General features: G+C 42.0%; 1 protein-coding gene across 1 annotated transcript; it reads right to left on the reverse strand.

Moving 5' to 3' along the window:
- Positions 1 to 41,220: 41,220 nt before the first annotated feature.
- Positions 41,221 to 118,841, reverse strand: rgs11 (regulator of G protein signaling 11). The gene is made up of 17 exons (XM_031821446.1): positions 118,436 to 118,841; positions 113,081 to 113,177; positions 109,644 to 109,694; positions 109,420 to 109,526; positions 105,889 to 105,940; positions 102,065 to 102,123; positions 100,977 to 101,053; positions 100,804 to 100,885; positions 78,961 to 79,029; positions 76,826 to 76,849; positions 76,653 to 76,714; positions 73,809 to 73,922; positions 72,991 to 73,106; positions 71,857 to 71,944; positions 70,610 to 70,748; positions 70,314 to 70,396; positions 41,221 to 41,924 (listed from the first exon to the last, which is right to left on the reverse strand). The coding sequence occupies exons 1-17, from the start codon at positions 118,496 to 118,498 to the stop codon at positions 41,789 to 41,791; spliced, it is 1,419 nt and encodes a 472-aa protein (XP_031677306.1). The 5' UTR covers positions 118,499 to 118,841; the 3' UTR covers positions 41,221 to 41,788.
- Between the last annotated feature and the right edge of the window lie 11,370 nt (positions 118,842 to 130,211).

Here is a 130,211-nt window from a genome sequence, read left to right on the forward strand (position 1 = left end):
ATAGAATCTCATGTTAACACAGTAACATGAATAGAACCTCATGTTAACACACAGTAACATGAATAGAACCTCTTCCTCATGTTAACACACAGTAACATGAATAGAACCTCATGTTAACACACAGTAACATGAATAGAACCTCATGTTAACACACAGTAACATGAATAGAACCTCATGTTACACACAGTAACATGAATAGAACCTCATGTTAACACACAGTAACATGAATAGAACCTCATGTTAACACACAGTAACATGAATAGAACCTCATGTTAACACACAGTAACATGAATAGAACCTCATGTTAACACACAGTAACATGAATAGAACCTCATGTTAACACACACAGTAACATGAATAGAACCTCATGTTAACACACAGTAACATGAATAGAACCTCTTCCTCATGTTAACACACACAGTAACATGAATATAATCTCATGTTACACACACAGTAACATGAATAGAATCTCATGTTAACACACAGTAACATGAATAGAACCTCATGTTAACACACAGTAACATGAATAGAACCTCATGTTAACACACACAGTAACATGAATAGAACCTCATGTTAACACACAGTAACATGAATAGAAATTCCTCATGTTAACACACAGTAACATGAATAGAACTCATGTTAACACACAGTAACATGAATAGAACCTCTTCCTCATGTTAACACACACAGTAACATGAATATAATCTCATGTTAACACACACAGTAACATGAATAGAATCTCATGTTAACACACAGTAACATGAATAGAACCTCATGTTAACACACAGTAACATGAATAGAACCTCATGTTAACACACACAGTAACATGAATAGAACCTCATGTTAACACACAGTAACATGAATAGAACCTCTTCCTCATGTTAACACACAGTAACATGAATAGAACCATGTTAACACACAGTAACATGAATAGAACCTCTTCCTCACGTTAACACACAGTGACATGAATAGAACCTCATTAACACACACAGTAACATGAATAGAACCTCATGTTAACACACAGTAACATGAATAGAACCTCTTCCTCATGTTAACACACAGTAACATGATATAATCTCATGTTAAACACACAGTAACATGAATAGAATCTCTCATGTTAACACACAGTAACATGAATAGAATCTCATGTTAACACACAGTAACACGAATAGAACCTCATGTTAACACACACAGTAACATGAATAGAACCTCATGTTAACACACAGTAACATGAATAGAACCTCTTCCTCATGTTAACACACAGTAACATGAATAGAACCATGTTAAACACACAGTAACATGAATAGAACCTCTTCCTCACGTTAACACACAGTGACATGAATAGAACCTCATGTTAAACACACAGTAACATGAATAGAACCTCATGTTAACACACAGTAACATGAATAGAACCTCTTCCTCATGTTAACACACACAGTAACATGAATAGAATCTCATGTTAACACACACAGTAACATGAATAGAACCTCATTTAACACACAGTAACATGAATAGAACCTCTTCCTCACGTTAACACACAGTAACATGAATAGAACCTCTTCCTCATGTTAACACACAGTAACATGAATAGAACTCTTCCTCACGTTAACACACAGTAACATGAATAGAACCTCTTCCTCATGTTAACACACAGTAACATAATAGAACCTCTTCCTCATGTTAACACACAGTAACATGAATATAACCTCATGTTAACACACAGTAACATGAATAGAACCTCTTCCTCATGTTAACACACAGTAACATGAATAGAACCTCTTCCTCATGTTAACACACAGTAACATGAATAGAACCTCATATTAACACACAGTAACATGAATAGAACCTCTTCCTCATGTTAACACACAGTAACATGAATAGAACCTCTTCCTCATGTTAACACACAGTAACATGAATAGAACCTCTCCTCATGTTAACACACAGTAACACGAATAGAACCTCATGTTAACACACACAGTAACATGAATAGAACCTCATGTTAACACACACAGTAACATGAATAGAACCTCTTCCTCATGTTAACACACAGTACATGAATAGAACCTCATGTTAACACACAGTAACATGAATAGAACCTCATGTTAAACACACAGTAACATGAATATCCTCATGTTAACACACAGTAACATGAATAGAACTCTTCCTCATGTTAACACACACAGTAACATGAATAGAACCTCATGTTAACACACAGTAACATGAATAGAACCTCTTCCTCATGTTAACACACAGTAACATGAATAGAACCTCTTCCTCATGTTAACACACAGTAACATGAATAGAACCTCTTCCTCATGTTAACACACAGTAACATGAATAGAACCTCATGTTAACACACAGTAACATGAATAGAACCTCTTCCTCATGTTAACACACACAGTAACATGAATAGAACCTCTTCCTCATGTTAACACACAGTAACATGAATAGAACCTCATGTTAACACACAGTAACATGAATAGAACCTCTTCCTCATGTTAACACACAGTAACATGAATAGAACCTCATGTTAACACACAGTAACATGAATAGAACCTCTCCTCATGTTAACACACACAGTAACATGAATATAATCTCATGTTAACACACAGTAACATGAATAGAACCTCTTCCTCACGTTAACACACAGTAACATGAATAGAACCTCTCCTCACGTTAACACACAGTAACATGAATAGAACCTCTTCCTCATTTTAACACACAGTAACATGAATAGAACCTCTTCCTCATGTTAACACACAGTAACATGAATAGAACCTCTTCCTCACAACACACAGTAACATGAATAGAACCTCTTCCTCATGTTAACACACAGTAACATGAATAGAACCTCATGTTAACACACAGTAACATGAATAGAACCTCATGTTAACACACAGTAACATGAATAGAACCTCTTCCTCATGTTAACACACAGTAACATGAATAGAATCTCATGTTAACACACAGTAACATGAATAGAACCTCATGTTAACACACAGTAACATGAATAGAACCTCATGTTAACACACAGTAACATGAATAGAATCTCGTTAACACAGTAACATGAATAGAACCTCATGTTAACACACAGTAACATGAATAGAACCTCTTCCTCATGTTAACACACAGTAACATGAATAGAACCTCATGTTAACACACAGTAACATGAATAGAACCTCTTCCTCATGTTAACACACAGTAACATGAATAGAACCTCATGTTAACACACAGTAACATGAATAGAACCTCATGTTAACACACAGTAACATGAATAGAACCTCATGTTAACACACAGTAACATGAATAGAACCTCATGTTAACACACAGTAACATGAATAGAACCTCATGTTAACACACAGTAACATGAATAGAACCTCATGTTAACACACAGTAACATGAATAGAACCTCATGTTAACACACAGTAACATGAATAGAACCTCTTCCTCATGTTAACACACACAGTAACATGAATAGAACCTCATGTTAACACACACAGTAACATGAATAGAACCTCATGTTAACACACAGTAACATGAATAGAACCTCATGTTAACACACAGTAACATGAATAGAACCTCATGTTAAACACACAGTAACATGAATAGAACCTCATGTTAACACACAGTAACATGAATAGAACCTCTTCCTCATGTTAACACACAGTAACATGAATAGAACTCATGTTAACACACAGTAACATGAATAGAACCTCTTCCTCACGTTAACACACAGTAACATGAATAGAACCTCATGTTAACACACACAGTAACATGAATAGAACCTCATGTTAACACACAGTAACATGAATAGAACCTCTTCCTCATGTTAACACACACAGTAACATGAATAGAACCTCATGTTAAACACACAGTAACATGAATAGAACCTCATGTTAACACACAGTAACATGAATAGAATCTCATGTTAACACACAGTAACATGAATAGAACCTCATGTTAACACACAGTAACATGAATAGAACCTCATGTTAACACACAGTAACATGAATAGAACCTCTTCCTCATGTTAACACACAGTAACATGAATAGAACCATGTTAACACACAGTAACATGAATAGAACCTCTTCCTCATGTTAACACACAGTAACATGAATAGAACCTCATGTTACACACACAGTAACATGAATAGAACCTCATGTTAACACACAGTAACATGAATAGAACCTCTTCCTCATGTTAACACACACAGTAACATGAATAGAATCTCATGTTAACACACACAGTAACATGAATAGAACCTCATGTTAACACACAGTAACATGAATAGAACCTCTTCCTCACGTTAACACACAGTAACATGAATAGAACCTCTTCCTCATGTTAACACACAGTAACATGAATAGAACCTCTTCCTCACGTTAACACACAGTAACATGAATAGAACCTCTTCCTCATGTTAACACACAGTAACATGAATAGAACCTCATGTTAACACACAGTAACATGAATAGAACCTCATGTTAACACACAGTAACATGAATAGAACCTCTTCCTCATGTTAACACACAGTAACATGAATAGACCTCTTCTCATGTTAACACACAGTAACATGAATAGAACCTCATGTTAACACACAGTAACATGAATAGAACCTCTTCCTCATGTTAACACACAGTAACATGAATAGAACTCTTCCTCATGTTAACACACAGTAACATGAATAGAACCTCTTCCTCATGTTAACACACAGTAACACAATAGAACCTCATGTTACACACACAGTAACATGAATAGAACCTCATGTTAACACACAGTAACATGAATAGAACCTCTTCCTCATGTTAACACACAGTAACATGAATAGAACCTCATGTTAACACACAGTAACATGAATAGAACCTCATGTTAACACACACGTAACATGAAATCCTCATGTTAACACACACAGTAACATGAATAGAACCTCTTCCTCATGTTACACACACAGTAACATGAATAGAACCTCATGTTAACACACAGTAACATGAATAGAACCTCTTCCTCATGTTAACACACAGTAACATGAATACAACCTCTTCCTCATGTTAACACACAGTAACATGAATAGAACCTCTTCCTCATGTTAACACACAGTAACATGAATAGAACCTCATATTAACACACAGTAACACGAATAGAACCTCTTCCTCATGTTAACACACACAGTAACATGAATAGAACCTCTTCCTCATGTTAACACACAGTAACATGAATAGAACCTCATGTTAACACACAGTAACATGAATAGAACCTCTTCCTCATGTTAACACACAGTAACACGAATAGAACCTCATGTTAACACCCACAGTAACATGAATAGAACCTCTTCCTCATTTTAACACACACAGTAACATGAATATAATCTCATGTTAACACACAGTAACATGAATAGAACCTCTTCCTCACGTTAACACACAGTAACATGAATAGACTCTTCCTCACGTTAATACACAGTAACATGAATAGAACCTCTTCCTCATGTTAACACACAGTAACATGAATAGAACCTCTTCCTCATGTTAACACACAGTAACATGAATAGAACCTCTCATCATGTTAACACACAGTAACATGAATAGAACCTCTTCCTCATGTTAACACACAGTAACATGAATAGAACCTCATGTTAACACACAGTAACATGAATAGAACCTCATGTTAACACACAGTAACATGAATAGAACCTTCCTCATGTTAACACACAGTAACATGAATAGAACTCATGTTAACACACAGTAACATGAATAGAACCTCATGTTAACACACAGTAACATGAATAGAACCTCATGTTAACACACAGAACATGAATAGAACCTCATGTTAAACACAGTAACATGAATAGAACCTCTTCCTCATGTTAACACACAGTAACATGAATAGAACTCATGTTAACACACAGTAACATGAATAGAACCTCATGTTAACACACAGTAACATGAATAGAACCTCATGTTAACACACAGTAACATGAATAGAACCTCATGTTAACACACAGTAACATGAATAGAACCTCATGTTAACACACAGTAACATGAATAGAACCTCATGTTAACACACAGTAACATGAATAGAACCTCTTCCTCATGTTAAACACACAGTAACATGAATAGAATCTCATGTTAACACACACAGTAACATGAATAGAATCTCATGTTAACACACAGTAACATGAATAGAACCTCTTCCTCATGTTAACACACAGTAACATGAATAGAACCTCATGTTAACACACAGTAACATGAATAGAACCTCTTCCTCATGTTAACACACAGTAACATGAATAGAACCTCTTCCTCATGTTAACACACAGTAACATGAATAGAACCTCTTCCTCATGTTAACACACAGTAACATGAATAGAACCTCATGTTAACACACAGTAACATGAATAGAACCTCATGTTAACACACACAGTAACATGAATAGAACCTCTTCCTCATGTTAACACACAGTAACATGAATAGAACCTCATGTTAACACACAGTAACATGAATAGAATCTCATGTTAACACACAGTAACACGAATAGAACCTCATGTTAACACACACAGTAACATGAATAGAACCTCTTCCTCATGTTAACACACAGTAACATGAATAGAACCTCATGTTAACACACAGTAACATGAATAGAACCTCTTCCTCATGTTAACACACAGTAACATGAATAGAACCTCTTCCTCATGTTAACACACAGTAACATGAATAGAACCTCTTCCTCATGTTAACACACAGTAACATGAATAGAATCTCATGTTAACACACACAGTAACATGAATAGAACCTCATGTTAACACACAGTAACATGAATAGAATCTCATGTTAACACACAGTAACACGAATAGAACCTCATGTTAACACACACAGTAACATGAATAGAACCTCATGTTAACACACAGTAACATGAATAGAACCTCTTCCTCATGTTAACACACAGTAACATGAATAGAACCATGTTAACACACAGTAACATGAATAGAACCTCTTCCTCATGTTAACACACAGTAACATGAATAGAACCTCATGTTAACACACACAGTAACATGAATAGAACCTCATGTTAACACACAGTAACATGAATAGAACCTCTTCCTCATGTTAACACACACAGTAACATGAAATAATCTCATGTTAACACACACAGTAACATGAATAGAATCTCATGTTAACACACAGTAACATGAATAGAATCTCATGTTAACACACAGTAACATGAATAGAACCTCATGTTAAACACACAGTAACATGAATAGAACCTCATGTTAACACACAGTAACATGAATAGAACCTCTTCCTCATGTTAACACACAGTAACATGAATAGAACCTGTTAACACACAGTAACATGAATAGAACCTCTTCCTCATGTTAACACACAGTAACATGAATAGAACCTCATGTTAACACACACAGTAACATGAATAGAACCTCATGTTAACACACAGTAACATGAATAGAACCTCTTCCTCATGTTAACACACACAGTAACATGAATATAATCTCATGTTAACACACACAGTAACATGAATATAACCTCATGTTAACACACAGTAACATGAATAGAACCTCTTCCTCATGTTAACACACAGTAACATGAATAGAACCTCTTCCTCATGTTAACACACAGTAACATGAATAGAACCTCTTCCTCACGTTAACACACAGTAACATGAATAGAACCTCTTCCTCATGTTAACACACAGTAACATGAATAGAACCTCTTCCTCATGTTAACACACAGTAACATGAATAGAACCTCATGTTAACACACAGTAACATGAATAGAACCTCTTCCTCATGTTAACACACAGTAACATGAATAGAACCTCTTCCTCATGTTAACACACAGTAACATGAATAGAACCTCATGTTAACACACAGTAACATGAATAGAACCTCTTCCTCATGTTAACACACAGTAACATGAATAGAACCTCTTCCTCATGTTAACACACAGTAACATGAATAGAACCTCTTCCTCATGTTAACACACAGTAACATGAATAGAACCTCATGTTACACACACAGTAACATGAATAGAACCTCATGTTAACACACAGTAACATGAATAGAACCTCTTCCTCATGTTAACACACAGTAACATGAATAGAACCTCATGTTAACACACAGTAACATGAATAGAACCTCATGTTAACACACACAGTAACATGAATAGAACCTCATGTTAACACACACAGTAACATGAATAGAACCTCTTCCTCATGTTAACACACACAGTAACATGAATAGAACCTCATGTTAACACACAGTAACATGAATAGAACCTCTTCCTCATGTTAACACACAGTAACATGAATAGAACCTCTTCCTCATGTTAACACACAGTAACATGAATAGAACCTCTTCCTCATGTTAACACACAGTAACATGAATAGAACCTCATGTTAACACACAGTAACATGAATAGAACCTCTTCCTCATGTTAACACACACAGTAACATGAATAGAACCTCTTCCTCATGTTAACACACAGTAACATGAATAGAACCTCATGTTAACACACAGTAACATGAATAGAACCTCTTCCTCATGTTAACACACAGTAACGCGAATAGAACCTCATGTTAACACCCACAGTAACATGAATAGAACCTCATGTTAACACACAGTAACATGAATAGAACCTCATGTTAACACACACAGTAACATGAATAGAACCTCATGTTAACACACAGTAACATGAATAGAACCTCTTCCTCACGTTAACACACAGTAACATGAATAGAACCTCATGTTAACACACACAGTAACATGAATAGAACCTCATGTTAACACACAGTAACATGAATAGAACCTCTTCCTCATTTAACACACACAGTAACATGAATATAATCTCATGTTAACACACAGTAACATGAATAGAACCTCTTCCTCATGTTAACACACAGTAACATGAATAGAACCTCTTCCTCACGTTAACACACAGTAACATGAATAGAACCTCTTCCTCATGTTAACACACAGTAACATGAATAGAACCTCTTCCTCATGTTAACACACAGTAACATGAATAGAACCTCTTCCTCATGTTAACACACAGTAACATGAATAGAACCTCTTCCTCATGTTAACACACAGTAACATGAATAGAACCTCATGTTAACACACAGTAACATGAATAGAACCTCATGTTAACACACAGTAACATGAATAGAACCTCTTCCTCATGTTAACACACAGTAACATGAATAGAATCTCATGTTAACACACAGTAACATGAATAGAACCTCATGTTAACACACAGTAACATGAATAGAACCTCATGTTAACACACAGGAACATGAATAGAATCTCGTGTTAACACAGTAACATGAATAGAACCTCTTCCTCATGTTAACACACAGTAACATGAATAGAACCATGTTAACACACACAGTAACATGAATAGAACCTCATGTTAACACACAGTAACATGAATAGAACCTCATGTTAACACACAGTAACATGAATAGAACCTCATGTTAACACACAGTAACATGAATAGAACCTCATGTTAACACACAGTAACATGAATAGAACCTCATGTTAACACACAGTAACATGAATAGAACCTCTTCCTCATGTTAACACACACAGTAACATGAATAGAATCTCATGTTAACACACAGTAACATGAATAGAACCTCATGTTAACACACAGTAACATGAATAGAACCTCTTCCTCATGTTAACACACAGTAACATGAATAGAACCTCATGTTAACACACAGTAACATGAATAGAACCTCTTCCTCATGTTAACACACAGTAACATGAATAGAACCTCTTCCTCATGTTAACACACAGTAACATGAATAGAACCTCATGTTAAACACACAGTAACATGAATAGAACCTCATGTTAACACACAGTAACATGAATAGAACCTCTTCCTCATGTTAACACACACAGTAACATGAATAGAATCTCATGTTAAACACACAGTAACATGAATAGAACCTCATGTTAACACACAGTAACATGAATAGAACCTCTTCCTGTTAACACACAGTAACATGAATAGAACCTCTTCCTCATGTTAACACACAGTAACATGAATAGAACCTCTTCCTCATGTTAACACACAGTAACATGAATAGAACCTCTTCCTCATGTTAACACACAGTAACATGAATAGAACCTCTTCCTCATGTTAACACACAGTAACATGAATAGAACCTCATGTTAACACACAGTAACATGAATAGAACCTCTTCCTCATGTTAACACACAGTAACATGAATAGAACCTCTTCCTCATGTTAACACACAGTAACATGAATAGAACCTCATGTTAACACACAGTAACATGAATAGAACCTCTTCCTCATGTTAACACACAGTAACATGAATAGAACCTCTTCCTCATGTTAACACACAGTAACATGAATAGAACCTCTTCCTCATGTTAACACACAGTAACATGAATAGAACCTCATGTTAACACACACAGTAACATGAATAGAACCTCATGTTAAACACACAGTAACATGAATAGAACCTCTTCCTCATGTTAACACACAGTAACATGAATAGAACCTCATGTTAACACACAGTAACATGAATAGAATCTCATGTTAACACACACAGTAACATGAATATAACCTCATGTTAACACACACAGTAACATGAATAGAACCTCTTCCTCATGTTAACACACACAGTAACATGAATAGAACCTCATGTTAACACACAGTAACATGAATAGAACCTCTTCCTCATGTTAACACACAGTAACATGAATAGAACCTCTTCCTCATGTTAACACACAGTAACATGAATAGAACCTCTTCCTCATGTTAACACACAGTAACATGAATAGAACCTCATGTTAACACACAGTAACATGAATAGAACCTCTTCCTCATGTTAACACACACAGTAACATGAATAGAACCTCTTCCTCATGTTAACACACAGTAACATGAATAGAACCTCATGTTAACACACAGTAACATGAATAGAACCTCTTCCTCATGTTAACACACAGTAACATGAATAGAACCTCATGTTAACACCCACAGTAACATGAATAGAACCTCATGTTAACACACAGTAACACGAATAGAACCTCATGTTAACACACACAGTAACATGAATAGAACCTCATGTTAACACACAGTAACATGAATAGAACCTCTTCCTCACGTTAACACACAGTAACATGAATAGAACCTCATGTTAACACACACAGTAACATGAATAGAACCTCATGTTAACACACAGTAACATGAATAGAACCTCTTCCTCATGTTAACACACACAGTAACATGAATAGAATCTCATGTTAACACACAGTAACATGAATAGAACCTCTTCCTCACGTTAACACACAGTAACATGAATAGAACCTCTTCCTCACGTTAATACACAGTAACATGAATAGAACCTCTTCCTCATTTTAACACACAGTAACATGAATAGAACCTCTTCCTCATGTTAACACACAGTAACATGAATAGAACCTCTTCCTCATGTTAACACACAGTAACATGAATAGAACCTCTTCCTCATGTTAACACACAGTAACATGAATAGAACCTCATGTTAACACACAGTAACATGAATAGAACCTCATGTTAACACACAGTAACATGAATAGAACCTCTTCCTCATGTTAACACACAGTAACATGAATAGAATCTCATGTTAACACACAGTAACATGAATAGAACCTCATGTTAACACACAGTAACATGAATAGAACCTCATGTTAACACACAGGAACATGAATAGAATCTCGTGTTAACACAGTAACATGAATAGAACCTCTTCCTCATGTTAACACACAGTAACATGAATAGAACCATGTTAACACACACAGTAACATGAATAGAACCTCATGTTAACACACAGTAACATGAATAGAACCTCATGTTAACACACAGTAACATGAATAGAACCTCATGTTAACACACAGTAACATGAATAGAACCTCATGTTAACACACAGTAACATGAATAGAACCTCATGTTAACACACAGTAACATGAATAGAACCTCTTCCTCATGTTAACACACACAGTAACATGAATATAATCTCATGTTAACACACACAGTAACATGAATAGAATCTCATGTTAACACACAGTAACATGAATAGAACCTCTTCCTCATGTTTTCACACAGTAACATGAATAGAACCTCATATTAACACACAGTAACACGAATAGAACCTCTTCCTCATGTTAACACACAGTAACACGAATAGAACCTCTTCCTCATGTTAACACACAGTAACATGAATAGAACCTCTTCCTCATGTTAACACACAGTAACACGAATAGAACCTCATGTTAACACACACAGTAACATGAATAGAACCTCATGTTAACACACACAGTAACATGAATAGAACCTCTTCCTCATGTTAACACACAGTACCATGAATAGAACCTCACGTTAACACACAGTAACATGAATAGAATCTCATGTTAACACACACAGTAACATGAATAGAACCTCATGTTAACACACAGTAACATGAATAGAACCTCTTCCTCATGTTAACACACACAGTAACATGAATAGAACCTCATGTTAACACACAGTAACATGAATAGAACCTCTTCCTCATGTTAACACACAGTAACATGAATACAACCTCTTCCTCATGTTAACACACAGTAACATGAATAGAACCTCTTCCTCATGTTAACACACAGTAACATGAATAGAACCTCATGTTAACACACAGTAACATGAATAGAACCTCTTCCTCATGTTACACACACAGTAACATGAATAGAACCTCTTCCTCATGTTAACACACAGTAACATGAATAGAACCTCATGTTAACACACAGTAACATGAATAGAACCTCTTCCTCATGTTAACACACAGTAACATGAATAGAACCTCATGTTAACACACAGTAACATGAATAGAACCTCATGTTAACACACAGTAACATGAATAGAACCTCATGTTAACACACACAGTAACATGAATAGAACCTCATGTTAACACACAGTAACATGAATAGAACCTCTTCCTCATGTTAACACACAGTAACATGAATAGAACCTCATGTTAACACACACAGTAACATGAATAGAACCTCATGTTAACACACAGTAACATGAATAGAACCTCTTCCTCATGTTAACACACACAGTAACATGAATAGAATCTCATGTTAACACACAGTAACATGAATAGAACCTCTTCCTCATGTTAACACACAGTAACATGAATAGAACCTCTTCCTCATGTTAACACACAGTAACATGAATAGAACCTCTTCCTCATGTTAACACACAGTAACATGAATAGAACCTCTTCCTCATGTTAACACACAGTAACATGAATAGAACCTCATGTTAACACACAGTAACATGAATAGAACCTCATGTTAACACACAGTAACATGAATAGAACCTCATGTTAACACACAGTAACATGAATAGAACCTCATGTTAAACACAGTAACATGAATAGAACCTCTTCCTCATGTTAACACACAGTAACATGAATAGAACCATGTTAACACACACAGTAACATGAATAGAACCTCATGTTAACACACAGTAACATGAATAGAACCTCTTCCTCATGTTAACACACAGTAACATGAATAGAACCTCATGTTAACACACAGTAACATGAATAGAATCTCATGTTAACACACACAGTAACATGAATATAACCTCATGTTAACACACACAGTAACATGAATAGAACCTCTTCCTCATGTTAACACACACAGTAACATGAATAGAACCTCATGTTAACACACAGTAACATGAATAGAACCTCTTCCTCATGTTAACACACAGTAACATGAATAGAACCTCTTCCTCATGTTAACACACAGTAACATGAATAGAACCTCTTCCTCATGTTAACACACAGTAACATGAATAGAACCTCATGTTAACACACAGTAACATGAATAGAACCTCTTCCTCATGTTAACACACACAGTAACATGAATAGAACCTCTTCCTCATGTTAACACACAGTAACATGAATAGAACCTCATGTTAACACACAGTAACATGAATAGAACCTCTTCCTCATGTTAACACACAGTAACACGAATAGAACCTCATGTTAACACACACAGTAACATGAATAGAACCTCATGTTAACACACAGTAACATGAATAGAACCTCATGTTAACACACACAGTAACATGAATAGAACCTCATGTTAACACACAGTAACATGAATAGAACCTCTTCCTCACGTTAACACACAGTAACATGAATAGAACCTCATGTTAACACACACAGTAACATGAATAGAACCTCATGTTAACACACAGTAACATGAATAGAACCTCTTCCTCATTTAACACACACAGTAACATGAATATAATCTCATGTTAACACACAGTAACATGAATAGAACCTCTTCCTCACGTTAACACACAGTAACATGAATAGAACCTCTTCCTCACGTTAATACACAGTAACATGAATAGAACCTCTTCCTCATTTTAACACACAGTAACATGAATAGAACCTCTTCCTCATGTTAACACACAGTAACATGAATAGAATCTCATGTTAACACACAGTAACATGAATAGAACCTCATGTTAACACACAGTAACATGAATAGAACCTCATGTTAACACACAGGAACATGAATAGAATCTCGTGTTAACACAGTAACATGAATAGAACCTCTTCCTCATGTTAACACACAGTAACATGAATAGAACCATGTTAACACACACAGTAACATGAATAGAACCTCATGTTAACACACAGTAACATGAATAGAACCTCATGTTAACACACAGTAACATGAATAGAACCTCATGTTAACACACAGTAACATGAATAGAACCTCATGTTAACACACAGTAACATGAATAGAACCTCATGTTAACACACAGTAACATGAATAGAACCTCTTCCTCATGTTAACACACACAGTAACATGAATATAATCTCATGTTAACACACACAGTAACATGAATAGAATCTCATGTTAACACACAGTAACATGAATAGAACCTCTTCCTCATGTTAACACACAGTAACATGAATAGAACCTCATGTTAACACACAGTAACATGAATAGAACCTCTTCCTCATGTTAACACACAGTAACATGAATAGAACCTCATGTTAACACACAGTAACATGAATAGAACCTCATGTTAACACACAGTAACATGAATAGAACCTCATGTTAACACACAGTAACATGAATAGAACCTCTTCCTCATGTTAACACACAGTAACATGAATAGAATCTCATGTTAACACACAGTAACATGAATAGAACCTCATGTTAACACACAGTAACATGAATAGAACCTCATGTTAACACACAGTAACATGAATAGAATCTCATGTTAACACAGTAACATGAATAGAACCTCATGTTAACACACAGTAACATGAATAGAACCTCTTCCTCATGTTAACACACAGTAACATGAATAGAACCTCATGTTAACACACAGTAACATGAATAGAACCTCTTCCTCATGTTAACACACAGTAACATGAATAGAACCTCATGTTAACACACAGTAACATGAATAGAACCTCATGTTAACACACAGTAACATGAATAGAACCTCATGTTAACACACAGTAACATGAATAGAACCTCATGTTAACACACAGTAACATGAATAGAACCTCATGTTAACACACAGTAACATGAATAGAACCTCTTCCTCATGTTAACACACACAGTAACATGAATAGAATCTCATGTTAAACACACAGTAACATGAATAGAATCTCATGTTAACACACAGTAACATGAATAGAACCTCTTCCTCATGTTAACACACAGTAACATGAATAGAACCTCATGTTAACACACAGTAACATGAATAGAACCTCTTCCTCATGTTAACACACAGTAACATGAATAGAACCTCATGTTAACACACAGTAACATGAATAGAACCTCATGTTAACACACAGTAACATGAATAGAACCTCATGTTAACACACACAGTAACATGAATAGAACCTCATGTTAACACACAGTAACATGAATAGAACCTCTTCCTCATGTTAACACACAGTAACATGAATAGAACCTCATGTTAACACACACAGTAACATGAATAGAACCTCATGTTAACACACAGTAACATGAATAGAACCTCTTCCTCATGTTAACACACACAGTAACATGAATAGAATCTCATGTTAACACACAGTAACATGAATAGAACCTCTTCCTCACGTTAACACACAGTAACATGAATAGAACCTCTTCCTCATGTTAACACACAGTAACATGAATAGAACCTCTTCCTCATGTTAACACACAGTAACATGAATAGAACCTCTTCCTCATGTTAACACACAGTAACATGAATAGAACCTCTTCCTGTTAACACACAGTAACATGAATAGAACCTCTTCCTCATGTTAACACACAGTAACATGAATAGAACCTCATGTTAACACACAGTAACATGAATAGAACCTCATGTTAACACACAGTAACATGAATAGAACCTCTTCCTCATGTTAACACACAGTAACATGAATAGAATCTCATGTTAACACACAGTAACATGAATAGAACCTCATGTTAACACACAGTAACATGAATAGAACCTCATGTTAACACACAGTAACATGAATAGAATCTCATGTTAACACAGTAACATGAATAGAACCTCTTCCTCATGTTAACACACAGTAACATGAATAGAACTCATGTTAACACACACAGTAACATGAATAGAACCTCATGTTAACACACAGTAACATGAATAGAACCTCATGTTAACACACAGTAACATGAATAGAACCTCATGTTAACACACAGTAACATGAATAGAACCTCATGTTAACACACAGTAACATGAATAGAACCTCATGTTAACACACAGTAACATGAATAGAACCTCTTCCTCATGTTAACACACACAGTAACATGAATAGAATCTCATGTTAACACACACAGTAACATGAATAGAACCTCATGTTAACACACAGTAACATGAATAGAACCTCTTCCTCATGTTAACACACAGTAACATGAATAGAACCTCATGTTAACACACAGTAACATGAATAGAACCTCTTCCTCATGTTAACACACAGTAACATGAATAGAACCTCATGTTAACACACAGTAACATGAATAGAACCTCATGTTAACACACAGTAACATGAATAGAACCTCATGTTAACACACAGTAACATGAATAGAACCTCTTCCTCATGTTAACACACAGTAACATGAATAGAATCTCATGTTAACACACAGTAACATGAATAGAACCTCATGTTAACACACAGTAACATGAATAGAACCTCATGTTAACACACAGTAACATGAATAGAATCTCATGTTACACACAGTAACATGAATAGAACCTCATGTTAACACACAGTAACATGAATAGAACCTCTTCCTCATGTTAACACACAGTAACATGAATAGAACCTCATGTTAACACACAGTAACATGAATAGAACCTCTTCCTCATGTTAACACACAGTAACATGAATAGAACCTCATGTTAACACACAGTAACATGAATAGAACCTCATGTTAACACACAGTAACATGAATAGAACCTCATGTTAACACACAGTAACATGAATAGAACCTCATGTTAACACACAGTAACATGAATAGAACCTCATGTTAACACACAGTAACATGAATAGAACCTCTTCCTCATGTTAACACACACAGTAACATGAATATAATCTCATGTTAACACACACAGTAACATGAATAGAACCTCATGTTAACACACAGTAACATGAATAGAACCTCTTCCTCATGTTAACACACAGTAACATGAATAGAACCTCATGTTAACACACAGTAACATGAATAGAACCTCTTCCTCATGTTAACACACAGTAACATGAATAGAACCTCATGTTAACACACAGTAACATGAATAGAACCTCATGTTAACACACAGTAACATGAATAGAACCTCATGTTAACACACAGTAACATGAATAGAACCTCTTCCTCATGTTAACACACAGTAACATGAATAGAACCTCATGTTAACACACAGTAACATGAATAGAACCTCATGTTAACACACAGTAACATGAATAGAATCTCATGTTACACACAGTAACATGAATAGAACCTCATGTTAACACACAGTAACATGAATAGAACCTCTTCCTCATGTTAACACACAGTAACATGAATAGAACCTCATGTTAACACACAGTAACATGAATAGAACCTCTTCCTCATGTTAACACACAGTAACATGAATAGAACCTCATGTTAACACACAGTAACATGAATAGAACCTCATGTTAACACACAGTAACATGAATAGAACCTCATGTTAACACACAGTAACATGAATAGAACCTCATGTTAACACACAGTAACATGAATAGAACCTCATGTTAACACACAGTAACATGAATAGAACCTCTTCCTCATGTTAACACACACAGTAACATGAATAGAATCTCATGTTAACACACACAGTAACATGAATAGAACCTCATGTTAACACACAGTAACATGAATAGAACCTCTTCCTCATGTTAACACACAGTAACATGAATAGAACCTCATGTTAACACACAGTAACATGAATAGAACCTCTTCCTCATGTTAACACACAGTAACACGAATAGAACCTCATGTTAACACACAGTAACATGAATAGAACCTCATGTTAACACACAGTAACATGAATAGAACCTCATGTTAACACACACAGTAACATGAATAGAACCTCATGTTAACACACAGTAACATGAATAGAACCTCTTCCTCATGTTAACACACAGTAACATGAATAGAACCTCATGTTAACACACACAGTAACATGAATAGAACCTCATGTTAACACACAGTAACATGAATAGAACCTCTTCCTCATGTTAACACACACAGTAACATGAATAGAATCTCATGTTAACACACAGTAACATGAATAGAACCTCTTCCTCATGTTAACACACAGTAACATGAATAGAACCTCTTCCTCACGTTAACACACAGTAACATGAATAGAACCTCTTCCTCATGTTAACACACAGTAACATGAATAGAACCTCTTCCTCATGTTAACACACAGTAACATGAATAGAACCTCTTCCTCATGTTAACACACAGTAACATGAATAGAACCTCTTCCTCATGTTAACACACAGTAACATGAATAGAACCTCATGTTAACACACAGTAACATGAATAGAACCTCATGTTAACACACAGTAACATGAATAGAACCTCTTCCTCATGTTAACACACAGTAACATGAATAGAATCTCATGTTAACACACAGTAACATGAATAGAACCTCATGTTAACACACAGTAACATGAATAGAACCTCATGTTAACACACAGTAACATGAATAGAATCTCATGTTAACACAGTAACATGAATAGAACCTCTTCCTCATGTTAACACACAGTAACATGAATAGAACTCATGTTACACACACAGTAACATGAATAGAACCTCATGTTAACACACAGTAACATGAATAGAACCTCATGTTAACACACAGTAACATGAATAGAACCTCATGTTAACACACAGTAACATGAATAGAACCTCATGTTAACACACAGTAACATGAATAGAACCTCATGTTAACACACAGTAACATGAATAGAACCTCTTCCTCATGTTAACACACACAGTAACATGAATATAATCTCATGTTAACACACACAGTAACATGAATAGAATCTCATGTTAACACACAGTAACATGAATAGAACCTCTTCCTCATGTTAACACACAGTAACATGAATAGAACCTCATGTTAACACACAGTAACATGAATAGAACCTCTTCCTCATGTTAACACACAGTAACATGAATAGAACCTCATGTTAACACACAGTAACATGAATAGAACCTCATGTTAACACACAGTAACATGAATAGAACCTCATGTTAACACACAGTAACATGAATAGAACCTCTTCCTCATGTTAACACACAGTAACATGAATAGAATCTCATGTTAACACACAGTAACATGAATAGAACCTCATGTTAACACACAGTAACATGAATAGAACCTCATGTTAACACACAGGAACATGAATAGAATCTCGTGTTAACACAGTAACATGAATAGAACCTCATGTTAACACACAGTAACATGAATAGAACCTCTTCCTCATGTTAACACACAGTAACATGAATAGAACCTCATGTTAACACACAGTAACATGAATAGAACCTCTTCCTCATGTTAACACACAGTAACATGAATAGAACCTCATGTTAACACACAGTAACATGAATAGAACCTCATGTTAACACACAGTAACATGAATAGAACCTCATGTTAACACACAGTAACATGAATAGAACCTCATGTTAACACACAGTAACATGAATAGAACCTCATGTTAACACACAGTAACATGAATAGAACCTCTTCCTCATGTTAACACACAGTAACATGAATAGAATCTCATGTTAACACACACAGTAACATGAATAGAATCTCATGTTAACACACAGTAACATGAATAGAACCTCTTCCTCATGTTAACACACAGTAACATGAATAGAACCTCATGTTAACACACAGTAACATGAATAGAACCTCTTCCTCATGTTAACACACAGTAACATGAATAGAACCTCATGTTAACACACAGTAACATGAATAGAACCTCATGTTAACACACAGTAACATGAATAGAACCTCATGTTAACACACAGTAACATGAATAGAACCTCTTCCTCATGTTAACACACAGTAACATGAATAGAATCTCATGTTAACACACAGTAACATGAATAGAACCTCATGTTAACACACAGTAACATGAATAGAACCTCATGTTAACACACAGTAACATGAATAGAATCTCATGTTAACACAGTAACATGAATAGAACCTCATGTTAACACACAGTAACATGAATAGAACCTCTTCCTCATGTTAACACACAGTAACATGAATAGAACCTCATGTTAACACACAGTAACATGAATAGAACCTCTTCCTCATGTTAACACACAGTAACATGAATAGAACCTCATGTTAACACACAGTAACATGAATAGAACCTCATGTTAACACACAGTAACATGAATAGAACCTCATGTTAACACACAGTAACATGAATAGAACCTCATGTTAACACACAGTAACATGAATAGAACCTCATGTTAACACACAGTAACATGAATAGAACCTCTTCCTCATGTTAACACACACAGTAACATGAATATAATCTCATGTTAACACACACAGTAACATGAATAGAATCTCATGTTAACACACAGTAACATGAATAGAATCTCATGTTAACACACAGTAACACGAATAGAACCTCATGTTAACACACACAGTAACATGAATAGAACCTCATGTTAACACACAGTAACATGAATAGAACCTCTTCCTCATGTTAACACACAGTAACATGAATAGAACCATGTTAACACACAGTAACATGAATAGAACCTCTTCCTCACGTTAACACACAGTGACATGAATAGAACCTCATGTTAACACACACAGTAACATGAATAGAACCTCATGTTAACACACAGTAACATGAATAGAACCTCTTCCTCATGTTAACACACACAGTAACATGAATATAATCTCATGTTAACACACACAGTAACATGAATATAACCTCATGTTAACACACAGTAACATGAATAGAACCTCTTCCTCACGTTAACACACAGTAACATGAATAGAACCTCTTCCTCATGTTAACACACAGTAACATGAATAGAACCTCTTCCTCATTTAACACACAGTAACATGAATAGAACCTCTTCCTCATGTTAACACACAGTAACATGAATAGAACCTCATGTTAACACACAGTAACATGAATAGAACCTCATGTTAACACACAGTAACATGAATAGAACCTCTTCCTCATGTTAACACACAGTAACATGAATAGAATCTCATGTTAACACACAGTAACATGAATAGAACCTCATGTTAACACACAGTAACATGAATAGAACCTCATGTTAACACACAGTAACATGAATAGAATCTCATGTTAACACAGTAACATGAATAGAACCTCATGTTAACACACAGTAACATGAATAGAACCTCTTCCTCATGTTAACACACAGTAACATGAATAGAACCTCATGTTAACACACAGTAACATGAATAGAACCTCTTCCTCATGTTAACACACAGTAACACGAATAGAACCTCATGTTAACACACAGTAACATGAATAGAACCTCATGTTAACACACAGTAACATGAATAGAACCTCATGTTAACACACAGTAACATGAATAGAACCTCATGTTAACACACAGTAACATGAATAGAACCTCATGTTAACACACAGTAACATGAATAGAACCATGTTAACACACACAGTAACATGAATAGAACCTCATGTTAACACACAGTAACATGAATAGAACCTCTTCCTCATGTTAACACACACAGTAACATGAATATAATCTCATGTTAACACACACAGTAACATGAATAGAACCTCATGTTAACACACAGTAACATGAATAGAACCTCTTCCTCATGTTAACACACAGTAACATGAATAGAACCTCATGTTAACACACAGTAACATGAATAGAACCTCTTCCTCATGTTAACACACAGTAACATGAATAGAACCTCATGTTAACACACAGTAACATGAATAGAACCTCATGTTAACACACAGTAACATGAATAGAACCTCATGTTAACACACAGTAACATGAATAGAACCTCTTCCTCATGTTAACACACAGTAACATGAATAGAATCTCATGTTAACACACAGTAACATGAATAGAACCTCATGTTAACACACAGTAACATGAATAGAACCTCATGTTAACACACAGTAACATGAATAGAACCTCATGTTACACACAGTAACATGAATAGAACCTCTTCCTCATGTTAACACACAGTAACATGAATAGAACCTCATGTTAACACACAGTAACATGAATAGAACCTCATGTTAACACACAGTAACATGAATAGAACCTCATGTTAACACACAGTAACATGAATAGAACCTCTTCCTCATGTTAACACACAGTAACATGAATAGAATCTCATGTTAACACACAGTAACATGAATAGAACCTCATGTTAACACACAGTAACATGAATAGAACCTCATGTTAACACACAGTAACATGAATAGAATCTCATGTTACACACAGTAACATGAATAGAACCTCATGTTAACACACAGTAACATGAATAGAACCTCTTCCTCATGTTAACACACAGTAACATGAATAGAACCTCATGTTAACACACAGTAACATGAATAGAACCTCTTCCTCATGTTAACACACAGTAACATGAATAGAACCTCATGTTAACACACAGTAACATGAATAGAACCTCATGTTAACACACAGTAACATGAATAGAACCTCATGTTAACACACAGTAACATGAATAGAACCTCATGTTAACACACAGTAACATGAATAGAACCTCATGTTAACACACAGTAACATGAATAGAACCTCTTCCTCATGTTAACACACACAGTAACATGAATAGAATCTCATGTTAACACACACAGTAACATGAATAGAACCTCATGTTAACACACAGTAACATGAATAGAACCTCTTCCTCATGTTAACACACAGTAACATGAATAGAACCTCATGTTAACACACAGTAACATGAATAGAACCTCTTCCTCATGTTAACACACAGTAACATGAATAGAACCTCATGTTAACACACAGTAACATGAATAGAACCTCATGTTAACACACAGTAACATGAATAGAACCTCATGTTAACACACAGTAACATGAATAGAACCTCTTCCTCATGTTAACACACAGTAACATGAATAGAACCTCATGTTAACACACAGTAACATGAATAGAACCTCATGTTAACACACAGGAACATGAATAGAATCTCGTGTTAACACAGTAACATGAATAGAACCTCATGTTAACACACAGTAACATGAATACAACCTCTTCCTCATGTTAACACACAGTAACATGAATAGAACCTCATGTTAACACACAGTAACATGAATAGAACCTCTTCCTCATGTTAACACACAGTAACATGAATAGAACCTCATGTTAACACACAGTAACATGAATAGAACCTCATGTTAACACACAGTAACATGAATAGAACCTCATGTTAACACACAGTAACATGAATAGAACCTCATGTTAACACACAGTAACATGAATAGAACCTCATGTTAACACACAGTAACATGAATAGAACCTCTTCCTCATGTTAACACACACAGTAACATGAATAGAATCTCATGTTAACACACACAGTAACATGAATAGAATCTCATGTTAACACACAGTAACATGAATAGAATCTCATGTTAACACACAGTAACATGAATAGAACCTCATGTTAACACACACAGTAACATGAATAGAACCTCATGTTAACACACAGTAACATGAATAGAACCTCTTCCTCATGTTAACACACAGTAACATGAATAGAACCATGTTAACACACAGTAACATGAATAGAACCTCTTCCTCACGTTAACACACAGTAACATGAATAGAACCTCATGTTAACACACACAGTAACATGAATAGAACCTCATGTTAACACACAGTAACATGAATAGAACCTCTTCCTCATGTTAACACACACAGTAACATGAATATAATCTCATGTTAACACACACAGTAACATGAATAGAACCTCATGTTAACACACAGTAACATGAATAGAACCTCTTCCTCATGTTAACACACAGTAACATGAATAGAACCTCTTCCTCATGTTAACACACAGTAACATGAATAGAACCTCTTCCTCATTTAACACACAGTAACATGAATAGAACCTCTTCCTCATGTTAACACACAGTAACATGAATAGAACCTCATGTTAACACACAGTAACATGAATAGAACCTCATGTTAACACACAGTAACATGAATAGAACCTCTTCCTCATGTTAACACACAGTAACATGAATAGAATCTCATGTTAACACACAGTAACATGAATAGAACCTCATGTTAACACACAGTAACATGAATAGAACCTCATGTTAACACACAGGAACATGAATAGAATCTCGTGTTAACACAGTAACATGAATAGAACCTCTTCCTCATGTTAACACACAGTAACATGAATAGAACCATGTAAACACACAGTAACATGAATAGAACCTCATGTTAACACACAGTAACATGAATAGAACCTCTTCCTCATGTTAACACACACAGTAACATGAATAGAATCTCATGTTAACACACACAGTAACATGAATAGAACCTCATGTTAACACACAGTAACATGAATAGAACCTCTTCCTCATGTTAACACACAGTAACATGAATAGAACCTCATGTTAACACACAGTAACATGAATAGAACCTCTTCCTCATGTTAACACACAGTAACATGAATAGAACCTCATGTTAACACACAGTAACATGAATAGAACCTCATGTTAACACACAGTAACATGAATAGAACCTCATGTTAACACACAGTAACATGAATAGAACCTCTTCCTCATGTTAACACACAGTAACATGAATAGAACCTCATGTTAACACACACAGTAACATGAATAGAACCTCATGTTAACACACAGTAACATGAATAGAACCTCTTCCTCATGTTAAACACACAGTAACATGAATAGAATCTCATGTTAACACACACAGTAACATGAATAGAACCTCATGTTAACACACAGTAACATGAATAGAACCTCTTCCTCATGTTAACACACAGTAACATGAATAGAACCTCATGTTAACACACAGTAACATGAATAGAACCTCTTCCTCACGTTAACACACAGTAACATGAATAGAACCTCATGTTAACACACAGTAACATGAATAGAACCTCATGTTAACACACAGTAACATGAATAGAACCTCATGTTAACACACAGTAACATGAATAGAACCTCTTCCTCATGTTAACACACAGTAACATGAATAGAACCTCATGTTAACACACAGTAACATGAATAGAACCTCTTCCTCATGTTAACACACACAGTAACATGAATATAATCTCATGTTAACACACACAGTAACATGAATAGAATCTCATGTTAACACACAGTAACATGAATAGAACCTCTTCCTCATGTTAACACACAGTAACATGAATAGAACCTCATGTTAACACACAGTAACATGAATAGAACCTCTTCCTCACGTTAACACACAGTAACATGAATAGAACCTCATGTTAACACACAGTAACATGAATAGAACCTCATGTTAACACACAGTAACATGAATATAACCTCATGTTAACACACAGTAAACATGAATAGAACCTCTTCCTCATGTTAACACACAGTAACATGAATAGAACCTCATGTAACACACAGTAACATGAATAGAACCTCTTCCTCATGTTAACACACAGTAACACGAATAGAACCTCATGTTAACACACAAGTAACATGAATAGAACCTCATGTTAACACACAGTAACATGAATAGAACCTCATGTTAACACACAGTAACATGAATAGAACCCTCATGTTAACACACAGTAACATGAATAGAACCTCATGTTAACACACAGTAACATGAATAGAACCTCTTCCTCATGTTAACACACACAGTAACATGAATATAATCTCATGTTAACACACACAGTAACATGAATAGAATCTCATGTTAACACACAGTAACATGAATAGAATCTCATGTTAACACACAGTAACACGAATAGAACCTCATGTTAACACACACAGTAACATGAATAGAACCTCATGTTAACACACAGTGACATGAATAGAACCTCTTCCTCATGTTAACACACAGTAACATGAATAGAACCATGTTAACACACAGTAACATGAATAGAACCTCTTCCTCACGTTAACACACAGTGACATGAATAGAACCTCATGTTAACACACACAGTAACATGAATAGAACCTCATGTTAACACACAGTAACATGAATAGAACCTCTTCCTCATGTTAACACACACAGTAACATGAATATAATCTCATGTTAACACACACAGTAACATGAATATAACCTCATGTTAACAACCAGTAACATGAATAGAACCTCTTCCTCACGTTAACACACAGTGACATGAATAGAACCTCTTCCTCATGTTAACACACAGTAACATGAATAGAACCTCTTCCTCACGTTAACACACAGTAACATGAATAGAACCTCTTCCTCATGTTAACACACAGTAACATAAATAGAACCTCTTCCTCACGTTAACACACAGTAACTTGAATTAACCTCATGTTAACACACAGTAACATGAATAGAACCTCTTCCTCATGTTAACACACAGTAACATGAATAGAACCTCTTCCTCATGTTTTCACACAGTAACATGAATAGAACCTCATATTAACACACAGTAACACGAATAGAACCTCTTCCTCATGTTAACACACAGTAACACGAATAGAACCTTCTTCCTCATGTTAACACACAGTAACATGAATAGAACCTCTTCCTCATGTTAAACACCAGTAACACGAATAGAACCTCATGTTAACACACACAATAACATGAATAGAACCTCATGTTAACACACACAGTAACATGAATAGAACCTCTTCCTCATGTTAACACACAGTACCATGAATAGAACCTCACGTTAACACACAGTAACATGAATAGAATCTCATGTTAACACACACAGTAACATGAATATAACCTCATGTTAACACACACAGTAACATGAATAGAACCTCTTCCTCATGTTAACACACACAGTAACATGAATAGAACCTCATGTTAACACACAGTAACATGAATAGAACCTCTTCCTCATGTTAACACACAGTAACATGAATACAACCTCTTCCTCATGTTAACACACAGTAACATGAATAGAACCTCTTCCTCATGTAACACACAGTAACATGAATAGAACCTCATATTAACACACAGTAACACGAATAGAACCTCTTCCTCATGTTAACACACACAGTAACATGAATAGAACCTCTTCCTCATGTTAACACACAGTAACATGAATAGAACCTCATGTTAACACACAGTAACATGAATAGAACCTCTTCCTCATGTTAACACACAGTAACACGATAGAACCTCATGTTAACACCCACAGTAACATGAATAGAACCTCATGTTAACACACAGTAACACGAATAGAACCTCATGTTAACACACACAGTAACATGAATAGAACCTCATGTTAACACACAGTAACATGAATAGAACCTCTTCCTCACGTTAACACACAGTGACATGAATAGAACCTCATGTTAACACACACAGTAACATGAATAGAACCTCATGTTAACACACAGTAACATCAATAGAACCTCTTCCTCATTTTAACACACACAGTAACATGAATATAATCTCATGTTAACACACAGTAACATGAATAGAACCTCTTCCTCACGTTAACACACAGTAACATGAATAGAACCTCTTCCTCACGTTAATACACAGTAACATGAATAGAACCTCTTCCTCATTTTAACACACAGTAACATGAATAGAACCTCTTCCTCATGTTAACACACAGTAACATGAATAGAACCTCTTCCTCACGTTAACACACAGTAACATGAATAGAACCTCTTCCTCATGTTAACACACAGTAACATGAATAGAACCTCATGTTAACACACAGTAACATGAATAGAACCTCATGTTAACACACAGTAACATGAATAGAACCTCTTCCTCATGTTAACACACAGTAACATGAATAGAATCTCATGTTAACACACAGTAACATGAATAGAACCTCATGTTAACACACAGTAACATGAATAGAACCTCATGTTAACACACAGGAACATGAATAGAATCTCGTGTTAACACAGTAACATGAATAGAACCTCTTCCTCATGTTAACACACAGTAACATGAATAGAACCATGTTAACACACACAGTAACATGAATAGAACCTCATGTTACACACAGTAACATGAATAGAACCTCTTCCTCATGTTAACACACACAGTAACATGAATATAATCTCATGTTAACACACACAGTAACATGAATAGAATCTCATGTTAACACACAGTAACATGAATAGAACCTCTTCCTCATGTTAACACACAGTAACATGAATAGAACCTCATGTTAACACACAGTAACATGAATAGAAACCTCTTCCTCACGTTAACACACAGTAACATGAATAGAACCTCATGTTAACACACAGTAACATGAATAGAACCTCATGTTAACACACAGTAACATGAATAGAACCTCATGTAACACACAGTAACATGAATAGAACCTCTTCCTCATGTTAACACACAGTAACATGAATAGAATCTCATGTTAACACACAGTAACATGAATAGAACCTCATGTTAACACACAGTAACATGAATAGAACCTCATGTTAACACACAGGAACATGAATAGAATCTCGTGTTAACACAGTAACATGAATAGAACCTCATGTTAACACACAGTAACATGAATACAACCTCTTCCTCATGTTAACACACAGTAACATGAATAGAACCTCATGTTAACACACAGTAACATGAATAGAACCTCTTCCTCATGTTAACACACAGTAACACGAATAGAACCTCATGTTAACACACAGTAACATGAATAGAACCTCATGTTAACACACAGTAACATGAATAGAACCTCATGTTAACACACAGTAACATGAATAGAACCTCATGTTAACACACAGTAACATGAATAGAACCTCATGTTAACACACAGTAACATGAATAGAACCTCTTCCTCATGTTAACACACACAGTAACATGAATATAATCTCATGTTAACACACACAGTAACATGAATAGAATCTCATGTTAACACACAGTAACATGAATAGAATCTCATGTTAACACACAGTAACACGAATAGAACCTCATGTTAACACACACAGTAACATGAATAGAACCTCATGTTAACACACAGTGACATGAATAGAACCTCTTCCTCATGTTAACACACAGTAACATGAATAGAACCATGTTAACACACAGTAACATGAATAGAACCTCTTCCTCACGTTAACACACAGTGACATGAATAGAACCTCATGTTAACACACACAGTAACATGAATAGAACCTCATGTTAACACACAGTAACATGAATAGAACCTCTTCCTCATGTTAACACACACAGTAACATGAATATAATCTCATGTTAACACACACAGTAACATGAATATAACCTCATGTTAACACACAGTAACATGAATAGAACCTCTTCCTCACGTTAACACACAGTAACATGAATAGAACCTCTTCCTCACGTTAATACACAGTAACATGAATAGAACCTCTTCCTCATTTTAACACACAGTAACATGAATAGAACCTCTTCCTCATGTTAACACACAGTAACATGAATAGAACCTCTTCCTCACGTTAACACACAGTAACATGAATAGAACCTCTTCCTCATGTTAACACACAGTAACATGAATAGAACCTCATGTTAACACACAGTAACATGAATAGAACCTCATGTTAACACACAGTAACATGAATAGAACCTCTTCCTCATGTTAACACACAGTAACATGAATAGAATCTCATGTTAACACACAGTAACATGAATAGAACCTCATGTTAACACACAGTAACATGAATAGAACCTCAAGTTAACACACAGGAACATGAATAGAATCTCGTGTTAACACAGTAACATGAATAGAACCTCTTCCTCATGTTAACACACAGTAACATGAATAGAACCATGTTACACAACACAGTAACATGAATAGAACCTCATGTTAACACACAGTAACATGAATAGAACCTCTTCCTCATGTTAACACACACAGTAACATGAATATAATCTCATGTTAACACACACAGTAACATGAATAGAATCTCATGTTAACACACAGTAACATGAATAGAACCTCTTCCTCATGTTAACACACAGTAACATGAATAGAACCTCATGTTAACACACAGTAACATGAATAGAACCTCTTCCTCACGTTAACACACAGTAACATGAATAGAACCTCATGTTAACACACAGTAACATGAATAGAACCTCATGTTAACACACAGTAACATGAATAGAACCTCATGTTAACACACAGTAACATGAATAGAACCTCTTCCTCATGTTAACACACAGTAACATGAATAGAATCTCATGTTAACACACAGTAACATGAATAGAACCTCATGTTAACACACAGTAACATGAATAGAACCTCATGTTAACACACAGGAACATGAATAGAATCTCGTGTTAACACAGTAACATGAATAGAACCTCATGTTAACACACAGTAACATGAATACAACCTCTTCCTCATGTTAACACACAGTAACATGAATAGAACCTCATGTTAACACACAGTAACATGAATAGAACCTCTTCCTCATGTTAACACACAGTAACACGAATAGAACCTCATGTTAACACACAGTAACATGAATAGAACCTCATGTTAACACACAGTAACATGAATAGAACCTCATGTTAACACACAGTAACATGAATAGAACCTCATGTTAACACACAGTAACATGAATAGAACCTCATGTTAACACACAGTAACATGAATAGAACCTCTTCCTCATGTTAACACACACAGTAACATGAATAGAACCTCTTCCTCATGTTAACACACACAGTAACATGAATATAATCTCATGTTAACACACACAGTAACATGAATAGAATCTCATGTTAACACACAGTAACATGAATAGAATCTCATGTTAACACACAGTAACACGAATAGAACCTCATGTTAACACACACAGTAACATGAATAGAACCTCATGTTAACACACAGTAACATGAATAGAACCTCTTCCTCACGTTAACACACAGTGACATGAATAGAACCTCATGTTAACACACACAGTAACATGAATAGAACCTCATGTTAACACACAGTAACATGAATAGAACCTCTTCCTCATGTTAACACACACAGTAACATGAATATAATCTCATGTTAACACACACAGTAACATGAATAGAGCCTCATGTTAACACACAGTAACATGAATAGAACCTCTTCCTCACGTTAACACACAGTAACATGAATAGAACCTCTTCCTCATTTTAACACACAGTAACATGAATAGAACCTATTCCTCATGTTAACACACAGGTAACATGAATAGAACCTCTTCCTCACGTTAACACACAGTAACATGAATAGAACCTCTTCCTCATTTTAACACACAGTAACATGAATAGAACCTCTTCCTCATGTTAACACACAGTAACATGAATAGAACCTCTTCCTCATGTTAACACACAGTAACATGAATAGAACCTCTTCCTCACGTTAACACACAGTAACATGAATAGAACCTCATGTTAACACACAGTAACATGAATAGAACCTCTTCCTCATGTTAACACACACAGTAACATGAATATAACCTCATGTTAACACACAGTAACATGAATAGAACCTCTTCCTCACGTTAACACACAGTAACATGAATAGAACCTCTTCCTCATTTTAACACACAGTAACATGAATAGAACCTCTTCCTCATGTTAACACACAGTAACATGAATAGAACCTCTTCCTCACGTTAACACACAGTAACATGAATAGAACCTCATGTTAACACACAGTAACATGAATAGAACCTCTTCCTCATGTTAACACACACAGTAACATGAATATAACCTCATGTTAACACACAGTAACATGAATAGAACCTCTTCCTCACGTTAACACACAGTAACATGAATAGAACCTCTTCCTCACGTTAACACACAGTAACATGAATAGAACCTCTTCCTCATGTTTTCACACAGTAACATGAATATAACCTCATGTTAACACACAGTAACATGAATAGAACCTATTCCTCATGTTAACACACAGTAACATGAATAGAACCTCATGTTAACACACAGTAACATGAATAGAACCTCATGTTAACACACACAGTAACATGAATAGAACCTCATGTTAACACACAGTAACATGAATAGAACCTCTTCCTCATGTTAACACACAGTAACATGAATAGAATCTCATGTTAACACACAGTAACATGAATAGAACCTCATGTTAACACACAGTAACATGAATAGAACCTCATGTTAACACACACAGGAACATGAATAGAACCTCATGTTAACACACATAGTAACATGAATAGAACCTCATGTTAACACACAGTAACATGAATAGAACCTCATGTTAACACACAGTAACATGAATAGAATCTCATGTTAACACACAGTAACATGAATAGAACCTCATGTTAACACACAGTAACATGAATAGAACCTCATGTTAACACACACAGGAACATGAATAGAACCTCATGTTAACACACAGTAACATGAATACAACCTCTTCCTCATGTTAACACACAGTAACATGAATACAACCTCTTCCTCATGTTAACACACAGTAACATGAATAGAACCTCATGTTAACACACAGTAACATGAATAGAACCTCTTCCTCATGTTAACACACACAGTTTCATGAATATAATCTCATGTTAACACACACAGTAACATGAATATAATCTCATGTTAACACACAGTAACATGAATAGAACCTCTTCCTCATTTTAACACACAGTAACATGAATAGAACCTCTTCCTCTCGTTAACACACACAGTAACATGAATAGAATCTCATGTTAACACACACAGTAACACGAATAGAACCTCTTCCTCATGTTAACACACACAGTAACATGAATAGAATCTCATGTTAACACACACAGTAACACGAATAGAACCTCTTCCTCATGTTAACACACACAGTAACATGAATAGAATCTCATGTTAACACACACAGTAACATGAATAGAACCTCTTCCTCATGTTGACACACAGTAACATGAATAGAACCTCATGTTAACACACAGTAACATGAATAGAACCTCTTCCTCATGTTAACACACAGTAACATGAATAGAACCTCTTCCTCATGTTAACACACAGTAACATGAATAGAACCTCTTCCTCATGTTAACACACAGTACCATGAATAGAACCTCACGTTAACACACAGTAACATGAATAGAACCTCTTCCTCATGTTAACACACACAGTAACATGAATAGAACCTCACGTTAACACACAGTAACATGAATAGAACCTCTTCCTCATGTTAACACACAGTACCATGAATAGAACCTCACGTTAACACACAGTAACATGAATAGAACCTCTTCCTCATGTTAACACACACAGTAACATGAATAGAACCTCTTCCTCATGTTAACACACAGTAACATGAATAGAACCTCTTCGTCATGTTAACACACTGTAACACGAATAGAACCTCTTCGTCATGTTAACACACAGTAACATGAATAGAACCTCTTCCTCACGTTAACACACAGTAACATGAATAGAACCTCTTCCTCATGTTAACACACAGTAACATGAATAGAACCTCATGTTAACACACAGTAACATGAATAGAACCTCATGTTAATACACACAGTAACATGAATAGAACCTCTTCCTCACGTTAACACACAGTAACACGAATAGAACCTCTTCCTCACGTTAACCTACAGACAGTAACATGATTTAGGCCGAGAATACGATGTGTGCCCACAGACATGGCACCCTTTATTGATTCGCGAGGCCGACCAATCAGCCTGGTACAAGTGCTTATCAACCTTTTGGGGAAAACAATCATGTTTGTTCAAATACAAAGTTATTTTACAGAAAACAAATTAACAACAGACTTCCAGCATGTTTATAGGGAAGGGCACTCAACATATTGACACAAATGACTGATGATTGGCTGGATGAAATTGATAGTAAGACGATTGTGGGATCTGTTCTGTTAGACTTCAGTGCAGCTTTTGATGTCATTGATCATAACCTGTTGCTGAGAAAACAGGTGATATCATCCTCTGCCTTATTATGGATGAAGAGTTATCTATCTGATACAACACAGAGTTACCTATCTAATACAACACAGAGTTACCTATCTAAAACAACACAGAGTTATCTATCTAATACAACACCGAGTTACCAATCTAATACAACACAGAGTTATCTATCTAATACAACACAGAGTTACCTATCTAATACATCACAGAGTTATCTATCTAATACAACACAGAGTTATCTATCTAATACAACACCGAGTTACCAATCTAATACAACACAGTTATCTATCTAATACAACACCGAGTTACCAATCTAATACAACACAGTTATCTATCTAATACAACACAGTTATCTATCTAATACAACACAGAGTTACCTATCTAATACAACACAGAGTTATCTATCTAATACAACACAGAGTTACCTATCTAGTACAACACAGAGTTACCTATCTAATACATCACAGTTATCTATCTAATACAACACAGATGTACCTATCTAATACAACCCAGAGTTACCTATCTAATACAACACAGAGTTACCTATCTAATACGACACAGAGTTACCTATCTAATACAACACAGTTATCTATCTAATACAACACAGAGTTACCTATCTAATACAACACAGAGTTATCTATCTAATACAACACAGAGTTACCTATCTAATACAACACAGAGTTACCTATCTAATACAACACAGTTATCTATCTAATACAACACAGAGTTACCTATCTAATACAACACAGAGTTACCTATCTAGTACAACACAATTTAGACAAATTGTAAACCCTGTTCATTATCCGTAATTTTAGACTTAAGCAGAATCATCCAGCGATCATCCAGGGGGCAGCGCTACCGACGTAAAGGCTCATCTAACATCTACAGAAAAGACAGAAATGCCAACGGGGGCAATGTTACGGTCTATTTTCAGAACCACGTTCCTGTTAAGCTAAGAGAGGATCTCATGTTAAATAGTGTTGAAGTAATATGGCTACAGGTTCATCTGCCTCACCTAAAGCCCATTCTGGTGGGAAGCTGCTATAGACCACCAAGTGCTAACAGTCAGTATATGGACAATGTGTGAAATGCTTGATAACATACAGAGCCTCCGGAAAGTACAGCCTTATTCTGAAATTGATTAAATAAATTAAAACTCAGCAATCTATACACAATACCCCATAATGACATCACAATACTCCATAATGACATCACAATACCCCATAATAACCCCACAATACCCCATAATATGGTCTGATGAAACCATGATTGAACTATTTGGCCTGAGTGCCAAGTGTCACGTCTGGATGAAACCTGGCACCATCCCTACGGTGAAGCATGGTGGTGGAAGCATTATGCTGTGGGGATGTTTTTCAGCATCAGGGACTGGGAGACTAGTCATGATCGAGGCAAAGATGAACGGAGTAAAGTACAGAGAGATCCTTGATGAAAACCTGCTCCAGAGCGCTCAGGACCTCAGACTGGGGCGAAGGTTCACCTTCCGACAGGACAACGACCCTAAGCACACTGCCAAGACAACGCAGGAGTGGCTTCGGGACAAGTCTCTGAATGTCCTTGAGTTGCCCAGCCAGAGCCTGATCGAACATCTCTGGAGAAACCTAAAAATAGCTGTGCAGCGATGCTCCCCATCCAATCTAACAGAGCTTGAGAGGATCTGCAGAGAAGAACAGAGAAACTCCCCAAATGAAGGTGTGCCAAGCTTGTAGCCTCATACTGTTTCCATGATGGCGTAGCAATGCAGACATGGTTTGTTGTCCTCTCGTTTACTTTTTGTATTTTTCGTCTTTTTTTGTATATATTCCAATTTATTTTTCAATCACTTTTCCATTTTTAAATTAAATATACCTTCCGGTAAATTGCTTCACTCAATGTGACACAGATCCGCAATTTTTTTTAGACCTTATAGCCAGAACCTCCATCAGAAGCTAGGCATCAGAAACTAACCAGCTAATTAGCTACTAGCAATTTAGTCATTGTTAGCCACTGCTAGCGGCCTTTACCTTCTGCAGAGGCACCAGTTGTTTTTTTAGCCTGGATAATACCTACCAGCCTCTGACTGTTTTTCTCCACTACAACACCGGATTCCTGCCGCAAACCCTGGACCATTACTCCTGATCATCACAGCTAGCTAACTGCCACCGAGTGGCCCAGCCCCGAAGCTACAGTGCCTTGCGAAAGTATTCGGCCCCCTTGAACTTTGCGACCTTTTGCCACATTTCAGGCTTCAAACATAAAGATATAAAACTGTATTTTTTTTGTGAAGAATCAACAACATGTGGGACACAATCATGAAGTGGAACGACATTTATTGGATATTTCTAACTTTTTTAACAAATCAAAAACTGAAAAATTGGGCGTGCAAAATTATTCAGTCCCTTTACTTTCAGTGCAGCAAACTCTCTCCAGAAGTTCAGTGAGGATCTCTGAATGATCCAATGTTGACCTAAATGACTAATGATGATAATACAATCCACCTGTGTGTAATCAAGTGTAGTAACGACTACCAAGCTGCTTCCCTGTTCCATATGTTCACTGGACCCTATAACCACTTGGATACATAGCTGATGCCTGCTGGACTGTTCATTAATCACGGAACTTCACTTTGTTTACCTTGGTTCATAGCCCCGTACTCAGGCCCTGTGTGTAGTTAATCGATCCTCTCTGCCCATTCAACGCCATTTTACCTGTTGTTGTCATAACTGATTTGCTGTTGTTGTCTTACCCGTTGTCTTAGCTAGCTCTCTCAATCAACACCTGTGATTGCTTTATGCCTCACTTCAAATGTCAATATGCCGTGTAAACTGTTGTTTAGGATAGTTATCATTGTTTTAGTTCACTTCGGAGCCCCAAGTCCCACTCAACATGCCTCATATACCTCTTTTGTCCCACCTCCCACACATGCGGTGACCTCACCCAGCATAACTAGCGTGTCCAAAGATGCAACCTCTCTTATCATCACTCAATGCCTAGGTTTACCTCCACTGTACCCGCACCACACCATACCCCTGTCTGCACATTATGCCCTGAATCTATTGTACCAGGCCCAGAAATCTGCCCCTTTTATTCTCTGTCCCCAACGCACTAGATGACCAGTTTGGATAGCCTTTAGCCATACCCTCATCCTACTCCTCCTCTGTTCCTCAGGTGATGTGGAGGTTAACCAAGGCCCTGCATGTCCCCAGTCACTCTCATTTGTTGACTTCTGTAATTGAAAACGTCTTGGTTTCATGCATGTTAACATCAGCAGCCTCCTCCCTAAGTTTGTTTTACTCGCTGCTTTAGCACACTCCGCCAAAGCTTGCAATGTTCTGTCATACTTTCCAGGTCTATGCCCAAACAGTTCGAGCTTCTAATTTTAAAAATGAATCTCTCCAGAAATAAGTCTCTCACTGTTGCTACCTGTTATAGACCCCCCTCAGCTCCCAGCTGTGCTCTGGACACCATATGTGAATTGATTGCCCCCCATCTATCTTCAGAGTTGTTTCTGTTAGGTGACCTAAACTGGGATATGCTTAACACCCTGGCAGTTCTACAATCTAAACTAGATGCCCTCAATCTCACTCAAATCATCAAGGAACCTACCAGTTACAACCCTAAATGCGTAGCCATGGACACCCTCTGAGATATCATCCTGACCAACCTGTCTTCTAAATACACCTCTGCTGTCTTCAACAAGGATCTCAGCGATCACTGCCTCATTGCCTGAGTCCGTAATGGGTCCGCAGTCAAATGGACCACAAACGACCTCATCACAGTCAAACACTCCCTTAAACACTTCAGCGAGCAGGCCTTTCTAATCGACCTGGCCCAGGTATCCTGGAAGGATATTGACCTCCTCCCGGACCCGTACCCGTACAAATCAGCTGGGCTAGACAATCTGGACCCTCTTTCTAAAATGATCCGCCGCCATTGTTGCAACCCCTATTACCAGTCTGTTCAACCTCTCTTTCGTATCGTCCGAGATCCCTAAGATTGGAAAGCTGCCGTGGTCATCCCCTCTTCAAGGGGGTGACACTCTAGGCCCAAACTATTTTAGACCTATATCCATCCTGCCCTGCCTTTCTAAAGTCTTCGAAAGCCAAGTTAATACACAGATCACTGGCCATTTCGAATCCCACCGTACCTTCTCCGCTGTGCAATCCGGTTTCCGAGCTGGTCACGGGTGCACCTCAGCCATGCTCAAGGTACTAAATGATATCATAACCCCCATCGATAAAAGACAGTACTGTGCAGCCGTCTTCATCGACCTGCCCAAGACTTTCGACTCTGTCAATTACCGTATCCTTATCGGCAGACTCAATAGCCTTGGTTTCTCAATTGACTGCCTCGCCTGGTTCACCAACTACTTCGCAGACACAGTTCAGTGTGTAAAATCAGAGGGCCTGTTGTCCGGACCACTGGCAGTCTCTATGGGGGTACCACAGGGTTCAAATATTGGGCTGACTCTTTTCTCTGTATATATCAATGAGGGCGCTCTTGCTGCAGGTGATTCCCTCATCCACCTCTTCGCAGACGACACTGTTCTGTATACATCTGGAAATTCTTTGGACACTGTTTTAACTAACTTCAAAACAAGCTTCAATGCCGTACAATACTCCTTGCGTGGCCTCCAACTGCTCTTACACGCTAATAAAACCAAATGCATGCTATTCAACCGTTCGCTGCCTGCACCCGCCTGCCCGACTAGCATCACTACTCTGGACGGTTCTGACCGAGAATATAAAATGAAGAATCGGCTTTCTATTTCGCAACAAAGCCTCCTTCACCCGTCAAGCTTACCCTAGTAAAACGAACTATCCTACTGTCGTGTCTTTGGCATCATTAAACTGAAGACTTATTAGTAGTTTATCAAATCAATTCTCTGTAATTATTATTACGTGATTAACTAATCAGGTAGATGTAACTAACAAGGAAGTCGGGGAACCAAGGAAAATATTCAGATTACTAAGTTATAATTTTCCTAATATAACTTTCAGATATTTTAATATCTAATCAATTAGCCTTCTCATTAATGAATTATTCTTTACCTCACGTTAGTTGATAATTAAAGTTGATCACAAATAGTTTCATCTTTACTCATTCATCCCATACAACAATTAGATGCAAGCCGCACAACCGAGACTGTTGTATAAACAGGGTTATGGTAATGTGGCTGTACTGTCTCTCATGAATTTCACAAAATTGTACCAAATAGACCAGTTCGTAGCTGGCTACTTTACCAACCTTTTATACATTCTCCGGAACATGAATATTGTTCAGTTCTCAAGTTCTGTGAGGTGGAAGAAATTCCTTTGTTCTCTCTATGAAAACTCACTCTCTCTCTATACTGTCTGGCCATGAGGAAGAATCCTCTCCAGAAATGTATGACCTCTGACCACAGCAGCCTGAGTGTAGGAGAGAGAGAGGGGGATGGTGCAGAGGTAGGGGGATGGTGCTCGCTGTACCCAAAGAAGGTAACGTCATGACTACCGATCCTCGACCTCGGTGTCATCTACAAAATAGCTACCAATACTCTACTCATCAAACTGGATGCAGTCTATCACAGTGCCATCCGTTATGTTACCAAAGCCCCTTATACAGTTATTATGAGGAGGTATGACAGTTATTATGATGAGGTATGACAGTTATTTTGATGAGGTATGACAGTTATTATGATGAGGTATGGCAGTTATTATGATGAGGCATGACAGTTATTATGATGAGGCATGACAGTTATTATGATGAGGTATGACAGTTATTATGATGAGGTATGACAGTTATTGTGATGAGGTATGACAGTAATTATGATGAGGTATGACAGTTATTGTGATGAGGTATGACAGTTATTGTGATGAGGTATGACAGTAATTATGATAAGGTATGACAGTTATTATGATGAGGTATGACAGTTATTGTGATGAGGTATGACAGTTATTTTGATGAGGTATGACAGTTATTATGATGAGGTATGCCAGTTATTATGATGAGGTATGCCAGTTATTATGATGAGGCAGGCCAGTTATTATGATGAGGTATGCCAGTTATTATGATGAGGTAGGCCAGTTATTGTGATGAGGTATGACAGTTATTTTGATGAGGTATGACAGTTATTATGATGAGGTAGGCCAGTTATTATGATAGATATGACAGTTGACTGATCACCTGTAACTGTTATTGGTGTTCATCAGTCATGTTGTTCTAAATTAAGGGGTAGTCTAAAGGCTGGTTTACACTCTGTCTGTGGACATATCGACAGTTGTCATCCGACTTCAAACTTCGTTTTCATTATGAAAAAGTATAAGCACAAAACGACAGCCTTTGCATGACATCTGCATCCCAGTGCTCCAAATAGTAGACTTTCTCTAGCACCAATAAACCCGTTTAAAAATGAATTCAGTTAAATGTGAACCTAGCAAGCCAGGCAACTAAAAGCTATTTTCAAAACAATGTTTTGGTTAGTTGCTAGCTAGTTAGCCAGTTCAAATAATGACCAGAGTATAGCTGACAACGTCTTACTACTTTTTATTCATTATTACAGAAACACAAACCCACAACATCATTATTTAAAAGATAATTGTGAGCCGACAGAAAATAGCTGACTGCCACAGAGTGACGGAATAAAACTAGGTAAATCTATTGGAGAATAATAGAACTACAACATCATCGTGTCACAGTCCGGTAACCACGACAACGGACGTTGCGACAGTCGCAGAGACGGGAACTTTTTCATGTCTCTGCAACAAGGAAACTAACAGTCGCAACGACAGTCTACAGACATTCCACAGGAGTATAAATTAAAAGTTGTTTTGACCAGCGACACTTGTCACATTATAATTGTCCATAGACATGTTATTAGACCAAGTATAAACTGGCCTTAAATCTACATTAATTGAACAGTGGAAATCTTTCAGATTGTCTCTGTAAACTATACCTATAGTTCTATATTCATAAATATAACTACTAGACTGTATTATAACTTCTAGAAGTAGATGCAGGGTCTTGAATACTATAGTGATACAATGGTGACCAGATCTGGGTGTCATGAACATGGTGGTTGTGGTATTCCCATGGCAATCAGATCTGAGAGTTGGTTGTGGAGCTTGTTCCTGTTGGTCCCGCCCCTTTAGCCTTTCCATCATCTTCTGTCGCTTGGGTAACCATGGCAGGAGAGGGGCTAGAGTGACGCTGTCGCCTCATGAAGGGAAATACACTGAGAGGAGGAAGGGAGAGAGGATGGAGAGAGGGAGGGAGAGAAAGGAAGGAAGGAGAGAGGAAATTATATAGGGAAGGAGATGGGAGAGGCAGGGAGAAAGGGAAAGAAGCAGAGAGGAAGGAGGGAGAGGGAGAGAGGATGAGAGAAAGGAAGGCAGGGAGAGAGGAAAGAGAGCGGGAAGTATGAGCAAGAGCATCGTTGGATATAGTAAATACAGTATATACAGTATATCACAAAAGTGAGTACACCCCTCACATTTTTGTAAATATTTGAGTATATATTTTCATGTGACAACACTGAAGAAATGACACTTTGCTACAATGTAAAGTAGTGAGTGTACAGCTTGTATAACAGTATAAATTTGCTGTCCCCTCAAAATAACTCAACACACAGCCATTAATGTCTAAACCGCTGGCATCAAAAGTGAGTACACCCCTAAGTGAAAATGTTCAAATTGGGCCCAATTAGCCATTTTCCCTCCCCGGTGTCATGTGACTCCCTCATACTGACTGGTCACTGGAAGTCTGAAAAAAATGATTGTTGCTCTACATAAAGATGGCCTGGACTATAAGAAGATTGCCAAGACCCTGAAACTGAGCTGCAGCACGGTGGCCAAGACCATACAGCGGTTTAACTGGACAGGTTCCACTCAGAACAGGACTCGCCATGGTCGACCAAAGAAGTTGAGTGCACGTGCTCAGCGTCATATTCAGAGGTTGTCTTTGGGAAATAGACGTATGAGTGCTGCCAGCATTGCTGCAGAGGTTGAAGGGGTGGGGGGTCAGCCTGTCAGTGCTCAGACCATACGCCGTACACTGCATCAAATTGGTCTGCATGGCTGTCGTCTCAGAAGGAAGCCTCTTCTAAAGATGCACAAGAAAGCCCGCAAACAGTTTTCTGAAGACAAGCAGACTAAGGACATGGATTACTGGAACCGTGTCCTGTGGTCTGACGAGACCAAGATAAACTTATTTGGTTCAGATGGTGTCAAGCGTGTGTGGTGGCAACCAGGATAATTGGTCTGAGGCTGCATGCGTGCTGCCGGCACTGGGGAGCTACAGTTCATTGAGGGAACCATGAATGCCAACATGTACTGTGACATACTGAAGCAGAGCATGTTCCCCTCCCTTCGGAGACTGGGCCGCAGGGCAGTATTCCAACATGATAACGACCCCAAACACACCTCCAAGACGACTACTGCCTTGCTAAAGAAGCTGAGGGTAAAGGTGATGGACTGGCCAAGCATGTCTCCAGACCTAAACCCTATTGAGCATCTGTGGGGCATCCTCAAACGGAAGGTGGAGGAGTGCAAGGTCTCTAACATCCACCAGCTCCGTGATGTCGTCATGGAGGGGTGGAAGAGGACTCCAGTGGCAACCTGTGAAGCTCTGGTGAACTCCATGCCCAAGAGGGTTAAGGCAGTGCTGAAAAATTATGGTGGCCACACAAAATATTGACACTTTGGGCCCAATTTGGACATTTTCACTTAGGGGTGTACTCACTTTTGTTGCCAGCGGTTTAGACATTAATGGCTGTGTGTTGAGTTATTTTGAGGGGACAGCAAATGTACACTGTTATACAAGCTGTACACTCACTACTCACTACTCACTACTTTACATTATAGCAAAGTGTCATTTCTTCAGTGTCACATGAAAAGATAAATATTTACACAAATGTGAGGGGAGTACTCACTTTTGTGATATTCTGTAAATGAATATAGTGAGTATATTGTAGTATATAAGGGGTATATACAGTAGTGAGTATATATTGTTAATATAGTGAGTATATTGTAGTATATAAGGGGTATATACAGTAGTGAGTATATATTGTTAATATAGTGAGTATATTGTAGTATATAAGGGGTATATACAGTAGTGAGTATATATTGTTAATATAGTGAGTATATTGTAGTATATAAGGGGTATATACAGTAGTGAGTATATATTGTTAATATAGTGAGTATATTGTAGTATATAAGGGGTATATACAGTAGTGAGTATATATTGTTAATATAGTGAGTATATTGTAGTATATAAGGGGTATATACAGTAGTGAGCATATATTGTTAATATAGTGAGTATATTGTAGTATATAAGGGGTATATACAGTAGTGAGTATATATTGTTAATATAGTGAGTATATTGTAGTATATAAGGGGTGTATACAGTAGTGAGTATATATTGTTAACATAGTGAGTATGTTGTAGTATATAAGGGGTATATACAGTAGTGAGTATATATTGTTAATATAGTGAGTATATTGTAGTATATAAGGGGTATATACAGTAGTGAGTATATATTGTTAACATAATGAGAATATTATAGTATATGAGGAGTCTATATTCTAAATATAGTGAGTATGTTGTATAAAAATAGTATATATTTTTTATATAGTGAGTATGTTGTAGTGTATAAGGAGTATATATTGTTAATATAGTGAGTATACTGTAGTATTTAAGGAGTATATATTGAGGAGTATATATTGTTAATATGGTGAGTACATTGTAGTATTTAAGGAGAACATATTGAGGAGTATATATTGTAAATATAGTGAGTATATTGTAGTATTTAAGGAGTATATATTGAGGAGTATATATTGTAATGTAGTATATTTTCAGGAGTATATAGTGAGGGGCTGAAATAATTGAGACCCTTGATAAAGATGAGCAAAAATTATTGTATAAAATAATTCAAGGTTGTCAATCACTTCGGACCCCACAGTATCCGGCCAACTTGACACAACTGTGGGAAGCATTGGAGTCAACACGGACCAGCATCCCTGTGGAATACTTTAGATACCTTATAGAGTCCATTTCTTGATGAATTGAGACGTTTCTGAGGGCAAAAGGGAGTACAACTCAAAATATATCATGTTTTGTCCACTCAGTGTATGTTGAGTATGTATTGTAGAATATATTGAGGACAGTCGAGGCTCCTCAGAGGAGGAAGTGAATTTCATAAAAATAAAAATAGTGAAACATAAAAAAAGTCCTTTTTAGATAAAACTTTACTAAATATATTCACGTCACCAAATAATTTATTTAAACACACTGTTTTGCTATGAAGGTCGACAGTAGCCTCAACAGCACTCTGTAGGGTAGCACCATGGTGTAGCCGGAGGACATTTAGTGCCCATCCTCCTCTGGGGGACTTCAATACAAAACCTAGGAGGCTCATGGTTCTCAACCCCTTCCATAGACTTACACAGTAATTATGACAACTTCCGGAGGACGTTCTCCAACCTATCAGAGCTCTTGCAGAATGAACTGACATGTTGTCCACCCAATCAAAGGATCAGAGAATGAATCTAGTATACGCTACAGCTAGCTAGCACTGCAGTGCATAAAATGTGGTGAGTAGTTGACTCAGAGAGAGAGAAAGATAAAAATTGAACAGTTTTGGACAAATACATTCTGTCACTTTCATTTACTTAACTATAAAATGTAACTATAAAATGTAGCTAGCTAGTTTATCCTACTCAAACACCAGGCTCAAACAGAGAGGGATGCTATGTTAGCTAGCTGGCTATGGCTATCAAACAGAGAGAGATGCTATGTTAGCTAGCTGGCTATGGCTATCCAACAGAGAGGGATGCTATGTTAGCTAGCTGGCTATGGCTATCCAACAGAGAGGGATGCTATGTTAGCTAGCTGGCTATGGCTATCCAACAGAGAGAGATGCTATGTTAGCTAGCTGGCTATGGCTATCCAACAGAGAGGGATGCTATGTTAGCTAGCTGGCTATGGCTATCCAACAGAGAGGGATGCTATGTTAGCTAGCTGGCTATGGCTATCAAACAGAGAGAGATGCTATGTTAGCTAGCTGGCTATGGCTATCCAACAGAGAGGGATGCTATGTTAGCTAGCTGGCTATGGCTATCCAACAGAGAGGGATGCTATGTTAGCTAGCTGGCTATGGCTATCCAACAGAGAGAGATGCTATGTTAGCTAGCTGGCTATGGCTATCCAACAGAGAGGGATGCTATGTTAGCTAGCTGGCTATGGCTATCCAACACTGGAACTCTTCCAAGTCAAGGTAAGCTTTGTATTAACTTATAGCCACCAGAGCTTGCCGGTGGCACTGCTAAACTGCTTACTAACTATGCACTGTACTGTTTGATTGTAGCAGGTTCACTAAAGCGTTAGTTCTTGTAGCTGTGTTGTTGACTTGACGTTAGCTAATATTGTGACAACAACACAGGCTGTGTGCAGCGGTTAGCGGTTATGATATAAGGGTTTGGCTCGGAAAGGTTTTTCACCTGGTCACAGACAGTTGATCTGTTATCCACTGAAGTCCACAAGCCAAGTGAAAAGGTGAGAGGAGGAGAACACGTAGACGCAAGAAGGAATTATACAACGATCTGGCTGCTACAAAAGTGAACTGCTTTTGTGTGTGATCATTCATTCAAATTTTCTTAAACGGAAGTAAACGTAACGAAACGAGGATAAACATACCTGAATAGAAAAACTTGTTTACAACTGTTGGACTAATGATTGCACCCTAGATCAGCTGGATGCAGGCAAGATTGTGCAAGACGGTACTGAATGTGTCAATGTCTGTCACCTTGATTACTCAAATTTCTCTTGACCAGTACACCTACGCTGTAAACTTTCATTCATAGGCTAGGTTGTAGCAAACTCATGATCCAGCATGACTTTTGCAGAGTTCAAAACAAACAAGCTCCGACTGGGAAAATACATTTTGAACGGTCATCCAGCTCGGGAATTCCAAGTGAGCTGTTTAAGTGAGCACAGCACAACAAGGTGAGTCCAAACATGTCTTGTATGCTGCTACATAAATTATGTAATATGCCAGGGAGATATGTATACTGTAGCTGAGAAAGTAATACTAAGTATATGTGGTGTAGCAAGCTGTTAGTAGCCCATGTACCTCACCCTAATAATTTGGTCCCTTTCGCCCTCATAACTTAGCCTACTGTTCTGACTTGATGGTGCGCATGCAGCCTATAGCCTGTTTTAGAGAAATGTAATCATCATTGTAAGAGCTTTCCTTGTCTGCTTATATACCCCCTCTATTTATCCTATGGTTCTGACTTGGTGTACAGGGAGAATACTGTAAGAACAGCCAATGTTCTGATTCTGTCGCTGTACATTTCAAAAGTGCTGAACAAATCGTTATATTGACTACGTCCATCCTAGCTCGCTCATTAATGTCTTAAGCAAAATGATGGATTGCCATTCGTCATCCCCTTATGCCATAGTTTGTGCATCTCCATTGTCAGTAGAAACCACATTTGTTTAAGCAAGTAAGCCATATCAGCTAAGTTTTATTTAAAGGCATTAAATTATGCTGAATGAACTGTTTTGCTGCCAGACAAGGTTCTGCTGATAGCCAGGTGTAATGGTGGTAAGGATTTACTCCACAGTGCTGAAAAGAAGCTCTGCTGTTGGGGCAGCTTTATGTCGGCCTTAACAGCTTTATGTAGGCCCTACCAGATTTATGTCGGCCCTACCAGCTTTATGTAGGCCCTACCAGCTTTATGTCGGCCCTACCAGCTTCATGTAAGCCCTACCAGCTTTATGTAGACCCTAATAGCTTTATGTCGGCCTTAACAGCTTTATGTAGGCCCTAACAGCTTCATGTAGGCCCTGGCAGCTTTATGTAGGCCCTAACAGCTTTATGTCGGCCCTAACAGCTTTATGTAGGCCCTAACAGCTTTATGTAGGCCCTAACAGCTTTATGTAGGCCCTGAAAGCTTTATGTAGGCCATAACAGCTTAATGTAGGCCCTAACAGCTTTATGTAGCTTTATGTAGGCCATAACAGCTTTATGTAGGCCCTGACAGCTTTATGTAGACCCTAACACCTTTATGTAGGCCCTAACAGCTTTATGTAGGCCCTAACAGCTTTATGTAGGCCCTAACAGCTTTATGTAGGACCCCTGAAAGCATTATGTAGGCCCCAACAGCTTTATGTAGGCTCTGACAGCTTTATGTAGGCCCTAACAGCTTTATGTATGCCCTAACAGCTTTATGTAGGCCCTAACAGCTTTATGTAGGCCCTGACAGCTTTATGTAGGCCCTAACAGCTTTATGTAGGCCCTAACAGCTTTATGTAGGCCCTAACAGCTTTATGTAGGACCCCTGAAAGCATTATGTAGGCCCTAACAGCTTTATGTAGGCCCTAACAGCTTTATGTAGGCCCCCTGAAAGCATTATTTAGGACCCCTGACAGCTTTATGTAGGCCCTAACAGCTTTATGTAGGCCCTAACAGCTTTATGTAGGCCCTAACAGCTTTATGTAGGCCCTGACAGCTTTATGTAGGCCCTAACAGCTTTATGTCGGCCCTAACAGATTCATGTAGGCCCTAACAGCTTTATGTAGGATCCCTGAAAGCATTATGTAGGCCCTAACAGCTTTATGTAGGCCCTGACAGCTTTATGTAGGCCCTAACAGCTTTATGTAGGCCCTACCAGCTTTATGTAGGCCCTAACAGCTTTATGTAGGACCCCTGAAAGCTTTATGTAGGACCCCTGAAAGCATTACGTAGGCCCTAATAGATTCATGTAGGCCCTAACAGCTTTATGTAGGACCCCTGAAAGCATTATGTAGGACCCCTGACAGCTTTATGTAGGCCCTAACAGCTTTATGTAGGCCCTGACAGCTTTATGTAGGACCCCTGACAGCTTTATGTGGGCCCTAACAGCTTTATGTAGGCCCTAACAGCTTTATGTAGGCCCTAACAGCATTATGTAGGCCCTAACAGCTTTATGTAGGCCCTAACAGCTTTATGTAGGCCCTAACAGCTTTATGTAGAACTTAACAGCTTTATGTAGGCCCTAACAGCTTCATGTAGCTTTATGTAGGCCCTGACAGCTTTATGTAGGCCCGGACTGCTTTATGTAAGACCCCTGACAGCTTTATGTAGGACCCCTGACAGCTTTATGTATGCCCTGACAGCTTTATGTAGGCCCTAACAGCTTTATGTAGGCCCTAACAGGTTTACGTAGGCCCTGACAGCTTTATGAGGCCCTGACAGCTTTATGTAGGCCCTAACAGCTTTATGTAGGCCCTAACAGCTTTATGTATGCCCTGACAGCTTTATGTAGGCCCTAACAGCTTTATGTAGGCCCTAACAGCTTTATGTAGGCCCTGACAGCTTTATGAGGCCCTGACAGCTTTATGTAGGCCCTAACACCTTTATGTAGGCCCTGACAGCTTTATGTAGGCCCTGACAGCTTTATGTAGGCCCTAACAGCTTTATGTAGGCCCTAACAGCTTTATGTAGGACCCCTGAAAGCATTATGTAGACCCTAACACCTTTATGTAGGCCCTGACAGCTTTATGTAGGCCCTAACAGCTTTATGTAGGACGCCTGAAAGCATTATGTAGAACTTAACAGCTTTATGTAGGCCCTAACAGCTTCATGTAGCTTTATGTAGGCCCTGACAGCTTTATGTAGGCCCGGACTGCTTTATGTAAGACCCCTGACAGCTTTATGTAGGACCCCTGACAGCATTACGTAGGCCCTAATAGATTCATGTAGGCCCTAACAGCTTTATGTAGGACCCCTGAAAGCATTATGTAGGACCCCTGACAGCTTTATGTAGGCCCTAACAGCTTTATGTAGGCCCTGACAGCTTTATGTAGGACCACTGACAGCTTTATGTGGGCCCTAACAGCTTTATGTAGGCCCTAACAGCTTTATGTAGGCCCTAACAGCTTTATGTAGGCCCTGACAGCATTATGTAGGCCCTAACAGCTTTATGTAGGCCCTAACAGCTTTATGTAGGCCCTAACAGCTTTATGTAGGCCCGGACTGCTTTATGTAAGACCCCTGACAGCTTTATGTAGGACCCCTGACAGCTTTATGTATGTCCTGACAGCTTTATGTAGGCCCTAACAGCTTTATGTAGGCCCTAACAGCTTTACGTAGGCCCTGACAGCTTTATGAGGCCCTGACAGCTTTATGTAGGCCCTATCAGCTTTATGTAGGCCCTAACAGCTTTATGTAGGCCCTAACAGCTTTATGTAGGCCGTAACAGCTTAATGTAGGCCCTAACACCTTTATGTAGGACCTAACAGCTTTATGTAGGACCCCCGAAAGCATTATGTAGGCCCTAACAGCTTTATGTAGGCCCTAACAGCTTTATGTAGGCCCTAACAGCTTTATGTAGAACCTAACAGCTTTATGTAGGCCCTAACAGCTTCATGTAGCTTTATGTAGGCCCTAACAGCTTTATGTAGGCCCTAACAGCTTTATGTAGCTATATGTAGGCCCGGACTGCTTTATGTAAGACCCCTGACAGCTTTATGTAGCTTTATGTAGGCCCTAACAGCTTTATGTCGGCCCTAACAGCTTTATGTAGGCCCTAACAGCTTTATGTAGGACCCCTGAAAGCATTATGTAGGCCCTAACAGCTTTATGTAGGCCCTGACAGCTTTATGTAGGCCCTAACAGCTTTATGTAGGCCCTAACAGCTTTATGTAGGACCCCTGAAAGCATTATGTAGACCCTAACACCTTTATGTAGGCCCTGACAGCTTTATGTAGGACCCCCGAAAGCATTATGTAGGCCCTAACAGCTTTATGTAGGCCCTAACAGCTTTATGTAGGCCCTAACAGCTTTATGTAGGCCCTGACAGCTTTATGTAGGCCCTAACAGCTTCATGTAGCTTTATGTAGGCCCTAACAGCTTTATGTAGGCCCTAACAGCTTTATGTAGCTATATGTAGGCCCGGACTGCTTTATGTAAGACCCCTGACATCTTTATGTAGCTTTATGTAGGCCCTAACAGCTTTATGTTGGCCCTAACAGCTTTATGTAGGCCCTAACAGCTTTATGTAGGACCCCTGAAAGCATTATGTAGGCCTTAACAGCTTTATGTAGGCCCTAACAGCTTTATGTAGCTATATGTAGGCCCGGACTGCTTTATGTAAGACCCCTGACAGCTTTATGTAGCTTTATGTAGGCCCTAACAGCTTTATGTCGGCCCTAACAGCTTTATGTAGGCCCTAACAGCTTTATGTAGGACCCCTGAAAGCATTATGTAGGCCCTAACAGCTTTATGTAGGCCCTGACAGCTTTATGTAGGCCCTAACAGCTTTATGTAGGCCCTAACAGCTTTATGTAGGACCCCTGAAAGCATTATGTAGACCCTAACACCTTTATGTAGGCCCTGACAGCTTTATGTAGGCCCTAACAGCTTTATGTAGGCCCTAACAGCTTTATGTAGGACCCCTGAAAGCATTATGTAGACCCTAACACCTTTATGTAGGCCCTGACAGCTTTATGTAGGCCCTGACAGCTTTATGTAGGCCCTGACAGCTTTATGTAGGCTGTAACAGTTTATGTAGGCCCTGACAGCTTTATGTAGGTCCTGACAGCTTTATGTAGGCCCTAACAACTTTATGTAGGCCCTGACAGCTTTATGTAGGCCCTAACAACTTTATGTAGGCCCTAACAGCTTTATGTAGGCCCTAACAGCTTTATGTAGGCCCTAACAGCTTTATGTAGGCCCTAACAGCTTTATGTAGGACCCCTGAAAGCTTTATGTAGGACCCCTGAAAGCATTATGTAGGCCCTAACAGATTCATGTAGGCCCTAACAGCTTTATGTAGGACCCCTGAAGGCATTATGTAGGACCCCTGAAAGCTTTATGTAGGCCCTAACAGCTTTATGTAGGCCCTAACAGCTTTATGTTGGCCCTAACAGCTTTATGTAGGCCCTGACAGCATTATGTAGGCCCTAACAGCTTCATGTAGCTTTATGTAGGCCCTGACAGCTTTATGTAGGCCCTAACAGCTTTATGTAGCTATATGTAGGCCCGGACTGCTTTATGTAAGACCCCTGACAGCTTTATGTAGGACCCCTGACAGCGTTATGTACGACCCCTGACAGCTTTATGTACGACCCCTGACAGCTTTATGTATGCCCTGACAGCTTTATGTAGGCCCTAACAGCTTTATGTAGGCCCTAACAGCTTTATGTAGGCCCTGACAGCTTTATGTAGGCCCTGACAGCTTTATGTAGGCCCTAACAACTTTATGTAGGCCCTGACAGCTTTATGTAGGCCCTGACAGCTTTATGTAGGCTGTAACAGTTTATGTAGGCCCTGACAGCTTTATGTAGGTCCTGACAGCTTTATGTAGGCCCTAACAACTTTATGTAGGCCCTAACAGCTTTATGTAGGACCCCTGAAAGCATTATGTAGACCCTAACACCTTTATGTAGGCCCTGACAGCTTTATGTAGGCCCTGACAGCTTTATGTAGGACCCCTGAAAGCATTATGTAGACCCTAACACCTTTATGTAGGCCCTGACAGCTTTATGTAGGCCCTGACAGCTTTATGTAGACCCTAACACCTTTATGTAGGCCCTGACAGCTTTATGTAGGCCCTGACAGCTTTATGTAGGCCCTGACAGCTTTATGTAGGCTGTAACAGTTTATGTAGGCCCTGACAGCTTTATGTAGGTCCTGACAGCTTTATGTAGGCCCTAACAACTTTATGTAGGCCCTGACAGCTTTATGTAGGCCCTAACAACTTTATGTAGGCCCTAACAGCTTTATGTAGGCCCTAACAGCTTTATGTAGGCCCTAACAGCTTTATGTAGGCCCTAACAGCTTTATGTAGGCCCTAACAGCTTTATGTAGGACCCCTGAAAGCTTTATGTAGGACCCCTGAAAGCATTATGTAGGCCCTAACAGATTCATGTAGGCCCTAACAGCTTTATGTAGGACCCCTGAAGGCATTATGTAGGACCCCTGAAAGCTTTATGTAGGCCCTAACAGCTTTATGTAGGCCCTAACAGCTTTATGTTGGCCCTAACAGCTTTATGTAGGCCCTGACAGCATTATGTAGGCCCTAACAGCTTCATGTAGCTTTATGTAGGCCCTGACAGCTTTATGTAGGCCCTAACAGCTTTATGTAGCTATATGTAGGCCCGGACTGCTTTATGTAAGACCCCTGACAGCTTTATGTAGGACCCCTGACAGCGTTATGTACGACCCCTGACAGCTTTATGTACGACCCCTGACAGCTTTATGTATGCCCTGACAGCTTTATGTTGGCCCTAACAGCTTTATGTAGGCCCTAACAGCTTTATGTAGGCCCTAACAGCTTTATGAGGCCCTGACAGCTTTATGTAGGCCCTAACAGCTTTATGTAGGCCGTAACAGCTTAATGTAGGCCCTAACACCTTTATGTAGGACCTAACAGCTTTATGTAGGACCCCTGAAAGCATTATGTAGACCCTAACACCTTTATGTAGGCCCTGACAGCTTTATGTAGGCCCTAACAGCTTTATGTAGGACCTCTGAAAGCATTATGTAGACCCTAACACCTTTATGTAGGCCCTGACAGCTTTATGTAGGCCCTGACAGCTTTATGTAGGCCCTGACAGCTTTATGTAGGCCCTAACAACTTTATGTAGGCCCTAACAGCTTTATGTAGGCCCTGACAGCTTTATGTAGGCCCTAACAGCTTTATGTAGGCCCTAACAGCTTTATGTAGGCCCTAACAGCTTTATGTAGGACCCCTGAAAGCTTTATGTAGGACCCATGAAAGCATTATGTAGGCCCTAACAGATTCATGTAGGCCCTAACAGTTTTATGTAGGACCCCTGAAAGCATTATGTAGGACCCCTGACAGCTTTATGTAGGCCCTAACAGCTTTATGTAGGCCCTAACAGCTTTATGTAGGCCCTAACAGCTTTATGTAGGCCCTGACAGCATTATGTAGGCCCTAACAGCTTTATGTAGGCCCTAACAGCTTTATGTAGGCCCTAACAGCTTCATGTAGCTTTATGTAGGCCCTGACAGCTTTATGTAGGCCCTAACAGCTTTATGTAAGACCCCTGACAGCTTTATGTAGGACCCCTGACAGCTTTATGTAAGACCCCTGACAGCTTTATGTAGGCCCTGACAGCTTTATGTAGGCCCTGACAGCTTTATGTAGGCCCTGACAGCTTTATGTAGGCCCTAACAACTTTATGTAGGCCCTAACAGCTTTATGTAGGCCCTGACAGCTTTATGTAGGCCCTAACAGCTTTATGTAGGCCCTAACAGCTTTATGTAGGCCCTAACAGCTTTATGTAGGACCCCTGAAAGCTTTATGTAGGACCCATGAAAGCATTATGTAGGCCCTAACAGATTCATGTAGGCCCTAACAGTTTTATGTAGGACCCCTGAAAGCATTATGTAGGACCCCTGACAGCTTTATGTAGGCCCTAACAGCTTTATGTAGGCCCTAACAGCTTTATGTAGGCCCTAACAGCTTTATGTAGGCCCTGACAGCATTATGTAGGCCCTAACAGCTTTATGTAGGCCCTAACAGCTTTATGTAGGCCCTAACAGCTTCATGTAGCTTTATGTAGGCCCTGACAGCTTTATGTAGGCCCTAACAGCTTTATGTAAGACCCCTGACAGCTTTATGTAGGACCCCTGACAGCTTTATGTAAGACCCCTGACAGCTTTATGTAGGCCCTGACAGCTTTATGTAGGCCCCGACAGCTTTATGTAGGCCCTAACAGCTTTATGTAGGCCCTGACAGCTTTATGTAGGCCCCGACAGCTTTATGTAGGCCCTAACAGCTTTATGTAGGCCATAACAGCTTTATGTAGGCCCTGACAGCTTTATGAGGCCCTGACAGCTTTATGTAGGCCCTGACAGCTTTATGAAGGCCCTAACAGCTTTATGTAGGCCCTAACAGCTTTATGTAGGCCCTGACAGCTTTATGAGGCCCTGACAGCTTTATGTAGGCCCTAACAGCTTTATGTAGGCCCTAACAGCTTTATGTAGGCCGTAACAGCTTAATGTAGGCCCTAACACCTTTATGTAGGACCTAACAGCTTTATGTAGAACCCCCAAAAGCATTATGTAGGCCCTAACAGCTTTATGTAGGCCCTGACAGCTTTATGTAGGCCCTAACAGCTTTATGTCGGCCCTAACAGCGTTATGTAGGCACTAACAGCTTTATGTAGGCCCTAACAGCTTTATGTAGGCCCTAACAGCGTTATGTAGGCACTAACAGCTTTATGTAGGACCCCTGAAAGCATTATGTAGGCCCCCTGAAAGCATTATGTAGGCCCTAACAGCTTTATGTAGGCCCTGACAGCTTTATGTAAGCCCTAACAGCTTTATGTAGGCCCTAACAGCTTTATGTAGGACCCCTGAAAGCATTATGTAGACCCTAACACCTTTATGTAGACCCTGACAGCTTTATGTAGGCCCTAACAGCTTAATGTAGGCCCTAACAGCTTTATGTAGGACCCCTGAAAGCATTATGTAGACCCTAACACCTTTATGTAGGCCCTGACAGCTTTATGTAGACCCTGACAGCTTTATGTAGGCCCTGACAGCTTTATGTAGGCTGTAACAGTTTATGTAGGCCCTGACAGCTTTATGTAGGTCCTGACAGCTTTATGTAGGTCCTAATAGCTTTATGTAGGCCCTAACAGCTTTATGTAAGCCCTAACAGCTTTATGTAGGTCCTAACAGCTTTATGTAGGTCCTAACAGCTGTATCTAGGCCCTGACAGCTTTATGTAGGCCCTGACAGCTTTATGTAGGCCCTAACAGCTTTATGTAGGCCCTGACAGCTTAATGTAGGCCCTAACAGCTTTTTGTAGCACCTAACAGCTTTATGTAGGCCCTAACAGCTTTATGTAGGCCCTGACAGCTTTATGTAGACCCTAACAGCTTTATGTAGGCCCTAACAGCTTTATGTAGGCCCTAACAGCTTTATGTAGGCCCTAACAGCTTTATGTAGGCCCTGACAGCTTTATGTAGGCCCCGACAGCTTTATGTAGGCCCTAACAGCTTTATGTAGGCCCTGATAGCTTTATGTAGGCCCCGACAGCTTTATGTAGGCCCTAACAGCTTTATGTAGGCCATAACAGCTTTATGTAGGCCCTGACAGCTTTATGAGGCCCTGACAGCTTTATGTAGGCCCTGACAGCTTTATGAAGGCCCTAACAGCTTTATGTAGGCACTAACAGCTTTATGTAGGCCCTGACAGCTTTATGAGGCCCTGACAGCTTTATGTAGGCCCTGAGAGCTTTATGTAGGCCCTAACAGCTTTATGTAGGCCGTAACAGCTTAATGTAGGCCCTAACACCTTTATGTAGGACCTAACAGCTTTATGTAGAACCCCCAAAAGCATTATGTAGGCCCTAACAGCTTTATGTAGGCCCTGACAGCTTTATGTAGGCCCTAACAGCTTCATGTAGCTTTATGTAGGCCCTAACAGCTTTATGTAGGCCCTAACAGCTTTATGTAGCTATATGTAGGCCCGGACTGCTTTATGTAAGACCCCTGACATCTTTATGTAGCTTTATGTAGGCCCTAACAGCTTTATGTCGGCCCTAACAGCTTTATGTAGGCCCTAACAGCTTTATGTAGGACCCCTGAAAGCATTATGTAGGCCTTAACAGCTTTATGTAGGCCCTAACAGCTTTATGTAGCTATATGTAGGCCCGGACTGCTTTATGTAAGACCCCTGACAGCTTTATGTAGCTTTATGTAGGCCCTAACAGCTTTATGTCGGCCCTAACAGCTTTATGTAGGCCCTAACAGCTTTATGTAGGACCCCTGAAAGCATTATGTAGGCCCTAACAGCTTTATGTAGGCCCTGACAGCTTTATGTAGGCCCTAACAGCTTTATGTAGGCCCTAACAGCTTTATGTAGGACCCCTGAAAGCATTATGTAGACCCTAACACCTTTATGTAGGCCCTGACAGCTTTATGTAGGCCCTAACAGCTTTATGTAGGCCCTAACAGCTTTATGTAGGACCCCTGAAAGCATTATGTAGACCCTAACACCTTTATGTAGGCCCTGACAGCTTTATGTAGGCCCTGACAGCTTTATGTAGGCCCTGACAGCTTTATGTAGGCTGTAACAGTTTATGTAGGCCCTGACAGCTTTATGTAGGTCCTGACAGCTTTATGTAGGCCCTAACAACTTTATGTAGGCCCTGACAGCTTTATGTAGGCCCTAACAACTTTATGTAGGCCCTAACAGCTTTATGTAGGCCCTAACAGCTTTATGTAGGCCCTAACAGCTTTATGTAGGCCCTAACAGCTTTATGTAGGACCCCTGAAAGCTTTATGTAGGACCCCTGAAAGCATTATGTAGGCCCTAACAGATTCATGTAGGCCCTAACAGCTTTATGTAGGACCCCTGAAGGCATTATGTAGGACCCCTGAAAGCTTTATGTAGGCCCTAACAGCTTTATGTAGGCCCTAACAGCTTTATGTTGGCCCTAACAGCTTTATGTAGGCCCTGACAGCATTATGTAGGCCCTAACAGCTTCATGTAGCTTTATGTAGGCCCTGACAGCTTTATGTAGGCCCTAACAGCTTTATGTAGCTATATGTAGGCCCGGACTGCTTTATGTAAGACCCCTGACAGCTTTATGTAGGACCCCTGACAGCGTTATGTACGACCCCTGACAGCTTTATGTACGACCCCTGACAGCTTTATGTATGCCCTGACAGCTTTATGTAGGCCCTAACAGCTTTATGTAGGCCCTAACAGCTTTATGTAGGCCCTGACAGCTTTATGTAGGCCCTGACAGCTTTATGTAGGCCCTAACAACTTTATGTAGGCCCTGACAGCTTTATGTAGGCCCTGACAGCTTTATGTAGGCTGTAACAGTTTATGTAGGCCCTGACAGCTTTATGTAGGTCCTGACAGCTTTATGTAGGCCCTAACAACTTTATGTAGGCCCTAACAGCTTTATGTAGGACCCCTGAAAGCATTATGTAGACCCTAACACCTTTATGTAGGCCCTGACAGCTTTATGTAGGCCCTGACAGCTTTATGTAGGACCCCTGAAAGCATTATGTAGACCCTAACACCTTTATGTAGGCCCTGACAGCTTTATGTAGGCCCTGACAGCTTTATGTAGACCCTAACACCTTTATGTAGGCCCTGACAGCTTTATGTAGGCCCTGACAGCTTTATGTAGGCCCTGACAGCTTTATGTAGGCTGTAACAGTTTATGTAGGCCCTGACAGCTTTATGTAGGTCCTGACAGCTTTATGTAGGCCCTAACAACTTTATGTAGGCCCTGACAGCTTTATGTAGGCCCTAACAACTTTATGTAGGCCCTAACAGCTTTATGTAGGCCCTAACAGCTTTATGTAGGCCCTAACAGCTTTATGTAGGCCCTAACAGCTTTATGTAGGCCCTAACAGCTTTATGTAGGACCCCTGAAAGCTTTATGTAGGACCCCTGAAAGCATTATGTAGGCCCTAACAGATTCATGTAGGCCCTAACAGCTTTATGTAGGACCCCTGAAGGCATTATGTAGGACCCCTGAAAGCTTTATGTAGGCCCTAACAGCTTTATGTAGGCCCTAACAGCTTTATGTTGGCCCTAACAGCTTTATGTAGGCCCTGACAGCATTATGTAGGCCCTAACAGCTTCATGTAGCTTTATGTAGGCCCTGACAGCTTTATGTAGGCCCTAACAGCTTTATGTAGCTATATGTAGGCCCGGACTGCTTTATGTAAGACCCCTGACAGCTTTATGTAGGACCCCTGACAGCGTTATGTACGACCCCTGACAGCTTTATGTACGACCCCTGACAGCTTTATGTATGCCCTGACAGCTTTATGTTGGCCCTAACAGCTTTATGTAGGCCCTAACAGCTTTATGTAGGCCCTAACAGCTTTATGAGGCCCTGACAGCTTTATGTAGGCCCTAACAGCTTTATGTAGGCCGTAACAGCTTAATGTAGGCCCTAACACCTTTATGTAGGACCTAACAGCTTTATGTAGGACCCCTGAAAGCATTATGTAGACCCTAACACCTTTATGTAGGCCCTGACAGCTTTATGTAGGCCCTAACAGCTTTATGTAGGACCTCTGAAAGCATTATGTAGACCCTAACACCTTTATGTAGGCCCTGACAGCTTTATGTAGGCCCTGACAGCTTTATGTAGGCCCTGACAGCTTTATGTAGGCCCTAACAACTTTATGTAGGCCCTAACAGCTTTATGTAGGCCCTGACAGCTTTATGTAGGCCCTAACAGCTTTATGTAGGCCCTAACAGCTTTATGTAGGCCCTAACAGCTTTATGTAGGACCCCTGAAAGCTTTATGTAGGACCCATGAAAGCATTATGTAGGCCCTAACAGATTCATGTAGGCCCTAACAGTTTTATGTAGGACCCCTGAAAGCATTATGTAGGACCCCTGACAGCTTTATGTAGGCCCTAACAGCTTTATGTAGGCCCTAACAGCTTTATGTAGGCCCTAACAGCTTTATGTAGGCCCTGACAGCATTATGTAGGCCCTAACAGCTTTATGTAGGCCCTAACAGCTTTATGTAGGCCCTAACAGCTTCATGTAGCTTTATGTAGGCCCTGACAGCTTTATGTAGGCCCTAACAGCTTTATGTAAGACCCCTGACAGCTTTATGTAGGACCCCTGACAGCTTTATGTAAGACCCCTGACAGCTTTATGTAGGCCCTGACAGCTTTATGTAGGCCCTGACAGCTTTATGTAGGCCCTGACAGCTTTATGTAGGCCCTAACAACTTTATGTAGGCCCTAACAGCTTTATGTAGGCCCTGACAGCTTTATGTAGGCCCTAACAGCTTTATGTAGGCCCTAACAGCTTTATGTAGGCCCTAACAGCTTTATGTAGGACCCCTGAAAGCTTTATGTAGGACCCATGAAAGCATTATGTAGGCCCTAACAGATTCATGTAGGCCCTAACAGTTTTATGTAGGACCCCTGAAAGCATTATGTAGGACCCCTGACAGCTTTATGTAGGCCCTAACAGCTTTATGTAGGCCCTAACAGCTTTATGTAGGCCCTGACAGCATTATGTAGGCCCTAACAGCTTTATGTAGGCCCTAACAGCTTTATGTAGGCCCTAACAGCTTCATGTAGCTTTATGTAGGCCCTGACAGCTTTATGTAGGCCCTAACAGCTTTATGTAAGACCCCTGACAGCTTTATGTAGGACCCCTGACAGCTTTATGTAAGACCCCTGACAGCTTTATGTAGGCCCTGACAGCTTTATGTAGGCCCCGACAGCTTTATGTAGGCCCTAACAGCTTTATGTAGGCCCTGACAGCTTTATGTAGGCCCCGACAGCTTTATGTAGGCCCTAACAGCTTTATGTAGGCCATAACAGCTTTATGTAGGCCCTGACAGCTTTATGAGGCCCTGACAGCTTTATGTAGGCCCTGACAGCTTTATGAAGGCCCTAACAGCTTTATGTAGGCCCTAACAGCTTTATGTAGGCCCTGACAGCTTTATGAGGCCCTGACAGCTTTATGTAGGCCCTAACAGCTTTATGTAGGCCCTAACAGCTTTATGTAGGCCGTAACAGCTTAATGTAGGCCCTAACACCTTTATGTAGGACCTAACAGCTTTATGTAGAACCCCCAAAAGCATTATGTAGGCCCTAACAGCTTTATGTAGGCCCTGACAGCTTTATGTAGGCCCTAACAGCTTTATGTAGGCCCTAACAGCGTTATGTAGGCACTAACAGCTTTATGTAGGCCCTAACAGCTTTATGTAGGCCCTAACAGCGTTATGTAGGCACTAACAGCTTTATGTAGGACCCCTGAAAGCATTATGTAGGCCCCCTGAAAGCATTATGTAGGCCCTAACAGCTTTATGTAGGCCCTGACAGCTTTATGTAAGCCCTAACAGCTTTATGTAGGCCCTAACAGCTTTATGTAGGACCCCTGAAAGCATTATGTAGACCCTAACACCTTTATGTAGACCCTGACAGCTTTATGTAGGCCCTAACAGCTTAATGTAGGCCCTAACAGCTTTATGTAGGACCCCTGAAAGCATTATGTAGACCCTAACACCTTTATGTAGGCCCTGACAGCTTTATGTAGGCCCTGACAGCTTTATGTAGGCCCTGACAGCTTTATGTAGGCTGTAACAGTTTATGTAGGCCCTGACAGCTTTATGTAGGTCCTGACAGCTTTATGTAGGTCCTAATAGCTTTATGTAGGCCCTAACAGCTTTATGTAAGCCCTAACAGCTTTATGTAGGTCCTAACAGCTTTATGTAGGTCCTAACAGCTGTATCTAGGCCCTGACAGCTTTATGTAGGCCCTGACAGCTTTATGTAGGCCCTAACAGCTTTATGTAGGCCCTGACAGCTTAATGTAGGCCCTAACAGCTTTTTGTAGCACCTAACAGCTTTATGTAGGCCCTAACAGCTTTATGTAGGCCCTGACAGCTTTATGTAGACCCTAACAGCTTTATGTAGGCCCTAACAGATTTATGTAGGCCCTAACAGCTTTATGTAGGCCCTAACAGCTTTATGTAGGCCCTGACAGCTTTATGTAGGCCCCGACAGCTTTATGTAGGCCCTAACAGCTTTATGTAGGCCCTGATAGCTTTATGTAGGCCCCGACAGCTTTATGTAGGCCCTAACAGCTTTATGTAGGCCATAACAGCTTTATGTAGGCCCTGACAGCTTTATGAGGCCCTGACAGCTTTATGTAGGCCCTGACAGCTTTATGAAGGCCCTAACAGCTTTATGTAGGCACTAACAGCTTTATGTAGGCCCTGACAGCTTTATGAGGCCCTGACAGCTTTATGTAGGCCCTGAGAGCTTTATGTAGGCCCTAACAGCTTTATGTAGGCCGTAACAGCTTAATGTAGGCCCTAACACCTTTATGTAGGACCTAACAGCTTTATGTAGAACCCCCAAAAGCATTATGTAGGCCCTAACAGCTTTATGTAGGCCCTGACAGCTTTATGTAGGCCCTAACAGCTTTATGTAGGCCCTAACAGCGTTATGTAGGCACTAACAGCTTTATGTAGGCCCTAACAGCTTTATGTAGGCCCTAACAGCGTTATGTAGGCACTAACAGCTTTATGTAGGACCCCTGAAAGCATTATGTAGGCCCCCTGAAAGCATTATGTAGGCCCTAACAGCTTTATGTAGGCCCTGACAGCTTTATGTAAGCCCTAACAGCTTTATGTAGGCCCTAACAGCTTTATGTAGGACCCCTGAAAGCATTATGTAGACCCTAACACCTTTATGTAGACCCTGACAGCTTTATGTAGGCCCTAACAGCTTAATGTAGGCCCTAACAGCTTTATGTAGGACCCCTGAAAGCATTATGTAGACCCTAACACCTTTATGTAGGCCCTGACAGCTTTATGTAGGCCCTGACAGCTTTATGTAGGCCCTGACAGCTTTATGTAGGCTGTAACAGTTTATGTAGGCCCTGACAGCTTTATGTAGGTCCTGACAGCTTTATGTAGGTCCTAACAGCTTTATGTAGGTCCTAATAGCTTTATGTAGGCCCTAACAGCTTTATGTAAGCCCTAACAGCTTTATGTAGGTCCTAACAGCTTTATGTAGGTCCTAACAGCTGTATCTAGGCCCTGACAGCTTTATGTAGGCCCTGACAGCTTTATGTAGGCCCTGACTGCTTTATGTAGGCCCTAACAGCTTTATGTAGACCCTAACAGCTTTATGTAGGCCCTAACAGCTTTATGTAGGCCCTAACAGCTTTATGTAGGCCCTAACAGCTTTATGTAGGCCCTGACTGCTTTATGTAGGCCCTAACAGCTTTATGTAGGCCCTGACAGCTTTATGTAGGCCCTAACAGCTTTATGTAGGCCCTAACAGCTTTATGTAGGCCCCTGACAGCTTTATGTAGGCCCTAACAGCTTTATGTAGGCCCTATCAGCTTTATGTAGGCCCTAACAGCTTTATGTAGGCCCTAACAGCTTTATGTAGGACACCTGACAGCTTTATGTAGGCCCTGACAGCTTTATGTAGGCCCTATCAGCTTTATGTAGGCCCTGACAGGTTTATGTAGGCCCTAACAGCTTTGTGTAAGCCCTGAAAGCTTTATGTAGGCCCTGACAGCTTTATGTAGGCCCTGACAGCTTTATGTAGGCCCTGACAGCTTTATGTAGGCCCTAACAGCTTTATGTAGGCCCTGACAGCTTTATGTAGGACCTAACAGCTTTATGTAGGCCCTGACAGCTTTATGTAGGCCCTAACAGGTTTATGTGGGCCCTGACCAGGTGAATCCAGCTTTCACCTGGATTCACCTGGTCATTCTGCTTCAGCTTTCACCTGGATTCACCTGGTCATTCTGTTTCCGCTTTCACCTGGATTCACTTGCTCAGTCTGTGTCAGGGAAAATGCAGGTGTTCCTAATGTTTTGAACACACACTGTATATTGTAATGCTATATATATATATTTACAAGTGTATATATTGTAATGCAGCATATCTTGAGGAGTATATATTGTATTGTAGTATATTGCAGAGTTTATATTGAGGAGTATATATTTGAAGAGTATATACTTAACATTTATTGAGTATATTTTGAGTTGTATATATTGTAATTGAGTATATATTGAATATATATTCAGGAGTATATATTTGATGAGTATATATTGTGATTGAGTATATATTAACTATATATCTGTCACGTTCTGACCTTTATTTCCTTTGTTTTGTCATTATTTAGTTTGGTCAGGGCGTGAGTTGGGGTGGCCAGTCTATGTTTGTTTTTCTAAGATTTTGGGGATTTCTATGTTTCGGCCTAGTATGGTTCTCAATCAGAGGCAGGTGTCATTAGTTGTCTCTGATTGAGAATCATACTTAGGTAGCCTGGGTTTCACTGTTTGTTTGTGGGTGATTGTCTATGTTAGTTGCTTGTGTCAGCACAGTTCTCATTATAGCTACACGGTCGTTATTTCGTTTATTGTTTTGTGTAGTTTGTATTCAGTGTTCAGTGCTTTCTTTTATTAAAAAATCATCATGAACACATACCACGTTGCATTTTGGTCCGCTTCATACGACGACCGTGACAATATCCAGGAGTATATATTGTAATTGAGTATATAGTGAATATATATTCAGGAGTATATATTGCAGTGTAGTATATATTGACTATATATCCAGGAGTATATATTTTAATTTAGTATATATTGACTATATATCCAGGAGTATATATTGTAATTGAGTATATATTGAAAATATATTCAGGAGTATATATTGACTATATATTATTGAGTATATATTGTAATTGAGTATATATTGAATATATATTCAGGAGTATATATTGCAGTGTAGTATATATTGAATATATATTCAGGAGTACATATTGCAGTGTAGTATATATTGACTATATATCCAGGAGTATATATTGTAATTGAGTATATATTGACTATATATCCAGGAGTATATATTGTAATTGAGTATATATTGAATATATATTCAGGAGTATATATTGCAGTGTAGTATATATTGACTATATATTATTGAGTATATATTGTAATTGAGTATATATTGAATATATATTCAGGAGTATATATTGCAGTGTAGAATATATTGAATATATATTCAGGAGTATATATTGCAGTGTAGTATATATTGAATATATATTCAGGAGTATATTGCAGTGTAGTATATATTGAATATATATTCAGGAGTATATTTGCAGTGTGGTATATATTGAGTATATATCAGGAGTATATATTGCAGTGTAGTATATATTGAGTATATATTCAGGAGTATATATTGCAGTGTAGTATATATTGAGTATATATCCATGAGTATATATTGAGTATATATTGTAGTGTAGTATATATTGAGTATATATTCAGGAGTATATATTGCAGTGTAGTATATATTGACTAAATATCCAGGAGTATATATTGCAGTGTAGTATATATTGAGTATATATTCAGGAGTATATATAGGAGTGTAGTATATATTGAGTATATATTCAGGAGTATATATTGCAGTGTAGAATATATTGAGTAAATGTCCAGGAGTATATATTGAGTATATATTGCAGTGTGGTATATATTGAGTATATATTCAGGAGTATATATTGAGTATATATTCAGGAGTATATATTGAGTATATAATGCAGTGTAGTTTATATTGAGTATATATTCAGGAGTATATATTGCAGTGTAGTATATATTGAGTATATATTCAGGAGTATATATTGCAGTGTAGTATATATTGAGTATATATTCAGGAGTATATATTGCAGTGTAGTATATATTGAGTATATATTCAGGAGTATATATTGCAGTGTAGTATATATTGAGTATATATTCAGGAGTATATATTGCAGTGTAGTATATATTGAGTGCATTCGGAAAGTATTCGGACCCATTGACTTTTTCCACACTTTGTTACATTACAGATTAAATTTTTAAACAATCCTCAGCAACACAATGTTACATTACAGTCTCATTCCAAAATGTCAGCAACCTACACACAGTACCCACAAAGTGAAAACAGGCTTTTACAATATTTGGTTGTTGTTGAAAAAACAGAAATACCTTATTTACATAAGTATTCATCATAATAACTGTCATTTCTCATCATAATAACTGTCATACCTCATAATAACTGTCATTTCTCATCATAATAACTGTCATACCTCATCATAATAACTGTCATTTCTCATCATAATAACTGTCATACCTCATCATAATAACTGTCATACCTCATCATAATAACTGTCATTTCTCATCATAATAACTGTCATACCTCATCATAATAACTGTCATTTCTCATCATAATAACTGTCATAGCTCATCATAATAACTGTCATACCTCATCATAATAACTGTCATACCTCATAATAACTGTCATTTCTCATCATAATAACTGTCATTTCTCATCATAATAACTGTCATACCTCATCATAATAACTGTCAAACCTCATCATAATAACTGTCATTTCTCATCATAATAACTGTCATTTCTCATCATAATAACTGTCAAACCTCATAATAATAACTGTCATTTCTCATCATAATAACTGTCAAACCTCATCATAATAACTGTCATAGCTCATCATAATAACTGTCAAACCTCATCATAATAACTGTCATAGCTCATCATAATAACTGTCATTTCTCATCATAATAACTGTCAAACCTCATAATAATAACTGTCATTTCTCATCATAATAACTGTCAAACCTCATCATAATAACTGTCATAGCTCATCATAATAACTGTCATACCTCATCATAATAACTGTCAAACCTCATCATAATAACTGTCATTTCTCATCATAATAACTGTCATTTCTCATCATAATAACTGTCATTTCTCATCATAATAACTGTCAAACCTCATAATAATAACTGTCATTTCTCATCATAATAACTGTCAAACCTCATCATAATAACTGTCATAGCTCATCATAATAACTGTCAAACCTCATCATAATAACTGTCATAGCTCATCATAATAACTGTCATAGCTCATCATAATAACTGTCATTTCTCATCATAATAACTGTCATAGCTCATCATAATAACTGTCATTTCTCATCATAATAACTGTCAAACCTCATCATAATAACTGTCATAGCTCATCATAATAACTGTCAAACCTCATCATAATAACTGTCATTTCTCATCATAATAACTGTCATACCTCATCATAATAACTGTCATAGCTCATCATAATAACTGTTATACCTCATCATAATAACTGTCATAGCTCATCATAATAACTGTCATACCTCATAATAACTGTCATACCTCATCATAATAACTGTTATACCTCATCATAATAACTGTCAAACCTCATCCTAATAACTGTCATAGCTCATCATAAGAACTGTCATAGCTCATCATAATAACTGTCATTTCTCATCATAATAACTGTCAAACCTCATCATAATAACTGTCATAGCTCATCATAATAACTGTCAAACCTCATAATAACTGTCATACCTCATCATAATAACTGTCATTTCTCATCATAATAACTGTCAAACCTCATCATAATAACTGTCATAGCTCATCATAATAACTGTCATACCTCATCATAATAACTGTCATACCTCATCATAATAACTGTCATACCTCATCATAATAACTGTCAAACCTCATAATAACTGTCATACCTCATCATAATAACTGTCATACCTCATCATAATAACTGCCATACCTCATCATAATAACTGTCATAGCTCATCATAATAACTGTCATACCTCATAATAACTGTCATACCTCATCATAATAACTGTCATACCTCATAATAACTGTCATACCTCATCATAATAACTGTCATACCTCATAATAACTGTCAAACCTCATCATAATAACTGTCATAGCTCATCATAATAACTGTCATACCTCATAATAACTGTCATAGCTCATCATAATAACTGTCATAGCTCATCATAATAACTGTCATAGCTCATCATAATAACTGTCAAACCTCATCATAATAACTGTCATATTTAAATAACTATTCAGATCCTTTGCTGTGAGACTCTCAGGTGCATCCTGTTTCTACAACTTGATTACAGTCCACCTGTGGTAAAGTCAATTTACCTGTCTATATACAGTGGGGCAAAAAAGTATTTAGTCAGCCACCAATTGTGCAACTTCTCCCACTTAAAAAGATGAGAGGCCTGTAATTTTCATCATAGGTACACTTCAACTATGACAGACAAAATGAGGGAAAAAAATCCAGAAAATCACATTGTAGGATTTGTTATGAATTTATTTGCAAATTATGGTGGAAAATAAGTATAGCCTGCGTCTGTAATGGGTCTGCAGTCAAACGACCACCCCTCATCACTGTCAAGCGCTCCCTAAAACACTTCAGCGAGCAGGGCCTTTCTAATCGGCCAGGGTATCCTGGAAGGATAATGACCTCATTCCAACAGTAGCATTGAATAGGCCCCGCGATATGCAACTGTTCAGGGAACTTAGCAACCAATATACCCAGGCAGTTAGGTAGGCAAAGGCTAGCTTTTTCAAACAGAAATTTGCATCCTGTAGCACAAACTCGAAAAAGTTCTGGGACACTGTAAAGTCCATGGAGAATAAGAGGACCTCCTCCCAGCTGCCCACTGCACTGAGGATAGGAAACACTGTCACCACTGATAAATCCATGATAATTTAGAATATCAATAAGCATTTTTCTACAGCTGGCCATGCTTTTCACCGCTACCATGGTCAACAGTTCCGCACCCCCCACAGCATCTTGCCCAAGCCTCCCCATTTCTCCTTCACCCAAATCCAGATTGCTGATGTTCTGAAAGAGCTGCAAAATCTGGACCCCTACAAATCAGCTGGGCTAGACAATCTGGACCCTCTCTTTCGAAAATTATCCGCCACAATTGTTGCAACCCCCATTACTAGCCTGTTCAACCTCTCTTTTATATAGTCTGAGATCCCCAAAGATTGGAAAGCTGCCGCAGTCATCCCCCTCTTCAAAGGGGGAGACACTCTAGACCCAAACTGTTACAGATCCATATCCATCCTACCCTGCCTTTCTAAGGTCTCCGAAAGCAAAGTTATCATACAGATCACAGACCATTTCGAATCCCACCGTACCTTCTCCGCTATGCAATCTGGTTTCAGAGTTGGTCATGGGTGCACCTCATTCACACTCAAGGTCCTAACCGATATCATAACCGCCATCGATAAAAGACAATACTGTGCAGCTGTCTTCATCAACCTGGTCAAGGCTTTCGACTCTGTCAATCACCGCATTCTTATCGGCAGACTCAACAGCCTTGGTTGACTCAAATGACTGCCTCACCTGGTTCACTAACTACTTCTCAGATAGAGTTCAGTATGTCAAATCGGAGGGCCTGTTGTCTAGACCTCTGTCAGTCTCTAGGGGTGCCACAGGGTTAAATTCTCGGGCCGACTCTTCTCTGTATACATCAATGATGTTGCTCTTGCTGCTGGTGATTCTCTGATCCACCTCTATGCAGACAACACCATTCTGTATACTTCTTGCACTTCTTTGGACACCGTGTTACCTAACTTCCAGACGAGCTTCAATGCCATACAAATCTCCTTCCGTGCCCTCCAACTACTCTTAAATCCAAGTAAAACTAAATGCATGCTCTTCAACTGATTGCTGCCCACACCTGAACGCCCGTCTAGCATCGCTCTGTACGGTTCTGACCTAGAAAATGTGAACAACTGCAAATACCTAGGTGTCTGGTTAGGGTGTAAACTCTCCTTCCAGACTCATATTAAGCATCTCCAATCCAAAATTAAATCTAGAATCGGCTTCCTATTTCGCAACAAAGCATCCTTCACTCATGCTGCCAAACAAACCCTCGTAAAATTGACTATCCTGCCGATCCTTGACTTCAGCGATGTCATTTACAAAACAGTCTCTAACACTCTACTCAGCAAATTGGATGCAGTCTATCACAGTGCTATCCGTTTTGTCACCAATGCCCCATATACTACCCACCATTGCGACCTGCATGCTCTCGTTGGCTGGCCCTCGCTTCATTTTCGTCGCCAAACCCACTGGCTCCAGGTCATCTAAACGTTTTTGCTAGGTAAAGCCCCGCCTTATCTCAGCTCACTGGTCACCATAGCAACACCCACCCATTGCACGCGCTCCAGCAGGAATATTTCACTGGTCACCCCCAAAGCCAATTCCTCATTTGGCCGCCTTTCCTTCCAGTTCTCTGCTGCCAATGACTGGAATGAATTGCAAAAATCTTTAAAAAACTAAAATCTCCACTAAAGCTGGAGACCCATATCTCCCTCACTAACTTTAAGCATCAGCTGCCAGAGCAGCTTATAGATCATTGAACCTGTACATAGCCCATCTGTAAATAGCCCACCCAACTACCTCATCCCCATATTGTTATTTTATTTTTTGCTCCTTTGTACCCCAGTATCTCTACTTGCACAATCATCTTCTGCACATCTATCACTCCAGTGTTTAATTGCTAAATTGTAATTATTTCGCCACTTTGGCCAATTTATTGCCTTACCTCCTCCCATTTCCAATTTTTTCTTATAAATGCGCAAAAATGTTTAAAAACCTGTTTCTGCCTTTTTATTATGGCGTATTGTTTGTAGATTGATGAGGAAAAAAACTGTTGAATCAATTTCAGAATAAGGCTCTAACCTAACAAAATGTGGAAAAAGGCAAGGGGTCTGACTACTTTCCAAAGGCACTGTACATTGTAATGTCGTATATTGGGGAGTATATATTTAAGCAATAAGGCCCAAGGAGGTGTGGTATATGGCCAATATACCACAGCTAAGGGATGTTCTTATGAGAAACACGGAGTGCCTGGACACAGCCCTTAGCCGTGTTATATTGGCCATATTTGACATGTATAATGAGGTGTATATATTGTAATATAATTTATTCGGGAGGTTGTATTGGAGAGTATATATTGTAATGTAGTATATTGAGGAGTATATATTGTAGTATATTGAGGAGTATATATTGTAGTATATTGAGAAGTATATATTTTTATGTATTATATTGAGAAGTATATATTGTAATGTAGTATATTGAGGAGTATATATTGTAATGTAATATATTGAGGAATATATATTGTAATGTAGTATATTGAGAAGTATATATTGTGTTGTAGTATATTGAGGATTATACATTGTCATGTAGTATATATTGTAATGTAAAATTTCCTGAGTACCTCTTCTTGGTCTCCTGGGGAACGATGGCTTTGGCCAGCATGTTCTTATACAGCTCAGACTTCAGATACCTGGGGTAGGAGTCCTAGAAGTCAGAGGTTAGAGGTTAGATACCTAGGGTAGGAGTCCTAGAGGTTAGATTCCTGGGGTAGGAGTCCTAGAGGTTAGAGGTTAGATTCCTGGGGTAGGAGTACTAGAGGTTAGAGGTCAGATACCTGGGGTAGGAGTACTAGAGAGGTTACGGTTTACAGTTCAGGGGTTAGAGGTCAGGGTTCAGGTGTTTGAGGTCATGGGTTACCTTCTTCATGAGGAAGTAGATGTGCATCTGGGCGTCGTCCATAATGAAGCGATGAGGTCGTTTGATTCCCTCCAGTGTTCTCTCCATGGTCTTACTATCGATGTTCACCCAGCGAGCTGCCCCAGGGGCCAGAAAGTTCCTACACACACACACAGATCATAATACCACATACCCAGATCACAGTACCACATCACTCAGTCATAATACCACATCACTAAGTCATGGTAACACATCACTCAGTACCACATCACTAAGTACCACATCACTCAGTCATAATACCACATCACTCAGTACCACATCACTCAGTACCACATGACTCTGTCATAATACCACATCACTCAGTCATAATACCACATCACCCAGTACCACATCACTCAGTACTACATCACTCAGTCATAGTACCACATCACTCAGTACCACATCACTCAGTCATGGTACCACATCACTCAGTCATAATACCACATCACTCAGTCATAATATCACATCACTCAGCACCATATCACTCAGTACCACATCACTCAGTCATAGTACCACATCACTCAGTACCACATCACTCAGTAATAATACCACATCACTCAGTACCACATCACTCAGTACCACATTGCTCAGTACCACATCACTCAGTCATAATACCACATCACTCAGTCGTAATACCACATTACTCAGTCATAATAACACATCACTCAGTACCACATCACTCAATACCACATCACTCAGTACCATATCACTCAGTACCACATCACTCAGTCATAGTATCACATCACTCAGTACCACATCACTCAGTAATAATACCACATCACTCAGTACCACATCACTCAGTACCACATCACATCACTCAGTACCACATCACTCAGTATCACATCACTCAGTCATAATACCACATCACTCAGTACCACATCACTCAGTCATAATACCACATCACTCAGTACCACATCACTCAGCACCACATCACTCAGTACGTCGATCTTTCCTCAATAAAGCAGCTATCAGTCAAATCACTGCAAGTTAGAAAATTGTGTTAGTTTTACTCCATGGGTAGACCTGTTTGTGCTTGTCTGTGTGTCTGTGTGTGTGTGTGCGTTTGTGTGTGTGTGTGTGTGCGTGTGTGCGTGTGCGTGTGTGTGTGTGTGTGTGTGTGTGTGTGTGTGTGTGTGTGTGTGTGTGTGTGTGTGTGTGCGTGCGTGTCCGTGTGTGTGTGTGTGTGTGTCTGTGTCTGTGTGTGTCTGTGTGTGTGTGTGTAAACCTACTTGTAAACCTCCTCTACTTTCAGGATGATCTTGGAGCTCTCTCCATGCCTCAGGTCCTCACAGGCCACCCAAAAACACAGGTTCTCCGCTGAAACACACACACACACACACACACACACACACACACACACACACACACACACACACACACACACACACATACACACACACACACGTGACTAGAGAACTAACCTAGAGATCACTAACCTCCGTTTGGATGAAGATATCTTCCTGACATCAGAACAGAGATCACTAACTTCCGTTTGGATGAAGATATCTTCCTGACATCAGAACAGAGATCACTAACCTCCGTTTGGATGAAGATATCTTCCTGACATCAGAACAGAGATCACTAACTTCCGTTTGGATGAAGATATCTTCCTGACATCAGAACAGAGATCACTAACTTCCGTTTGGATGAAGATATCTTCCTGACATCAGAACAGAGATCACTAACCTCCGTTTGGATAAAGATATCTTCCTGACATCAGAACAGAGATCACTAACTTCCGTTTGGATGAAGATATCTTCCTGACATCAGAACAGAGATCACTAACTTCCGTTTGGATGAAGATATCTTCCTGACATCAGAACAAAGATCGCTAACCTCCGTTTGGATGAAGATATCTTCCTGACATCAGAACAGAGTTCACTAACCTCAGTTTGGATGAAGATATCTTCCTGACATCAGAACAGAGATCACTAACCTCCGTTTGGATGAAGATATCTTCCTGACATCAGAACAAAGATCGCTAACCTCCGTTTGGATGAAGATATCTTCCTGACATCAGAACAGAGTTCACTAACCTCAGTTTGGATGAAGATATCTTCCTGACATCAGAACAAAGATCGCTAACCTCCGTTTGGATGAAGATATCTTCCTGACATCATAACAGAGTTCACTAACCTCAGTTTGGATGAAGATATCTTCCTGACATCAGAACAGAGTTCACTAACCTCCGTTTGGATGAAGAGATGAAGAACTGGAATATCAATATTGACTGGAATCTGGCTGAACAGAGATAATATACATCCGGCTGGTTTCTATCAGCAGGACAGAACGGCAGTCAGCTCAACGGAGGAGGTGTGTGTGTGTGTTTGTGGTGTGTGTGTTGTGTGTGTGTGGTGTTTCACCACTGAATTCTTTCTCCAGGTAGATCATAAACTCTCGTCTTCCCATCGAGTCGTTCAGAAGTTCCATGAAGCTGAAACTCCAGCGCTCCACTCTCAACCTGGTTGGAATGCCCACCCTGCACACACACACACACACACACACACACACACACACACACACACACACACGCCAACACACACACACACCGCACATGCCAACACACACACGCCAACACAGACACACACACGCCAACACACGCACTCAAACACACCACACACACACAACACATGCACGCATAAACACACATGTTTTAAGTGTTAGTTGTGTCTGTGTAGGTTTTTGTGTGTGTGTCTGTTTATGTGTCTGTGTTGGTGTGTGTGTGTGTCTGTTGGTGTGTGTGTGTGTTTGTGCGTGTGTGTTACAGTGTGTGTGTGGGTTAGTGTGGTTTACGGTTAGCGTGTGTGTTTGTTTGTTGGCGTGTGTGTGTCTGTGTTGGCGTGTGTGGTGTGTGTGTGTGTTGGCGTGTGTGTGTCTGTGTTGGCGTGTGTGTGTGTTTGTGTCCGTGTTGGCGTTTGTGGTGTGTGTGTGTGCTTGTGTTGGCATATGTGTGTCTGTGTTGGCGTGTGTGTGTTGGCGTGTGCGGCGTGTGTGTGTGTGTTTGTGTGTTGGTGAGTGTGTGTGTGTGTGTTGGCGTGTGTGTGTGTGTGTTGGAGTGTGTTTGTGTGTTGGTGAGTGTGTGTGTGTGTGTTTGTGTGTGTGTGTGTGTGTGTGTGTGTGTGTGTGTGTGTGTGTGTGTGTGTGTGTTGGCATGTGTGGTGTGGTGTGTGTGTGTGTTTACATGTCAGTGTTGATGGTCCAGTGTGAGGTGTCGTCAGAGATCCAGGGGTTGCTAGGGAGACAGCCTGACATGATGGGGTCATGGTGGAGGTACTGCTCACTGTACTTCATGAAGCTACACACACACACACACACATACAGACACACACACACACACACACACCCCGTTATCATCAATCTGCCTGAGGAGACATCCATTAGAGGCTCATAGAGACATAGAGAGAGAGAGTGTGTGTGAGAATGTGTGTATGAGTGTGTGTTTACATGTGTGTGTGAGAAGGTGTGTCTGTGTGTGTATTTGTGAGTGTGTGTGAGAATGTGTGTCTGTGTGTATATGTGTGTGTGAGAATGTGTGCATGAGTGTGTGTTTATATGTGTGTTTGAGTATGTGTGTGTGTGTCTGTGTGTGTGAGAATGTGTGTATTTGTGAGTGTGTGTATATGTGTGTGTGAGTGTGTGTGTATGAGTGTGTGTTTATATGTGTGTGTGAGTGTGTTTATATTCTTGTGTTTATGTGTGTGTGAGTGCTACCAGCATTAGTGCTACCAGCATTAGACAGTCTAATTCTCAAACTGAATGGTTAAGGTTAGGTATTAAGATTAGGTATTAACTGACTGGTTAAGGTTAGGTATTAACTGACTGGTTAAGGTTAGGTATTAACTGAATGGTTAAGGTTAGATATTAAGGTTAGGTATTAACTGAATGGTTAAGGTTAGGAATTAACTGAATGGTTAAGGTACGATATTAAGGTTAGGTATTAACTGAATGGTTAAGGTTAGGTATTAACTGAATGGTTAAGCCTTGGTATTAAGGTTAGGTATTAACTGAATGGTTAAGGTTAGGTATTAAGGTTAGGGATTAATTGAATGGTTACGGTTATGTATTAACTGAATGGTTAAGGTTAGGTATTAACTGAATGGTTAAGGTTAGGTATTAACTGAATGGTTAAGGTTAGGTATTAACTGAATGGTTAAGGTTAGGTATTAATAGAATGGTTAAGGTTAGCTATTAACTGAATGGTTAAGGTTAGGTATTAAGGTTAAGTATTAACTGAATGGTTACGGTTAAGTATTAACTGAATGGTTAAGGTTATGTATTAACTGAATGGTTAAGGTTAAGTATTAACTGAATGGTTAAGGTTAGGTATTAACTGAATGGTTAAGTTTAGGTATTAACTTAATGGTTAAGGTTAGGCATTAACTGAATGGTTAAGGTTAGTTATTAACTGAATGGTTAAGGCTAGGTATTAAGGTTAGGTATTAACTGAATGGTTAAGGTTAGGTATTAACTGAATGGTTAAGGTTAGGTATTAACTGAATGGTTAAGGTTAGGTATTAACTGAATTGTTAAGGTTAGGTATTAACTGAATGTTAAGGTCAGGTATTAAGGTTAGGTATTAACTGACTGGTTACGGTTAGGTATTAACTGAATGGTTAAGGTTAGGTATTAAGGTCAGGTATTAACTGAATGGTTAAGGTCAGGTATTAAGGTTAGGTATTAACTGACTGGTTAATGTTAGGTATGAACTGAATGGTTAAGGTTAGGTATTAAGGTTTGGGATAGCACATCACTCTGTCTTTAAACTAAAATATCAAAAACAACTTTCTATTGCTGGATTTGAGCTTGCAATATTTGGAATCAGAGGCAAATGCTTATGTCTACCATTCCCATCCCAACACCCAAACCTACTTGAAGGTAACAGAATGGTTAAGGTTAGGTATTAACAAGGGTTAGGGTTAGAATCCAGACAGAAAATATTTACACAAGAAGCAATCTAATATCACACAGTCAAAACTCTCCGTCGTTTAGTTAAATCCTATTATCAGTGGGTTTACTTGATAGCTACCTACACAAATAGCTAGCTAGAACAAAGTGTTAATAAGATAAATTCATTTAAAAAGATTAAAAGCAATATAAATAAGTTATCCAGTAGGCATCTACTGAGGGAGCTAAGATCCACCATCCCCGTCCCAACACCCTAGAAACACCCAAACCTACTTGAAGGTAACAGCCCTCCTAGTGGCCGGTTTCACGTCATCCCCCAACATCCTCTGACATGGATGGACGTCAAATACTAACTTGTATCACGGGTGACCAAGCTGTGTTTTTGGGTTAGGGTTAGGGTTAGGGTTAGGGTTGATGCTTATGTCTACCATTCCCATCCCAACACCCAAACCTACTTGAAGGTAACAGCCCCCCTAGTGGCCGGTTTCACGTCATCCCCCAACATCCTCTGACATGGATGGACGTCCAATACTAACTTGTATCACGGGTGACCAAGCTGTGTTTTTGGGTTAGGGTTAGGGTTAGGGTTAGGGTTGATGCTTATGTCTACCATTCCCATCCCAACACCCAAACCTACTTGAAGGTAACAGCCCCCCTAGTGGCCGGTTTCACGTCATCCCCCAACATCCTCTGACATGGATGGACGTCCAATACTAACTTGTATCACGGGTGACCAAGCTGTGTTTTTGGGTTAGGGTTAGGGTTAGGGTTAGGGTTGATGCTTATGTCTACCATTCCCATCCCAACACCCAAACCTACTTGAAGGTAACAGCCCCCCTAGTGGCCAGTTTCACGTCATCCCCAACATCCTCTGACATGGATGGACGTACAATACTAACTTGTATCACGGGGGACCAAGCTGTGTTTTTGGGTTAGGGTTAGGGTTAGGGTTAGGGTTGATGCTTATGTCTACCATTCCCATCCCAACACCCAAACCTACTTGAAGGTAACAGCCCCCCTAGTGGCCGGTTTCACGTCATCCCCCAACATCCTCTGACATGGATGGACGTCCAATACTAACTTGTATCACGGGGGACCAAGATGTGTTTTTGGAACATACCTCTCAAGACAGATGGAGGACTTGACACGGTTTCTCCCCAGAGCTCTTCTACTGTGTTCAATCTGTAACCATCAAACACACAAACACACACACACATACACAAACACGGTCAGAAGAATGTTTGTTTGTTATACCGGTATTAGAAACAGTATTTGTTATGTTGAGATGTTTACCTCTCTCCTGTAGTGGTCAGCGTTCTGGTCTGGAGAGAGGAGGAGGAGGAGTAAGTGGTAGGAGGAGGAGGAGACAGTGAGAGGAGGAGGAGACAGTGAGAGGAGGAGGATGAGACAGTGAGAGGAGGAGGAGACAGGGGGAGGAGGAAGAGACAGTGAGAGGACGAGGAGGAGAAAGTGAAATGAGGAAGAGGAGACATTTAGAGGTGAGAGGAGACAGTGAGGAGGGGGAGGAGGGAGAGGAGGAGGAGGGGGAGAGAGTCTAGTGAGTAGTCATAATAAACACATTGGGGTTGTCATTTGTAAATGCAGTCAGTGTTAGTCATTATTGTAACTATAGTTGGTGTTACTATGGTGACGACAGACAGTGTAAGTTAGTATGGTGACCGGGTGTTTGTTCTCTGTTAGGAACACTTACTATGGACCTCGCGTGCAGCACCAGAGAGACGATAGTGAGAGATATAAAAGAGAAGGAGAGAGACATAGAGAGATGGAGAGAGAGAAGGGGCGAGAGGAGAGATGAGATAGAGACATGAAGAGATAGAGAGAGAGGGGAAAAGAGGAGATAGAGACATGGAGAGATGAGGAGATAGAGACATGGAGAGATAGAGAGGGGGAAAGTGGAGAGAGGAGATAGAGACATGGAGAGACAGAGAGGGGGAAAGAGGAGAGAGGAGATAGAGACATGGAGAGAGGAGAGGGGGAAAGAAAGATGGAGAGAGATAGAGGAAAGAGGAGATGGAGACATGGAGAGATAGAGAGGGGGAAAGAGGAGAGAGGAGATAGAGACATGGAGAGATAGAGAGGGGGAAAGAGGAGAGAGGAGATAGAGACATGGAGAGACAGAGAGGGGGAAAGAGGAGAGAGGAGATAGAGACATGGAGAGAGGAGATAGAGACATGGAGAGATAGAGAGAGAGAGGGGGAAAGAGGAGAGAGAAAAGGGGAGTGAGGAGAGAGGAGATAGAGACATGGAGAGAGGAGATAGACATGGAGAGATAGAGAGGGGGAACGAGGAGAGAGGAGATAGAGACATGGAGAGACAGAGAGGGGGAAAGAGGAGAGAGGAGATAGAGACATGGAGAGAGGAGATAGAGACATGGAGAGATAGAGAGAGAGAGGGGGAAAGAGGAGAGAGAAAAGGGGAGTGAGGAGAGAGGAGATAGAGACATGGAGAGAGGAGATAGACATGGAGAGATAGAGAGGGGGAACGAGGAGAGAGGAGATAGAGACATGGAGAGACAGAGAGGGGGAAAGAGAAGAGAGGAGATAGAGACATGGAGAGATAGAGAGAGAGAGGGGGAAAGAGGAGAGAGAAAAGGGGAGTGAGGAGAGAGGAGATAGAGACATGGAGAGAGGAGATAGAGACATGGAGAGATAGAGAGGGGGAACGAGGAGAGAGGAGATAGAGACATGGAGAGACAGATAGGGGGAAAGAGGAGAGAGGAGATAGAGACATGGAGAGATAGAGAGGGGGAAAGAAAGATGGAAAGAGGAGATAGAGACATGGAGAGATAGAGAGAGAGGGGGAAAGAGGAGAGAGAAAGGGGGAGTGAGGAGAGAGGAGATAAAGACATGGAGAGATAGAGAGGGGGAAAGTGGAGAGAGGAGATAGAGACATGGAGAGACAGAGAGCGGGAAAGAGGAGAGAGGAGATAGAGACATGGAGAGAGGAGATAGAGACATGGAGAGATAGAGAGGGGGAAAGAGGAGAGAGGAGATAGAGAGATAGAGAGGAGAGACATGGAGAGATAGAGAGGGGGAAAGAGGAGAGAGGAGAGCGATATGGAAAGAGGAGAGAGAAAAGAGGAGAGAGGAGAGAGGAGATGGAGAGATAGAGAGAGGGAAAGAGGAGAGAGAAGATAGAGACATGGAGAGATAGAGAGGGGGAAAGAAAGATGGAGAGAGAGAGAGGAGATAGAGAGACATGGAGAGATAGAGATGGAGAAAGAAAGATGGAGAGAGGGAGAGAGAGAGATACATGGAGAGAGGAGAAAGAGAAATAGAGAGAGAAAACAAAAGAGAAAGTGAGAGAGAAGGACAGAGAGAAGGAGATAATTTAGTTTTATTACTGAGCAACATGTTTCAGGTCTGAGTGGTTATTGAGATCTGTGGTCAGAGTTACAGGTTACTGACCAGTGCGACTCGGGAGCTGAGGACGTTGCATCTCTCAGGTCCCAGATCCAACACGTCAAATGCCCCCGGCTGCAACACACACACACTTTATTTTAATTATTTTTATTTCACCTTTATTTAACCAGGTAGGCCAGTTGAGAAGAAGTTCTCATTCATAACTGCGACCTGGCCAAAATAAAGCAAAGCAGTGCGAGAGAGGGTCCAGATTGTCCAGCTGATTTGTAGGGGTCCAGATTGTCAAGCTGATTTGTAGGGTCCAGATCGTCCAGCTGATTTGTAGGGGTCCAGATTGTCCAGCCCAGCTGATTTGTAGGGGTCCAGATTGTCCAGCTGATTTGTAAGGGTCCAGATTGTCCAGCTGATTTGTAGGGGTCCAGATTGTCCAGCTGATTTGTAGGGGTCCAGATTGTCCAGCTGATTTGTAAGGGTCCAGATTGTCCAGCTGATTTGTTGGGGTCCAGATTGTCCAGCTGATTTGTAGGGTCCAGATTGTCCAGCCCAGCTGATTTGTAGGGGTCCGGATTGTTTAGCCGAGCTGATTTGTACGGTCCAGATTGTCCAGCTGATTTGTAGGGGTCCAGATTGCCCAGCTGATTTGTAGGGGTCCAGATTGTCCAGCTGATTTGTAAGGGTCCAGATTGTCTAGCACAGCTGATTTGTAGGGGTCCAGATTGTCCATCTGATACGTAGGGGTCCAGATTGTTTAGCCCAGCTGATTTGTAGGGATCCAGACTACCCAGCTGATTTGTAAGAGTCCAGATTGTCCAGCTGATTTGTACGGGTCCAGATTGTCCAACTGATATGTAGGGGTCCAGATTGTCCAGCTGATATGTAGGGGTCCAGATTGTCCAGCTGATATGTAGGGTTCCAGTTTGTCCAGCCCAGCTGATTTGTAGGGTCCAGATTGTCCAGTTGATATGTAGGGTCCAGATTGTCCAGCTGATATGTAGGGGTCCAGATTGTCCAGCTGATTTGTAGGGGTCCAGGTTGCCCAGCTAATTTGTAGGGGTCCAGATTGTTTAGCCCAGCTGATTTGTAGGGTCCAGATTGTCCAGCTGATTTGTAGGGTCCTGATTGTCCAGCTGATTTGTAGGGGTCCAGATTGTCCAGCTGATTTGTAGGGGTCCAGATTGCCCAGCTGATTTGTAGGGGTGCAGATTGTCCAGCTGATATCTAGGTGTCCAGATTGTCCAGCTGATATGTAGGGGTCCAGATTGTCCAGCTGATATGTAGGGATCCACATTGTCCAGCTGATATGTAGGGGTCCAGATTGTCCAGCTGATATGTAGGGTTCCAGTTTGTCCAGCCCAGCTGATTTGTAGGGTCCAGATTGTCCAGTTGATATGTAGGGTCCAGATTGTCCAGCTGATATGTAGGGGTCCAGATTGTCCAGCTGATTTGTAGGGGTCCAGGTTGCCCAGCTAATTTGTAGGGGTCCAGATTGTTTAGCCCAGCTGATTTGTAGGGTCCAGATTGTCCAGCTGATTTGTAGGGTCCAGATTGTCCAGCTGATTTGTAGGGGTCCAGATTGTCCAGCTGATTTGTAAGGGTCCAGATTGCCCAGCTGATTTGTAGGGGTGCAGATTGTCCAGCTGATATCTAGGTGTCCAGATTGTCCAGCTGATATGTAGGGGTCCAGATTGTCCAGCTGATATGTAGGGATCCACATTGTCCAGCTGATATGTAGGGGTCCAGATTGTCCAGCTGATTTGTAGGGGTCCAGATTGCCCAGCTGATTTGTAGGGTCCAGATTGTCCAGCCCAGCTGATTTGTAGTGGTCCAGATTGTTTACCCCAGCTGATTTGTAGGGTCCAGATTGTCCAGTCCAGCTGATTTGTAGGGGTCCAGATTGTCCAGCTGATTTGTAGGGGTCCAGATTGTTTAGCCCAGCTGATTTAGGGTTCCAGATTGCCAAGCTGATTTGTAAGGGTCCAGATTGTCCAGCTGATTTGTAGGGTCCGGATTGTCCAGCTGATATGTAGGGGTCCAGATTGTCCAGCTGATATGTAGGGGTCCAGATTGTCCAGCTGATATCTAGGTGTCCAGATTGTCCAGCTGATATGTAGGGGTCCAGATTGTCCAGCTGATATGTAGGGATCCACATTGTCCAGCTGATATGTAGGGGTCCAGATTGTCCAGCTGATATGTAGGGTTCCAGTTTGTCCAGCCCAGCTGATTTGTAGGGTCCAGATTGTCCAGTTGATATGTAGGGTCCAGATTGTCCAGCTGATATGTAGGGGTCCAGATTGTCCAGCTGATTTGTAGGGGTCCAGGTTGCCCAGCTAATTTGTAGGGGTCCAGATTGTTTAGCCCAGCTGATTTGTAGGGTCCAGATTGTCCAGCTGATTTGTAGGGTCCAGATTGTCCAGCTGATTTGTAGGGGTCCAGATTGTCCAGATGATTTGTAAGGGTCCAGATTGCCCAGCTGATTTGTAGGGGTGCAGATTGTCCAGCTGATATCTAGGTGTCCAGATTGTCCAGCTGATATGTAGGGGTCCAGATTGTCCAGCTGATATGTAGGGATCCACATTGTCCAGCTGATATGTAGGGGTCCAGATTGTCCAGCTGATTTGTAGGGGTCCAGATTGCCCAGCTGATTTGTAGGGTCCAGATTGTCCAGCCCAGCTGATTTGTAGTGGTCCAGATTGTTTACCCCAGCTGATTTGTAGGGTCCAGATTGTCCAGTCCAGCTGATTTGTAGGGGTCCAGATTGTCCAGCTGATTTGTAGGGGTCCAGATTGTTTAGCCCAGCTGATTTAGGGTTCCAGATTGCCAAGCTGATTTGTAAGGGTCCAGATTGTCCAGCTGATTTGTAGGGTCCGGATTGTCCAGCTGATATGTAGGGGTCCAGATTTTCCAGCTGATATGTAGGGGTCCAGATTGTCCAGCTGATATGTAGCGGTCCAGATTGTCCAGCTGATTTGTAGGGGTCCAGATTGCCCAGCTGATTTGTAGGGGTCCAGATTGTTTAGCCCAGCTGATTTGTAGGGATCCAGATTGCACAGCTTATTTTAGGGGTCCAGATTGTCTAGCCCAGCTGATTTGTAGGGGTCCAGATTGTCCAGCTGATATGTAGGGGTCCAGATTGTCTAGCCCAGCTGATTTGTAGGGGTCCAGATTGTCCAGCTGATATGTAGGGGTCCAGATTGTCCAGCTGATATGTAGGGGTCCAGATTGTCCAGCTGATTTGTAATGGTCCAGATTGTCCAGCCCAGCTGATTTGTAGGGGTCCAGATTGTTTAGCCCTGCTGATTTGTAGGGTCCAGACTGTCCAGTCCAGCTGATTTGTAGGAGTCCAGATTGCCCAGCTGATTTTTAGGTGTCCAGATTATTTAGCCCAGCTAATTTGTAGGGATCCAGATTGCCCAGCTTATTTTAGGGGTCCAGATTGTCTAGCCCAGCTGATTTGTAGGGGTCCAGATTGTCCAGCTTATTTGTAGGGGTCCAGATGGTCGAGCTGATTTGTAGGGGTCCAGATTGTTTAGCCCAGCTGATTTGTAGGGTTCCAGATTGCCCAGCTGATTTGTAAGGGTCCAGATTGTCCAGCTGATTTGTAGGGTCCGGATTGTCCAGCTGATATGTAGGGGTCCAGATTGTCCAGCTGATAAGTAGGGGTCATGATTGTCCAGCTGATATGTAGGGGTCCAGATTGTCCAGCTGATATGTAGGGGTCCAGATTGTCCAGCTGATTTGTAATGGTCCAGATTGTCCAGCCCAGCTGATTTGTAGGGGTCCAGATTGTTTAGCCCTGCTGATTTGTAGGGTCCAGACTTTCCAGTCCAGCTGATTTGTAGGAGTCCAGATTGCCCAGCTGATTTTTAGGTGTCCAGATTGCCCAGCTGATTTGTAGGGTTCCAGATTGTCCAGCTGATTTGTAGGGTCCAGATTGTCCAGCTGATTTGCACGGGTCCAGATTGTCCAGCTGATTTGTACGGGTCCAGATTGTCCAGCTGATATGTAGGGGTCCAGATTGTCCAGCTGATAAGTAGGGGTCCTGATTATCCAGCTGATATGTAGGGGTCCAGATTGTCCAGCAGATTTGTAGGGGTCCAGATTGCCCAGCTGATTTGTAGGGGTCCAGATTGTTTAGCCCAGCTGATTTGTAGGGATCCAGATTGCCCATCTTATTTGTAGGGGTCCAGATTGTTTAGCCCAGCTGATTTGTAGGGGTCCAGATTGTCCAGCTGATTTGTAGGGGTCCAGATTGTTAGCACAGCTGATTTGTAAGGGTCCAGATTTTCCAGCTGATTGTAGGGGTCCAGATGGTCGAGCTGATTTGTAGGGGTCCAGATTGTCCAGTTGATATGTAGGGGTCCAGATTGTCCAGCTGATATGTAGGGGTCCAGATTGTCCAGCTGATATATAGGGGTCCAGATTGTCCAGCTGATATGTAGGGGTCCAGATTGTCCAGCTGATTTGTAGGGGTCCAGGTTGCCCAGCTAATTTGTAGGGGTCCAGATTGTTTAGCCCAGCTGATTTGTAGGGTCCAGATTGTCCAGCTGATTTGTAGGGTCCAGATTGTCCAGCTGATTTGTAGGGGTCCAGATTGTCCAGCTGATTTGTAAGGGTCCAGATTGCCCAGCTGATTTGTAGGGGTGCAGATTGTCCAGCTGATATCTAGGTGTCCAGATTGTCCAGCTGATATGTAGGGGTCCAGATTGTCCAGCTGATATGTAGGGATCCACATTGTCCAGCTGATATGTAGGGGTCCAGATTGTCCAGCTGATTTGTAGGGGTCCAGATTGCCCAGCTGATTTGTAGGGTCCAGATTGTCCAGCCCAGCTGATTTGTAGTGGTCCAGATTGTTTACCCCAGCTGATTTGTAGGGTCCAGATTGTCCAGTCCAGCTGATTTGTAGGGGTCCAGATTGTCCAGCTGATTTGTAGGGGTCCAGATTGTTTAGCCCAGCTGATTTAGGGTTCCAGATTGCCCAGCTGATTTGTAAGGGTCCAGATTGTCTAGCCCAGCTGATTTGTAGGGGTCCAGATTGTCCAGCTTATTTGTAGGGGTCCAGATGGTCGAGCTGATTTGTAGGGGTCCAGATTGTTTAGCCCAGCTGATTTGTAGGGTTCCAGATTGCCCAGCTGATTTGTAAGGGTCCAGATTGTCCAGCTGATTTGTAGGGTCCGGATTGTCCAGCTGATATGTAGGGGTCCAGATTGTCCAGCTGATAAGTAGGGGTCATGATTGTCCAGCTGATATGTAGGGGTCCAGATTGTCCAGCTGATATGTAGGGGTCCAGATTGTCCAGCTGATTTGTAATGGTCCAGATTGTCCAGCCCAGCTGATTTGTAGGGGTCCAGATTGTTTAGCCCTGCTGATTTGTAGGGTCCAGACTTTCCAGTCCAGCTGATTTGTAGGAGTCCAGATTGCCCAGCTGATTTTTAGGTGTCCAGATTGCCCAGCTGATTTGTAGGGTTCCAGATTGTCCAGCTGATTTGTAGGGTCCAGATTGTCCAGCTGATTTGCACGGGTCCAGATTGTCCAGCTGATTTGTACGGGTCCAGATTGTCCAGCTGATATGTAGGGGTCCAGATTGTCCAGCTGATAAGTAGGGGTCCTGATTATCCAGCTGATATGTAGGGGTCCAGATTGTCCAGCAGATTTGTAGGGGTCCAGATTGCCCAGCTGATTTGTAGGGGTCCAGATTGTTTAGCCCAGCTGATTTGTAGGGATCCAGATTGCCCATCTTATTTGTAGGGGTCCAGATTGTTTAGCCCAGCTGATTTGTAGGGGTCCAGATTGTCCAGCTGATTTGTAGGGGTCCAGATTGTTAGCACAGCTGATTTGTAAGGGTCCAGATTTTCCAGCTGATTGTAGGGGTCCAGATGGTCGAGCTGATTTGTAGGGGTCCAGATTGTCCAGTTGATATGTAGGGGTCCAGATTGTCCAGCTGATATGTAGGGGTCCAGATTGTCCAGCTGATATATAGGGGTCCAGATTGTCCAGCTGATATGTAGGGGTCCAGATTGCCCAGCTAATTTGTAGGGGTCCAGATTGTTTAGCCCAGCTGATTTGTAGGGTCCAGATTGTCCAGCTGATTTGTAGGGTCCAGATTGTCCAGCTGATTTGTAGGGGTCCAGATTGTCCAGCTGATTTGTAAGGGTCCAGATTGCCCAGCTGATTTGTAGGGGTGCAGATTGTCCAGCTGATATCTAGGTGTCCAGATTGTCCAGCTGATATGTAGGGGTCCAGATTGTCCAGCTGATATGTAGGGATCCACATTGTCCAGCTGATATGTAGGGGTCCAGATTGTCCAGCTGATTTGTAGGGGTCCAGATTGCCCAGCTGATTTGTAGGGTCCAGATTGTCCAGCCCAGCTGATTTGTAGTGGTCCAGATTGTTTACCCCAGCTGATTTGTAGGGTCCAGATTGTCCAGTCCAGCTGATTTGTAGGGGTCCAGATTGTCCAGCTGATTTGTAGGGGTCCAGATTGTTTAGCCCAGCTGATTTAGGGTTCCAGATTGCCCAGCTGATTTGTAAGGGTCCAGATTGTCCAGCTGATTTGTAGGGTCCGGATTGTCCAGCTGATATGTAGGGGTCCAGATTGTCCAGCTGATAAGTAGGGGTCCTGATTGTCCAGCTGATATGTAGGGGTCCAGATTGTCCAGCTGATATGTAGGGGTCCAGATTGTCCAGCTGATTTGTAATGGTCCAGATTGTCCAGCCCAGCTGATTTGTAGGGGTCCAGATTGTTTAGCCCTGCTGATTTGTAGGGTCCAGACTTTCCAGTCCAGCTGATTTGTAGGAGTCCAGATTGCCCAGCTGATTTTTAGGTGTCCAGATTGCCCAGCTGATTTGTAGGGGTCCAGATTGTCCAGCTGATTTGTAGGGTCCAGATTGTCCAGCTGATTTGCACGGGTCCAGATTGTCCAGCTGATTTGTACGGGTCCAGATTGTCCAGCTGATATGTAGGGGTCCAGATTGTCCAGCTGATAAGTAGGGGTCCTGATTATCCAGCTGATATGTAGGGGTCCAGATTGTCCAGCAGATTTGTAGGGGTCCAGATTGCCCAGCTGATTTGTAGGGGTCCAGATTGTTTAGCCCAGCTGATTTGTAGGGATCCAGATTGCCCATCTTATTTGTAGGGGTCCAGATTGTTTAGCCCAGCTGATTTGTAGGGGTCCAGATTGTCCAGCTGATTTGTAGGGGTCCAGATTGTTAGCACAGCTGATTTGTAAGGGTCCAGATTTTCCAGCTGATTGTAGGGGTCCAGATGGTCGAGCTGATTTGTAGGGGTCCAGATTGTCCAGTTGATATGTAGGGGTCCAGATTGTCCAGCTGATATGTAGGGGTCCAGATTGTCCAGCTGATATATAGGGGTCCAGATTGTCCAGCTGATATGTAGGGGTCCAGATTGTCCAGCTGATATGTAGGGGTCCAGATTGTCCAGCTGATATGTAGGGATCCACATTGTCCAGCTGATATGTAGGGGTCCAGATTGTCCAGCTGATTTGTAGGGGTCCAGATTGCCCAGCTGATTTGTAGGGTCCAGATTGTCCAGCCCAGTTGATTTGTAGTGGTCCAGATTGTTTACCCCAGCTGATTTGTAGGGTCCAGATTGTCCAGTCCAGCTGATTTGTAGGGGTCCAGATTGTCCAGCTGATTTGTAGGGGTCCAGATTGTTTAGCCCAGCTGATTTAGGGTTCCAGATTGCCCAGCTGATTTGTAAGGGTCCAGATTGTCCAGCTGATTTGTAGGGTCCGGATTGTCCAGCTGATATGTAGGGGTCCAGATTGTCCAGCTGATAAGTAGGGGTCCTGATTGTCCAGCTGATATGTAGGGGTCCAGATTGTCCAGCTGATATGTAGGGGTCCAGATTGTCCAGCTGATTTGTAATGGTCCAGATTGTCCAGCCCAGCTGATTTGTAGGGGTCCAGATTGTTTAGCCCTGCTGATTTGTAGGGTCCAGACTGTCCAGTCCAGCTGATTTGTAGGAGTCCAGATTGCCCAGCTGATTTTTAGGTGTCCAGATTGCCCAGCTGATTTGTAGGGGTCCAGATTGTCCAGCTGATTTGTAGGGTCCAGATTGTCCAGCTGATTTGCACGGGTCCAGATTGTCCAGCTGATTTGTACGGGTTCAGATTGTCCAGCTGATATGTAGGGGTCCAGATTGTCCAGCTGATAAGTAGGGGTCCTGATTATCCAGCTGATATGTAGGGGTCCAGATTGTCCAGCTGATTTGTAGGGGTCCAGATTGTCCAGCTGATTTGTAGGGGTCCAGATTGTTAGCCCAGCTGATTTGTAAGGGTCCAGATTGTCCAGCTGATTGTAGGGGTCCAGATGGTCGAGCTGATTTGTAGGGGTCCAGATTGTCCAGTTGATATGTAGGGGTCCAGATTGTCCAGCTGATATGTAGGGGTCCAGATTGTCCAGCTGATATATAGGGGTCCAGATTGTCCAGCTGATATGTAGGGGTCCAGATTGTCCAGCTGATTTGTAGGGGTCCAGGTTGCCCAGCTAATTTGTAGGGGTCCAGATTGTTTAGCCCAGCTGATTTGTAGGGTCCAGATTGTCCAGCTGATTTGTAGGGTCCAGATTGTCCAGCTGATTTGTAGGGGTCCAGATTGTCCAGCTGATTTGTAAGGGTCCAGATTGCCCAGCTGATTTGTAGGGGTGCAGATTGTCCAGCTGATATCTAGGTGTCCAGATTGTCCAGCTGATATGTAGGGGTCCAGATTGTCCAGCTGATATGTAGGGATCCACATTGTCCAGCTGATATGTAGGGGTCCAGATTGTCCAGCTGATTTGTAGGGGTCCAGATTGCCCAGCTGATTTGTAGGGTCCAGATTGTCCAGCCCAGCTGATTTGTAGTGGTCCAGATTGTTTACCCCAGCTGATTTGTAGGGTCCAGATTGTCCAGTCCAGCTGATTTGTAGGGGTCCAGATTGTCCAGCTGATTTGTAGGGGTCCAGATTGTTTAGCCCAGCTGATTTAGGGTTCCAGATTGCCAAGCTGATTTGTAAGGGTCCAGATTGTCCAGCTGATTTGTAGGGTCCGGATTGTCCAGCTGATATGTAGGGGTCCAGATTGTCCAGCTGATATGTAGGGGTCCAGATTGTCCAGCTGATATGTAGCGGTCCAGATTGTCCAGCTGATTTGTAGTGGTCCAGATTCCCCAGCTGATTTGTAGGGGTCCAGATTGTCTAGCCCAGCTGATTTGTAGGGATCCAGATTGCCCAGCTGATTTGTAGGGGTCCAGATGGTCGAGCTGATTTGTAGGGGTCCAGATTGTTTAGCCCAGCTGATTTGTAGGGTTCCAGATTGCCCAGCTGATTTGTAAGGGTCCAGATTGTCCAGCTGATTTGTAGGGTCCAGATTGTCCAGCTGATAAGTAGGGGTCCTGATTGTCCAGCTGATATGTAAGGGTCCAGATTGTCCAGCTGATATGTAGGGGTCCAGATTGTCCAGCTGATATGTAGGGGTCCAGATTGTCCAGCTGATTTGTAGGGGTCCAGATTGCCCAGCTGATTTGTAGGGGTCCAGATTGTTTAGCCCAGCTGATTTGTAGGGATCCAGATTGCCCAGCTTATTTGTAGGGGTCCAGATTGTTTAGCCCAGCTGATTTGTAGGGGTCCAGATTGTCCAGCTGATTTGTAGGGGTCCAGATTGTTAGCCCAGCTGATTTGTAAGGGTCCAGATTGTCCAGCTGATTGTAGGGGTCCAGATGGTCGAGCTGATTTGTAGGGGTCCAGATTGTCCAGTCGATATGTAGGGGTCCAGATTGTCCAGCTGATATGTAGGGGTCCAGATTGTCCAGCTGATATATAGGGGTCCAGATTGTCCAGCTGATATGTAGGGGTCCAGATTGTCCAGCTGATTTGTAATGGTCCAGATTGTCCAGCCCAGCTGATTTGTAGGGGTCCAGATTGTCCAGCTGATCTGTAGGGGTCCAGATTGCCCAGCTGATTTTTAGGTGTCCAGATTGTCCAGCCTATTTGTACGGGTCCAGATTGTCCAGCTGATTTGCACGGGTCCAGATTGTCCAGCTGATTTGTAATGGTCCAGATTGTCCAGCCCAGCTGATTTGTAGGGTCCAGATTGTCCAGCCTATTTGTACGGGTCCAGATTGTCCAGCTGATTTGTAGGGTCCAGATTTCCCAGCTGATTTGTAGGTGTCCAGATTGTCCAGCTGTTTTGTAGGGGTCCAGATTGTCCAGCTGATTCGTAGGGGTCCAGATTGTCCAGCTGATTTGTACGGGTCCAGATTGTCCAGCTGATTTGTAGGAGTCCAGATTGTCCAGCTGTTTTGTAGGGGTCAAGATTGTCCAGCTGTTTTGTAGGGGTCCAGAATGCCCAGCTGATTTGTAGGGGTCCAGATTGTCCAGCTTATTTGTAGGGGTCCAGATTGTCTAGCTGATTTGTAGGGGTCCAGATTGTCTAGCCCAGCTGATTTGTAGGGGTCCAGATTGTCCAGTCCAGCTGATTTGTAGGGGTCCAGATTGTCCAGCTGTTTTATAGGGGTCCAGAGTGTCCAGCTGACTTGTACGGTCCAGATTGTCCAGCTGATTTGTAGGGGTCCAGATTGCCCAGCTGATTTGTAGGGTCCAGATTGCCCAGCTGATTTGTAGGGGTCCAGATTGTCCAGCCCAGCTGAATTGTAGGGGTCCAGATTGTCCTGCTGATTTGTAGGGTCCAGATTGTCCAGCTGTTCTGCAGGGGTCCAGATTGTCCAGCTGATTTTTAGGGGTCCAGATTGTCCAGCTGACTTGTAGGGGTCCAGATTGTCCAGCCCAGCTGATTTGTAGGGGTCCAGATTGTGTAGCCCAGCTTATTTGCAGGGGTCCAGATTGTCTGGCTGATTTGTAGGGTCCAGATTGCCCAGCTGATTTGTAGGGGTCCAGATTGTCTAGCCCAGCTGATTTGTAGGGGTCCAGATGGTCTATCCCAGCTGACTTGTAGGGGTCCAGATTGCCCAGCCCAGCTAATTTATAGGGGTCCAGATTGTTTAGCCCAGCTGATTTGTAGGGTCCAGATTGTCCAGCTGATTTGTAGGCTCCAGATTGTTTAGCCCAGCTGATTTGTAGGGGTCCAGATGGTCTAGCCCAGCTGATTTGCAGGGGTCCAGATTGTCCAGCTGATTTGTAGGGGTCCAGATTGTCTAGCCCAGCTGATTTGTAGGGGTCCAGATGGTCTATCCCAGCTGACTTGTAGGGGTCCAGATTGCCCAGCCCAGCTAATTTATAGGGGTCCAGATTGTTTAGCCCAGCTGATTTGTAGGGTCCAGATTGTCCAGCTGATTTGTAGGCTCCAGATTGTTTAGCCCAGCTGATTTGTAGGGGTCCAGATGGTCTAGCCCAGCTGATTTGCAGGGGTCCAGATTGTCCAGCTGATTTGTAGGAGACAAGATTGTCCAGCTGTCTGGATTTGGGTGAAGGAGAGGAAGGGGGGGCTTGGGCTAGTTGCTGCAGGGGGTGTGGAGCCGTTGGCCGGGGTTGGGGTAGCCAGGTGGAAGCATGGTTATTGAAGCAATGCTTTATTGAAATGATCGATTATCGTAGATTTATCGGTGGTGACAGTGTTTCCTAGCCTCAGTGCAGTGGGCAGCTGGGAGGAGGTGCTCTTATTCTCAATGGACTTTACAGTGACCCAGAGCTTTTTGGAATTAGTGCTACAGGATGCACATTTCTGTTTGAAATAGCTAGCCTTAGCTTTCCTAACTGCCTGTGTAATATTTGTTCCTGACTTCCCTGAAAAGAACGGAACAGGACGCAGAACGCCACAGGATGTTTTTGTGCTGGTCAAGGGCAGTCAAGTCTGGAGTGAATCAAGGGCTATATCTGTTCCCCATTTTTTGAATGGGGCATGCAATTCAATTAAAACGGGCCAGGTCGATTAGAAAGGCCTGTTCGCTGAAGTGTTTTAGGGAGCGTTTTGACAGTGATGAGGGGTGGTCGTATGACTACGGACCCATTACACACGAAGGCCATGAGGCAGTGATTGCTGAGATCCTGGTTGAAGACAGCAGAGGTGTATGTAGAGGGCAGGTTGGTTAGGATGATAATCTAAGAGGGTGTCCATGGTAGGTTCCTTGATGATTTGTGTGAGATTGAGGGCATCTAGTTTAGATTGTAGGATGTTTGGGTTGTTAAGCATGTCCCAGTTTAGGTCGCCTAACAGTATGAGCTCTGAAGATAGATGGGGGGCAATCAATTCACATATGGTGTCCAAGGCACAGCTGGTCCAAGGCACAGCAGAGGGGGTCTATAACAAGCCGCAATGGTGAGAAACCTGTTTCTGGAAAGGTGGATTTTTAAAAGTAGAAGCTCTAATTGTTTGGGAACAGTCCTGGATAGCATTACAGAACTCTGCAGGTTGTCTCTGCAGTAGATTGCAACTCGACCCCCTCTGGCGGTTCTATGTTGTCGGAAAATGTTATAGTTAGGAATGGAAATTTCAAGATTTTTGGTGGCCTTCCTAAGCCAGGATTCAGACATGGCTAGGCCATCCGGGTTGGCAGAGTGTGCTAAAGCAGTGAATAAAACAAACTTAGGGAGGAGGCTTCTAATGTTAACGTGCATGAAACCAGGCTTTTACGGTTACAGAAGTCAACAAATGAGAGCGCCTCGGGAATAGGAGCAGTGCAGGGGGCTGCAGGGACTGGGTTAACCTCTACATCACCAGAGGAACAGAGGAGGAGTAGGATAAGGGTACGGCTAAAGGCTATAAGAAATTGTCGTCTAGTGCGTTCGGAACAGAGAGTAAAAGGAGCAGGTTTCTGGGCACGGAAGAATAGATTCAAGGCATAATGTACAGACAAGGGTATGGTAGGATGTGAGTACAGTCAAGGTAAACCTAGGCATTGAGTAGCGATGAGAGAGGTTTTGTCTCTAGAGGCACCAGTTAATGTGGTCACCGCATGTGTGGGGAGTGGAACAAAAGGCCTAGCTAAGGCATATTGAGCATGGCTTGAGGCTCTACAGTGAAATAAGACAATAATCACTAACCAAAACAGCAATAGACAAGGCATATTGACATTAGGGAGAGGCATGTGTAGCAGAGTGCATATTGGGTCAGGTGAGTAGCAATAGATGACTCAGGGAGCCAATTTATTAGTGCTACTACTCTAGGCGAGCTGGAGACACATTCAGTAGTGCTACTACGCTAGGTGAGCTGAAGACACAGCGATTCAGACAGCTAGCGGGCCGGGGATAGCAGATGGGCCTCTGGGGACGTCGCGACGGAAGACCCTGTTGAAACCACCTCAGACGGTTATGTCGACAGACCAGTCGTGATGGATCGTCGGGGCTCCGTGCCGACCTTAAAGGGTCCAGGCCAATTGGCAAACGAGGTATTGTAGCCCAAGAATTGGCTGATGAACCTCTTCGGCTAGCCAGGAGATGAGCCTAGCTTGAGGCTAGCTCCATGCTAACTGGTTCAGGACAGAGACGTTAGCCAGGAATAGCCACTCGGATAGCAGCTAGCCAGCTGCGATGATCTGGTGTAAAGGTTCAGAACTTGCAGTAGGAATCCGGAGATGTGGTAGACAAAAAGCAGTCCGATAATCTCTGGGTATATCGCGCTGTGCAGACTGGCAGGAATTGACCGGGCTGAGGCTGACTGATGTCCATGTTAACAGTGATGATCGCTAGCAGTGGCTAACTGGCTAGTAGCTAGTTAGCTGGCTAGCTTCTGGTGGGGGGTTCCGGTTCTAAAGTATAAAAAATAGCAGATCCGTACCACATAGGGTGAGGCGGGTTGCAGAAGAGCATGTTCAGTCCGTAGATGGAAATTGAGATTAGAAACATATACAAAATATATATGAAGAAAACGAAGAAAATTATATTTTCAGTCATGGCCAAAAGTTTTGAGAATGACACAAATATTAATTTTCAAGTCTGCTGCTTCAGTGTCTTTAGATATTTTTGTCAGATGTTACTATGGAATTGTTATGGGATTTTTATGAATAATGCTTAATTGTGTATACATTTATAACTAAACGGACTTCCGGCGCCGACAGAGATGGCCGCCTCGCTTCGCGTTCCTAGGAAACTATGCAGTTTTTAGTTTTTTTACGTGTTATTTCTTACACTAGTACCCCAGGTCATCTTAGGTTTCATTACATACAGCCGAGAAGAACTACTGAATATAAGATCAGCGTCAACTCACCATCAGTACGACCAAGAATATGTTTTTCGCGATGCGGATCCTGTGTTCTGCCTTACAACCAGTGCAACGGAGTGGATTACATGCAGCGACCCAAAAAAACGACTCAGAAAAAGAGGGAAACGAAGCGGTCTTCTGGTCAGACTCCGGAGACGGGCACACCGTGCACCACTCCCTAGCATTCTTCTTGCCAATGTCCAGTCTCTTGACAACAAGGTTGATGAAATCCGAGCAAGGGTAACATTCCAGAGGGACATCAGAGACTGTAACGTTCTCTGCTTCACGGAAACATGGCTAACTGGAGAGACGCTATCCGGAGCGGTGCAGCCAGCGGGTTTCTCCACGCATCGCGCCGACAGAAACAAACATCTTTCTGGTAAGAAGAGGGGCGGGGGCGTATGCCTTATGGCCAACGTGACATGGTGTGATGAAAGAAACATACAGGAACTCAAATCCTTCTGTTCACCTGATTTAGAATTCCTCACAATCAAATGTAGACCGCATTATCTACCAAGAGAATTCTCTTCGATTATAATCACAGCCGTATATATCCCCCCCCAAGCAGACACATCGATGGCTCTGAACGAACTTTATTTAACTCTCTGCAAACTGGAAACGATTTATCCGGAGGCTGCATTCATTGTAGCTGGGGATTTTAACAAGGCTAATCTGAAAACAAGACTCCCTAAATTTTATCAGCATATCGATTGCGCAACCAGGGGTGGAAAGACCCTGGATCATTGTTACTCTAACTTCCGCGACGCATATAAGGCCCTGCCCCGCCCCCCTTTCGGAAAAGCTGACCACGACTCCATTTTGTTGATCCCTGCCTACAGACAGAAACTAAAACAAGAAGCTCCCACGCTGAGGTCTGTCCAACGCTGGTCTGACCAAGCTGACTCCACACTCCAAGACTGCTTCCATCACGTGGACTGGGAGATGTTTCGTATTGCGTCAGACAACAACATTGACGAATACGCTGATTCGGTGTGCGAGTTCATTAGAACGTGCGTTGAAGATGTCGTTCCCATAGCAACGATTAAAACATTCCCTAACCAGAAACCGTGGATTGATGGCAGCATTCGTGTGAAACTGAAGGCGCGAACCACTGCTTTTAATCAGGGCAAGGTGTCTGGTAACATGACTGAATACAAACAGTGCAGCTATTCCCTCCGCAAGGCTATCAAACAAGCTAAGCGCCAGTACAGAGACAAAGTAGAATCTCAATTCAACGGCTCAGACACAAGAGGCATGTGGCAGGGTCTACAGTCAATCACGGACTACAGGAAGAAACCCAGCCCAGTCACGGACCAGGATGTCTTGCTCCCAGGCAGACTAAATAACTTTTTTTGCACGCTTTGAGGACAATACAGTGCCACTGACACGGCCTGCAACGAAAACATGCGGTCTCTCCTTCACTGCAGCCGAAGTGAGTAAGACATTTAAACGTGTTAACCCTCGCAAGGCTGCAGGCCCAGACGGCATCCCCAGCCGCGCCCTCAGAGCATGCGCAGATCAGCTGGCCGGTGTGTTTACGGACATATTCAATCAATCCCTATACCAGTCTGCTGTTCCCACATGCTTCAAGAGGGCCACCATTGTTCCTGTTCCCAAGAAAGCTAAGGTAACTGAGCTAAACGACTACCGCCCCGTAGCACTCACATCCGTCATCATGAAGTGCTTTGAGAGTCTAGTCAAGGACCATATCACCTCCACCCTACCTGACACCCTAGACCCACTCCAATTTGCTTACCGCCCAAATAGGTCCACAGACGATGCAATCTCAACCACACTGCACACTGCCCTAACCCATCTGGACAAGAGGAATACCTATGTGAGAATGCTGTTCATCGACTACAGCTCGGCATTCAACACCATAGTGTTAAAGTGGCTGGAGTAGAAGCTCGTCATCAAGCTCGAGACCCTGGGTCTCGACCCCGCCCTGTGCAACTGGGTACTGGACTTCCTGATGGGCCGCCCCCAGGTGGTGAGGGTAGGCAACAACATCTCCTCCCCGCTGATCCTCAACACTGGGGCCCCACAAGGGTGCGTTCTGAGCCCTCTCCTGTACTCCCTGTTCACCCACGACTGCGTGGCCACGCACGCCTCCAACTCAATCATCAAGTTTGCGGACGACACAACAGTGGTAGGCTTGATTACCAACAACGACGAGACGGCCTACAGGGAGGAGGTGAGGGCCCTCGGAGTGTGGTGTCAGGAAAATAACCTCACACTCAACGTCAACAAAACTAAGGAGATGATTGGAGACTTCAGGAAACAGCAGAGGGAACACCCCCCCATCCACATCGATGGAACAGTAGTGGAGAGGGTAGCAAGTTTTAAGTTCCTCGGCATACACATCACAGACAAACTGAATTGGTCCACTCACACAGACAGCATCGTGAGGAAGGCGCAGCAGCGCCTCTTCAACCTCAGGAGGCTGAAGAAATTCGGCTTGTCACCAAAAGCACTCACAAACTTCTACAGATGCACAATCGAGAGCATCCTGGCGGGCTGTATCACCGCCTGGTATGGCAACTGCACCGCCCTCAACCGTAAGGCTCTCCAGAGGGTAGTGAGGTCTGCACAACGCATCACCGGGGGCAAACTACCTGCCCTCCAGGACACCTACACCACCCGATGCCACAGGAAGGCCATAAAGATCATCAAGGACATCAACCACCCGAGCCACTGCCTGTTCACCCCACTGTCATCCAGAAGGCGAGGTCAGTACAGGTGCATCAAAGCTGGGACCGAGAGACTGAAAAACAGCTTCTATCTCAAGGCCATCAGACTGTTAAACAGCCACCACTAACATTGAGTGGCTACTGCCAACACACTGTCAATGACACTGACTCTACTCCAGCCACTTTAATAATGGGAATTGATGGGAAATGATGTAAATATATCACTAGCCACTTTAAACAATGCTACCTTATATAATGTTACTTACCCTACATTATTCATCTCATATGCATACGTAGATACTGTACTCTATATCATCGACTGCATCCTTATGTAATACATGTATCACTAGCCACTTTAACTATGCCACTTGGTTTACATACTCATCTCATATGTATATACTGTACTCGATATCATCTACTGTATCTTGCCTATGCTGCTCTGTACCCTGATATATATCACTCATTCATATATCCTTATGTACATATTCTCTATCCCCTTACACTGTGTATAAGACAGTAGTTTTTTTGGAATTGTTAGTTAGATTACTTGTTCGTCATTACTGCATTGTCGGAACTAGAAGCACAAGCATTTCGCTACACTCGCATTAATATCTGCTAACCATGTGTATGTGACAAATAAAATTTGATTTGATTTGATTTGAAGCAGAATACTACTCTGTTACTGTATGAATGTATGAATCTTATTATAATCATAACACTGAATATAATGTGTGTAGTTTTAGTCAAGAATTAGAACAAGGACTTTCTGTTCCTACCCAGGGAGGGGAGAGACCTTGGGCTTGTAGTAGATTGTTTAACAGGTGGCAGACAATGTGAGAAGGCTTGTGAAAGGCTATATTGCCTTTGTATCTGAGAGGAGGGACATTTATGATGAAATGTGAGGTATATAAACCAATGTACATGGTATTATGACCAGAGCTCTCGCGAATAAACGCCTTAGGCTAATTTTGGTTGACTGGTCTCTGTCTATTTTATGCATATAAGAACCTTACAGATTCTTAGAAACTGACAGAGTGTTTTCATTGAATTGGTTAATGAACACATAAGAACTATGTGAATTAATCTAACGGGAATACTGAAGTATAATTACAAGCATTTCATAAGTGTCAAGGGCCTTTATTGACAAATACATAAAGTTGATGCAAAGAGTACATTTTTGCAGTGTTGACACTTCTTTTTCAAGACCCCTGCAGTCCATGCTGTCAATTAACTTCTGGGCCACATCCTGACTGATGGCAGCCCATTCTTGCATAATCAACGCTTGGAGATTGTCAGAATTTGTAGGTTTTTGTTTGTCCACCCGCCTCTTGAGGATTGACCACAAGTTTTCAGTGGGATTAATGTCTGGGGAGTTTCCTGGCCATGGACCCAAAATATCGATGTTTTGTTCCCCAAGCCACTTAGTTATCACTTTTGCCTTATGGCAAGGTGCTCCATCGTGTTGGAAAAGGCATTGTTCGTCACCAAACTGTTCCTGGATGGTTGGGAAAAGTTGCTCTTGGAGGATGTGTTGGTCCCATTCTTTATTCATTGTTGTGTTCTTAGGAAAAAGTGTGAGTGAGCCCACTCCCTTGGCTGAGAAGCAACCCCACACATGAATGGTCTCAGGATGCTTTACTGTTGGCATGACACAGGACTGATGGTAGCGCTCACCTTGTCTTCTCCAGACAAGCTTTTTTCCGGATGCCCCAAACAATCGGAAAGGGGATTCATCAGTGAAAATGACTTTACCTCAGTCCTCAGCAGTCCTGTACCTTTTGCAGTCTGTCCCTGATGTTTTTCCTGGAGAGAAGTGGCTTCTTTGCTGCCCTTCTTGAGACCAGGCCATTCTCCAAAAGTCTTTGCCTCACTGTGCGTGCAGATGCACTCACACCTGCCTGTTGCCATTCCTGAGCAAGCTCTGTACTGGTGGTGCTCCGACCACGCAGCTGAATCAACTTTAGGAGACAGTCCTGCCGCTTGCTGGACTTTCTTGCGCGCCCTAAAGCCTTCTTTACAACAATTGAACCACTCTCCTTAAAGTTCTTGATGATCCGATAAATGGTTGATTTAGGTGCAATTTTACTGGCAGCAATATCCTTGCCTGTGAAGCCCTTTTTGTGCAACGCAATGACGACAGCACGTGTTTCCTTGCAGGTAACCATGGTTGACAGAGGAAGAACAATGATTCCAAGCACCACCCTCCTTTTGAAGCTTCCAGTCTGTTATTCGAACTCAAACAGCATGACAGAGTGATCTCCAGCCTTGTCCTCGTCAACACTCACACCTGTGTTAACGAGATAATCACTGACACGAGGTCAGCTGGTCCTTTTGTGGCAGGGCTGAAATGCAGTGGAAATGTTTTTTTTGCGATTCAGTCAATTTGCATGGCAAAGAGGGACTTTGCAACTAATTGCAATTCATCTGATCACTCTTCATAATGTTCTGGAGTATATGCAAATTGCCATCATACAAACTGAGGCAGCAGACTTTGTGAAAATGAATATTTGTCATTCTCAAAACTTTTGGCCACGACTGTACACGGGACAAGACAAAAACAGAAGTTCAACTGCTACGCCATCTTGGTCAGCTGACACACACACACACACACACACACACACACACACACACACACACACACACACACACACACACACACACACACACACACACACACACACACACACACACAGTCAGCTCTGAGAGGGAGTGTGAGCACTTAGCCCTGCTCATGTTTTCCACTCTATTTCCTCCATCTTTATTCCCTCCATTCTCTCCTCTCCTCTTCACTCTCTTTTCCTCCGCTCCTCCTCTTTAATTCATGAGAATTAAGGAACAGAAGAGAAAGTGCACTCTCCCCTCCACTCTCTCCTGCTCTCCCTCAACTCCACTCTCTCCTCCCCTCACTCCTCCTTATCTCTATACCCCCTCCCTCCCTCCCTCACTCCCCTTATATATTTTTTCTAGCTGAAGGTTTTAACAGATGAAATCTTCCTATTTTGTGTCTGAGACAGTTAAACCTGTCTGGGTTAGACGGATCTGGTCTGGGTCTGGGTTAGACTGATCTGGTCTGGGTCTGGGTTAGACTGATCTGGTCTGGGTTAGACTGATCTGGTCTGGGTCTGGGTTAGACTGGTCTGGGTCTGGGTTAGACTGATCTGGTCTGTAGTAGTACTACTAGTATAGTAGTAGTAGTAGTAGCAGTATAGCAGTAGTATCAGTGTAGTAGTAGTAGTAGTAATAATAGTAGTCCAGTAGTAGTAAAGTAGTAGCGCAGTAGTAGTATAGTAGTAGTAATATTAGCAGTATAGTGATAGTAGTATAGTAGTAGTAACATAAGTAGTATAGTAGTAGTATAGTAGTAATATTAGTTGTATAGTAGTAGTAGTATGAGTAGTATGGTAGTAGTAATATTGGTTGTATAGGGATTGGTATAGTAGTATAGTAGTAGCAGTGCAGTAGCAGTAGTGTTAGTAGTATGTCGATGGTAGTATAGTAGTAGTAATATTAGTAGTATAGTTATAGTAGTATAGTAGTAGAAGTAGTAATAGTAATATAGTAGTAGTAGTAGTCTAGTAGTGGTAATATTAGTAGTATAGTAGTAGCAGTACAGTAGTAGTAATATTAGTAAAATTAGTAGTAGTAGAAATAGTAATAGTCGTAGTGTAGTAGGAGTAGTAGTAGTAGTAGTCATAGAATAGCCGTAGTATAGTAGTAGTAGCAGTAGAAATAGTAATAGTCATAATGTAGTAGTAGTCATAGTGTAGTCATAGTGTAGTAGTAGTAGCAGTAGTAGTCATAGTTGTAGTATATAATTATAGTTGTAGTATAATAGTAGTATAGTAATAGTGGTAGTAGTAGTCGTTTTCTAGTAGTAGTAGAAGTATAGTAGTAGAAATAGTCATAGTTGTAGTATAGTAGTAGTCAAGTAGTAGTATAGTAGTAGTAATATTAGTACCCATAGTAGCAGTAACAGTAGTAGCAGTATAGTAATATTAATATTTGTAAAATTATTATTAGTAGTAGTAGCAGTAGTAGTAGTAATACGTACAGTAGTAGTGGTAGAATAGTAGTAGAAGTAGTAGCAGTACTTGTAGTAGTAGTAGTATTAGTAGCAGCAGTAGTATAGTAGTAATATTGGTAGTAGTAGTCATAGTTGTATTATAGTAGTCTGGTAGTATTATAGTAGTAGTATAGCAGTAATATATTAGTATTATAGTAGTAGTATAGTAGTATTATAGTAGTAGCCATAGTTGTATTATAGTAGTATAGTAGTGGTATCATAGTAGTAGTATAGTAGTAGTAGTCATAGTTGTATTATAGTAGTATAGTAGTAGTATAGTGGCGGTATTCATAGGTGTATTATAGCAGTATACTAGTAGTATAGCAGTAGTATAGCAGAAGTAGCCATAGTTGTAGTATAGTAGTATAGTGGTAGTATAATAGTAGTATAGTAGTATTACAGTAGTAGTATAGTAGTAGTAGCCATAGTTGTAGTATAGTAGTATAGTGGTAGTATAATAGTAGTATAGTAGTATCACAGTAGTAGTATAGTAGTAGTAGGCATAGTTGTATTATAGTAGTAGTATAGTAGTAGTATAGTAGCAGTATAGTAGAAGTAGTCATAGTCCAAGTACAGTAGCAGCATAGTAGTATATTGGTAGTATAATAGTAGTATAGTAGTAGTATAGTAGTAGTAGTCATAGTTGTATTATAGTAGAGGTATAGTAGCAGTATAGTAGCAGTACAGTAGAAGTAGTCATAGTTCAAGTATAGTAGCAGCATAGTTAGTATAGTGGTAGTATTGTGGCAGTATAGTAGTAGTATAGCGGCAGAAGTCATACGTGTACTATAGTAGTATAGTAGTAGTATAGCGTTAGTATGGTAGTATTATGGTAGTAGTGTAGTAGTAGTAGTCATAGTTGTATTATAGTAGTATAGTAGTATAGTAGTATAGTAGTAGTAGTAGTCATAGCTGTATTATAGTAGTATAGTAGTATTATCTTAGTAGTATAGTACTAGTATAGTGGTAGTATAGTGGCATATTTACACATGGTTTGTTGATCAGCCAGTAGGCTTGCTCCTGACACTCCAGAACGATACGGTCAGCCTTCCTTCTCTGCTTAGAGGCCCTGCACACACACAGAGAGAGACACACAGGGTTAAGAGAGGTGAGTGTGTGTTTGTGTGTCTGAGTGTGTCTGAGTGTGTGTGTGTAGTTACCTGAGCTGTTCTCTAGCCTGCATCACCACAAAGTCCCAGGTGTGGTTAATCCTCTTGTGCAGGATGCTGTAGTTCTCCTGAAGAGGAGAGGGGATGAGAAGGACAGGAGGACGGTTAGTGATCCTACTGATGGACAGACAGATAGTGGAGATAGGAAAGGTGTACTAAAGGTTTGGGAAATGTTTACTAAAGGTTTAGGAAAGGTTTACTAAAGGTTTAGGAAACGTTTACTAAAGGTTTACTAAATGTTTAGGAAAGGTTTACTAAAGGTTTAGGAAACGTTTACTAAACGTTTAGGAAAGGTTTACTAAAGGTTTAGGAAAGGTTTACTAAAGGTTTAGGAAAGGTTTACTAAACGTTTAGGAAAGGTTTAGGAAAGGTTTACTAAAGGTTTAGGAAAGGTTTACTAAACGTTTAGGAAAGGTTTACTAAACGTTTAGGAAAGGTTTAGGAAAGGATTAGGAAAGGTTTACTAAAGGTTTACTACAGGTTAGTAAATGTTTAGTAGGGTTAATACAGGTTTAGTAAAGGTTTAGTAAAGGGTTTATACAGGTTTAGTAAATGTTTAGTAAAGGTTTAGTAAAGGGTTTATACCGGTTTAGTAAAGGTTTAGTAAAGGGTTTATACAGGTTTAGTAAAGGGTTAATACAGGTTTAGTAAAGGGTTAATACAGGTTTAGTAAATGTTTAGTAAAGGTTTAGTAAAGGTTTAGTAAATGTTTAGTAAAGGTTTAGTAAAGGGTTAATACAGGTTTAGTAAAGGTTTAGTAAAGGTTTAGTAAAGGGTTAATACAGGTTTAGTAAAGGTTTAGTAAAGGTTTAGTAAATGTTTAGTAAAGGTTTAGTAAAGGTTTAGTAAAGGGTTAATACAGGTTTAGTAAAGGGTTAATACAGGTTTAGTAAAGGTTTAGTAAAGGTTTAGTAAAGGGTTAATAAAGGTTTAGTAAAGGGTTAATACAGGTTTAGTAAAGGGTTAATACAGGTTTAGTAAATGTTTAGTAAAGGTTTAGTAAAGGTTTAGTAAAGGTTTAGTAAAGGGTTAATACAGGTTTAGTAAATGTTTGGTAAATTATAGGTTAGAATAATCACCTTCTCATAGTCCACCAGCTCCCCCTGTTTCCTGATGTTCTTCTTAGCCAGATAGATTGCTGGACAGAGATAAGATGACCAGTTTAGACCATACAAACTGTAGTCAAATAAATGACAGAAGTCACAACATACCCTCAATGCCTAACCTTTAACCCTTAACCCTCAACTCTTAACCCTTAACCTCTCTTAACCCTTATCCCTCAACCCTCAACTCTTAACCCTTAACCTTTAACCTTTAACCCTCAACTCCTAACCCTCAACCCTCAACTGTTAACCCTTAAGGAGCGACTGTCACTACTTATCCTTTTGAAAACGGCCTATAAGGCATCGATATGAGTCAGAAACATTTTTGTGTCAAAATGTATTACAAAGTGTAAATAGGATAAATATGGGCACAGTCAGTCTTGTCTAAAATGTAGTTTGGAACCTGAGTGGGTCACAACGAGTAAATGAAGGTACGTTTTGGATTAGAATTATGTAAACAATTCATGCCCCCTTTTCCCAAGCTCAACGCTCAAATCACTCCTCCTTTATTGAATGGCTCTGTTGTTTTAGTGCCCCCAATGAGTTCAAAGGATCACGGACATTTGAGACAGAAAAGCCCTATACGGATTGACCACAGCCAACTATGGTTAGGGTTAGAACCCAAAGGATCACGGCCGTTTGAGACTGAAAAGCCCTATACGGATTGACCACAGCCAACTATGGTTAGGGTTAGAACCCAAAGGATCACGGCCGTTTGAGACTGAAAAGCCCTATACGGATTGACCACAGCCAACTATGGTTAGGGTTAGAACCCAAAGGATCACGGCCGTTTGAGACTGAAAAGCCCTATACGGATTGACCACAGCCAACTATGGTTATGGTTAGAACCCAAAGGATCACGGCCGTTTGAGACTGAAAAGCCCTATACGGATTGACCACAGCCAACTATGGTTTGCATGCCCTTCCGAAGTACCCTAATATCCTACCGTTCGGAATACGTGGTTGGGGTTCATTGGTCCCCAGTGGTGGTGAGAATACCGTTAGCTAGACCATAGATTGCTGATTATGTATATTTTGATAATCATTATCCCTATCATCGCTAGTATAGCTGACATTGGCTTGTTAGCTACCTAACTAGCTAGCTAGCTAAAGTTAGCCTATCTCAAAACAACTCAGATTTGGCTTGGAAACACAATTTGCCAAAAGGCACCTAAAGGACTCTCAGACCATGAGAAACAAGATTCTCTGGTCTGATGAAATCAAGATTGAACTCTTTGGACTGAATGCCAAACTTCACATCTGGAGGAAACCTGGCACCATCCCTATGGTGAAGCATGGTGGTGGCAGTAGCATTTTCAGCGGCAGGGACTGGAAGACTAGTCAGTATCGATGAAAAGATGAACAGAGCAAAGTACAGAGAGATCTTTAAATGCTCCAGAGCACTCAGGACCTTCCAGCTCGGGGTGGCAGGGTAGCCTAGTGGTTAGAGCGTTGGACTCCAACCGAAGGTTGCAAGTTCAAACCCCCGAGCTGACAAGGTACAAATCTGTCGTTCTGCCCCTGAACAGGCAGTTACCCTGCTGTTCTTAGGCCGTCATTGAAAATAAGAATTTGTTCTTAACTGACTTGCCTAGTTAAAAAAAGGTAAAATAAAAACAGGACAACGACCCAAGAACAAACAGCCAAGACAACAGAGCTCATTCTCTCCCTCATCGATTTTGAGGGACCAGCCGAGACATCTGCCACGGGCCAACTGAAGGGACAGTTCGAGAGGATGCGAACTTGAAAGCCGCCGCGGCCCAAGTGATAGTGGTGGATGGCCAGCTACTTCAGGGGTGAGTGACTGGCTATACCGTCATTTCCAAATCAAGCCTTTTGTATCAGGTGTCGCACCAACAGGGGGAACTTCGAGAGGTGCTGGTTGCTGCTCCAACGAAAAGTGGGAGCTGTTCTCGAGCTGGTACACCCCCATCTGTTGGGGGTGTACCTGGGAATGGAGAAGACCCGGGAACAGGTTGGCGCCCAGTTCCACCGGAACACTTTTCCCACAGCTGCCCGGAGTTTCAAATCACCGCCCCAAATGCACACTTCCCAAACCCGCTGGTCCCGCTACTGATCATCAGGTTTCCATTTGAACGGATCGCAATGGACATAGTGGGGCCACTGGTAAAAATGGCACCAGGACACTGGTACATCCTGGTAATAGTAGATTATGCCATCCGATATCCCTACGGGCGGCGGTCTCCAGGGGAATCGCCCGGGAGCTATTCCACCTCTTTAACCAGGTGGGCATCCTGAACGAGATCCTAACCGGCCAAGGTATGAAAGCAGATCTTGACCTCCGTCTTTCACCCGCAGAGAGATGGGCTCGTCAAATGTTTGGGGGTTATTAGACAGCGTTTTCAACACCAGACAGCTTATATCAGTACCGGGTCCTCCCATTCAGTCTCAACGGAGCCCCACCCATGTTCTAGCACCTGATGGATCAAGTCCTCCGACCCCACCAACAGTGGGCAGCGGCCTATATGGATATATGGTAAGCCGGCTTGACAGCGAACCCCAAGAAATGCAAGCTGGGGTTTGAGGAGGTGGAGTACCTGGGGTATTTGATCAGACGTGGGAAAGTCAAGCCCCAGAAGAGGAAGCTCCAAGCGGTACCTGACTGGCCCATTCCACGCACCAAGACACAGGTCAAGTCCTTCCCGGGGCTGGATGGGATACTACAGCCAGTTTATCCCCAACTTTGCAGCTAGCGCCTCCCCCTTGCCGATCTAACCAGGGCCCACCTCCTGAAAACAGTGAACTGGTCAGACGAGACCGAAGCCACATTCAGGCAATTGAAGGAAGCGCTTTGCTCCCATCCGAATCTAGTAACGCCCGATGTTGGTCCAGACGGACACCAGCGACACAGGACTAGGGGCCGTCCTGTCCCAGGTACAGGGGACTAGGGGCCATCCTGTCCCAGGTACAGGGGACTAGGGGCCATCCTGTCCCAGGTACAGGGGACTAGGGGTCGTCCTGTCCCAGGTACAGGGGACTAGGGGCCGTCCTGTCCCAGGTACAGTATCTGTCTCGGCTGGGAATGACAGTATCTGTATCTGCTGGGAATGACAGTATCTGTATCGGCTGGGAATGACAGGATCTGTATCTGGGAATGACAGTATCTGTATCGGCTGGGATTGACCGTATCTGTATCTGCTGGGAATGACAGTATCTGTATCGGCTGGGAATGACAGTATCTGTATCAGCTGGGAATGACAGTATCTGTATCGGCTGGGATTGACAGTATCTGTATCGGCTGGGAATGACATTATCTGTATCTGGGAATGACAGGATCTGTATCGGCTGGGAATGACATTAAAAGGTGCACATTGTTATATCAGCAGAACACTGCTTCTATGGTTTTATGTAAAGGGATGTTTATTCTACATGAACCTGTCACTACATGTGAAAGTTATCAAAGCACTTATTTTAGAATATCTACATAAATTCCCCAATTGCATTCGTCTCATATTACTCTGTAGGCTACTGACCTATTCAAAGCTTCCTCCGGTATCTCACCATACATTTGCCTGTAGTTATTGAGCTCAACCTGCTTGTTCTTTGTTGTGATTGAGTGGGAGAAACAGCTGAGGTCGAGGTTCTGACAGATGGGTATGTCTTGGTGATGGCAAGGAGACACACAAGAAACACCCCCGTCAAACCACACCCCCATCAAACCACACCCCCAAGCCAACTAACGTATGACTTCTGTCATGGCCGCCAGTATTTCTTGAGGAGGAAGCCAGAAAACAAGGCAGAATCAGCGGATGCAGTTCCCACTTAACCCGTAACCTCACCATAGTCCAGCTCTGTGGCAGGCCAGCGGCTACTGGTCCAGAAATATGGAGTCTGAGAGAGAGTGAGAGAGAGAGATGTTCAGAAAGAGGGAGATGTCTGCGTGAGGCCAAACACACGACCAACAACATTGGACACTTTATGAAACCTAAAGCCTTCACTATCTCATCCTGGAATATCCAAGGCCTGAGGTCATCTGCCTTTGGCCTAAAGAGCAGGAACCTGGAATTCATCAAAGAAATCAGAAATACAGACATTGTCATCCTACAAGAAACCTGGTATAGAGGAGACGGACCCACTGGTTACCCTCTAGGTTACAGAGAGCTGGTAGTCCCATCCACCACACTACCAGGTGGGTGGTATAGAGGAGACGGACCCACTGGTTACCCTCTAGGTTACAGAGAGCTGGTTGTCCCATCCACCAAACCACCAGGATGAAACAGGGAAGGGACTCCGGGGATATGCTCATTTGGTATAGAGCAGAACTAAGACCTAACTCACTCTATTAAATTAATCAAAACAGGAACATTTTACATCTAGCTAGAAATTCAAAAGGAAATTATCTTAATAGAGAAAAATGTCCTCCTGTGTGCTACCTATATCACCCCACTAGAATCCCCATACTTTAATGAAGACAACTTCTCCATCCTGGCTGGGGAAATCAATCATTTCTAGGCCCAGGGACGTGTACTAGTCTGTAGCAACCTAAATGCTAGACAAGAACCTGACACCCTCAGCACACAGGGGGACAAACACCTGGCTGCAGGTGACAGCATTCCCTCCCCCATATGCCCTCCCCCATATGCCCCTGTACCACACAACTATGACAACATCACCAACAAAAACAGTCCACAACTCCTGCAGCTCTGTTACACGCTGGGTATGTACATAGTCAATGGTAGGCTTTGAGGGGCCTCCTATGGTAGGTAACCACCCCTATCAGATCACAGTCAGCCCACTGACACCCCTATCAGACCACAGTCAGCCCACTGACACCCCTATCAGATCTCAGCAGTCTACTTGAACAGAGGAATACTCAATGATGAGGCATCAAAACCAAAGGAACTGAGTAATTTTAAGAAATGCTATAGATGGAAGGAATGTAGTGTGGAAACCTACCAAAAAACAATTAGGAAACATCAAATTCAATCCCTTTTAGACAACTTCCTGGACAAAACGTTCCACTGTAATAGTGGTGGTGTAAACATGGCAGTAGAAAATCTTCACAGTATATTTGACCTCTCAGCTTCCCTATCAAATCTAAAAATGTCAAACAGAAAACCGAAGAAAATAATCAACAATGACAAATGATTTGATGAGGAATGCAAAAACATAAGAAAGAAATTGAGAAACTTATGCAACCAAAAACATAAGAGACACAGAAAACCTGAGTCTACGCCTTCACTATGGTGAATCACTAAAACAATACAGAAATACACTACGGAAAACAAACAACAACACAAAGTATTTTCTATCCAAAATGGAGATGTTAACCACTTCTCCAATCTTTTGTCTCTATAACAAAGAACAAACAGCAAAAACATATATACATGATCAAATACAGATCTTAGAATCAACAATTAAAGACCAGAACCCACTGGATTCCAGAACCCACTGGATTCCAGAACACACTGGATTCCAGAACCCACTGGATTCCAGAACACACTGGATTCCAGAACCCACTGGATTCCAGAACCCACTGGATTCTCCAATTCCCTTGAATGAACTACAGGACAAAATAAAAACCCTCCAACCCAAAAAGGCCTGTGGTGTTGATGGTATCCTTAATGAAATGATAAAATATACAGACCACAGATTCCAATTGGCTATACTAAAACTCTCATCATCCTTAGCTCTGGCATCGTCCCCAATATTTGGAACTAAGTACTGATCACCCCAATCCACAAAAGTGAATACAAATATGACCCCATATATGCGTCAACAGCAACCTTGGGAAAATCCTCGGCATTATCATTAACAGCAGACTCGTATATTTCCTCAGTGAAAACAATGTACTTAGAAAATGTCAAATTGGCTTTTTACCAAATTATGGTATTACCCTGCACACCCTAATTGACAAACAAACCAAAACAAAGGCAAAGTCTTCTCATGCTTTGTTGATTTCAAACACTGATTTGACTCAATTTGGCATGAGGATCTGCTATACAAAAAGATGATGGAAAGTGGTGTTGGGGGAAAAACATACATTATAAATTTCATTTCCACAAACAACAAGTGTGCGGTTAAAATTGCAGCTTAAGCCCCACCCTCTTCAACGTATATTTCAACGAATTGGCGAGGACACTAGAACAGTCTGCAGCACCAGGCCTCATCCTACTAGAATCTGAAGTCAAATGTCTACTGTTTGCTGATGATCTGGTGCTTCTGTCACCAACCAAGGAGGGCCTTCAGCAGCACCTAGATATTCTGCACAGATTCTGTCAGACCTGGGCTCTGACAGTAAATACAAATTCCATTTATACACCATTGCCCTAGAGCACACAAAAAACTATACATACCTTGGCCTAAACATCAGCACCACAAGTAACTTCCACAAGGCTGTGAACGATCTGAGAGACAAGGCAAGAAGGGCCTTCTACGCCATCAAAATGAACATAAAATTTGACATATCAATTAGGATCTGGCTAAAAATGACTTGATTCAGTTATAGAACCAATTGCCCTTTATGGTTGTGAGGTCTGGGGTCCACTCACCAACCACAAAATGGGACAAACACCAAATTGAGACTCTGCATGCAGAATTCTGCAATGATATCATCAGTGTACAACGTAAAAACCAAATAATGCATGCAGAGCAGAATTAGGCCGATACCCGCTAATTATCAAAATCCAGAGAAGAGATGTTAAATTCTACAACCAACTAAAAGGAAGAGATTCCCAAACCTTCCATAACAAAGCCATCACCTACAGAGAGATGAACCTGGAGAAGAGTTCCCTAAGCAAGCTGGTCCTGGGGCTCTGTTCACAAACAGACCCTACAGAGCCCCAGGACAGCAACACAATTAGACCCAACCAAATCATGAGAAAACTAAAATTGGAAAGAATTAACAAAAAATCAAACTAGACTGCTATTTGGCCCTAAACAGAGAGTACACAGTGGCAGAATACCTGACCACTGTGACTGAACCAAACTTAAGGAAAGCTTTGACTATGTACAGACTCAGTGAGCAAAGCCTGAGAGGGGGTAGAGAGGAGAGAGAGGAGTAGAGTGGAGAGAGAGGGGGGTAGAGTGGAGAGAGAGAGGGGGGTAGAGAGGAGAGAGAGACATGTCTGCATGTGTAGAGAGAGAGAGGGGAGTAAAAGAGGAGAGAGAGGAGTAGAGTGGAGAGAGAGAGGGGGGAGTAGAGAGGAGAGAGGAGAGAGAGACATGTCTGCATGTGTAGAGAGAGAGGGGAGTAAAGAGGAGAGAGAAGAGTAGAGTGGAGAGAGAGGGGGGGGAGTAGAGAGGAGAGAGGAGAGAGAGGAGTAGAGTGGAGAGAGAGTGAGATGTCTGTGTGTGTCTGTGTGTGTTACCTGGAAGCGGTAAGGAGAGTCATCAGATCTCAGCAGTAGAGAGCGCGGCTCCCTCAGAGGATAGATGTACCCATACTGCACCAGGAGTCCTCCCAGGTGGCGAGCCTCTACACACACATTCCCAAAAAGTGACACATTGCAGCTTTGAGACAAAGATATGGTATAAAACTAGACATAGTGACAGGAGGTGACATCCCCAGTGAATAAGGAACAACAAGACTTACCTTCCTCTGTTATGTTGTATTTCTGAATCAGCCATTCAATGACATCATTACCTAAAGAGAAAGAGACATTTGCCCCGTTTATACCTGGTTCTAACATGCATCCTTAGTCCTGATCTGATCAGCATGCTGATTGTGGCCACGTTGCCAGATAGGTGTAGACGATTAAAAGAGGCATTGTGATGTGACTGTGATCAGATCTTCCTGACCCCCTCCGGAGGTATTCAGGGACCCGTTGTGTCTGGATAAATGCCAAGTGTAGACGGATCTGGATAAATGCCAAGTGTAGACGGGTCTGGATAAATGCCAAGTGTAGACGGGTCTGGATAAATGCCAAGTGTAGACGGGTCTGGATAAATGCCAAGTGTAAATGCCACTCTACCCCCCTCTCTCTCCACTCTACTTCTCTCTCTCCTCTCTACCCCCTCTCAGGCTTTGCTCACTGAGTCTGTACATAGTCAAAGCTTTCCTTAAGTTTGGTTCAGTCACAGTGGTCAGGTATTCTGCCACTGTGTACTCTCTGTTTAGGGCCAAATAGCAGTCTAGTTTGCTCAGATTTTTTGTTAATTCTTTCCAATTTTTGTTTTCTCATGATTTGGTTGGGTCTAATTGTGTTGCTGTCCTGGGGCTCTGTGGGGTCTGTTTGTGAACAGAGCCCCAGGACCAGCTTGCTTAGGGAACTCTTCTCCAGGTTCATCTCTCTGTCGGTGATGGCTTTGTTATGGAAGGTTTGGGAATCTCTTCCTTTTAGTTGGTTGTAGAATTTAACATCTCTTCTCTGGATTTTGATAATTAGCGGGTATCGGCCTAATTCTGCTCTGCATGCATTATTTGGTTTTTACGTTGTACACTGATGATATCATTGCAGAGTCTCAATTTGGTGTTTGTCCCATTTTGTGAATTGAGCGGTCGTGAGTAGATGCACTGGACTGTGTTTACAGCATGAGCGGTCGTGAGTAGATGCACTGAACTGTGTTTACAGCATGAGCGGTCGTGAGTAGATGCACTGGACTGTGTTTACAGCATGAGTGGTCGTGAGTAGATGCACTTGTTTTGAGATCAAAGCGAGAGCTGCATGTAGCCACGTGTGTACATTGTTCATATCCTGAACTAGTTAGTGAGTTATTAGCCCAGTTATAGATCATTTGTAGTCAGCAATGGGGGATTGATTGCTTCCTACAAGAGCACAAAACATTTACATACAGTCAGGTAAAGAGCTTGTTTAAGTCTTAAAGGGGCAGTGTTGTATTTTGTGACAGGCTTGAATAAGCTAAGTAGCCAATAGGCAGAGGTAGTATAATTTGTCTGATTCTCCGTAATAATGGTATGAGAATAATAATGCATTTTAGTTTGTAAAGTGGTTTCTTGCTTCTAAAAACATTTTCAGTCCCCTCCTTGTCTGAAGGACAAGTGGATAAACAGGTATAACAGTGATGAGGACCTAGAGGTCATGGTGGGGTGGTATAACAGTGATGAGGACCTAGAGGTCATGGCGTGTTTTATGATGGTGATGAGGACCTAGAAGTCATGGTGGGGTGGTATAACAGTGATGAGGACCTAGAGGTCATGGTGTGTTTTATGACGGTGATGAGGACCTAGAGGTCATGGTGTGGTAACCTAGGTAATAAACCAGTCATGGCGTGTATTATAACGGTGATGAGGACCTAGAGGTCATGGTGGGGTGGTATAAAAGTGATGAGGACCTAGAGGTCATGGTAGGGTGGTATAACAGTGATGAGGACCTAGAGGTCATGGTGGGTGGTATGACGGTGATGAGGACCTAGAGGTCATGGTGGGGTGGTATAACAGTGATGAGGACCTAGAGGTCATGGTGGGGTGGTATAACAGTGATGAGGACCTAGAGGTCATGGTAGGTGGTATAACAGTGATGACCTAGAGGTCATGGCGTGTTTTATGATGGTGATGAGGACCTAGAAGTCATGGTGGGGTGGTATAACAGTGATGAGGACCTAGCGGTCATGGTGTGTTTTATGACGGTGATGAGGACCTAGAGGTCATGGTGTGGTAACCTAGGTAATAAACCAGTCATGGCGTGTATTATAACGGTGATGAGGACCTAGAGGTCATGGTGGGGTGGTATAAAAGTGATGAGGACCTAGAGGTCATGGTAGGGTGGTATAACAGTGATGAGGACCTAGAGGTCATGGTGGGTGGTATGACGGTGATGAGGACCTAGAGGTCATGGTGGGGTGGTATAACAGTGATGAGGACCTAGAGGTCATGGTGGGGTGGTATAACAGTGATGAGGACCTAGAGGTCATGGTAGGTGGTATAACAGTGATGAGGACCTAGAGGTCATGGTGGGTGGTATAACAGTGATGAGGACCTAGAGGTCATGGTGGGGTGGTATAACAGTGATGAGGACCTAGAGGTCATGGTGGGGTGGTATAACAGTGATGAGGACCTAGAGGTCATGGTGGGGTGGTATAACAGTGATGAGGACCTAGAGGTCATGGTGGGGTGGTATAACAGTGATGAGGACCTAGAGGTCATGGTGTGGTAACCTAGGTAATATACCAGTCATGGCATGTATTATAACGGTGATGAGGACCTAGAGGTCATGGTGGGGTGGTATAAAAGTGATGAGGACCTAGAGGTCATGGTGGGTGGTATAACAGTGATGAGGACCTAGAGGTCATGGTGGGTGGTATAACGGTGATGAGGACCTAGAGATCATGGTGGGGTGGTATAACGGTGATGAGGACATAGAGGTCATGTTGTTGCAACCTTGGTAACCTACCGGTCATGGCGTGTGGTATAATGGTGATGAGGTCCTAGAGGTCATGGTATTGCAACCTTGGTAACCTACCGGTCATGGTGGGGTGGTATAACAGTGATGAGGCCCTAGAGGTCATGGTGAGGTGGTATAACGGTGATGAGGTCCTAGAGGTCATGTTATTGCAACCTTGGTAACCTACCGGTCATGGCATGTGGTATAACGGTGATGAGGACCTAGAGGTCATGGTGGGTGGTATAACAGTGATGAGGACCTAGAGGTCATGGTGGGTGGTATAACGGTGATGAGGTCCTAAAGGTCATGTTATTGCAACCTTGGTATCCTACCGGCCATGGCATGTGGTATAACGGTGATGAGGTCCTAGAGGTCATTGTATTGCAACCTTGGTAACCTATCGGTCATGGCATGTGGTATAACGGTGATGAGGTCCTAGAGGTCATGGTATTGCAACCTTGGTAATCTACCGGTCATGGTGGGGTGGTATAACAGTGATGAGGACCTAGAGGTCATGGTGGGGTGGTATAACGGTGATTAGGTCCTAGAGGTCATGTTATTGCAACCTTGGTAACCTACCAGTCATGGTGGGGTGGTATAACAGTGATGAGGACCTAGAGGTCATGGTGGGGTGGTATAACGGTGATGAGGTCCTAGAGGTCATGTTATTGCAACCTTGGTAACCTACCGGTCATGGCGTGTGGTATAACGGTGATGAGGAGTCTCTGGTTTCTCATCTTCATCCCCATGTCAGGATCTTGCATTGCTACGATCACTCTCTCCATCTACACACACACACACACACACACACACACACACACACACACACACACACACACACACACACACACACACACACACACACACACACACACACACACACACATATGGGTTAGGGAGACACACACACAGCAACTTTGAGCTCTAGGGAGTAGGGGATAGGGAGTAGGGGTTAGGGAGTAGGGGATAGGGTTTAGGGAGTAGGGGTTAAGGTTTAGGGTTAGGGTTTAGGGAGTAGGGTTTAGGGTTAGGGAGTAGGGGGTGGGGAGAAGGGTTTAGGGTTTAGGGTTACAGAGTAGGGAGTAGAGGTTAGGAAGTAGGGGTTAGGGAGTAGGGTTTAGGATTTAGGGGATAGTGAGTAGGGGTTAGGGTTACAGAGTAGGGAGTAGGGGTTAGAGTTACAGAGTAGGGAGTAGGGGTTAGGGAGTAGGGGTTAGGGAGTAGGGGTTAGGGGTTAGGGTTTAGGGGTTAGGGTTTAGGGTTAGGGTTTAGGGGTTAGGGAGTAGGGGTTAGGGTTACATAGTAGGGAGTAGGGGTTAGGGAGTAGGGGTTAGGAATAGGGTTTAGGGATAGGGATTAGGGGTTAGGGTTTAGGGGTTAGGGAGTAGGGGTTATGGAGTAGGGGTTAGGGTTTAGGGATTGGATTTAGGGGATAGGGTTAGGGAGTAGGGGTTAGGGTTATTGGTTAGGGGTTAGGGAGTAGGGGTTAGGGTTATGGAGTAGGGGTTAGGGTGTAGGGAGTAGGGTTAGTAGGAGTTAGGGTTTACGCCCCTGTCCCGAAGCTAGCACCACTTAGCCGCGAGGCGCATCTCCTGGTTAGCAAACAAAATTACTACAACTACAATACCTCTTCCGCCAACTGGCCTGGTCCCTTTGTCGACACGATGCCCCGCCGTACCACCACGACTGGTCGTAGTCGTTAGTCGTACCACCACGACTGGTCCGCCAACTGGCCTGGTCCCTTTGTCGACACGATGCCCCGCCGTACCACCACGACTGGTCCGCCAACTGGCCTGGTCCCTTTGTCGACACGATGCCCCGCCGTACCACCACGACTGGTCCGCCAACTGGCCTGGTCCCTTTGTCGACACGATGCCCCGCCGTACCACCACGACTGGTCCGCCAACTGGCCTGGTCCCTTTGTCGACACGATGCCCCGCCGTACCACCACGACTGGTCCGCCGACGTAACTCCATCCGCTGTGCCCTCAACCGGCCGTCGGAGCAGACGGCCTGCTAACTTTAAACGGCGTGTCTCCCGCTTGCTAGCGTAGTAACGACTACCCCGGCTTCCCTGTTTCATCTATTGCTGTTCACTGGACCCAATGTTCACTTGGCTATATAGCTGATGCCTGATGGACTGTTCATTCATCCCGGTACTCCATTTAGTTTATTTAGTTTGTTTTCATTGTTTATCTGTCGGCCACTTTGTTTACGTTTGTTTATCTGTTGGCCTCAGACACGAACTCAGGCCCTGTGTGTAGTTAACCGACACTCTCTGCCCATTCATCGCCATTTTACCTGTTGTTGTTGTCTTACATGATTAGCTGTTGTTGTCTTACCTGTTGTTGTCTTAGCTATCTCTCCCAATCTACACATGTGAAGCAAATGTCAATATGCCATAGCTACTGTTGTTTAGGATAGTTGTCATTGTTTTAGTTCACTGCGTAGCCCCTAGTCCCACTCAACATGCCTCATATACCTCTTTTGTCCCACCTCCCACACATGCGGTGACCTCACTCAGCATAACTAGCGCATCCAAAGATGCAATCTCTCTTATCATCACTCAATGCCTAGGTTTACCTCCACTGTACCCGCACCCTATCATACCCTTGTCTGCACATTATGCCCTGAATCTATTCTACCACGCCCAGAAATCTACTCCTTTTATTCTCTGTCTCCAACACACTAGACGACCAGTTTTGATAGCCTTTAGCCGTACCCTCATCCTACTCCTCCTCTGTTCCTCAGGTGATGTGGAGGTTAACCCCGGCCCTGTGTGTCCCCAGGCACTCTCATGTGTTGACTTCTATAATCGAAAAAGCCTTGGTTTCTTGCATGTTAACATCAGAAGCCTCCTCCCTACGTTTGTTTTACTCACTGCTTTAGCACACTCTGCCGACCCTGATATTCTTGCAGTGTCCGAATCCTGGCCACCAAAGAGTTCTGAGATTTCCATCCCCAACTACAACACTTTCCATCAAGATAGAACTGCCAAAAGAGGAGGAGTTGCAATCTACTGCAGAGATAGCCTACAAAGTTCTGTCATACTTTCCAGGTCTATGCCCAGACAGTTCTAGCTTCTAATTTAAAAAATGAATCTCTCCAGAAATAAGTCTGTCACTGTTGACACCTGTAATAGACCCCCCTCAGCTCCCAGCTGTGCCCTGGACACCATATGTGAATTGATTGCACCCCATCTATCTTCAGAGTTCGTTCTGTTAGGTGATTTAAACTGGGATATGCTTAACGCCCCGGCAGTCCTAAAATCTAAGATAGATGCCCTCAATCTCACACAAATTATCAACGAACCCACCAGGTACAACCCTAAATCCTTAAACATGGGCAACCACATAGATATTATCCTGACCAACTAGCCCTCCAAATACACATCTGCTGTTTTCAATCAGGATCTCAGATAAATAAGCATGCCCCATTCAAAATAAGCATGCCCCATTCAAAAAATGTAGAACTAAGAACAGATATAGCCAGACCTGACTGCCCCTGACCAACACAAAACATCCTGTGGCGGACTGCAATAGCATCGAATAGTCCCTGAGATGTGTAACTTTTCAGGTAAGTCAGGAACCAATACACGCAGTCAGTCAGGAACGCAAAGGCAAGAAATTTCTGACAGAAATGTGCATCCTGTAGCTCTAACTCCAAAAAATGTTGGGACACTGTAAAGTCCATGGAGAATAAGAGCACCTCCTCCTAGCTGCCCACTGCACTAAGGCTAGGTAACACTGTCACCACCGATAAATCCACCATAATCAAGCATTTCAAAAAACATTTCTCTACGGCTGCCCATGCTTTCCTCCTGGCTACCCAAACCCCGGCCAACAGCTCTGCACCCCCCGCAGCTACTTGCCCAAGCCTCCCCAGCTTCTCCTTCACTCAAATGCAACCACTATTACTAGTCTGTTCAACCTCTCTTTTGTATCATCTGAGATCTCCAAAGATTGGAAAGCTGCCACGGTTATCCCCCTCTTAAAAGGGGGTGACACTCTAGACCCAAACTATTATAGACCTATATCCATCATGCCCTGCCTTTCTAAAGTCTTCGAAAGCAAAGTTAATAAACAGATCACTGACCATTTCGAATCCCACCGTACGTTCTCCTCTGTGCAATACGGTTTTCCGAGCTGGTTACGGGTGCACCTCAGCCACGCACAAGGTACTAAACGATATCATAATAGCCATCAATAGACGACAGTACTGTGCAGCTGTCTTCATCGACCTGGCCAAGGCTTTCGACTGTGTCAATCAACGTATTCTTATCGGCAGACTCAACAGCCTTGGTTTCTCAAATGACTGCCTTGCCTGTTTCACCAACTACTTCTCAGACAGAGTTCAGTGTCAAATCGGAGGGCATGTTGTCCGGACCTCTGGCAGTCTCTATGGGGGTACCACAGGGTTAAATTCTTGGGCAGACTCTTTTCTTTGTATATATCAACAATGTCGCTCTTGCTTCGGGTGATTCCCTCATCCACCTCTACGCAGACAACACCATTCTGTATACATCTGGCCCTTCTTTGGATGCTGTTTAACAAACCTCCAAACAAGCTTCAATGCCATACAACACTCCTTCCGTGGCCTCCAACTGCTCTTAAACGCTAGTAAAACTAAATGCATTCTTTTCAACCGCTCGCTGCCCGCACCGGCCCGCCCGACTAGCATCACTACTCTGGATGGTTCTGACTTAGAATATGTGGACAACTACAAATACCTAGGTGTCTGGCTAGACTGTAAACTCTCCTTCCAGATGCATATTAAACATCTCCAATCCAAAATAAAATCTATTCCTATTTCCTATTTCGCATCAAAGCCTCCTTTACTCACACCGCCAAACATACCTAAAACTGACTATCCTACCGATCCTCGACTTCGGCGAGGTAATTTACGAAGTAGCTACCAATACTCTACTCAGCAAACTGGATGAAGTCTATCACAGTGCCATCCGTTTTGTCACCAAAGCACCTTATACCACCCACCACTACGACCTGTATGCTCTAGTCCGCTGACCCTCGCTATCTATTCGTCGCCAGACCCATTTGGCTCCAGGTCATCTATAAGTCTATGCTAGCTAAAGCTCCGCCTTATCTCAGCTCACTGGTCACGATAAAAACACCCACCTGTAGCAGGCACTCCAGCAGGCATATCTCACTGGTCATCCCCAAAGCCAACACCTCCTTTAGCCGCCTTTCCTTCCAGTTCTCTGCTGCCAACGACTGGAACGAATTGCAAAAATCGCTGAAGCTGGAGACTTCTATTTCCCTCACTAACTTTAAACATCATATATCTGAGCAGCTAACCGATCGCTGCAGCTGTACATAGCCCATCTGTAAATAGCCCATCCAATCTACCTACCTCATCCCCCTATTGTTTTTATTTAATTTTCTGCTCATTTGCACACCAGTATTTCTACTTGCACATCACCATCTGCTTATCTATCACTCCAGTGTTAATCTGCTAAATTGTAATTACTTCGCTACTATGGCCGATTTACTGCCTTACCACCTCACGCCATTTGCGTATGGTACATAGACTTTCTTCTTTTTCTATTGTGTTATTGACTGTACTCTTGTTTATTCCATGTATAACTCTGTGTTGTTGTTTGTGTCGCACTGCTTCGCAGTTGTAAATGAGAACTTGTTCTCAACTAGCTTACCTGGTTAAATAAAAAAATAGAGAGTAGGGGTTAGGGAGTAGGGGTTAGGGACAGGGTTTAGGGGTAAGGGAGTGGGGGTTAGGGAGCAGGGGTTAGGGGTAAGGGAGTGGGGGTTAGGGAGCAGGGGTTAGGGACAAGGTTTAGGGGTTAGGGAGTGGGGGTTAGGGTTTAGGGAGCAGGGGTTAGGGACAGGGTTTAGAGGTTAGGGTTAGCGAGTAGGGTTTAGGGAGTAGGGGTTAGGGGCAGGGTTTAGGGGATGGGGTTAGGGTTAAGGCTTAGGGTGCAGGGGTTAGGGGCAGTGTTCAGGGTTAGTAGTAAGGTTTAGGGGTTATGGTGTAGGAGTAGTGAGTAGGGTTTAGTGTAGTTACGGTACCTTTCTGAGGCAATACATCTGCTCCCTCTGAGCTCCTCCTTTTGTCAGCGTGTTGATGGTCATCTTCTCTCTCTCCGTCTCTCTATCTCTCTATCCCCTCTCTATATATCTCTCTTTCTCTCTTTAGCTCTCTCTCTCTCTCTTTATATATCTCTGTCTCTCTCCGTCTCTCTCTCTCCGTCTCTCTATATATATCTCTCTCTCTCCGTCTCTCTCTCTCTATCCCTCACTCTCTATATCTCTTTTTCTCTCTTTAGCTCTCTCCTTCTCTATCTCTCTTTCAGTAGAAGTGCTGTCTAGATGTCTCTGTCTCTTTTCAGTAATCGGAGGTAGCAGGCAGCAGCAGGACAGTAAAGTGCAGAAATGAACCGAGCTGCACGAGAGCATCCAGCACCCTCCCTCCCTCTCTTTCTCCATCCACCTTTTATCTCTCTCACTCCATCCCCCCCCCCCCCCTCTCTCTCTCTCTCTCTCTCTCTCTCTCTCTCTTTCTCTCACTCCATCCCCTCCCCCTTCTATCTCTCTCTTTCCATCCAACCTCTCACTCTCTCATCCCCTCCCCCTTCTATCTCTCAGACTGGTGATGCTGCCATTCTGCAGATTAATGAGGATTATATTATATTGCATATTTATTAATTCATTTATGTTCACCGTGGAAACATTTATGATATGGGAATATTAAAAGACATCATCATAAGTAGTAATACTTTATTAATATATGAATATATATATAGTAGATACATTTATGTTAGTAATACTTTATAATATATATATAGTAGATACATTTATGTTAGTAATACTTTATAATATATTTAGTAGATACATTTATGTTAGTAATACTTTATAATATATTTAGTAGATATATTTATGTTAGTAATACTTTATAATATATTTAGTAGATACATTATGTTAGTAATACTTTATAATATATTTAGTAGGTATATTTATGTTAGTAATACTTTATAATATATTTAGTAGGTATATTTATGTTAGTAATACTTTATTAATATATGAATATATATATAGTAGATACATTATGTTAGTAATACTTTATAATATATTTAGTAGGTATATTTATTTCAAATCAAATCAAATCAAATTTTATTTGTCACATACACATGGTTAGCAGATGTTAATGCGAGTGTAGCGAAATGCTTGTGCTTCTAGTTCCGACAATGCAGTAATAACCAACAAGTAATCTAACTAACAATTCCAAAACTACTGTCTTATACACAGTGTAAGGGGATAAAGAATATGTACATAAGGATATATGAATGAGTGATGGTACAGGGCAGCATAGGCAAGATACAGTAGATGGTATCGAGTACAGTATATACATATGAGATGAGTATGTAAACAAAGTGGCATAGTTAAAGTGGCTAGTGATACATGTATTACATAAGGATGCAGTCAATGATATAGAGTACAGTATATACGTATGCATATGAGATGAATAATGTAGGGTAAGTAACATTATATAAGGTAGCATTGTTTAAAGTGGCTAGTGATATATTTACATCATTTCCTATCAATTCCCATTATTAAAGTGGCTGGAGTTGAGTCAGTGTCATTGTCAGTGTGTTGGCAGCAGCCACTCAATGTTAGTGGTGGCTGTTTAACAGTCTGATGGCCTTGAGATAGAAGCTGTTTTTCAGTCTCTCGGTCCCAGCTTTGATGCACCTGTACTGACCTCGCCTTCTGGATGATAGCGGGGTGAACAGGCAGTGGCTCGGGTGGTTGATGTCCTTGATGATCTTTATGGCCTTCCTGTAACATCGTGTGGTGTAGGTGTCCTGGAGGGCAGGTAGTTTGCCCCCGGTGATGCGTTGTGCAGACCTCACTACCCTCTGGAGAGCCTTACGGTTGAGGGCGGAGCAGTTGCCGTACCAGGCGGTGATACAGCCCAACAGGATGCTCTCGATTGTGCATCTGTAGAAGTTTGTGAGTGCTTTTGGTGACAAGCCGAATTTCTTCAGCCTCCTGAGGTTGTAGAGGCGCTGCTGCGCCTTCTTCACGATGCTGTCTGTGTGAGTGGACCAATTCAGTTTGTCTGTGATGTGTATGCCGAGGAACTTAAAACTTGCTACCCTCTCCACTACTGTTCCATCGATGTGGATAGGGGGGTGTTCCCTCTGCTGTTTCCTGAAGTCCACAATCATCTCCTTAGTTTTGTTGACGTTGAGTGTGAGGTTATTTTCCTGACACCACACTCCAAGGGCCCTCACCTCCTCCCTGTAGGCCGTCTCGTCGTTGTTGGTAATCAAGCCTACCACTGTTGTGTCGTCCACAAACTTGATGATTGAGTTGGAGGCGTGCGTGGCCACGCAGTCGTGGGTGAACAGAGAGTACAGGAGAGGGCTCAGAACGCACCCTTGTGGGGCCCCAGTGTTGAGGATCAGCGGGGAGGAGATGTTGTTGCCTACCCTCACCACCTGGGGACGGCCCGTCAGGAAGTCCAGTACCCAGTTGCACAGGGCGGGGTCGAGACCCAGGGTCTCGAGCTTGATGACGAGCTTGGAGGGTACTATGGTGTTGAATGCCGAGCTGTAGTCGATGAACAGCATTCTCACATAGGTATTCCTCTTGTCCAGATGGGTTAGGGCAGTGTGCAGTGTGGCTGAGATTGCATCGTCTGTGGACCTATTTGGGCGGTAAGCAAATTGGAGTGGGTCTAGGGTGTCAGGTAGGGTGGAGGTGATATGGTCCTTGACTAGTCTCTCAAAGCACTTCATGAAGACGGATGTGAGTGCTACGGGGCGGTAGTCGTTTAGCTCAGTTACCTTAGCTTTCTTGGGAACAGGAACAATGGTGGCCCTCTTGAAGCATGTGGGAACAGCAGACTGGTATAGGGATTGATTGAATATGTCCGTAAACACACCGGCCAGCTGGTCTGCGCATGCTCTGAGGGCACGGCTGGGGATGCTGTCTGGGTCTGCAGCCTTGCGAGGGTTAACACGTTTAAATGTTTTACTCACCTCGGCTGCAGTGAAGGGGAGACCGCATGTTTTCGTTGCAGGCCGTGTCAGTGGCACTGTATTGTCCTCAAAGCGGGCAAAAAAGTTATTTAGTCTGCCTGGGAGCAAGACATCCTGGTCCGTGACTGGATTTCTTCCTGTAGTCCGTGATTGACTGTAGACCCTGCCACATGCCTCTTGTGTCTGAGCCGTTGAATTGAGATTCTACTTTGTCTCTGTACTGACGCTTAGCTTGTTTGATAGCCTTGCGGAGGGAATAGCTGCACTGTTTGTATTCATTCATGTTACCAGACACCTTGCCCTGATTAAAAGCAGTGGTTCACGCTTTCAGTTCCACACGAATGCTGCCATCAATCCACGGTTTCTGGTTAGGGAATGTTTTAATCGTTGCTATGGGATATATTTTAGGAATACTTGATTAATATATTTAGTAGGTATATTTATGTTAGTAATACTTTATAATATATTTAGTAGGTATATTTATGTTAGTAATACTTTATAATATATTTAGTAGGTATATTTATGTTAGTAATACTTTATAATATATTTAGTAGGTATATTTATGTTAGTAATACTTTCTTAATATATGAATATATTTAGTAGGTATATTTATGTTATTTATGTTATTTACGTTAGTAATACTTTATTAATACATTTAGTAGGTATATTTATTTTAGGAATACTTTCTTAATATATTTAGTAGGTATATTTATTTTAGGAATACTTTCTTAATATATTTAGTAGGTATATTTATTTTAGGAATACTTTCTTAATATATTTAGTATGTATAATTATGTTAGTAATAATTTATTAATACATTTAGTAGGTATATTTATGTTAGTAATACTTTCTTAATATATGAATATATTTAGTAGGTATATTTATGTTAGTAATACTTTATAATATATTTAGTAGGTATATTTATGTTAGTAATACTTTATAATATATTTAGTAGGTATATTTATGTTAGTAATACTTTCTTAATATATGAATATATTTAGTAGGTATATTTATGTTAGTAATACTTTCTTAATATATGAATATATTTAGTAGGTATATTTATGTTAGTAATACTTTATAATATATTTAGTAGGTATATTTATGTTAGTAATACTTTCTTAATATATGAATATATTTAGTAGGTATATTTATGTTAGTAATACTTTATAATATATTTAGTAGGTATATTTATGTTAGTAATACTTTATAATATATTTAGTAGGTATATTTATGTTAGTAATACTTTCTTAATATATGAATATATTTAGTAGGTATATTTATGTTAGTAATACTTTCTTAATATATTTAGTAGGTATATTTATGTTAGGAATACTTTATTAATACATTTTGTATTTTCTAAGGCTCATCATCCAGGCAGCAGTGTTAGGGTAACCTAGGCAGCAGCCTTACCACACCACAGAGTAGTTGCAAACAAGAAAGTAGTCCCAGGGCGCTAGGAGAGAGAGAAAGTAATCCCCGAGCAGCCGCCTCGCTCCCATGTCTTCTTCCACTGATACTTCTAACCCTGTTCCTAGGATACAAGTTCCACTGCTGTCAGACCTAAGAAACTAGTTTCATACACATCAGGTGCATCTATATGGGCTCCCAAGTGGCATAGTGGTCTAAGGCACTGCATCTCAGTGCAAGAGGTGTCACTACAGTCCCTGGTTCAAATCCAGGCTGTATCACATCCATTTTGATTGGGAGTCCCATAGGGCGGTGCACAATTGGCACAGCGTTGCTGGGGTAGGCCGTCATTGTAAATAAGAATTTTTCTTACCTGACTTGCCTAGTTAAAAAATATATTTTAAACCTTTTTAAAGACATGCTTGGGAACAACTACTATGTATTATATAATCCTCTTTAGTCATACATGCTGAATCTATTAGCAGAATTACTGTCTTAGGTTAGCTATGAAATCACTATCTTGAAAGCGACTGTTTTTCTGGAAGCTGTGCTGTGCCATTTCCCCCTACATTTTCCCCCAGGAGGGCCAGCACTCCTAGCAATTTGAGTTCTAGCCAATGAGCTTCAGTCCCTCGCCATTTGCGAGGGGCTGCGCACATGCGGCGGAGCGAGACCAATGAAGTCGTGCACATTTCTGTACATATGTGATGTTGTACTCAATTTTCAGCAAACCACTTTGGGCTCGTGGGCATTACTTTAAGAACTACTGGTAAGTATAGAAAAGTACCGGAGAATCTCTTTAACATTAAAGGGTCTTCTTCTTGTCTTATTTCCTTATTCCTCTCCTTGTTACATTTACATTTTAGTAATTTAGCAGACACTCTTATCCAGAGCGACTTACAGTTAATGCATTCATCTTAAGACCTTTTTATTTAACCCTTATTTTACCAGGTAAGTTGAGTGAGAACACATTCTCATTTACAGCAATGACCTGGGGAATAGTTACAGGGGAGAGGAGGGGGGATGAATGAGCCAATTGGAAGACTGAAGGTAGCTAGGTGGGACAACCACATATAAGAGTCATAGTAAGTCCATTTTTCTTCAATAAATAACTATCAGCAAAGTCAGAGCTGGTAAGGAGGAAGAAGGTCAAGTGCAAGTGTTAGTTCACGAAATACATATTATCTTTTATTGTTATTATTAATTTGTTTAAACATTGGGGGGGTTTGGATGAGGAGGAGGTGCAAGGGGGATGCTGTGAGATTATTTAAGATATTCTTTGAAGCGGTTTCACATGTTTCCGGAAGATGGGCAAGGACTCTGCTGTCCTAGCTTCAGGGAAAGGGGTGGGAGGGCCTAGAGACCAGAGGTGGGCATAGCCTGTAGGTAGGGAGGGGGACTCTGCTGTCCTAGCTTCAGCGAAAGGGGTGGGAGGGCCTAGAGACCAGAGGTGGGCAGGGACTCTGCTGTCCTAGCTTCAGGGAAAGGGGTGGGAGGGCCTAGAGACTAGAGGTGGGCATAGCCTGTAGGTAGGGAGGGGGACTCTGCTGTCCTAGCTTCAGGGAAAGGGGTGGGAGGGCCTAGAGACCAGAGGTGGGCAGGGACTCTGCTGTCCTAGCTTCAGTGAAAGGGGTGGGAGGGCCTAGAGACTAGAGGTGGGCATAGCCTGTAGGTAGGGAGGGGGACTCTGCTGTCCTAGCTTCAGGGAAAGGGGTGGGAGGGCCTAGAGACCAGAGGTGGGCATAGCCTGTAGGTAGGGAGGGGGACTCTGCTGTCCTAGCTTCAGCGAAAGGGGTGGGAGGGCCTAGAGACCAGAGGTGGGCAGGGACTCTGCTGTCCTAGCTTCAGTGAAAGGGGTGGGAGGGCCTAGAGACCAGAGGTGGGCATAGCCTGAAGGCAGGGATGGGAGTTCCTCTTGCTGCTCTGTAGGCAGTACCATGGTTTTGTAGCGAGCTTCAACAGGAAGCCAGTGGAGGCACGGAGAAGTGGTGTGACATGCGAGAACTTGGGAAGGTTGAACATGGGAGAACTTGCCTCCATTCCTTATTCATTTGCTTGTCTCCTCTCCTCATTCCTATCCTTGTCTTCTCCGTATCACTCTCCTTGTCTAATATTAAAGAAGTCTCGAGGTATTGTTCGCCTGAGGTAGAGTACCTTATGGTAAGCTGTTGAACACACTATCTACCAAGAAAGTTCTCATCTGTGTTATTCGTAGCCGTCAATTTACCACCACAGACCAATGCTGGCACAAACACAGCACTCAAACAACTCTATAAGGCCATAAGCAAACAAGAAATTGCTCACCCAGAAGCGGTGCTCCTAGTGGCTGGGGACTTTAATGCAGGCAAACGTAAATCAGTTTAACCAAATTTTTACCAGCATGTCACATGAGCAACAAGAGGAAAAAAAACTCTAGACCACCTTTACATCACACACAGAGATGCATACAAAGCTCTCCCCCTCCCTCCATTTGGCAAAACATTCCATAATTCTATCCTCCTGATTCCTGCTTACAAGCAAAAACTAAAGCAGGAAGTACCAGTGAATGGTTCAATACGGAAGTGGTCAGATAACGCAGATGCTAAACTACAGGACTGTTTTGCAGCACAGACTGGAATATATTCCTGGATTCATCCAATGGCACTGAGGAGTATCCCACATCAGTCACCAGCTTGATCAATAAGTGCATCGATGACGTCGTCCCCACAGTGACCGTACGTACATTTCCCAACAAGAAGCTATGGATTACAGGTAACATCCACACCGAGCTAAAGGCTAGAGCTGCCGCTTTCAAGGAGCGGGATACTAATCTGGATGCCTAAGAAAGAAATCCCGCTATGCCCTCAGACGAACCATCAAACAAGCAAAGCATCAATACGGACGACAAAGGGAAATCCAGACACGAGCTGTCCAGTGATGGGAGCCTACCAGATGAGCGAAATGCCTTTTATGCTCGCTTCGAGGCTAAAAACATCAACTTGGAACCGGTACCCCCTGTATATAACCTCCACACTGACAACAGTACTGGTACCCCCTGTACATTGCCTCCACACTGACTCGGTACCAGTACCCCCTGTATATAGCCTCCACATTGACTCTGTACCAGTACCCCCTGTATTTATCCTCCACACTGACTTGGTACCGGTACCCCCTGTACATAGCCCCCACACTGACTCGGTACTGGTACCCTCTGTATATAGCCTTCCACACTGACTCGGTACCGGTACCCCCTGTATATAGCCTCCACATTGACTCTGTACCGGTACCCCCTGTATATAGCCTCCACACTGACTTGGTACCCCCTATATTTAGCCTCCACACTGACTCTGTACCGGTACCCCCTGTATATAGCCTCCACACTGACTCAGTACCAGTACCCCCTATATATAGCCTCCAAACTGACTCGATACCGGTACCCCCTGTATATAGCCTCCACACTGACTCGGTACCGGTACCCCCTGTACATAGCCTCCACACTGACTTGGTACTGGTAGCCCCTGTATATAGCCTCCACATTGACTCCGTACCAGTACCCCTGTATATATCCTCCACACTGACTCGGTACCGGTATCCCCTGTATATAGCCTCCACAATCTAAGTGTGCGTTCTCTAATTCTCTCCTTCTCTCTTTCTTTCTCTCTCTCGGAGGACCTGAGCCCTAGGACCATGCCCCAGGACTACCTGACATGATGACTCCTTGCTGTCCCCAGTCCACCTGGCCATGCTGCTGTTCCAGTTTCAACTGACCTGAGCCCTAGGACCATGCCCCAGGACTACCTGACATGATGACTCCTTGCTGTCCCCAGTCCACCTGGCCATGCTGCTGCTCCAGTTTCAACTTCCACCTGACTGTGCTGCTGCTCCAGTTTCAACTGTTCTGCCTTATTATTATTCGACCATGCTGGTCATTTATGAACATTTGAACATCTTGGCCATGTTCTGTTATAATCTCCACCCGGCACAGCCAGAAGAGGACTGGCCACCCCACATAGCCTGGTTCCTCTCTAGGTTTCTTCCTAGGTATTGGCCTTTCTAGGGAGTTTTTCCTAGCCACCGTGCTTCTACACCTGCATTGCTTGCTGTTTGGGGTTTTAGGCTGGGTTTCTGTACAGCACTTTGAGATATCAGCTGATGTACGAAGGGCTATATAAATACATTTGATTTGATTCGATTTGATTTGATAGCCTCCACACTGACTCTGTACCAGTACCCCTGTATATAGCCTCCACACTGACTCGATACCGGTACCCCCTGTATATAGCCTCCACACTGACTTGGTACCGGTACCCCCTGTATATAGCCTCCACATTGACTCTGTACCGGTACCCCCTGTATATAGCCTCCACACTGACTCTGTACCGGTACCCCCTGTATATAGCCTCCACACTGACTCAGTACCGGTACCCCCTGTATATAGCCTCCACATTGACTCTGTACTGTAACACCCTGTATATATCCTCCACACTGACTCGATACCGGTACCCCCTGTATATAGCCTCCACATTGACTCGATACCGGTACCCCCTGTATATAGCCTCCACATTGACTCTGTACTGGACCCCCTGTATATAGCCTCCACATTGACTCTGTACCAGTACCCCCTGTATATAGCCTCCACATTGACTCGGTACCGGTACCCCCTGTATATAGCCTCCACACTGACTCTGTACCGGTACCCCCTGTATATAGCCTCCACATTGACTCGGTACCGGTACCCCCTGTATATAGCCTCCACACTGACTCTGTACCGGTACCCCCTGTATATAACCTCCACATTGACTCGATACCGGTACCCCCTGTATATAGCCTCCACACTGACTCGATACCGGTACCCCCTGTATATAGCCTCCACATTGACTCGGTACTGGTACCCCCTGTATATAGCCTCCACATTGACTCTGTACTGGTACCCCCTGTATATAGCCTCCACATTGACTCTGTACCGGTACCCCCTGTATATAGCCTCCACATTGACTCGGTACCGGTACCCCCTGTATATAGCCTCCACACTGACTCTGTACCGGTACCCCCTGTATATAGCCTCCACATTGACTCGGTACCGGTACCCCCTGTATATAGCCTCCACACTGACTCTGTACCGGTACCCCCTGTATATAACCTCCACATTGACTCGGTACCAGTACCCCCTGTATATAGCCTCCACACTGACTCGGTACTGGTACCCCCTGTATATAGCCTCCACACTGACTCGATACCGGTACCCCCTGTATATAGCCTCCACATTGACTCTGTACCGATACCCCCTGTATATAGCCTCCACACTGACTCGATACCGGTACCCCCTGTATATAGCCTCCACACTGACTCTGTACTGGTACCCCCTGTATATAGCCTCCACATTGACTCTGTACTGGTACCCCCTGTATATAGCCTCCACACTGACTCAGTACCGGTACCCCCTGTATATAGCCTCCACACTGACTCTGTACCAGTACCCTCTGTATATAGCCTCCACACTGACTCTGTACCGGTACCCCCTGTATATAGCCTCCACATTGACTCTGTACCAGTACCCCCTGTATATAGTCTCCACATTGACTCTGTACCAGTACCCCCTGTATATAGCCTCCACACTGACTCTGTACCAGTACCCTCTGTATATAGCCTCCACACTGACTCTGTACCTGTACCCCCTGTATATAGCCTCCACATTGACTCGGTACCGGTACCCCCTGTATATAGCCTCCACATTGACTCTGTACTGGTACCCCCTGTATAAAGCCTCCACATTGACTCTGTACTGGTACCCCCTGTATATAGCCTCCACATTGACTCTGTACTGGTACCCCCTGTATATAGCCTCCACATTGACTCTGTACTGGTACCCCCTGTATAAAGCCTCCACATTGACTCTGTACTGGTACCCCCTGTATAAAGCCTCCACATTGACTCTGTACTGCTACCCCCTGTATATAGCCTCCACATTGACTCTGTACCGTAATACCCTGTATATAGCCTCCACACTGACTCAGTACCGGTACCCCCTGTATATAGCCTCCACACTGACTCTGTACCGGTACCCCCTGTATATAGCCTCCACATTGACTCTGTACTGGTACCCCCTGTATATAGCCTCCACACTGACTCGATACCGGTACCCCCTGTATAAAGCCTCCACATTGACTCTGTACTGGTACCCCCTGTATATAGCCTCCACATTGACTCTGTACTGGTACCCCTTGTATATAGCCTCCACATTGACTCTGTACTGGTACCCCCTGTATATAGCCTCCACACTGACTCTGTACCGGTACCCCCTGTATATAGCCTCCACACTGACTCTGTACCAGTACCCCCTGTATATAGCCTCCACACTGACTCTGTACTGGTACCCCCTGTATATAGCCTCCACACTGACTCTTTACTGGTACCCCCTGTATAAAGCCTCCACATTGACTCTGTACTGGTACCCCCTGTATATAGCCTCCACACTGACTCTGTACTGGTACCCCCTGTATATAGCCTCCACATTGACTCTGTACTGGTACCCCCTGTATATAGCCTCCACATTGACTCTGTACCGGTACCCCCTGTATATAGCCTCCACATTGACTCTGTACCGGTACCCCCTGTATATAGCCTCCACATTGACTCTGTACTGGTACCCCCTGTATATAGCCTCCACACTGACTCTGTACTGGTACCCAATGTATATAGCCTCCACATTGACTCTGTACTGGTACCCCCTGTATATAGCCTCCACATTGACTCTGTACTGGTACCCCCTGTATAAAGCCTCCACATTGACTCTGTACCAGTACCCCCTGTATATAGCCTCCACATTGACTCTGTACCGGTACCCCCTGTATATAGCCTCCACACTGACTCTGTACCAGTACCCCCTGTATATAGCCTCCACACTGACTCTGTACCGGTACCCCCTGTATATAGCCTCCACATTGACTCTGTACTGGTATCCCCTGTATATAACCTCCACACTGACTCTGTACCGGTACCCCCTGTATATAGCCTCCACATTGACTCTGTACTGGTATCCCCTGTATATAACCTCCACATTGACTCAGTACCGGTACCCCTTGTATATAGCCTCCACATTGACTCTGTACCAGTACCCCCTGTATAAAGCCTCCACACTGACTCTGTACCGTAATACCCTGTATATAACCTCCACACTGACTCGGTACCGGTACCCCCTGTATAAAGCCTCCACATTGACTCTGTACCAGTACCCTCTGTATATAGCCTCCACATTGACTCGATACCAGTACCCCCTGTATATAGCCTCCACACTGACTCTGTACCGGTACCCCCTGTATATAGCCTCCACATTGACTCTGTACCGGTACCCCCTGTATATAGCCTCCACACTGACTCTGTACCGGTACCCCCTGTATATAGCCTCCACATTGACT

This window comes from Oncorhynchus kisutch, unplaced genomic scaffold (genome assembly GCF_002021735.2).
Source record: "Oncorhynchus kisutch isolate 150728-3 unplaced genomic scaffold, Okis_V2 scaffold3976, whole genome shotgun sequence".
Taxonomy (NCBI): domain Eukaryota; kingdom Metazoa; phylum Chordata; class Actinopteri; order Salmoniformes; family Salmonidae; genus Oncorhynchus; species Oncorhynchus kisutch.

Excerpts from the sequence above, each read along its gene's own strand:
- rgs11 (XM_031821446.1), bottom strand. The coding sequence starts at position 118,498 with ATGACCATCAACACGCTGACAAAAGGAGGAGCTCAGAGGGAGCAGATG. Across the intron at positions 102,124-105,888 it reads TGCCACAGAGCTGGACTATG|CAATCTATCTGGCTAAGAAG; the intron begins GTGAGGTTACGG and ends ATCTCTGTCCAG. Across the intron at positions 79,030-100,803 it reads GGCTGATCAACAAACCATGT|CCGGGGGCATTTGACGTGTT; the intron begins GTAAATATGCCA and ends TGTGTGTTGCAG.